The following is a 139684-nucleotide window of genomic DNA, read 5'->3' on the forward strand; positions in this document are numbered from 1 at the left end:
TTATTGTTATTTATTGTTGGACCTGGTTTGTTGTCTGTCCCTTTCAACGGTTGAGCCCCTGCAAAGAAACGGCCCCCAAATAATAATAACCACGACTAGTTAAATATACAACTACCAGGGAAAAATCATGCCACCCGTGAAGGGAATCAAATGAAGGAGGAGAAACTAATACAGAATATTTCTTTTTTCCTCCTTTCTAATTATCGATATTATCCTCCAACATTCAATTATTCTGCTTTACTCACACCTTCAACTCTCCCCGATCTAGCTACGTGTCGTGTTGCTTCAGCTGAAGTAAATAGCCTCGCGCCGTGCGTGTGGTGGAGCGTTGAACCTACCCACCTAATTCACAAAGGGCGAGAGAGAGAGAGGACAAGGGGAAAAGAAGGGGAACGCGCAAGGAATCAAAAAATCAAGGAGCCAAAAAGTGGAGAGGCAGAATTACTTTGTTTTGCCTTGTGTGCTCAGTGGTTCTGATATGGCTGTTCGCCAACTGGCAACCGACATTGGACAGTCCTTGGGCTGGAGCTGCAGCTTGGGCGGATAATTACCGGGGGCCAGAAAAAGGTTTTCACAATCCATTTACAGACTACGGAGTACATCATCCCACTCTTTTCGCTGAGGCTCAACTTCTGGTCATGCTGTGGGAATTGAGAATAAAAGACCCTGGGCAATCAATACCTTGGATAATAATGGTTGCACACTTACCTCAGCGAGAACTTACTTGCAAGATGCCAGCCGGATAGTTACAGTACCTCCAGCTATGCCGCCCACAGGTCGCGATGAGCTATCCGTTACAGTGTGAGAACAACAACAACCAACACGAAAAAAGAGAAAAGAAAAAGAAAAAACCAAAAGGAAAAGGAAAAACCGGAACTTCTAGCCTCACTATAACCTCACCAACCGCCGACCGGGCGCCTGGACCCTTAATCAAAGAGCTAACATACAAAGTTTAATATACGCAGCGTATAAACCCGCCGCCTCCAAGACTCCGACAGGGAACAAGTGGGAGACAACAATGGTGGCTGGGCCGGGATCAAAAATTTATAAATTGGTAAAAAGCCCGCATTCATCGCCATCCCTGACACTCCGTGCAGCAATGGACATATCCAACGAACCAGTCAACGCCAGGAGCCTGCGACCTCCTCGGGGAGCCGGCGCGTGTCTCGTGATGCTTGCTGAGTCCCTGAGTCCTGACGGGGAGCTCGCTGAAGCGCTCGTTGGCGTTCAGCCCTAGCCCTCTCCATGTCTTTTTTTTTTTTTTTTTTTTTTTTTTTTTCGCGTTCTCTTTTGATCCGTTTCCCACTCGCCCCGCTCTTGGACCGCGGTAGAGGCATTATTGTGATTGACCGGTCAACCTCAGCCTCATATGACACCGGTAGGTAGCTGAACGATATGAATGGCGCAAGGAGTGCAACTCTCCGCCAATTGCCTGGGTACTGCACTTACGTACCACGGTGTAGTACCTAGATCGAGGAGATGCCGTTGTCCTTGAATTGTGTATCACGAGTTACATTATGTGTGTTTTCAATGTTACGACTATTATTTGGAATGGGATGGGTAGAATGCGAGGGCTGAAAACGAAGCCGCTTCCCGTGTCCAAGAGCATGATTCATGATAACCTACCCTACCTATCCCACGGATATTAGCTAGCAGTGTGCTTTTCTTCTTCGTTTCTCTAAAACCCACCTTTCTCCATGACCCACACCACACACTCCGCCCTCGAGGTCCAACGTCCACCCCAAGCCGTGTATCTGGGACAAGAGCGGCGACCATACTCTAGGAGAAACAACCCCTAACCATGGACGTTCGGATACAGAACTAATTCCCTTCCATGGCTGTTCCGTTATTACTAGCTGCGTAGGTGCAACTCTACGACAGCCCGAGTCTTCATCCCATTCCTAAACAACCTTCTGCCGGGGGGGGGGGGAACTTTAGGCACTGGAAGACCCGTGGCGGTCACAAAGTAACTACAGTACATACATTACGTACGATCGCACTAATACTTGCATACTCCTCGCTTTACTATGCGTACAACTGGCTATACTCCGTCCAAAGGACCAACTTGCGATAAGTTATGGAAGTTGAATAAATAATAGGGTACCTACCTACTGTATGTATTTGTAAACGATAGCTGTCCCCTTTTGTGCTCCTCGGGTGTAACCTTTTTCTTTTTCTTTTTCTTCTTTTTCCCCCTCAGTTTTTCTGTTTCTAGCCGTTTGTAGATTACGAATTTGGGTTAACTCTGTGCTGTGTAGGTGAAAAATGTAAAATCTGAATGGGATGCTGTGTTTTTTCAATTCTCGGGAGGAGAGGGGGGGGGGGGTTTGTTCTGTCCCTGTCTGAAAATCATTCTTCTCTGATACGAAACAGTACCTCTGTTGACTGATGTTCATGCCATGCTGTGTTTTTGTAACTGATGGAGAAAAAGAGAGGCCGGGGAGGGGATATATTGAGATGTCACATCACCTGCACCTGGAAGCCACTCTCTTCCCAACTTCCCATTATCATCTTGTTGTGACACAAAAACTGCCTTAGATCATGGCAGGGGAGCTTCAGGGTTGAGTTAGAGGTGTGATCACTTGTTGTTCTATATCCGCATGAGGGTCAGGAGTTGTGGAGCTGGTTGGAACTCAGCAGGGCAGGGACCTAGATTTATATAGAGGAAATATAGGGGAAAAGAGAGAAAGAAAAGGAAAGAAAGAAAGAAAGAAAGAGAAAAACCACCAACCGAGAAAAAATGAGGAGTATATATTTATTAACTGAAGAAAGGAAAAAAGGGTGCAGTGGTGAACTGACTGGCATCGCTATTATTATTATTTAATAAGTAGTGCTGTGTGTTAACGCTGTATGTTGGCCCTCGGGATGAATCGGAGGAAATCTACCAGGCAGCAATGGCAAACTCAGGCAGCAAAACCCCAATCCACGGCCCGAGCACAAGGTATCTAGGGAAAGTAACTCCTCGGAGGGCACTTACTCGGACATACAAAAGGCTCCCTTTGACTCATAAAGCTCTCGTTAAATCTTCCTCTTTTTTTTTCTTGTCACCCATTAGGCCTTACATACTCGTTGTCTTGGAAGTCTTGGATTTCTTGGAATGGTTCCGCTTCCCGCTCCGATTCCCGCCATTTGGCGCCCGTGGCCCTGGCCTTGGCGTCAACACCACTCGGCTGTCTTCCATCCCGGCTGACTAATAGGCGAACGGGCGTCGACAAAAGCCGCGCTCCTGGCCAATTACATGCCGCCAGAATCAAATCGCTCGCCCAATGAAGGGCTTTGACGGGCTTGAGGGATTTCTCTAAGGGCTGGGCCTCGCGGTCCCGTGACCTAAGTTTTTTTTTTTCGGATGTTGACGACATTGAAGGCGGGATTGGATTGGGGCTTGGTTGGGCGTGCTTACGAACGGGTTTGATATCGTTTTCTGTTCCAGACATCAGGATATTGTCTCCTTTCCCCGGTGAAGAAACCAACCGATCGGATGAGGCCACTGGTTGCTACGTGTGCTTTTGCGGCCAATCAATCCTTCGGCAATCGGGGGTTGGTTGGCCTTCCGTTTCATTTGCTATGAAGAGCCGATGGCTGAGAACTTTTGCCGTAGAGCAAAATGAGTATGCACTTCAGCTGCGTGGCTAACAATGTTATGACGGAGCTTACATAGAGAGCAATCATACGTTTCGTTGGATGGATTAGCTGGCAGGGATTAAACTTTCCATGACGGGAGCTTGAGAGCTACGTACCTAGGTACGGAGTCAAGATATCCACTCTGTCGTCAATCATTTTCTTTTTCATCTAACCTATGCTTTCGCACTCGGTTCTTTGCTCCACCTGGGTCAAGCGGGAGGAAATGGCATATGTATATAGGGCGGCCAATTCTCTCCTGTTCGGTCCATGTTTAATCTGGAAATGTATCATCCAACTAAGAATATACTTCAATAATATCATTCATTCCTTTCCCTACCACGCGTTAGACAAGAACCTCCTCCTCCCTTTCGTCCATTCTCCGTCTTGCTACCTCGATACCCATTTGCATCTAATCGCCTCAACCCGATATCCCAACCTCAAACACCTTCCTTATCAAAGTCCCACCAGATAAACCTAACACGACCAACATGACCGTCATCAGCGGCCGCACCATAACCCACATCGACGAGGCCTCCCTCGCAAACCTCAAATCCCGCCTCAGCTATGTCAAGGGCTTCCTCCACTTCACAGAGAAAGACGGCGCCTTCATCCAAGCCGCCAAGGAGATCATCGCCCCCGCCGTCCCCGCCGTCCTAGACGCAGTCTACACCCGCCTCCTCTCCTTCGACATCACCGCCAAGTCCTTCGTGCCCCGGCAGCCAGAGCAGGACACCAACGAACCAGCCGCGGCCGGCAGCGTCGCAGAGCTCGCGCTCGACCACCCAAACATCGTCCACCGCAAGGACTTCCTCAAAAACTACCTCGTCCGCCTCGTCAGCAACAAGGACTGGTCCGACGAGAGCTCGTGCTGGGGTTACCTGGATAAAGTCGGCATCATGCACACGGGTCAGGCGGGCTTCAGGCATCGGGAGAAGCGGCCCAAGCTGCGCGTGGAGGTTATGCATATGTCGCTGCTGCTGGCGTTTGTGGAGGAGATGGTGCTGCAGGCTATTCTGGGCGCTGAGGGGGTGGATTTGCAGACGAAGACGGGGATGATTACGGCGTTTAATAAGTTGTTGTGGATTCAGAATGATCTATTCCAGAGACATTACGTTGCTAAAAAGCCGGAGTAGATTGGGGACATTTGGGATTCATGGTGTTTTTTTTCTTTTCTGGTTAATTCCCCCCTTTTTGCTTCCTCTTCATTTGTTCTCCCCTTGGTACGTATTCCAGATAGATGGGTATAAAAGTACGGGATACGGGATAACGAGGATTCTGCTTCCTGCTGGCGTAAGATGGGGGAAAAAACGAAAGGGGAATGAATAAAAGATACAGGACACAGGGGATGCGGGATACAAAAACGTTCCCGGCTCCCAAATAGCGCATATATACATAATATACATATATACACAACTTGGATTAGATGATAGAAACGGCCCCACTCTATAGAGCTTACGAATATGAAGTCGGTTCATTTTTATTGCTTTCCTGTCAATGCTTCCTTGGCTATATTTATGTACATGTACGTAAATATGGGGTAGTGAGGATGGAGGGCTAATGAGTGAGGTAGCTAGCTACATTGACTCAATTCACCTATGTACCGACCGAGAAAAGGAATTCATAAATAGGATACATTCCTTCATCCACATGGATATATCGCGGATTTTTAAGAGGGTAGAGAGAACTTTAAAAAATCACAGGTCGTGTGTTAGATGGTTCCTATTATAGAAAGCGGCGATGGGATTAGCAAGGACCGAACATCTAGTTACGGGGGAAAACACACAAGCATCCATCCCACAAGGGCCTCTTTCACCCTTCAGCCCTATTCAATGGGCTGTGGCCAAAAAAAAAAAAAAAAAAAAAAAAAAAAAAACCCAGCACAAAGGAAGGGTCATTGTCCACACAAAATAACAACACTCCAGACATTGCCAATTAGCTTAGGTGCATGTCTATCAACAGCAAGCAACATGACCCGTGCGTAGGTCTGGATGGCAGCCCGTATGTGCTGGGGTTATTACTACGGAAGCCCTTTGGTAGTTGGTATGTGAACAAAGGACTCGGGCGGATGATGAGTATGTTTGTATCTTCTCTATCTCACCCGCCTGGTGTTCAGAGACAGAGTTATTGCTTTCCATCCAATATTTCGTTGCGGGGGTGGTTGACAGTGCAGTCAGGAGATGGAGAGAAAGAGGTATTCCACAATTTTCTTCACGCCCGCGCCAGGATGCTATACGGAACGGGAGAAATCATCAATTGTCCTTAAAATAAATTGTTTCTCAAATAGAGGAAGGGGGTTTAACTCTCCTTTGTGCCAGCCCGTTGGCGCTGTCCGCAGGATTAAGGCGAAAAGGTCTGGCCGTGTGTGTTGTGTGTGTGTATGTGCATGGAGGAGGAATGAATATATGCGCGTAGCTGACATGTTAAAATGACAGTACAGATAATGGGAAGGAATTATTCGTAGTTTTTCGGCGTGTGAGGGGGGTCCGACATTCTCGGATTTATTTTGACGGCTTGCTTGGGATCCTTGGTTTTTATCAGTGGAGAGCGCATCTTTCAGGAGTCGTCACTAGAATATGGGGGCAGTAGTAGTATTTGGATATTTGGAGTCAGCGTTCAATACCCAGGACACTCAACGGTCCAATGAAAATTGCAAGCCAAAGAAGGAAAAATTCTTGCGGCCACACTCATTGTACAGGACGATTTTCTCACAAATGTACATATGTAGTGGGAAGCAATATGCATTAGACGCATGGCATTTTCATTTCCCATTTGTCTATTATTGAAAAAAGAAAGAGAAAAAAAAAAAAAAAAAATTCCCGCAAGAGCGAATGAAACAGAAGGATCAAAGAAAAATCCCTTAATTTTTGTCAACGTAAGTCCCTGGGCCCAAGAAACAATTTATTGGAGTCAGTCCGAAAACGGCAGAGCAAGATGGACGCCAGCAGCATTCGTTCAGCTTCGATGTTCGAGACTGAAAGCAAATGGAAGAAGGATAGAGAGAAAGCAAGAAACACTACTAAAAGGATCCCATTTCAGTAAGGAAAAACCGAATATGTTTCAAAAGTCTGAAAAGATATCAATGCGATGCGAGCTGGGTAACTAATGGATGGCCGCAGGGCACGAGAGCAAAACCGCGCTGGCTGTCATTGGCACACCTTCATGCGCCAAATGCACCGACCGTACATGGTTGACGATGTTGTCTGAATATTTGACGTTGGGTGCTTCGAAGAAATGCCTGACCTTTCAGTTCCTGGCTGAATCATGGAGTCATAGCCCTTCTTAATGCCTGAGAAAGCTACTCACTCTGCGATATTAGCGGTCGGTTTGCAAGAGGTCTTTGGCATGTTGGTGAATTGGCAAAACAAGAGACAAAGGGCGATCTATCAGCAATTGTCGCAGACAGTATCATTGACCGCTTGAAGAAGAAGGGAAGAAAAGGAAGGGGTTTTTTGTTTTCAATAATCATCATATCTCCCAAGTGGGTAGTTATCTATCTCAAATCCAAATCATCGGCTCGGAGATGAATGAAACATGTTGAAACTTTTGAGCCGTCCTGGCAGCCAATCTCAAGCAAGCATTCCCACAGTGGCGAGATGGATGATAGATAAGCAAAAAGCCCCACATATTGAGCAGGAGAAGTTCATGAAAAAGGGGAGAGTGGATATAAATAAGAGTGGGTGGGGGTAGCTCAACTCCCAGAAAGCTTGAAGAAAAAAGGGGGCCCTGGAGGATGGGGAAAGCAGCCAGCCGGTGGTGGACAAAATCCCCCGAAAAAGAACCAACGTGACAAATACGCCAGGCGGTTAATTCAAATCAATTTTTTTTGTCCTTCAAGCCAACCATGACATGAGAAAGAAAGAATTTGCGCGAAAAGTGGCCCGAATTTATTCTGCTGATTCAATGGAGGGGAGCCAATCACGAAGGGATACCGAGTCAAGATCTTTGACTGCCGGATAAAGTGCAAGCGTTTCTGAAGAGGTAACTTAACTAGCGTTTTCGTTTTGGATGATGGCAACAAACTTTTGCGCCGGCTCGTTTCACTGTGGGCAATCGGCATCCATTATTGTCTGGGGAAAGGGAGGGAGGTCATTGCAGAAAGGACAAGAATTGAAGAATGAAATCGTGTTAGTGACACGGGATGGAAGAATGGATTCATAATCGTTTGCTCTTTCTTCTCATACGGAATACGGAGTACGGAGTACACAATGATGGATGGCCTTGAACTTTGACAATAATAATGCTGTGTATCCAGGATCTAGACTCAGCAGTATCAAATGCATCATTGCAATTGCATGGCAAGGCAAGGTTGAAGAGGAAAAGGGGACCAAGCTTCCAAGTTCGTCTTGCCGTGCCGTCGGATCACAGTTAGTTAGGCTGGCTTCTTCGACACGGGGAAGCTTCTAATATTAAATGGAAACCATTCCATCTACTCCGTACATCATTCAGGTCTCGACCAGCGGTTGAAGATGCAGCCGTGCGTGTGGCAAATATGCAATGTATATGTTTATTTATAGGTGTAATGTCGCATAGATGCAATATTATGCACCACACTATTAGTACGATCTGTCCTTGAGAACGCAAGGAGCAGCGGCAGCAGCAGCAGCAGCGAACGAGACATACTCTATCATACGCTGCGAACAGATGTATGGATTGATAGATGCGCTCCCATGTTCTTTGATGATGGAGAGAAGAATGTAGCCATGTATCAACCAATACCTCTGCGTAATATATTACATAGAAACAGCACAAGGGAGAAGGGGGAAAAAAGGAATATTTTCAGACATTCCATAATCAGGCCAATAATAATTTCCTCTCCGCGGTCCACTGTCAGTCTGTCACGGTCTGCCAGCCATCATTCTAGCCCTATTTTAAGAAGGAAGAGGCGTGATTGGATATTTTCTGCTCGCGGCAAGGAGGTGCGGGAGAGAGTGGTAAATTACTGTGGCGTTCCTGGGGAAGAAATAAAGTCCAAGAGATGGGGAGCTGGGAGCGAGCGGTAGGTAGAGCTTGAGCTCTCTTCTTAAAACAAACGTTACAGGACAAAATATCTATCAATGATAGAATAATATAATTGTTGGAGGATATAATAATAATGGGAATGAGGTCCTGACAATCAATAATGAAAAGCACAGCTGATTTGTGCATGCAGAGATATCAATATATCTCCAATTGATTGATTCATTGCGCTGGATTGGATTGGATAGGGGCACGGCAGGCGGTTTTTTGCTGGTCTTGAGCCGGCTGTATTGTGGTATGGTATTGTATTGTATTGTATGGTATGGGCTGTACGTACGGATTGGGATAGTTTTAGCCCAGATCCAGTCCAGCAACAACAAGCCCCCTGTCACCGTCTCGGCGTCGTTCGTCGTCGTCGTCGTCGTCTCGTTTGCAAACAATGCGCGCGTTCTTTTAGTTCCGAGCAGCGCAGACGTCGGACTGGGGGAACAGAGATTGATGGGCCACAAAGGCTCCACAAAGGGCCATGTTTAGTAGACAGATGATGACTGGCTGGAGCGAGATATTCTGATGTTCGCGGTTCAGCCACTGTTTCTGTCGTCGGGCATGATTGGCCTATTATTACAGAGGACTTCCCACAACGTGAAAACTCTCCACGCCAGGAGACGAGAGACGAGAGACAGGTGGAAGAAAAAAAAGCATCCGGCATCCTCTCATCTCTGATCCACCAATTAGCCTGAATAAGGCCACAAGATCGCGCTTCGAGGTGGTTGTTCGATGAAGCCAATCTTTGCTTACAGCGCTCTTGAGCAAAATAACCCTTGGGGACTGACTACCTACTCTACTGGGGGAAACATGGGCTTCGGTCGCTTCCGTCTGGACGACGTGATGACGCCTCGCCAGGAACCTGAGCAATAATACATACCAGTGGCGTGCCGCGTTGGTACCTGCAGAAGCGTAAGAACAGTAAAATAATCCTTCGGCGCTCAAGGCCCCGCTTGACAGTGGCATCTAGAGCCGTGGCTATATCCAACCAGGAACCGCAGAAGGCGATAAGTCCAGAGAGCCAACTAAATGAGCTGTGGGGCAGAAATGAAGGTCAGAAACAGAGTGGATCAACCAAGCACTGTCACCACGACGGACTGACTGGCTGAGAAGGCAGGGATCACGATACAGGAGGCCGCCCACCGGAGTAGTGTGGGCGCTGGAACTGGAGGGCGACGAGAGCGGGCTCTCCAAATAGACCAAAGCCACGCAACAACAGGCGAGATGCCAACACTGTGATGACCGCCAGACCAAATGAGGCCAGATGGGGGGGGGGGGTCAAAGGCAGAACAGCCGTCCAGTCAAGTGTCAAGCAGCACCGCGAGGTTGCATGGCCCGCTCAAAATTAGGGCTATCCCAACGGCCCACAAGATCGACTGTTTGCTGGCAGCGTGCCCCTTATCCCGCTTGTTTCTCTGTGCTGGCCAGGCTAGACAGGCTAGCAGCGCCTGGACAGTTGGGGCCAGCTCGCAGGCCCAGGCAATGTCTCGCTCAATCTCTCCCCTTTCCGGACTGGAGCGCAGCGATGATCTGCCAGGTTAATCTCCCACGTCCTACAAAAGTTGACGGCCGCCCACGTTGTTGTCCTTTTTTTCTCTTCTTCCTTTCCTTCTTCTTCTTCTTCTTCTTCTCTGTCATACTCAAGTCAATCTTCTTGCACCCTTCCTTGACGTGTCTCGATCTTTCGACTTCGGTCGCCCACGCTCTTTTTAATTTTTCCAACAACAGCTTACATTTACATTCTTTCTCCCTCCAAATAATTTTCACGACCTTTTAACTCGTGCAATTATTAATTAATTCCACATCACCGTCAACATGCGTTTCACAGCTGCTTCCGTCGCCCTCTTCGCTGGCACCGCTCTTGCCATCCCCGGCTACCAGAATGGCTATCCGGTCGATCCTCAGCCCAGCACTGTCTACTCCACCAAGGATGTGACCATCACCAGCTGCCCACCAGGTGGCTACGACTGCCCAGGCACCGTTCACCCTGAGCCAACTGGTGGCTACCCAGTTCCTTCGGATGTTGACCCCGAACCCACTGGATACCCATCTGAGACTCCTGTCTACCCAACCGGTGTAGATCCCACTGGCGGCGAGTCCAGCGTCTATCCCACTGAGCCCGAGCCAACTGGGTACCCATCTGAGACCCCAAGCGCCTCTCCAACTGATGAGCCCCCGACTGGCTATCCCACCGATGGCGAATCGAGCGTTTACCCAACTGGCGAGCCAACTGACGTCTATCCCACTGACGGCGAGTCCAGCGTCTACCCAACCGGTCCTCAGCCAACCACCTCCACCATCACCTACACCACCTGCATCCCAACGGTGACCTCTTCCATCACTGTCATCTACCCAACTGAGCCTGCCCCAACTGAGCCCGTCCCCACCTACCCAAGTGGCTCTGACGGCCTTCCTCACCCAACCGGCGGCTACCCAACGTAAGTGCATTGATCCCAAGTAGTTTATGTTAAAATTCAATTGATTCTAACAGCTTTTCTAGCAACCCAACTCCTCCCCCTTATGATGAGGGTGCTGCCAGCTCCGTTGGCGTCAACTTCGCCGTCGCCGGTATTGCTGCCGTCGCCGCTCTCTTCCTTGCATAGATTTTCTTTCAATGATGATACCCACGATCCGCTCTAGTTTCTTTGGCTAGTTTGCAGGCCTCTCGGCATGGACCCCTAGTGGGCTCTCTAGGAGGTTGTTGTGGCTAACGTGGAGAAGCTAGAGCTCTGTTCTGGGCTTTTTGTTTTTTAATTTTCACACTTGGGGTAATCAAATGGCAGAAAGTTCATCGTTAATATTTTTCTCTCTCTTAGTCGTTTCCCTTAGCTGCAAAAGCGAGTCTTTTCCTTTTAACTTCATGTGCTATATATCTATTCGCCATTTGCTTCATGATGACCGACACGAACGCAACATTTTGGGGCATGGGGTTCGGTTTTCAAACAGCAAGCCGGAGCTTTTGTTTTCTGCCCTCAAATATATATCTAGTATATGAAAGAGTGGGAAACAAGAATTCTTGGGAAGCATATAATAATTCTCTGGCTACTCTTTATTTGATGGTATATTTTCAGCACCTTTTTGAGACTTTCGGTTTCTGCTCCCCTTTTCTGTTTTCGTTCTCTTGATTTGGGACCTGTTCACGAACCAAACTGAATACCATCGCATCGATTTTTTCCTTTTCACGTTTCTTTCCTCAAATCTTGTCCAATCCTCCAGGAGAGAAACTCTGTCGATACAAATTTTTGTAGCCAGCCTATTTTTGTCCTTTAATCTTGTTATATGCCACATCCCGGGAAGGAATCCTTGGGCTAGAGGGGGAAAAGAGAGAAAACCAATAACGTGAGCTTTTCTTGCCGAATTTTGCGTGTTCCCATTTCACCTTTTTCCTTGATGTTTTTTTATTTATTTCTTTTTCTTTCATATTTATACCCGAGATCCCATATTTCCGCGTTGATCCGTCGCCGTCTTTGCTCGTGTCCAATCAAATTTCCTTAATTATATATCGCTCTTGTCTTTGTTCATTATTTCTCAACCATGCGTGTACATGTACATGTACATCCCTCCATTCCTCCGGAAAAGGCCAGTCGTAATATCTAATAAGTTGCTGTTGATCTCTCATCGACATCAATCGTAAATACCCTGTCTCCCGCGATGAAACAAAACATCCCCCCCCCTGGATCAAATTTTCCCCTCAACCTCATCCATGTCAACTTAGCCAATGGGATCGCCAGTGACGGTTTTCTCCACTGGTGTTCCGATGTTACCCAATACTGGCACCTCAATTTGCCATACTATGTAGTGCCAGCTTGCTCTCTACTGTCTGTCGCTTTACCTCGGAAAGAAATGGGCGGAGTATGTAGAAACGAGAGAAGTTACATGGCTTTTTGATCTTGATTTTATTTTATTTATTATTTATCTATTTATTTATTCGACATGGGAAAATACCTCAATTTTACTCTGTTTCTGTTCAATTAGCTATTAATTTTTCTTTTTCTTTTCTTTTTTTTCTTTTTTTTTTTCTTTTTTTTTTTTTTTTTTTTTTTTCTTTCTTCTGACCGACCGTAAGACCCAACCCGTATATTCTCTACTCCGTCCGTATCCTTTCCATTGATATCCATGTCCTTGATTACTATTTACTTGCAGCAAGAACATACTAGAAAGTAAGCACTTAAACATCATCAGCTACAGCGTATGTAACTAGTTTGAGCAAGCAAACCTAACCACCATTACCCTGGAAGAAGTTGATCAAAACCGAATTTCTTCTGCACCAGCACATGTCTCATTTTTGGATGATAGATTTAGTCACAGTGAAGTGGACATGTATGTCATATTCCACCTGCAGCTTTTAACGATTGTCATTGTTAAATGTCAGAACTTTGCTTACATTCAGTCATTCCTCTCTGATATGGTTCCATACAACCACTGGTTGGTAGTGAAGAGGAAGATCCATGTATTGTAGAATCGTCAATAGACTAAGAAGAGTGAGTATATTAGTAGAGTGAGCATCACTATATGCCTAATTCTATCTGAGATCTGAGATCTGAGATCTGAGAGCTACTCCGGATCAAATTTCATGTCGTACATAAGGTCTGCAATGGTCTAGATAGATGGCTCAAGTTCTTCACTGGCTAGTTAGTAGTCTTCATTGTTTAATTTTATTGTATGTATATGTATGTATGTATGTATATGTGGTCAGAAAGAAGGCCCCCATACATATACATACTGAGTTATATGCTGTGGTTTGCATGGTCATTCCAACCTGCCAGAGAATCCCTGAAAGGCCTGTCTTTTAAACAAAGGAGATGAAGAGTGAGCGGAGCAACAAAGATGAAAGAGATCAATCGAACAGGTTAAAAAGAGCAACAAAAATCGGCATCCATTTTCAGCTTATTTGAAGCAGGGAGGCAAAACGCTGCCAGCACGCCCAAACCATGGTAATGATAAGCTCTCCGAAAACATTTAATGCCCAGCTGAGACCACGACGGCCAGCGGGTGATATTACCATCTGCGGATAGGGGAAGAGGGTTGAAAGCCTAAAGATTTCGCGCGGGGATTTCGACTTTGTGAGCTGATTGCCGGTGATTGGGTCCTAGACGGGGCCTAATTTTGGTAGTCGATGTCAGCGGGAGCGGGTTAAATATAGGCTTGTGATAGTCCAGCGGGGATCCTTGTTCCGCTCCCTATCATATGTAGTTATGGCTGACCACTTTGCCGCTGGGCTTCTTTTCAAGACAGAGAAGAAGCTACGCCGGCGCCGGTCTATTCCCTATATCAACTTTGCTTAATTGAGGGAATATTGACGGGTAATAGGAAGAAGTTGACATACGTATGGTTTGGCCCCCTAACTACCAGAAAAAGAAAAGACTAATGGTGATTGGGCTCTTTTGTCCCTGTCCTACCGGAGAAGAAGAAGAAGACGCCTCGAACATACCAGCTCGGACCTGCATATCTATCTGTGAACCGGGACGGATGAAAGCAGACCTGCGCGAGATTTTCTGCGTCAAAACAAGAAATAACACCACTGAAACCAGAATGATAATGCTTAGTTGAAGCCGCCGGATATGATGACCCTATTGCGCTCTGCTTTCGCAACGGTTTCGGGAGATATTTTACGCTGGAATCATAATAAGCAGCCCCATTCTGCGCTTACTATGCGTACTGTGGTGCTTCCCTAGCCTCTTCTCTCACCATCCAGATCCCACATTGTTTGCTGACAACTGTTTGCAGAATCGATCTATTTTTGTTGCTGCGGCTGTTGACTGCCATGCCGCTATTGCCCATCTGATCCTTTAATCATGACACCAACGATTCAGGAGACGTTATTATTTCCTGCGATGTGAGGTTGTCCTTGGCCCTTTATGACTGGAACGTTGGACAATCCGCCAGAAACGGTTGTTTTCCGGAACACAAACCCACATTCCCCTTTTTTTTGCTCCTCCTGTCCCTGTGTCTGGCTGTCAATCTTCTTCAGAACCATCGTATTCATCTCACTAGGGGAATAACGTCGACCGTATCCGTTATTTGGCTGCGAGATCAACTCCCGTTTTCCCCGCTTGCTTTTTGAAGTTGAGGGGATCATGGCGAAGCAGCGAAACACAGCCATGACAGCGGCAAGTGGAATTAGCGGAGCGAGCCTCAATGCTATGATCGCAACGCCTCCCGAGCTAAATAGTTCCTTACTCATGGGGGCTTTTCAAAATAATAAAAATTATGCTAGCATGGATGATCTTTTGTGCTTTCTGTGGATTTTCTATTGGGGCAAAGGCGGGCCAGGCAGGGTCCTTGGGCATCATCGTCCGCGATTCGTCCCCGCCTGTCTTTATAAGTCAATCGCTCCCACCCCTGAGGGATATCATTATCGGCTGCTATTATGATATGATGGATCTTGCACTTCTCTCCAACATATCTTGATATAGACTGACACTTGCGACACACATTCATCTTGCTCTCTCCTTGCTGGCTTCGGATACTTCGCTTTATCTTTCACCTTCGCACCTTTCATATATACACACAATCCGTACATCTATCTACCTAACGTTAAGATGGCTACATCACTCGATCAAAGACTACCGTTCACATACGACCTAGGTAACCAGTATCAAAATATAAGAGGCAGTTCGCAACCTCCAAGCCGACATACCAACATGGCGAACGTACCAAGGATAGAGTTATATTCACCACAGGAATCCGTACCTCGGTGCTATGCAACGGTTTCACCATCCGCAATCAGACAACCGCTCGATGCTCCTGTCTCCATCTTCTCATCCGACTATGAGAAAACGATCAAGAAATCCAAATCAGACACCGGCATGCGGAAAAGCTTCTGGTCGAAGCTGAAGAGAAACAAGAGTGGAAATCATCGCCATTCCGACATGCTCACAGCTTACACCAGATCGGATCCCCGACAGGCTAGGGCGAGCGGAAAACTCATCTGGTCAAGCGAGCATCATATATGGATGTTCCCGGATCCCGACACCAGCGGCGACGAGCAGCACAGTGTCCCATGGCAGTTGTGGCCGACTCGGGAGAATGGACGCAGACCTAGATCTACCATGACGACCCGACTCGCGAACGACAGTGACGAACTCCTCTTTGCGCAAATACCTGGCCATTACACCCTCAGCCCATACGACTCTGTCAACAACGACGACCTTCTTCCAACTTATACGGCCGGCAGAAACTTTGGTGATGTGGCTACCCGAACGGGAACAGAAAGCCAGTGGACACTCGTGGCGACGAGGGTCAGTGGATCTGCTTCGGTGCACTGAATGCTATTAAAGAAAAAAAGAGTGATATCTCAATATATGCTTCGGCTTTTTTCTCCCTTCCTCAAGTGAAAAGTTTCAATCTTATATCTATCGCTGGAGCCCGGTTCAAGGATTCTTTTCCAACTTTTTCTTCTGCCCTTTGATGAGTACCTATCTCCTTTCTCGATGACGAGCTATGACCCTTGCTATATCGGACTCGATGTCTTTCGTTGATTGGGCTTTGGCAAGGTCGTCAGTTGCAGTTGCTGGGCTAGATTGCGCATTTATTACCATCGTTATATTTCCAAATTTCCACGCCTACTTTTTGGACTATGAAGAATGGCCATTGGCATGGATTCCTAAATCGTTATTGCATCTGGAATCTGTTGAGCCTCCCTCTCATTTTAATCCGTTTAGATACCCATACACATTTCTGTTCCTATCCCGTTCAATAATATACATTAGTTTTGGTTGCATAGATACTGGTGGGCATGGCGTTTTGACTTTTTTGATATGGATTTTACAATTCTTTTAGCTCCATTTTCAGTAAATGCTAGATTTATTTTTATTTCATTATCTTATAGAAATCATTATATTTCTTCTCATCATCTTGCTCTCATCACTTTCTTCTCCACTCCCTCCCTTAAATTTACAGTTTACCCATCGATTGACAGGGCAGTGCGTTGCAGCCAAGCGCGTGTTAATCGGATAGGTGTGGGGAGAACTTTTGCCCCTCTTCGTATTGCTGCTAGAGCGAACACGGGCAGAAAAATGTACCCTTCTGGTCCCTAGGGCAGTGAGAACACGAACTTGCAATTGGAACACCAAGCTTTCATTGGCTAACATAAGAGCGATCTGAGCTAGGCGCGGGAAACTTTAGGTACATACGTTACAATCTACAGATCGTACCCTGCCGAAGGCAAAGCTCAAGCCCCAAGGTACATGTATGTATGTAAAATCCTTCCTTGGACCAAAAGCTCAACAACCTCCTTTCCACGGAGCCATCATCCGTAGTTAACGCTGGCGCATGGGTTTGTTGTCGTTCTCATTAATTTTCTTTGGGCTTGGCAGCATGATCATGCTTGAACACGAGCTTCCACAACTGCACAATTTGCGCCAAGCAAGCCAATATGGTTTTTAACAAAATAAATTCTCCGCCCGGAAAACTCCTGTTCGCCCGATCTCGCTTCTTCTCATGTCTCTTTCAGATGGTTTCAAACCACGGAGACCCGCTCGAAGCTCATACTGTACCCACGCGGCGAAGCATCGATCCAGTTCCCGGAGATTTCGTAGATGGACATTTCCTCGTATATAATTTCTCTGGAAGCAGCTAGAAGAGATTGGACAGAGTGATCTTGTTTCGAGAGCTGGGTTGCATGAGATGTTCGCACTGGGATGCGTACAGCGCAGCGAGAAAAATCAGAACTAGTTTCTGTCCTTGCACTTGTACGCGGGAATTCATTGGTTGAAATACACACTGGCAACTGACACACGACCAGCATAACTATCAATGATTCTAGCAATTGGTCAAAATTTCACAGGGGTCGTGACAAGATAGATAATGAGGACGCCTTCGGTTGCAATCCGTGCTGCTTCTGGTCACATACACCGTTTCAGTCCTCAATGCAGAACGCGGGGAAGAGTTCAAGTCGGGCACTGCGGTGCGGCGTGCAAACGAGAATTAGGGAGCAAGCAAACAGCGGTGGATTGAGAATATCCTGGCATTCTAATTCATTTTTACGAGCACATGAGCAGACCAGCGCTTTTCCTTGAAATCCTTTTCCAAAATTGGAAATGTGCAGATGTGACCAGTCCAACTGCTTTGCAGAAGCGAACAATTCCATGACAGTATGCCGAAGTCGTAGACGAGTCTCGGCAAATCGCCATCCCATTTTTCATCTTTATGAATAACTTAAACAGAGGGCGCTGCATTGGAAGAAACGTTGCGTATTTGTTGAACATATAACATATGGAGTGGCTGGAGCTGGAGGGCGTTTCAGGTCTCTTTTGGGCTGTAAGCGTGTGAAGGGGCTTGCTTTATCATGTCACTGGAGAGGAAAGTCGATAAAAAGCGACTGGAGAAGTTGAATCACCGGATTTCGTCGTCTCTGAGCTCTAAGCGTATGTTTCGTCGACTTGATCGCCGCCATGATTGTCATCGGGGGCTTGTTGGAGCAGAGATCGAACTGATCAGCGTACTCCGTACTGCTTCCTCGATGATCCCCGCCAGCTACCCGTGATGATCAGTTCTCCACATCCATTCTGCAAAAAAATCCCTCTTTTCCGAAGCTCCCAGCGCCCATCGCAGGCTTGGTTTGTTTCATCCGGATCTCCTGCAAAGCCATCCATTACCCCTTTCAATACGAAAGAGATTGACGCTGAGCCCTCCAGCGTGAACTGTTGACTTAGTAAAACCAAATATCGTATGGAGTGGACCGTCCCTCGTACATGACACATCACTTTCAGGTCCATGTTGCGACCATCGAAAGTCAGGTTCGGGTCAACGTCCAATGGCTCGTAAGTTCTCCCATACCGGCAATGTGCGAGATGATGGCGCCATCGACAAAACAGCAGCTCACGAGTCACATCTTCTCGTGAAATCACACAGATGCTATCATGAAGCTGTGATTTTGATAAAACACGTCAGCCCAGCCCAGTTCCAGGTGCAGGCCGAGAACCTTAGCCGATGTTGGGATTCTTGGCTTGTTGTGGCAGGGTGGCTGGCTATGCCACTGCGTCCAAATCCTTGTTGGCCATATTTTCCGCAGCACCGGGCAGCGGGATTTAGTAATGACAAAATCGTGAAGTGAAGCATTGAATCATCATGGCTGGGTGAGTTTTTCTCTCTTATTTTGTGGAAGGTGTAAAGCTTGTGTGATTGAAAGGTTGCTAGCTTGTGGAAAGTTATATGGTGGAAGGATTAGTAAGCCAGATCACGTGACCTGACACCCCCACTCACCAGAGTAACTATACACGATGCTATATACAAAATTCACCTTTAAATCAAGTACAGGTACAAAAAATGACTGGAAAATGTGAAGTAATGAAAAACCAGTCATGATATATATCATTTTTTATCCCTTTATTTCTCTATCTTCTTTATATTCTCTTTTCAACATGTATATTTCAACATTTCAAGTGATTTAGTAAGCTCATTCACTGTGTTCTCAGCAGATAAAATATATCAGATAGATATCTCATTCTTACAGATAAGATTCTGAAGAATGTGAAAATAGATCTCTATATACTTTAAGCAGTGTGAAATTGCTTCAGAAGAGAATAGCTCTATAACAGACTTATTATTGATATGAATTGTATAAGTCAGATCATTAACTGTGATGAAAATGAGATGATCATTGACATTCAGATTGTTAAGATGAGATGAGATAAATTCAGTGTCTTCTAGAAGCTCTCAGAGACAGATAAGCTTATATACAGTCTTGAAGAATGCAATATATTCAGTCTCTGTTAATAACTTAAAGATCTCTGTTTATCAGCAGCTCTATCATGCAATGAGATCATCTGTTATATAGATAATATAACTGATGATTGAACAGAATTCTGAATTTCTATCAGCTCAATCAGTATCTGTATATACTACAGATTCAATTTCAGCATCTCTGTGATAGATTATACTCTCATTGATTGAACTCTGTAGATATCAGAGTATACACTTGTATACAGCTCAGTTCTTTGATATAGACTGAGAGCTGAATTGTTCAAGAAATTCTGTGACAAAGCTCATATCAGAATATGTATTGAATGATAGATATTGCAGAGATCTGATACTGAATTAATAGAACTATAGAATAAATTCTGCTGTATATGCAATTGATTTCTTATTATTATTTATGAAATCAATATTCTTCTTTATAGAAGTGAATATAGAATAACAGTCATTTATTAAGAATTTCTTCAGAAGATTTCTTATAAAGAGAGATTGAGATAATATTAATAAAGTTGAATCTCTATCAATCTTTATTTTTAGATAACAGTTGAAATTCTCTATATTCTTGATCTTATAATTAGCAGCAATTTCAGCTTTGACTCAGTTCAGATCTTTAATTTTCAGACTGTAGAGACAGATATTATTCATATAGATAATTATATAGATCTGTCTTTCATTATAAATAAATAGTTTAGTATTATAGAAACTGATATAGAAGTCTGAGTATAATAGCATCTTTTACAGCTTCTCATATTATAAGAGTACTGCTTACTTAAGACTGTAGAGTCTCTGTATTAACTCATATATAAGATCATCACAGTCTTCACAGAATTCTGTGAGTTAATTCATATATATCTGTTCATCAGTAGATAGTTAAGTATTTAAAAAAGCAGTCACTATATTAATCTACAGAATATATCATCTTCAGAATGCTGAGATTATCATAGAAGCTTATGAGATAAATGTAGAGATAATAGATACAAAGATTCTTGAGTAATTGACTCTCTTCTATTGAAGATTTCTACAGACAACTCAGCAGGTCTTATAGCAGATAATATCACTTATATTATTGAACTTTTTATCAAATACTCATTGACTGCAGAGAACACTTATTTATAATATTCTCTCAATCAGTTATCAGATCTCTATCTGTTTCAAACAGTTGATCTCTTTAACACAGATCTTGTAATAATACTTTCATTCTATGAAAGCTTTAACATGTGTGAGGTTTTTCAGAATTGAAAGTGCAGTGATCTCAGAATCAGTGAGTAGATCTTCAAGACTGTTTCTTACTGAAGATTTTCTCACTGTTAATTCTCTCACTATAGTGATATTTCTTATAGATGTCAGAGAATCATCAGATTCAACTGTGAGTTCTGAGAAGTTCAGTGTATTCTGTACTAAAAAAATAGATATTCTTATGAAGATTTCATAGTCAATTCATCAATTATTAGTGAGTATAAGAAATAATAAACACTCAGGTTGAATTTCCTTATCAATAAACAGATTATTAATTAATGAATCAGAAATCACTGCAGTCTCTTGACAGACTACAGTGAGTAGATCTGATATTACTGAAGAAATCACTGCAGTTACTGTAAGAATAAGTGCTCGCGGCGATTATTCAGGTGTTTGCAGCTTGGCGTGATATGTACTGTTAACTACTAGAAGTGTTCACAGTAGAAAGATAAATGTAGAGATCAAGTGTATAATAGCATTCAAGCTGAGTTGTGAATAGTATTCATGAACTCCAGTCTATATAGTTATGTGTAGCCAAGAGCCGCTAGCCCTATTGATTACATGAGAGATAGGAATAGAGATAAAGAATCTGTGAGAAGTGAGATTTCTTATATATTCTCTCCTCTCTAAGACTTCATCTGCAAAGCCTTTCACTGAGTGACTTCATAGTCAGCTCAGCACTGCAGTGATACTCACTAAAAACCCTTCATATCTGTAAAAAATCTCAGTGAGGAAAAATCCCTTGTTATCATGAAGAGAAAAGAGTCTGTCACTCAGTTTCTTATTTCATAAGGTTCTTTATGATCTACAGATTCTTCTCTGACTATCACACAGATTCATCTTGTATCTTTCATATAGAAGAGTTTCAGTTGACTCTCAATCATTTTCACAAGGTTCTTGTATGATCATTACATAGATTCATCTCACAGATGAATCACTCTCTGTGAGATCACTCTCATCAAAGAGAAATATTCATGAGTTAATCTTTTATTCATTCTTACAAATCATTGCTCTTTGACACTGTAGAATTGTGAGGAATTTTCCATTCTTTCACTAACTCTGTAGAATTGTAGAATCAAGATGTTCACAGTCTGCAATCACTCTTTGTAGTCATATAGAAAGATTCAGGCCTGCAATTCACAATCACTCTTGTTTACTAGAGTGATCTGACTGTTTCACAGAATCACTCACAGTGTAAGCAAACCTCTCTAGAGTAGTATAAATACTTCAGATCTGTCTGCAGAATCTCATCTTCTTTTTTCTTTTTCTGTAACAGCTCTCATTCTCATAAACTGTGAGTATTCTCATTCATTCATGAAGTGTTTTCATTCAGATAACAGAGAGAGAGTGTTTCTGACAATGTCTGTGTATTGATTCAAGAACTTCTCAAGAATAAAAATTTTTTCAATTTCAATATCTTTGCAAACAATGTCTGACTACTGTCAAGCTTCTCATGAGTGTCCCTGTAACTCCTTCAGTCACTTTTTACCAGCTGATGAAGCAGAGACACTGTCACTCACAACTGTATCTTCATCTCCCTCAGCCCTGTCACTGCACTCAATCTTTGAGCCAGCAGCTCATCTCATTCCTTTCTCAGGCCAGCCTCTGGCTTCAAGCAGTGCAGTTTCTCTCTTTGCTGTAAGTCTTCTCATAAGTAATTCCTTACAGATTCTAGCTGATAGTTCTTGCAAAGCTTTCAGTGTTATCAGTGTCTTCTGCAGTCTCACAGGTCTATGATTATTCTCTCTCTGCCTGCACAATCTCTGACCAGATATATGCAAATATGCCTAGGTTTTCTATCAATGGTCCTCGCGCCGCGGCGCATTTCTGCAATTCCATTGTCAATAAGAGATAGATTCCCAGGTACCTGCAAAATCCAGATAGTCAAGGCAATGTAAATGTCATGAATTTGTAACAGAAGTTGACCTGGGCAGATGAGCTCTCTCTCTGTGTTCTCATTGTTTCTGAGCTGGATACTCCAGCATAACTGAGAGAGTGAATACAGCTTCATGAGAGATATCTAGTCACATGTGCAGATGACCAGTCTTCAAGACTCTGCTGTAACTGTATATATTCTGGTGTTCAGCTTCTCTGAAGTCTGTGCATTTCTGACAGTCTTCATGTCAAATGCAACAATTGTCTGTATCATGAGCATAATACTCTCTGCTTCTTTGAAGAAGAAAATTGATAGTTATGAGAGAATTGAATGTTACAGATATTAATGATATAAGTGTGAGTTTTCTTTATTTTTTCTTTATTGATCTCTAAATTGTATTCACAGCTCTGTTTGTTTTCTTGTTTTTTAGCTTTAATAAGAATATGTTTTCTTCTTTTCTTGCATACACTGCAGACTGTTCATCTCAGTAGAAACTCATTATCTTATAGACTAGAATTTACAAATGACAGTGTTAATGTCTTTGTCACAATCAGGTTCTTAGCAAAGATCACATCATTCTGGCTTGTCAGAATTCATAGTATGAAAGTCATGTCTCAGCTTCTGCAGATGTCTTATCTGCCTGAATAATTCTCAAGTGAACTCATTCATCTTGTCAGAATATTCTTGTCACTGAACCTTGAATCAGAGCTCATGATCTTGCTTCTCTGAGTCAATAATTTCTTTGATCTGATATTCTCTTTCACTCTCTAGTGCTTTATAAATAGAGTGATGAGTCACAGAGTTCTCTTCTAAGAATTTCTTATATTCACAGAGCAAAGAGATATAAAAAACATTATACATCTACAACTCAGATGACAGTTTCAATCTATAGAACTGTGAGCTAACTTTCTTCATAATCTTGCAAGGTTCTGTCTGTAAGAGATTCAGCTTCTTACTAGATCTTCATATAATGATGTTTTCTAGACTCAGCCAGACTCTATCATCTTTCTTGAAACTCTTTGTAATATGCTTGAAGTCATAGTATCTCTTCTGATACTCTTGAGCCTTTCTCAAGAATTCACAGGCTTTCTCCTGAATCTTCTGAATTCTCTCAGCCTGTTCATGAGCATCATCACACTCTATAGTGTACTCTTGTGAGTTCATCAAGATCATTCATGAATGAGTCTCAGTGAGCATCTCAAAGAGAGTTTTGTCTGTGCTGACATGCTTTGAGTTGTTATACACAAACTCTGTGAGTGATAATCAATGCACTCAGTTATTCTGATTGTAATTGACAAAGCACTGCAGATACTGTTTTAATATACTCATCAGATGTTCTGTCTGATCATCTGTCTATTGATGAAAAGTCATACTTAGATCTTATGAGATCTTCAGTATAGTTATCAGGTCAGATCAGAACTCTTCTGTGAAGATTGATTCTCTATCTGAGATAATGTTTACAGACAATTCATGCAACTGAATCACATCATGAATAAAGATGTGAGTCAAATCCTTTGACTTCAAGTTCTTGCAGATGAGTATAAAGTATGTCATCTTGATGAAGTGATTCACTATCACCAGCACACTGTCAAAGCAGGCATTATATATGTCCTTGCTTTCAGAGAGGCTCATAAGAGCATTCATTCCTAGCTGTTCTCAAGGTTTCTGCAGAATGAGTAGAGGAGTAAGTTCTTCATATAACCTGAATCACACTATCTGTGAATTCTGATAAACAGCATAAGAATTCACTATCTTCTTCACAAGTTCTTGCATCTTCAGTCAGAAGTATTTCCTTATAAGCAGCTTATAAGTTCTAGTGTCTGCAAAATGACTCACTAGAGAAGAGTTATAATATCTTTTAATGAGTTCTACACATAGAAACTTATTCACAGGTACATAAATTCAGCCCTCTCTTTGTAAGAGATTATTTAAGTCTCTTCAATTCTTTATTTCTGCAGGGTTGATTTCTGTCATGAGCAGTTTCTGAATATACTGAGCATATTCATTCTCTAGTTACAGTTCAGACAATCTGAATAGAAGATCTTACAAAGACTTATACTCTGTTTCTTCTTACACCAGGTCTTTCACAGTACTTCTCAAAGTCTGCAAACTCTTCAGGTTATAGATACTCTCTTCAAGGATTCTCACAGAGATTCTCAGAGTGTTAACTCTCAGTGTTATAGAGAGTAGTTGTACAGGCTTCTTTTCTCTCTTCTCTCTCTTCTCTTACAGGGAATTGAGAGACTCTTCAGTCAATCTCTTCATAATACTCAGTCTGAGCATTTCATGAAGCTTTTCTGTCTTCTCTAGTCTCTCTGTGTCTGTCACCCTGATCTTCTTAATATAGTCTGACCTGTGAGAGGATTCATCTGCTGAGTTCTTAGTTCTCTTGATATATTCTATCTTGAATCAGAACTCACTCAGTCTCTGAGCTCAGTGAATCTATCACTGTAAGAGTTTCTTGATTGAAGTAAACTGTTATAAGCTGTCATGATCAGTTCTAACAGTAATCACTGTCACAAGGCTCTTAAAGTAGTGACATCAGTGATAGAAGAATTTCACTATCATAAGAAGCTTCTGATCATGAATATCATAGTTGATCTCTGCAGGTTGCATCTTTCATGAGAAAAAGATCACTGAAACCCAGTTCTCATTTGACTGTAGTTGTGAGACTATTTCTGAAATTGCAAAGAAGAAGATATCTGTCTTTAATCTGATTAAGAGTAAGAGATTAAAGTGAAACAGTATCACTGTATCTGTGAATATCTGTTTTAACCTTGCAAAGACTCTGCAAGCTTCTGAGATAAGAAAGTTCTCACAGTTCTCTCTTCTTAACAATCTTTTCATTCTCTGTTTACAGAATGACTTCTTCTTATTTTCATTCTTCAGCATATCTGTAAGAGTCAAGAAGATTCTCACAAACACAAAGATAAACTGTCTATAGAAATTCACAAAGCTCAGAAAGATCTGAATCTCATGAATACTAGTTAGCTTCAGTCATGATAGAATAGTTTCAATTTACAAAGATTTCATCTGAATATCATTTACAGTGATTACATATTCTAGAAAATTAATTCAGCAGGCACTGAAGTTGTACTTCATAAGCTTAATATACAGTTCTGTCTTATCTAAGGTCTTCAACATGCTTTGCACATGCTCAGTGTGTTCTTCCTTCTTCATGAAGTACATTATCACATCATTCAGATATATTATCATGAAGACATTCAGATATGTGTGAAGTGTTTTGTTGATGAAAGACTGGAATGCTGCAGGGGCATTAGTCAGATCAAAAGACATTACTAAATATTCAAACAATCTCAGTGCAGTTCTAAAGACAGTCTTTCATTCATTCTCAGACTGTATTCACAGCTGTGTATATACATTGATTATATTCAGTTATATGAATATGACAGCTTCTGTGAGATAGTTGATCACATTCTCAATCAGAGATAGAGAGTAGTGACTCTTTATTATCTTAAAGTTCAGATTGTGATAGTCTATACACAATCTGAGATCTTTATTCTTCTTCTTTACAAACATCACAGAGGCTTCTGCAGAGGCCTGTGAAGATCAGATGAAGTCATTCTTCAGATTCTTCTCTACATAGGTCTGCAAGACCTCTGTCTTGTGATGAGAGAGCTTATAGATTAATTCTCAGAAGAGTTTCTGCTCTTCTATTAAATCTATTATTAGATTCTTCTTACAGTGAGAAGAAAGCTCAGCTGTCTTAGCTGAGCTGAACATCTCTGCAAGATCTCAGTATTTCTCTAATATCTGAAGCTCAGTTTTCATAACTGTGAGATTCTCAGACACTCACAAAGTCATTATATAGATGAGCTTGTCTTCTCTAATTAACTCTGCAGTATCAACTGCTTCTACCTCTGTGAGTGAGTCTGTCAACACTGATCAGAAGTATAAACCTGACTTGCAGACAGCTATATGTGAATTGTGTCTTTGAAGTCATACAAGTCTTAAATACATGTCATCTGTGATGTCTGTGATAATCACAGTTTCTGCAAATCTTCTCTAGATTTCAGAGAGATCTTGCAATTCAAAGATAATTCTTGTAAGTTTCTCAGCTCTCAGATCTGAGTTCTCACATTCTGCTTATTGCAAGAGCAGGTTCCCAGTCTTCATCTTTCAGTTCATTCACTCTGTGAGCTTTAGAGACATCACAGTGACCTGGGATTCTGAGTTCATCAATGCTTTTCATACTTGTGAGGCAGCAGCACTGCAGCATAGTCTCTTTTCATGAGTAAGCATTTTCATTGAGAGAGTAACAGATTCAGGTGTCAGCTTCAAGATTCTTAAGAAGGCTGTTACTGACTCTGTTCATGACTCTTCAAATTCCTATTTTAATTTGTCTGAACAGTTTACACAGAGATGTTCTAATTTAGAATAGATGAAGCAGAGTTTCTTTTTCTTGATCTCTCTGTTGTGTACTCTGTTTACAGAAGCTTGTAAAGCTCTCTCTCTCTACTCAGCAGTCAGATATGAATCTCTCTGTATCTTGTCATCTTTTTCTGACAAATCTGTTCTCTGTTGTTCTGGCTCTTACAGAGCTGGTCAATGATCTGCTCTTCACAGGTCTGTGACTCTCACAGTGATTCATAAGTGATGAATGAGAGTCATCAGTTTCTCCAGAGTCAAGAGCTTAGAGCCTTGCTCAATGAGCTTGTTCTGCATGTCTTTATTCAGCTTCTTCATGAATATCATTATTCAGGTCTTGTTTCAGAGCTCTGTTTTCACAGACTTCAATTCATATCATAATTTCATGAAGTACTGTGAGTAGTCTTCATCAGATTCCTCATCTCTTTTTCTAATGTTAATGATTACAGCTCAGGTGTTCTCTGTCTGACTTATGAAGTCTCTCAACTTGTTCTCTAGATAGGTCTTGAGAACAGATCATCAGAATCTCTCATAATCATTCTCTAGATAATTCAGCCAGTTCTTGACTTCAGTGTAATAGAGGTCTGTCATTGCATAGATGACAGCTTCTTCATCTTTCATATCACATAGTCAGACTTGTAAGTCAATTTCAAATGCAAACTCATAAAAGCTTTTATAGATTGTGATTTGATAGATGGCCTTAAGTGATCACAGCTTGAGAAAGTTTCTTTTTAGTTCACAGATGTCTCTGAAGATCATGTCTAGAGACTCAGTTCAAGAGTGTTTGCAGACAGTAAGCATTTCTTGTAGAAAAATAGCTTGATTCTGTGAGAGATGCTCAAGGATGTTCTTCACTGAGATTGATTTATTCATGGGTTTGAAGAGTTCCTCTGTCACAGATGCAGAGAATAATGTTCTGTGAGTGATTGATAAGTTCTCTGAGACTTCTTTCATGAGAGTTATTCATGATTCAGGTGGCTGCTCCTGAATGCCTGCAGTAGAGTTCACAGAGATTGAAGCATACAAGTTTCTAGTTCTTTCAGTCATAACAGGCAATTGCTGACTGACTGAGCTTGAAATGTAAGAATAAGTGCTCACAGTGATTATTCAGGTGTTTGCAGCTTGACATGATATGTACTGTTAACTACTAGAAGTGTTCATAGTAGAAAGATAAATGTAGAGATTAAGTGTATAATAGCATTCAAGCTGAGTTATGAATAGTATTCGCGAACTCCAGTCTATATAGTTGTGTGTAGCCAAGGGCCGCTAGCCCTATTGGTTACATGAGAGATAGGAATAGGGGTAAAGAATCCGCGAGGAGCGGGATTTCTTACAGTTACTTTGCAGACTGTATTAAGTAGAATCTTCAGATTGTGTGTTATAGTCAGTATTAATAAATCAGTAAGATGAAGATTCTTCTGAAAGATGATATCTTTTAATATATATAAACATCTGTTGAAGAGATTCATCAATCTATAATTAATAAAATCATTATAACTTACAAAAATCAACTCTTTGAAACAGAAAGTCATCTTATTGATGAGCTTGAGAACTATCTTTAAGAATGCTTTGCAATCTCATCAGTGAATGCTATATGCAGAGAGTAGAGCTTTAAGTCAGATCTTATACAGTGTAATTAGCTTTGTATTATCAGAGTCTTTATACAATATTATTGAGATTGATATAAGATTAAACAGCTCTGTGACTGTAATAACTGTCTTATCTCACATCTTTTTCAGAGCTGAAGAGTCTATTAATAGTGATTGAGACTTCTCAATAATTAAACTAATCAATTATTCAGATACTTCATCTTACTGTGAAGTATAAAGAGAAGTCAGCTCTCATTTTATATCTTCACTGAGTATATATGTTATAACTGCATTTGAATTCAATTCTTCATAATCTGAGTGAATGATTGCAATGTCACATTCTAGCAGATTCTTAATAAATTGATTAAAGATCTGTAGATATCTCAACATCTTATTCTTACATTTTAATAGAAATATTCATCTCATACAGATGATATCATCTGTTATCATCATTATAAGCTTCTTATCAGTGTAAGATGATATATTATTCTCAGTTTCAAGAGTCTCATCATCACTGAATATATTCACTCAAATTATCAAGATCTTGCAGATGATATAATATGATGTGAAATTCTTGTAGAAAGTGTATTTCTGTTTAGTCTTAATATATATAATACAGAATGATAATTTCTTTAGACTGATAATAACAATATTAAATTACAGGTCTCTGATCATTTTTAATATACTATTTTCACTGATATAATTAAGTTGATAATATCACTCATCTATTAAAAGCTGTTTCAGAAGAACTGCAGATAATTAAGATAAAAATAAGATAATAAAGAAATCAGTATCTGAATTCTTAGAGTTAATTAACTGTTCAATCTTCTCATAGCTGAAAGATCTCAAAGACTCTGCATTTAAATTATAATCTATTGAGATTGTCTTTGATTTCAGAACAGTCACATATGTCACTGCTTTATATATTGAGTCATTTATTATCTTATGAAATGTCAGTGAGCTGTCAGATAGAATGTAAACATTATTATAAGACAGATTAATGTAGAAGATATCACTGTTAATAGATAATAGAAACTCAAAGTAGTTCTCAGTATTAACTTACATATCACAGTAAATATAGCTCTGATGTTTTATAAGCTCAGTAAAGATCAGATTTGTGAATAGTTCTGATATATAGTATACATGATTGAATTCTATCAATCTTTCACTCACTGAGATAAATACAGTGCTGATACTCTGAATCTTTATAATAATCTTGTTAGTCACTTGAACTGTTGAATCATTGATTACTATAAGTTTCAAAAATTGTAATCTATCACTCACTATATGACATTCAGTGCTACTATTCTATATAGTGAGAGAATTCTTATGAGGTTTTATAAAACAGACTGATACATTGATAATCTCTATAAGATTTATCATCTGATAGATCTCTGATTTATCTGTAATAAATAGTTGAGTTTTATTCTCACTATTATTCTTTTTCTTCTTTTCTTTGAATTTCTTTATTCTTTCAGTATTATTTATTCTTCAATTATTCAGAGCACTGTCTGAATTGATCAATTAACAGATATTAAAGTAAGATCTCTCATATTCAGAATATATAGATGAATTTTCTGATCTCTGATAATTTCAGAAGCCTTCTTATATACTATTACAATCACATTCAGTATAGTCTTCACAGACTGAATTTGATATATTATTACTAATAGTCAGTGTGACTGTTATAGCTGTTATAACTGTTATAGCTGTTATAACTGAGTTAACTGCAGAATCTATATTCTGCAGATTCTTTTTATCTTTTGAAGAATTAAGTTATAAACAGATTTTCTTCATGAGAAGATCAATATTCAATATCACAGCTGTGAATTTGAAATTCTGTATTTTTTCTATCTTCTTCTGAATGTAATTTCTTCAATTATTAAGTAGAACTGAGTAGAAGATATTAAATATTTATATATCTGAGAGAGAAGTATTCAACATCTTTAATTTTATAATAATAAACTGAAACTTATTAAAGAATGTGTATAGATTGATAATCTGTGTATTATTAAAAGACATGAATTCTAGAACTGTCTTACAGTGTAACTGTGTTTTAAGAACAGAGTATTTCTATTCAATTGCATTTCATAGAGTATAAGTAATCTGATTTTCATCATACTTGAAGAAATGTGATCTGACATCTACACTTAAGAAGTTTGAGATGAATGTATAGAGTCATCAGTTTCTAGTATCTCAGAATAATACTTATTTATTATCTCTTTGTAAAGAGTTCTGAGTCTGTTATTTCTCAATTATATATCAGCACTGTGTATTAATCAGTTTTGATTTCATAAAGATGCTTTATGTGATGTAATTAAATGTATCAGTTAGACTGTTTAATCTCACAGTATTCTTGATATCTTTCTTAAATTGAGAGATTGTCTTGTCAATATGACTATTCAGTTTATAAAGATTGAATTTCAATCTTTTATTAAGATTAGAATTTCATGTAGCTGTTGATGTAATGACAGAATAATTATTAATATTCTGTGATTAATTTATAGAGAATCTCTGTTGACAGAGTTTTTTCAGTTATAGTTCAAGTTCTAGAACTCTTTACTTTCTCTTATTCATCTCAAGTATTATCTTAAGATGCTTTATCTGTTGATTTGATATTGTCTTGTCTGAATGATAGACATCTGAGTGTTTATTATTCTTATTAAGAGAATTAGTATCAAGCTGTTAAGTAGATTAGAAGACCGGTCTGACTGTGTCAGAAGCTGTATTTAAATCAGCTTTGAATTGAGAGAATGTTTTAAGATATTCATCAATGAAGCTTTCAAAAGCTTCAGAAGAATGTTCACTGACAGAGTATAAGTGTGAAGAATCATCATCAACTTCAACTGATTCAGTGAAAAGAATATGAGATTGTGAACATATATATAAGCAGAATTGTGTTGAATTCATTATCTTGATATTTATTTATTGAATTCTTATCAATATTATTCTCTTTTTCTTGCTTTTTTACAAATGTGATATGTTTTCTGCAAGTCTCTTTTTTAAGTGAGCAGTAGTATTATTAATCATCAAGATCTCAAACACATCAATATTAATAGAATAAGATGATTTTAACTTCTGATAAGTGTATTGAATAAAGCAGTAGTTCAAATAATGAGTATATTGACAAGGAATCCTGAATTGGCAGTGATTTTGCACAAAACAGGTCTCATAACCTGTGAAAGGTGTAAAGCTTGTGTGATTGAAAGGTTGCTAGCTTGTGGAAAGTTATATGGTGGAAGGATTAGTAAGCCAGATCACGTGACCTGACATATTTAGCTTGAAAGCTAGAGAAGAAGTGACGCGGGTTGCAGTTCATGACATAATCCAAGGGCTGAACCTCAAACCACCACCAGCACGATCCTCTACAAAATATTTCGCCCGTTGCTGAGGCTGCGTCCGCTGGATTACTGAGTGGCTCCTTTTAGGTAGGTATTTCATGAAAAAGCAAAACAAAGCGATCGATCGATCATCAGTCTGAAGTCTGCTTCACTTTCAATGCCTCTGTTTTCCCCGTCTTTCATGTGATGCCTGATACATGTTGAAGTTGAGCCACCGCCTGGGGACGACCTAGGGACTGGATGGAGGAGATATTGCTGAAATCTTGCCAGTACGCCTATACGCTCAGTTAACACGTTTCTCCGCGCTTGGATTTTGTCGATTCCGTGGAACGGTCGCGGAGTCCAGTGATGTTCGCTTTTCTGTCCTGGGCCAATTTCGGTCCCTATTTAATCCCTTTGTCAGATGAATGAGGATATCTGCGGTGACTCACTTGGATGGGGCAGACTATGACAGTGGACTGGAGCGTTTGCTATTTTACGCCATACGTTGTCTGGTAGAAGTCTCTGAAAAGCATCACCAGCGGACAGAGTATTGCGCTACTTGGGAGGAAGTTCGAAGGTTCTTGAATTCAGACTTACCTCTCGAGTATACTCCAGGGAGGCCTTCGCTCCAATAGCGAAGATACTGTGGATTGAGTACCGGACCCATCCATACCAAGGCGACCATGAATGGCAATGGATGTGATAGACGCGTTCACTGCATAGGATGTATTTTCGTGCATGTAGTACTCTTATCCAGGCTCAACCAACAAGAAATAGGGGGTAACCATCCATATCTGCTTCGGGAGGGAGACAGATCTTTCCAAGACCCTTCCTGCAGTCACTTTATTTTACATCACGGATCTTACCATCACGTTGATTCCCGACATATTGTCAATTTCAAAAGGTCGTGGTGGTAGGCATGGTGGAATATACGACGTATTTCAGATCCGGGAAACTATTTCACAGATGATATCAACAGAGGAAGCAAGCTATTTCGGATTTAGGACCTGTCATCATCACTCTAGTGAGTAGCTACGTCCTAGAGACAATCCCGTGCGCATGGCTGCGGCGACAATTGCCATAGGAATGTAAAGGATCTGACCGGGCCATTGCTTCTGAGCGGATTCCTATAGCTGTTCCTTCTCTGGAGATGCCAATTTGGCTAACCATGAAATCTCGGAAGCGGCTTCTAGGAGAAAGTGTGTAGGAGGATCCAAATCTTGGAACTATCCCATTGTTCAATTTCCTGAGTGATGCAAGCATCCTATCACTTCCTCCAGCTGTCAATAAGAGAAACGGATGCCAGCCAGAGTCCTTGATAGTATGCCAGCAAAGCAACATGGGTACTGTCTATATGTTCAATGTCTCCCATGCTGAAGACAAGATTCAGTTGCAGAAGGGTTTTGAGGTAGGAGCTTGCTTGGATGTTCTCACACATATTGTTGCCTTACGTAGTAGAGCTTTACTATTCTGCTGAGGGTCACAAATTCATTCATGTAGGTTTGGAAGGCTTGTCAAAATTTGAGAAGAACAAATAATCATCATTGCTATAGCAAGGCTAATACTCATATTTTGATTGGGCAGTCATGGAGAATAAATCTCCATAGCTGGTGGAAGGCTTTCACAGTATAAAAAGTTGACCAACAGTAATAATACAAATAGTTACAATGTCATGTATTTGATATTATTTTTCTATTTTGTTGAGTGACATTGGCAGCCAGTGGTGTTCTAGCATGATGCTGAATATCAATTATGTCCCGCCGATTCCATGAAAGCGATAACACAGAGCCCACACACACACACGGTAGTATAAGGAGTTGCATTGTGTTATTAGGTGAAGAAACGCCAACCCCCTTACCAAACTTCTCTCAATCTTCTTTCTGGCCCTGCTTCTCTCCCCAATACATCCAAGCTTCTGGTTTGGAACGCAATTGGGCCTTACACCCTGTTCTTTCAACCCTCGTTCACAAATCGAACAGCGACACACCGTATTGCTCCGATTTCACTTCCCTTCTCCTCAGCCCGCCGGTTGCGTGGTTCTGACTTCGAAAATGGCAGATCCACCGGGAACTCCACATCCTGACGCCAGTAGCTCTGCTCACGCTGGACTTCTTCTCGATGTTAAGCTGGAGAAGAACGCTGCAGTTAACCTATATAATCCATTTCTGATGGCAGATAATGTTTTTTATGGCAAACTATCTCCAGTAGGTAACCAAACGGTGAAGCAGTTTCGGAAAGTGCTGATTTATTTATTTCTCCAGGGAATTACACAGCAGCAAGCTGACTCTCCAGAAGACAACTCAGTCGAAGGGGAGACAGGCGGAGTGGATATAAAGTCAGAAGGACTTGATCCATATCCACCGCTCATACGACCCCGCTACATGCATCGAGATTCTAGCATTGAAAACCTTGAAAATGGGGTGGCGGAAGGGCTTCAATTTCTGGGTCCATTGAAATCCCTACTTCGGAAATACTCCCGCCAACCATCAGAAAATAGATGGCTGAAGCAGATCGAGGAGCTTGAAAAGAGAGCTGTGTCCGCTCGAGTCATTATCGGTGTTGTCGGAACTACAGGGGCAGGTAAATCGTCGTTAATCAACGCAATTTTGGATGAGGAGCGTTTGGTCCCGACAAATAGTATGCGTGCCTGTATAGCCGTCGTGACTGAGATATCTTTCAACCATTCACCAAACCGTTACAGAGCGGAGATCGAGTTTATTTCCTTGGCAGAGTGGGAAGAGGAATTAAATTTAATTTTCGGCGATATTGAACTCGGGAATCAACAAACCGGAGATAATTCCGATTCTGCAATTGCCTGTGCGAAAGCGACTGCCGTATACCCTGACATCCCGGACATTCTTAAGTCGTCGATCAAAGAGCTTTTGGTCCACGAAAATGTGTCAAATCTTCTAGGGAAAACGGTTGAATTCGCCGAGGATGATCCGATTTTATTCTACACCAAACTTCAAAAGTATGTGGACAGCAAAACCCAAACCCGACGCAAAGGTATGAACGGGAAAAGCAAAGCCAATGACCGACGCGTAGTTCGCTTGTACGTCAAGGCCCCTGTTCTTGCGACCGGAGCTGTTATTGTGGATTTGCCTGGTACGCAGGACGCTAATGCAGCAAGAGCTGCAGTTGCGTCACGATACATCGAACGCTGCTCATCTCTTTGGATCGTGGCTCCCATAACTCGAGCAGTAGATGATAAAACGGCCAAGACCCTTCTCTCAATGAATTTCCAAAGACAGATCCCAAATGGACGGCGCTCTTGGCGCAGTGACATTCATTTGTTCGAAAACGGATGATATTAACTTATCAGAAATTATTGTTAATTTTGACGACATAGTCGATGAGCCGTTTTCGACTCCGGATATTCCTGAAATCTCCATTACACGCCTAGAAGAGCAACTCAGAGCCCTGAAAGAGGAGCGCACGGAACTTGTTATATCAATCGATGAGCTTTGCGAAGAAATGGCTACTCTGGGATGCGATTTCGATTTACTGAAGAGCACTGATGGTTCTCCGAAAAGAAGTAGGGTGACCGACTTTAACCCTCTACCTTAAAACAGGAGTTCGGAAGATATCGAGAAAACCACAATAATGAATATGGCCCAGACTACAGCAACACGGAAATAAATGTCAGACAGACGGAAGATTCGGTAGAAAAGAGGTGGTGTGATGTGTCAAATAAACGAAAGCGCCTATCTCATCGAAAAAAACAAATCGACTCTGAGATAGAACGAATGACCGAGGCATTGAATATTGCTCGGGAAAACGAGCAAAGGAAACAAGATATACTCGGTCTGAGGTGTATTCTGGAAAGAAACGATACTGTGAAGGCCCAAATTCGACAAAAATTTGTCGATGGGGTTCGGCAATTGGACGAGGTAGATGCGGAAGAGGAGAGTTTTGATCCTAGTGTTGACCTCAGGGATTATGATCAGGTTGCTAGAGCTCTTCCAGTCTTTTGTGTGTCCTCCAAAGCGTATCAAAAGTTGAAGGGTAGACTTCGTCGTGACCATGCCGTTAAGGCACTCTGCAACCCCGAAGACACTGAGATACTAGATCTCCAAGCTCATTGTCTGAGCTTGACGATCGCCCAACGCACATCTGGCTGCGAGTCATTCCTCAATGGGCTACAGCAGCTCATGAACTCCTTGGATTTGCTAAGTTCCGCTAGGGGTCCTTCAGATTCCCTATGCGAGGAGCGCCAAAGAAATGACCGTCTTTTCTTGCAAAATGGACTGGATATCCTCCAACAAGTATGTACTGAGCCAAGGTCCACCACAATGGTTTTGTTGCGTTGTTTCTATTTGCTCACTCGTAAATTCAGGGCCTAGAGAATTTAACTGGAGAAGTTTTGGCAGAAATTACTAGTGCCGTCGAGGATAACATTTTTGATAAATTTGGTGCGTCTCCCCGGCTCCCGCCTTTTAGAAATGCTATTCCAGTAGTTCGGCGCTCACATTTCATAGGTTTAGCTTCATCATAGGCTTGCAACGAAGCTGGCAAAGCCCTTGCGCAATGGAACCGCTCACGCAAGGTCTCTCCAGAGGGTCTTGCTTGGAATACTTATAAAGCGATTTGCAGACGCCAAGGGGTTTACAAACACCATGTGAGTCTCGATCAGCTGAGATATTTTCCTTTTCTTTCTTCTATGAAAGGATATTAATAATATAATAATAGGACTGGAATAGCACCTTGTAAGGCCTTATGGCTCCTATATAAGAAGCATGTTATGTCTGACAACTTTAGGATCCGACCTATGATGCCAGTTCTTGCGGTTGGTTGGGAACGGTAAGAAACGTCTGTGCGGCTTACGCTACTAAAATGGAAAAAAATCCACAGTTCCTTCTCACGCCTAATCCCCAAAATTTTAACCCGATATTCCAAAACAACATATGGCTATGTGAAAGCCTTGTATGCGAGCCTCGAACCTCGTATCTCCGCTGGGGCAGTGGGTTCGAAAATAGCAGAGAAGCTGAAGGTTCAACTCCCAACCTATCGGGCTTCATTCAAGGAGCTATCCGCCGCGAGTAGCAAAATTTTATGCGAAAGCCACAAGGCCGCAAACCGTGCTTTCGTTCCGATAATTGCTGCTGAGTTGGGAGAAGCCTATGAAGGCTGTGGATCTGCAATGGGTAAGTAACTATCTTGTGATCACTTTCAATGCTAAGAGTTTTTGTAGGGCGAGGGGTTTACCTACGCATGAAAGATATCATGACTCAACATGTGGAAAAACGCAGACACGAAATGTTTCACAAAAGCACAGAACACGTCAAGTCCGAACTCGAAGGCAGTATCCAGTCCGTTAGGGATTATTTGGCCATGGAAACCGAAAAACTCTTCCAGAAGATTAGCTGGGACTACAAAAATGCATTTGAGAAATCGCAGACTGCTGAGGAGAAGACGCTGAACAAAGAACTCAGGAAGCTTCTCCAAATGTGAATACGATGTTTAACGTGCCAGCAGCATCCAATTCATAAACAGTGATACCTAAAAGGTACCAAGTGATACACCAACTATCATTGGGATCAAGGATGAAATGGGTGGGAATTTCAGATGAGCGTTGTGTTGTTCCTTCTAGGATCGTATACGCGAAATTTTTTGAGGGTATTATCATCCTTGAACTCCATCCAGAGCTGCCATTCTCCAACAGAGAGAGTCGGTGTGCTCTTTTATCATTCGGCTCGTGGGGCGAACATCGATTATCGAATCGTCTCCATTTTGGAAGTTCGGTTCATATTGGGTCTCTGTAGCCCTTTCAATATCTCGCTTGGAAAATTTTCAGCAGTTATTTTGTTTTGTTCCAATAGAAATTGCCTAAACCACGTTTATGCTAAGGGCTACGGTGCTGTTTTCTAGCGATACCTGCACACCTTGATCCAGCCTTGCAACGGCCTTGGAAGCACATCCCATCAGAATATTTTTTAACTTACGGATTGCACCGGTATTCTAGTAATAGAGAGATACTTTTTCTTTCTTGTCCATTTTCTTTTCCCCCCAACACCTGTCATGCTTAATTACATAGTCAACTCTGTTAGCTTCGCGAATGTGCAAACATTTCCTGTCACAACTGCTATTCATGGAATTGCTCGCTATTTCAGTTTGACTTGCCATCCTACCATTCTAGATGATCCTACAATTATCACTTCCTTGTCAAAATAAAGCTGTCTTGTGACTCTAAATCTAGGAGAATACCCGTCATGCAAGTGAGGCATTTTTGGATGATTTTGCTTTCGCTTTCCCCTTTACTTCCTTCTCTTTGTTTCGGTCCCTAACTCATCACTATGACTTGGTATTCCCATGTTCTTTGTCAGTCTTGTAGTGTTCATCAAACAGTTTCTCAAATGTTTTCTTCTGATATGTAGCTGAAAGAAATTCTCAGTGTTTTACTGTTCTATCATGCATTCAGTTCAACAGATATTCATTGAATACGATGTGGCCACCGCAACCAACTTTACATGTTTTTTTCCCCATTAAGTCATACCAACCTACATATCTAGGTCTATACCACAAACTAGGGATGGATTTATATTTTTAGATAGTAACTTGAACTCTCTAGCAGGTATGTGTCTCTCTACACACCCTATCAAACCTAGGCCACCGGACTGCACTAGTTGGAGGTCCATCCAAACATTTAGCTAGGTGGTAGATACAGTACTTATACTGTCTTTTCTACCTCCAAATTGGAGAGAATATCCACTCCAGCAAACGACTTCTACGTGGCTAGTTGATCATAGTTTCATAATTCTCTTTAATTTAAATCTGCCAAATATCCCATCCCTTTTTGATATATTTTCTTGTATCCTCTTGTTCCTGAGCACGATGCTCTCATGATTGGTGGATATCCAAACAAACGAAGCAAGCAACAACCCCTGGTTAGGGCCATGGAACTGAATAACTTTATCCGCAAATACTGAGCTAAGGACATAAATGGTCGATAATATTTTTAGATCATTTTCTAGAGTTGCTTCTAATTGCTCATCTAGACACCTATCAACGAACCGTTAGCCAATACGTAGATTGACCATTCTCTGCCCAACAACTAATGCTTGCATCTTAGTCCAGTGATGACTTGCATACGCACGGACCGCGCCGGGTCAAGACTTTCCCAGGCGCTTAAATTTCTTCAGGTTGGGCTATTTATAGAATTCCCCGCTGTCAAAGGAGCTGGTTTGTCTGCGGGGCGAGCTTGCCGTGGGTTGGCTGTTACGGCACCTACAGTACTATGTAGATAGCCTGCAGCGGCTAGGAGAAAGCTCCATTGCTTGGTCCAAGGACGTAGTTAGGTTGAGAATCTTGTGCCTCTTGCTTTGGCGTTGGGGGAATTAAATGCGCGCCCCATTCTTTATTATTCATGGGTGTTAGTATTTTGCGCGAAGCAGGATAATCGAGCCAACAATATATTAATTGAATGGATGGATATAACATAGTGTGGTTGATGGTACTAGTTATCCCTGTGGGCGCCAATGATTCCCATGATTACTGGACAAGCTTGATTGGACCCGGGGAAAACGGTGGGTATGCATGCTCTGAATTTCTTGTTTTACAAGTCAAAAAAAAGTGGTTTCTCATGGATTAGCTTCGTGTTAGTTCTGCTGCGACGGCCGTTGTCTGAAAATAATAAACTCATGGCCGGGAGAGGATCAAAATGGAGATAGAGATTTATTAAAACTCCCAGCCACAAGTGCTTATTTATCTCTGTGCCCGCCAGCAGCTTTTCCTCTCACATCGATGGGGATCTAATATTTTCTTCTGGCTGGTGTGGTGTGGCAAGTCATCCATTAGTCGTTATTGGGCAGAGACCCTTTCCCTTCTGTGAAATTGATCCCATCCCCTTCTTTGGGCTGGCTTGACAGGCAAACTTCCCGTGTTCGTGGCGCCTGGAAATTTTAAGCATGATAGGTGGAATCCATGTTCCGGGGAGTATATTTTGGTTCCCCGCTAACCTAAGCGCTGGATTCAATGAAACGTGTGTCCTTGCTTGGCCCTTGTATTAGGTCAATTGGTAGTTTTCCATGAAATTCTCGAATACGAAATATCAATCTAAATTAATAAAGGATAATTTCGATAGAGATGATCTGCAGCTATCTATTGTGAAAATGCAGCGGACTGTCCTAGTTTTCGCTGTGAATAACTGCCCTTTGCTGATACCCGTCCGGTTGAAACGTTGTGCGTGCAGGGGTTTTTAGCGCGCGTTAGAATCAGCCGCGGAAAAACCCAATTCCGGCCCCGACTTCCCCTTGAGACGGATAGAAATTCTTACTAATCTTGGAAGGTCTGCATAGTCAGATTGTATGTAGCCTTTGTGACATATAGTCGAGCTCTGCTCCATAACTCGATATATCGCCCTTCAAATGGCGACTGAAATCAATTAGGAGGTAGGGTAAGTTGGTGGCTTTAAAGGTCTGGTTTTAGCCCACTAGAAAAACTATGTTCAGCATCACGGCTGCTATCCATTACGTCCCCTTCTAGTCTTGAAAGCCCACGGGACCTAATTATAGTAAACGTGCGGCACGTTCATCCTGTTAGTTCGAAAACCACGAGCTATTCCACAAGACTGGTGAGACAACCGATTTCGGGAGTGTCTTGGACTCAACGGGGAGGAAGCAGGAAATGCCACTCAATAGCAGGGCGACAGGCATCCAAATTGCGAGGGTGATAGAAGGCCCTAAGGGAGGTCATTTCTCTTTCGATATTGTCAAGGTAGAACATAGCATGCCTTGGTGTATTCCAGAGATATTGTTGCCCGAGGTGCCGTTCGCGATATTGGTTGTTCCAGAAGAAGCGGCGCTCCTTGGATGTTTGAGCCCCTTGTCACATGAAACAACTATGCCGCATCAGGCCTACCTCCGCTGCGACTCTGAATTCCTCCTGTCGCTTCAACCTCCTCCCCGAGTCTCCTCATCTTCTCCGCCAGCATCCTCGGCCAACACTCAGGGCATCGTTAGCAATGTACTGTTGAGCAACCGCCTCTAAAAGCATACGGGCACTACAATTCTTGTCCGATGGCCAGAAATAGCAGAATATACTTGACAGGACTCGGCTCGCCTATCCGCGGCCGCTGTCCCCTGGTCCAGACAAACGTGGAGTTTCGTCCGGCGCCTACAAGAAACTGGACCACTCTCATCCTGGCACACAGAACGGGACTGGTTGACGTCCACAGCAGCCCTAGTGCGAGGAATAGACATACACAATGTACAGTTCGGCGGCATCGGTGTGCTCAACCAATGTGATTGATACCCATTCTGCATTCGTCATTCGAAAGCAGACGTTATGCTTTCTCTAGCAAATGATGAGACACATTTGCCTTCATGAGAGTCCGGCGTCAAACCCTTAAGGGCCCCCCGTGTTTAGCTTCATACCCTGGTCCCTACTGTACTCGCAGACACTAACCTCAATTGTTGGCCAGATGGGTACTCCAACACAACTGCTAAACTCCTTTTGGAGAGTCTACTGGCCACCTTTGGAGAAAAATGGGGAAGTGGAGAATGTTTTGAGTCTTGCAGACTAGCTCCTCCATGATCGTCTTTAGGGAAAATCCTCGCGCGGGAGCAATATGGTTTGAACCAACCCATCCCGAGATCAATATACCTTGCTCGCCCTTCTCCTCTTCATTCATGTTTTTGCTCCGTTGTCCTTCCTGCCGGCCTTCTGATTTTCCACAATGCATGCTCTTTAGTCACTCCTTTTATTCTTTATTTTTGTTATATTATTATACTATGAACCTCACTATTTGAAAATATACTTTTCGTCGATCGTTGCTCATAGCTGGAGTCCGCTGGCAGCCCAAAGTTTTTGGCAAAGACTAAACCTTCCTTTTGCTAAAAAAGGATTTTTTTTTTCTTAACGCGCCTTGCGGAACAAAGACATTCATAAAACCAACGATCTTTAACCCACGCGGTCTTTTTCGTTCTTGAGTCCCACGAAAGGATTGAACATATTTTCTTTGACAAAACACACCACATTTATCCCATTCGGAAGCCAGTCCGTTCTGTAGTAGCAGCCGCAGCTCTTAACGAGATTCGCGGAGCGTGGAGACGCCTATGTTCTGCAGGCTGTCCGAAGAGAATGATCGATATGTCGTCCAATGATATAGACTATAGTCAGGTCGGGCCAAGGTATGTTGAATTGGCTCGGAGTCGGCGTGTGCAGAGCCTTTCCTTACCCCGACAGTAATGCTGATATTTCATTCTTATAGAAACTCGTTACCATCAACCCTCATTTCATCCATGGGGTTTCCACCGCCAACTCCGGGAAGTAGCATACAAGTGAACAATATTGATTTTGGTAAAGTGTTAGAGGATGGGAATATGGCCACTAGGAACATGACAAACACTACATTGAATTCGTGCGGACCCAGAGCCTGGGATATAGACAACCAACCTAATCCTAAGACAATAAATGACAGCGTTTATTCTCTGCCATACACACCCCAGTTCCACAAAACACCAGCTTGTAAACCCTACGAGATTCGGATGCCATCACAGTACGTTATGCCCGCTGAGTTTGGAACGCCACCGGGGTTGTTGGGAATCAACGCTCTGGACGATCGTATGTGTTTGCCTGGCCACCCGAGCCCTTGCCATTTGTCGCTAACTTTTATTTAGGCTTTGATGATCAACATTTAGTAGAGGAGTTGTCTACATTTTCGGGGATTGATCACAATCCGCCTTTGTTCCCGAGCCAGCTTTCCCAGTCCCAGAATGTTACGGCTGGGAGCAGAAGACTTAACCTGCTTCCAGAGCACCAGCCTCTTACGCTTGATACAAACATTGTTACTCGCCCTCTAACAGACTCGTATTTCTCCCAATCCAGCAACACCGGATCTTTCGACTTCACTGATCTTTCTGCATTTTCTGAAGTTCCCTCATTCGCCTCTGCCAGTAGTTCTGACTACACGCCGAGAAGTTCGCTTCTATCTTCTACGCCGCTTTCCCCCATACCATCCCCGAGACATACACTGCCAGAACTAGTTCGCGGAGGGAATCGGGCAAGAGCGTCGCCATCCCCTCGTGCAAGCGTTCGAGCACCTCCACATAGTTTTGATGGTGTCCGCAAACGATGGTCGACAGGCTCCTCCGGACCCCGTCCTAATCGTGTTACGTCTCCATTTTTAACGCATAATCATGCCGGCGGATCAGGTCTTCCATCTCCTTCAATGAGACAAAACCGCAGTGTTCCCTCGATGGATTCCTCACGGCAACAGCCAAGAAGTAGAAACTTGGTGCACTTTCAGGGCAATAACAATCTACTGCCTTCGAATTTTGACGCGAACGCCCGTTTCAGAAATCCTGCCTCGCTCGCCTCTCAGGGAGTGTTTAGAACCTTACAGAGTGACACTGTCCCCCACCAGCATTATTTTGACCACTATTCCGAGTTTCCTGGGCCACCCGATTTGCTAGGACCGCTAAAGGAGGAACGAGTGCTTCCACCCCCTGAGGATATGATGCCAAGCGATCCGAGCATGAAACCGTATGAACAAGATCTTCGATTCGAGAACGATTTGTATACACCAAAGTGGGTTCGAGGGCACGGGAATAAACGTGAGGGCTGGTGCGGGATTTGCAAGCCTGGCCGTTGGCTTGTGCTCAAGAACTCTGCCTTTTGGTATGACAAAAGCTTTACGCATGGAATCAGTGCGCCCACAGGGCAAGCATTTGCACCTCCAAAAGACACGAGGCGCACAGACGGAAATACAAATGTTTGGGAGGGTCTCTGCGGGAACTGTGACGAGTGGATAGCTCTAGTGAGCAGCAAGAAAAAGGGTACCACCTGGTTTAGGCATGCATACAAGGTACGTGCTGGGGGTTTTAACTACCATGTTGGGCTGTCTTAAGGCTCAACCGTTTATTTGGATATCCGTTTCTGTGAAGAAGGTTGAATTTTACTAACGCTGCATTGATTACCAGTGCCATAACCATCCAAAGAATGAAACCCTCAAACGGCACCGAGAGAACACTCCAAGCAACGGTAATCCGCCAACTCCGGATTCCCGCCCCAGATCGTCTCCCCAAACAGTAACGCGGAAAGTAGAGCCAGCAACTTCAACGAAGCCCTCTCCAGCGCCTGAACTTCCTGGAGGAGGACCAAAGAGTCTTTCGCCGTTGCATACAGTAGCAACAAGGATGTGATGAATTTCGTTTCCTTTACCTTTCTTTTTTCTTGATTTTTTCTTCCTTTTTTTTTATTTTTTATTTTTTATTTAAACTTATACTATTTATTACATTGATATCTCATTATAGATTCTAGTTGCTTTTCTTCATCTATTTTACCTTCCTCCCATCTCCCTATCAGACTTCCCAATTACAGGCTGCACAGCTTCCCCGTCAGCTTCCCACGAGGTCGTCGAAGAATCCTGTTATATGCCTGGGTGCACTGTATTTTGGTATCGTTGGACACATAACTTGGGCTCCCTGATGTATCTTCACAGGAATTCCTAGTAGGATGGCTTGTGAGAAGGGGTGATGTGGTTGTAGCTGGGATAAGGGTTGACTCATTTCATCCTCTTCTGCTCCTCATCTATCGTTGTTTTATGGCTAGCAGGCTAGGGATTTTCCTATCTATTCTCCTTATTTGCTCGCTTATATAGGATGATTTTTTTTTTTCTTTGCTGGGTGTTTGCTCGAGGCGTCTGAAAATATATATGAAAAAAGAGTGATATTGATCTGCTTTGTTTGTTCAGCAGGGAGTTAGTTGGTCTGTTATTATTCTCAACGCGGTATCCAGGAAATCAGGAGAGCACATTCATTATAATTATGATAAGAATACCAAATACGGAGTACAGTCTTCTCAACGGTCTGTATCGAAGTCGGGAATTGTGCTCATGATTCATCTCAGGGGGCGCTAAATACTCACATATTTAAATAACGTTAACCCCCCAAAGGCTCAAACCATTGGGCTGTTGATGATTTAAGTGCGCGAGCTTCATTCGCCGGTTGAGGCCGAGTCCAATGGGGATTAAATTCAATTTATTTCTTTTTCCACTTCCCCTCTCTCTCGCTATCTCCCCCGGAATCAGGTGAAGCGGAATCACTTTCTGTCGACTTAAGGATTTAGTTGATCTCAAGAAGGGTGGACAAAAAAAAAAAAAAAAACAAGAGAACTTCGAACTTCCTTTCATTCAACTACTAACATAACATCAAGAACTATTTTATCCAAAGACCTTTGTTCACTTCCTGCGACTCCTGGACCAACGCTGGCTTTCTCGACTGGTTATTCTGCCCTGTTTTCCAATACATATATCAAATCATATCGACTCTTCAACCCGATATCTTCAATACTCGCCCAGTCTGCTGTCCGCCGCCTGCGTTCCGAGCCTGTTCGATTCCAGCATCCCTCTCCTCTCTCCCCCGAGTGAGCCCTGCACCACTCCACTGCCTTTTAGCCATCTAGCTAGCTAAATACTTAGGGTGATTTTTGGGGTTGAAGATTTATTCCCGTGGCTGGGGAAAATTTGTTGCTGTTGATGTTGGATGTGAACAAAGTGCGTTGATTAGCTGCTTAGCTGCGACACGATTGACTTCCATCGGCTTCCAAATAACAATAATAAATAGTTCCTTACTCTCGCGCTGGCGGGGGTTGTTGATGCTGAGAGAAACTCCTTGCAGTCAAGTCAGTCAGTCAGTCAGTCAGTCTTGTCCGTCCAGCCATTGTTGTTGTTATTATTTAGTTTTGGACTTTTACTGCTGCTACTGCTAGATATTGCTGCTACTAAATAAGTTACTGGTGTTGTTCTTGTTGTTGCCCTGTCATCCTTTGCTGCTTGTGTCTTCCAGTTCGGCCTTCATTTTCGCTGGTTATTGTATTGTTGTCTTCTTGTAATAATTATTTGTCTGTATTTTGGTGGTTGTTTCTCTAGGTTTCTTTTACTTTCCTTTTTTTACTTTTCCTTGTCTTTTTCTTTTTTCTTTTCCTTTTTTCTTTTTTCCTTTTTATTTTTATTTTTATTTTTTATTTTATTTATTTATTTTTATTTTTTTTTGCCCTGACCTTGCTCCTGCATCCCTAGCCGACCGTTAGCTGGCTCTCGACCTCACTCGAACCGGACTCATGGTTCTCACAAAACTTTTTTCTTCCTCCTCCAAAAAATCCCCCGACAAGAAAAAGCACCACAAGCATTCCGCCAGCAACACATCAGACTTGTCTGACCTGCAGCTCCACGACTCCCAGCATCCGCCCGCTTTGGTCCGTGCTGCCTCTTCCGAGCGACACCTCGATTCTTCCTTGGGCCGCGCTGCCTCCAAACACCGCCATCCCGACCCCGACCACCATCGCTCGCCGCCGCCGCCGCCGCAGCAGCAGCAACAGCCCTACTCCATTGGCATCACCGGCAACAACAATAATTATAGCAAAAGCAAATCATCCTCCTCTCCCCGTGTTGGCTCGTCACGCAAATCTCCCTCCAAGGCGTCGCCCAAACCCCAGCGGGATCCCGAACGCAAAAGCCGCCGTGTTGCCTCGACGCCCTCCGGTAGCCCTACAAAGCATAAATCCAAGGGTTCGTCCTCCCGCTTCGCCTACGATCGGGATTCCCACCCATTGAATCTGCCCCCGGACGAGCTCCGCCGCCTATCCGCCATGGCAGCTGCAAGAGACGATAGTCGCAGCTCCATGGACATTGAGCAGCCGGACGTTACGCACTCGCCCACTGCTGTGACCAACGCCACCGTCTCCCCCTCCGCCTTCTCTACGCCCACTCAGCAAGACTCCCCCGCTTCATCTACTGGGATGCAGTCAAATGGCGTCCATTCTGATACCGCAGAGCGAAGCCCTACCCCTCCCCCTCACAATGTCCCCTCAAGTACGCCACAACCTACACAGCCCGTTGTTGATGCGGAGGCGTGCAAATTAGCCGGGAATAAATTTTTCAAGGCGGGTGATTTTCAGAAAGCTATCCAAGAGTATACGAAGGGTAAGTGTTTTTGGCTGTCTATTTTGTTTTGCTCTGTCCGCAATATTGTGCGTGAAAATTATATGCGCCATGGTTAAGCGAACGGGAAAAAGAAAAAGAAAGAATGGAGTTATCTAAGGATAACAAGGGAAAGAGCTTATGAAGTTAATCATTGTGGGTGTGGGTGTGGGTGTGTTTGTGTGTGTTAATATATATCTTCTTGAATATAGCTGTCGAAGCCCAACCCACATCATCTACCTATCTATCAAATCGAGCGGCTGCCTACATATCCGCACACCGCTACCATGAAGCCCTGGAAGATGCCAAACTAGCTGATGAGTTGGAGCCTGGTAACCAGAAAATCATGCACAGATTGGCAAGAATATACACTTCCCTTGGTCGCCCCACAGAGGCGTTATCCATCTATTCACGAATCCAACCACCCGTTACCGCAAAGGATAAAGGCCCCGCGGAGGCAATGTTACATCATATCACCCAGGCAGAAGGGTTGCTACGGGAAGATAGAGGAGGTTCAATGACATTGTACTGCCTGGACCAGGCCGTAAAGGGACTTGGGGTTGGCGTGACCCAACCGCGCAAATGGCGGCTGATGCGAGCAGAGGCGTACCTAAAGATGGGAAATGTCAACACATTGGGCGACGCGCAGAATATCGTCATGTCAATGCTACGAGATAACAATCAGGATCCGGACGCCTTATTGATCCGTGGCCGGTTATTTTACGCCCAAGGCGAGAACGAACAGGCAATCAGACACTTTAAACTCGCTCTAAACCTAGACCCTGACTCCACCCAAGCGGTCAGATACCTACGCATGGTGCAGAAACTTCTCCGAATGAAGGATGAAGGAAACGCGGCATTCAAGGCAAGAAAGTACCAAGAAGCTATCGATGTATACACTAAGGCCCTGGAAGTCGACCCCAAGAATAAAGACATCAACTCCAAACTCCTTCAGAACCGCGCCCAGGCCTACCTTAACCTCAGCAACTACGACAAAGCAATTGAAGATTGCACAGACGCTCTCAAACTGGATCCTTCATACGTAAAGGCGCAACGGGTACGGGCGAAGGCGTACGGAGCCTCTGGCAACTGGGAGGAAGCCGCGCGCGAATTCAAGAAGATTGCTGAAGCCAATCCCAACGAGAAGGGCATTCAGGAAGAGGTTCGAAACGCAGATTTTGAGCTTAAGAAGAGCCAACGGAAAGATTACTATAAGATTCTTGGCGTCGATAAGAATGCGTCAGAGCAGGAGATTAAGAAAGCGTATAGAAAGTTGGCGATTCAGCATCATCCAGATAAGAATATCGATGGCGATAAGGGAGATACGCAGTTTAAGGAGATTGGAGAGGCGTATGAAATTTTGAGTGATCCTCAGTATGTATCCCACTTTCTCCCCCCACCTCTTCTTGACCTCCGAAATCTTCCGTTTTTCTTTTTCTTTCTTTTCTCTCTCTTTCTCTCTTTTTTTTTTTTTTTGCACCCCCAACGATGCCTGCCCCCTTCTCTTTTATTATTCGCAAACTTTCCCATTATTTAGCCACATAAACTAACCAACCTCTTTTTCCTCACCTCACAGAAAACGCGCAAGTTATGACAATGGCGATGACCTCCTAGATCCCGCGGACATGTTCGCGCGTGGCGGGGCCTCATTTGCGCACATGGGCGGTATGGGAGGCATGGGAGGCATGCATGGAATGGGTGGAATGGGAGGCATGGGCGGCGGCCAGAATATCCATATCGACCCCAACATCCTATTTAATATGATGAACGGGGGCGGGTTTAGCGGACGGACTGGCGGCCAGAACCCGTTCGAGAGCTCCTACCACCAGCACGGATGGTAAAGTCAAAAATTGTATATGATGAGGGCAGGGAAAATGAGAAAGAAAAATAATGAAGAAAGTTTGGCGGGAAAAGAAAAAAAAAAAAAAAACAACACTCAAAACTGAAAACTCAAAAACCCTCAACTTTCATACCATATAGGGGGAAAGCAAGATACAACGGATAAATGCAACGAACCACCCACATATAGAATTCATGGCATGCATATGGCAACAGATTTCACATTAAGGAAAATTAGGCGCATACAAGAGAGAGCGAGGGTAGGGGGAGAGAAGGTCAACAAAACTTGATTTAAATCATATATACGATGATTCCCACTCTGTTTTTCTTCCTTGCTGCCGCCCCCTCTCTTTACTCTTTATCCTCGTTCTTTTCGATTGATATTCATTATTATTATTATTTATTATTATCATCGCAATTATTTGTCTAGTTACTTTGCTTTTTGCTTTACGCCTTTTTCATGTTTCTTCTTTATCTCATTCCATCATCATTTTTCTTAAACGCAGCCAGTTGGCATGTATGGCTATAAGTTTTGGTCTCTAGCTATGTGTAATGAATTGGATGGATTGAATAGTTGATGCGCAGGGGGTTCTGTTGAGAAACCATTTTTTCAATTCTTCCATCTTCACTTCGTTTTCGCTTTTCTTGTAACACCCTTCTTCTTTTTATTTTCCCACCCCTCCCTCTCTCCTTTATTCCCCTCAATAATTCCCATCCAAGGACTGGTCCCCCCTGTGAAGCTGGTCCCATTTTCCTTCCATTCCTCTTGCTTATTCTCTTTTCATGCTTTGTTCCTTGTGCCATTTGCCCATCTCATCTCCCATTTATTACACCCTCTCTCTGTTTCTTGCTATTCCTAGCCCGTCCGTCGAATAGGACACGATGCGTTCTTGGTTTGCTAGTCAGGGATGTGTGTGTATATATATATATACCTACTATAGTCAAAAAGGGAATCTGGTCCTGTCCTGGAGGAGCGCTGGAGGCGGGCTGCTTTAACCCGGCTGCCTCACCCATTGCGAGGGTGAGGAGGGTGAGAGGCGGAGGTGAGGGCATCCAGTCAACCCAAGTGGAACCGTTTCAGGAGAGTCCGTTTCAGGGGAAGAAAATTGTCGGCTCTCGGCCTTTCAATTCTTCCCTCATCAGCTCATGTGACTAAAGTTTTTCATCGTTCTTGCTTTTTGTGAGAGTATTGTTATTGTCCTTGTGTGATCCAGTAATTGCAACAGGAAACCTGCCTCTACCTCAAGGTGAGGTGTTTTTTGATGCAGAGGCTATGGGAGCTCTGCAAGGCCTGAGAGATGCTATCACCTCTAAACAGGCCAGATATACCAACAATGTCCACATCTGCCTAGACAACCTAGAGGTTGCAAGGTCTCTAGGCAATCAGACCAACACCTCTAGCCAGCAGATTTTTGCTCAGTTCCAGGAGGCAGAGTTAGCCTGGCAGCAGAGAGTGAGACTCCCCCACACCATCCGAGGAAGGGTAGTTAATAGTCAGATGGGTCCCAGGGCACGCAGGAATACCAGGCAACGACAGGGCCGGCCAGGAAGCCAAGGCTGCTGCGACAACAGGCAGGCCAAAGAGAGGGCCAGACAGGACTTCGAGGAGTACTGGGCCCAGAACATGCCAAAACGTTACGCCGATCTTGAGATCCTCTTCGAGGGGTGTGACGGCGCGGATTCGGACACTGGGTTGTTAGGGCTAAGCACTAGGGCAACAACAGGATTCGCCTGACAGGATGATATAAATGTGTTAGGTAGCTGGTTTGTTTACTTCTTTCTTTCCTTTCTCCAGCTTTGTATTCTCGTACTAGGAGCAATATAATATGCAGTTTATCTCTTATTAAACCGTTCCATCACAAAGGTCATCTATAGAGAGGAAGCTCCTACGCTTCACACTTGGGAAACTATACGCCAGCCGGACCGGGCATGGAGACTTCAAGGATTACCACTTACGCTGTAACCACGAGGACGTAGAGTGCCACTGTCAATGCAGCTCCCCCAAGTCCCCTGATCGAAATTTGACCAACCCCTTTTCTGCCGATATCCAAGAAAGTTATGCCAGGTTTTGGAAAGAATTCGATCAAACTGCAGCAGTATCATGCGAGCGGACAATCGAGGAAGCTTTACATGAAGGGAGAAAAATTGGAGATCTGAACTACGGCATGCTAACGGGAAGTTTGCATTTGGTCAGCGGCGCACTTTATCTCTTTAGAGAATCCCAATTCCTAACACCCTGAAGGCTAGTAAATGGAGAGTAGTCGCAAGAGTGTACATCTAAGCAATAAAGACCCTTCCTACTGTTGCGTACTCTTTGATTCTATTATTTTGTTTGGACAGCGTCAAGCGGAGAGGACCAGCGATGAAACATCAACGGTCACTGGACCAGCAGCCCTAAGTAACCTCTTGACCTCCGAGCCTCATTCTCTCATGGATACAGGTGGTTGTAATCGCCATGGGCCATAGTCCACGTTTGGACGGCGTAGTTTTCGATTCTCCCGGCATTTCGCCAAGCAAGGCCTCGACTTTCGTGTAGGTAGGTGGTTGCCTTTGTGCCGAAGCAAACATTACGCCTCAATGACCTCTTCACTGTCAAATGTACGACCACTAGACCGCGGGAAACATGGTCGCTGCCCTTTGAAGAGAAAGGAGGAGAATGTAAGGCGTCCGAATGACTGCATTTTACAGAGAACCGCCAACCAGGAAGCGGCAGCGATCAATGCAAATTGAGAAAGAAATTGAACATCCTTTAAAATGGAGAGTTGGATCAAGCTTTGGTCGTTCAGGTGAACAAATTTGGTTCAACTCCATAGTGAGCAAGATGTTGAACAATGTGCTAAGAAGTAGGCTGAGTTATTTAAAGGTTTCCTTGCCTGTGCAATGATTTTTTTTTTTTTTTTTTTTTTTTTCTTTGGCTTTTTAGATAGGAAGCAAAGGAATTAACTAGCATAATAAGGAAATATCATGAGCTGAAGTACGGAGGACCGATTCAAAAAGTTAGTCACAGCTAAGTTTTCTTGTATCGGTTTCGTATGGGTCTCCCACCAAAATCAGATTTTGTTTTGATGATTCCTAGGTGATCTTCTTGCTTCAAATCCTCTGCAGCGCAGCAGCTTCAAAGCTCCTCTACAACATGCCTTTGCAACGCAATAAAGCTTCTCCAGAGATGAAATCTCTTATTGTTACACTCAAATCTCCCTTTGTAGGGAAATCTACTGCTGAGATTCATGAAGCAACTGGAATTTCAGTCAATCAAATCAACAAGATCTATCATACTGCCATTCAACTGGGATTCATCCTGAGCAGCGCCCTCTAGAAATCAAGACTGAGCATGTTGCTGATGCTCGTCGCAGCAGGTGGCCTACTATACAGATACCGGAGCTTAGCAAGGAGCTGATTTCAAAGATTTAGCATGATCGATATGGCCGGGAAAAGACCACAGCTGATCTTGCTGGGGAATTTGACAAAATTGGGATCAAGATCTCTTCCACTACTATTCAGCGCATGTTGAAAAAAGCAGGTATCAAGATCTCTTGCTTTACTACTGCTCTACTAATGCTCACCAGGGTATCGCAAGACCAAACCTACAAGGAAACCAGGACTGAGCGAGAAGATGAAGAAGAAACGGCTTGAATGGTGCTTGAAACACAAGAACTGGACTCTGGAGGATTGGAAGAATGTTATTTGGTCTGATGAGACCTCTGTTATCCTGCTTCACCGCCGTGGAGGCTACAGGATTTGGCGCAGAGCTGATGAGGCCTTTGTACGCAGCTGCATTTGTGAGCGGTGGAAGGGTGCAATGGAATTCATGTTTTGGGGATGCTTCTCCTACAATCATAAAGGGCCTGCGCACTGCTGGGGGCCTGAGTCTGCAGCTGAAAAGAAGTAGTCTATTGAAGAGATTGAGCAAATGAATAAGAAGCTGGAGACTGGTGTGAGAAGGATTAATCTTCGTCAACAAACCCCTGGGCGCGGCCAACATGGAAGTTCAATGCAAAGACTGGCAAGCTTGCTCACAGCAGCTCAAAGGGCGGAATTGATTGGTATCGCTACCAGGTGATTGATCCCTACTACTATCCTAGCAGAAGTATACTAACTAATGGATATCCTAGACCAAAATCCTTATTCCAAAGCTCCTTCCATTTGCCAAAGCCTGCGCAATCAAACAGCCGAATACTATAGTGCAAGAAGACAAAGCCCTGTCACACAACCACCACGTACAACAGCTTGTATATGATAAAGCTGAGGTGCAGTGGCTGTTCTGGTGTGGGAATTCCCCAGATCTCAACCCAATTGAGCCTTGCTGGCCATGGATGAAGCGGTATACAACCAAGAAGGGGGCTCCGAAGAATCGCAAAGATGCTATCAAGGCTTGGGAGGATTGCTGGAATATGCTCTTGCAGAAGCAGATTCAATCCCGGATTGAACGGGTGCCAGTCCATATTCAAAAGATTATTGAGCTAGGGGGTGGGAATGAGTATAGGGAAGGCTGTACGCAGCAGGATTGGAGACAGAAGAATCCTCAGCAGGCTGAGCAGCAAGATGATGAGTTAGAATGGGTAGAAATTTGTATGGAGCATATCATATCACTATCCCCACTTTCCTTTTTCGGCAGCAGCGATAGTAGGCTCATACAAAATTATACGGTGCTAGTTAACCGTAGTATCCACCTACAATTTTATCAAGACCAGCGTGGATCAAAGATGAGAAAATAAAGCTCTCCAATTTAGCTAGCGACGCATTGGAAATGTTTTCTTGCTTCATAAAATGCCACAGGGAAACAACCTCAACATGCATGGTATAGTGAAAAATAGCCATACAAACTACCAAACTTTCAGAAGGATAATATTGATTCAATTAATCTATTTTCTGTATGAAGGTTAGGTGCGTAAAAACTAGGTGAAGGGCCAATTCGATTAAATGAGCTTTGTCTCTTTTCTTTTTCGACTCTTGTTTACTAGCCCGGGGGGCCAAATATTATTTTTCATCCCGGAGAGAGTTCTAATTTCTATGTATGTATATTATTATTCAAAGCGGGGTATAAATTTTTTATCACCAGAAACCCAATTATTCCACGGCGAACTGAAGGAAGAAAACGGGGGAAATGAGAGAAAAGGAAATTTTCTGGATGCCCAAAATCGAAAATATTGAATGAATATACGAACAAATATAAAATAAAGTCCCAAGTAGAAGGGAGAAAGATACCATCAGCGCGCATGTCCTTTCTTACTAGATTACTTTACCTATTGTATTTATTCCTTCATCCCATTCCCATCCCACCATGAACTCTCCACACCTTTTTCTTTCTCAGACTATTTCTAATCTCCCCGCCAATCCAACCCAATACTCAATACTGCTCCCTAGCTCACTCATACATCCAGCCTATCCCCCCTAGCGAAAAAGTCGACCATACCCCCATTACTCGCAACAGTAACGTTCATCATGCCAGACGCGCCCCACCACGGAGCATCCCACTCGTCCTCGGGGTCCGGATATCTCACACCGTCAGCAACTGTTTGATTGCCATGGCGAACCAGTAAGCCCTCACCGCCAAGGCGAACATGACCCTTGCCAGAGCTGCTCGCATGGACTCGCCCAGCCCAGGATGGCGGGTAAACAACGGCCAAAGAGCCGGAGCCGCGCGCGATATGGTGTGCGGTGATAGATCGAGGGACCTGCTTGCCTTTCTGGGGCAGCTCGGGCTTGTTGGGGGATTTCTTGGCAGGTTCTGGTGGAGGTGGGAAGAAGGGCTCCGAGATCGAGAGATGCGTGCTTCCTGTCTCAGTGGAGGTGATGATGGAGACGTTGGCGCGATGTGCCGGAACAAAGCCACCACGGCCATCGCCCGGAGGGTGGTAGGGATCATGGGGGTCGTAGGGGGGCTCTTCGCCCTCGTAGGGTAGGAAGACGAGGGGGATGAGGTTGGCGCTGATAGAGCCGGAGACGGTGGAGATCTTGAGCAGATTTGAGAAAGCGACTTGGCCCGAGATGCTACCGGAGGAAGTGTGGATTTCTACTTCGTAGGCTCGTGGGGTGATGAAGGCGTGCAGGTTGTTTTTGTTCTTGTCGTTGCTGCTCCGTGCGCTGGGTTGCTCCGAGTGGTAGAGGGTTTGCAGTTGAGTGAAGCTGGACGCATCGTTCAGGGCGGGTTGCACACCGGGCAGTCTGAACGCAATAGAAATACTTCCCGACTCGGTCTTGATGGACACACGTGCTGGCTTGTCTGGTTGCTCCGGATGTGCAGGCTGAGGGTCGATGACTACAGCAATACTGCCGGTGACGGTAGTCAGATTCAGGCTGTCATAGAGCGGAAATTTGCCAACAATGGAGTTGGTAGTTGTATTGACAGAAATGTCCCGTTTTTCAGAAGGCCCATGGTCGTGCCAGTCATTTACAGAGACTTGGTTGTTCTGCTTAGAGGGCGCATATTGCTAGAGATACTCGTTAGTATCAACTAGGCACGGAGGCATCAAAGGTAATAAATAATCAAACGAAACATGACATTTCACATGAAAATGGACAGGATGCGCAACTTTGAAGCGAGGATGAAATAATTACTTCCTGCATACCTTCTTAAGTCCGTGGAAAGTGCCCTTGAAAAGGAAGCCAATGAGTCCAACAAAGAGGACAACCTTGAACAGTGCGAGTGAGACTCTAGCCCAGATAGGCCGAGAGTTGTCTCCTGAGCAGGCTCGCAATCTCTTCATAAAGCAGAAACGGTTTTTGTTGACGGGGCATGCTTCTGCATCTTCCAAGGCTGCAGTATTATATTCAGCAGCTAGGATATCCTTCTCGTTCGCGGAAGGATCATCCCGATACCTTGGCTGGTCGGAGTATGAGGACATAATATTCAAAATTTCCCAATCCGATCCTTATTGGGCTGGAGAATAAGCGTTGCGGCGTTGAATAGATCGATAGAAAACACTTCTTGTTTCTATCAGCAGGTCGGGTGAGAGGGGCAAGAGACAAGCTTCGAATACAAGACAGGGTGAGGGAACGCCGTATATAAAGGGCCTTGCTTGGAACACCTAGCCGAGCCAAGTCTGCAACCAACCCGTCAGACGAGGCAAATAATTCAGTCAATCAAGGGTAGGGGCGCTTTTTCCTTCTTTAAAAAGAAAAGAAAAGAAGAACCCGGGAAGGACAATGCTACGCCAGTGCTGCTACAGTTGTTCAGCGGGCCTCGTACAGTGCCATTGGCACACAAAACCACAGCGCAAGCAGCTCAAGGAGAGAGAGAATAAATAAAAACAAGAATCAAGTTTGGGGATTCCCAAACTTCAGACCACTTAGGTCCCGCAAATCATGTCGTACATCAGTTTTTGTGAAGATTGATCCTGGAGCGTGGGGCAAATCAGAACGAAGGTCTCAAAAATCAGTTCCGCAGACCAAATCAAAACATCACAGCGTCCGAAGCATCCAGCGCGGGGACTCCCCGTCCGCGGTCGATTCCCTTCCTGAGAACAAAACTGGTAGGGTTGAGCTTTTAGAGACCTCAGATAGAGGTGATGATGGAGGTGAGTGCGTGGATTATCCACAGTTGAGCAGGCAGCCACATTATTTTAACCTCACATCAGCTCAAGCTTACCAATTTTTTTTTTTTTTTTTTTTTTTTTTTTTTTTTTTTTTTTTGACGGAAATGGCTTGCTGAGCGGGGGGCTGGAATCTGCATCTTGAAAAGAGGGGTTCCGGATTAGAGAATGCAGACAGCTCATAATAAGCAACTGTGTATCGATCCATGTGCCATTGATTGGACGCGAGTTCCAGTCCTATTTGTTCACGGATCTGGTTGTTTGAAGATGCGCTGGTTTGTGTTCATTTTGGAAGAGTTTGTGGCTGAAATGTTGCAGAAAATCTGGGCTGGCGTCCTAGCGCCGCCTGCCGAATGATTCGGTTATCATACCTCGAAATAAATTCATGGTTACGCGGCAAGACCGAATCCTCCGCATCAGCTTCCTGGGGGTGGAATAATTAGAAATCGTTTGTTGCTATAGCCCAGCGGGGGACTAATTGATGGTCAAGGAAAAGAAGTCAATGAGCTAGGTGCGACTAAAAAACTATAAATATCAAAAAAAATATTTCCCAAAGGTATTAACTAGAATATTTCCAAAATTATGTGCACTGTACACACCAGCGTATGATGTCCAGACCAAATTGGTCTATGGCAACATGCGTTCACACATAACTCGAGGTCATAGATGTACGGGGCGGCAAAAACGAGTTCCATGCCAAAACAAAAAAAAAAAAAAAAAAAAAAAAAAAAAAAAAAAAAAAAAAAAAAAAAAAAAAAAAAACAAAAAACAAAAAAACAGAAAAACAAAAACAGAACTGGGGACGCTTAAAGACAGATAAAGGAAGGTAAGACCGACGACTAGGTGGTGAGGAGAATGGTAATCATCAAACGCCAGGTAACTTTAAAAACATGGAAAGGGCTATTGCAGCAGGGGAGTCATCTAAAGAGAATGCGCGCCAGAGGACAAAAGGATGACTGAGCGAATGAATGATATATGCACTCTAAACTCCATCGCTAAAATGACCTGAGAAGATGCATATTATGGATGTGCCTGGCGAAGGGCTGAAACAAGGAAGAAAGAAAATCATCGAAAACAACAGGAAATAGACACAAGAATTGAACAAGCCGCAGGGTGACAAACACAAGAATTCAGGGATGTGGCGACTGGAGGTTATCTAATTGATGGTCAGCACCTCTTGTTCCAATGGCCAAAATCATTCATGGCATTCTTTAAAACTTCCACACGGGGAATAGAGGCTTACCTGATCGCTGACCTGAAGGGCAGTTGGAAAACTACCATCACCATCAATTTGCGATATACCCCAGACTCTCAAGAACAGCATTGGTCTCGTTAGCAGGCAAGCCACACACACCCAATGCCCTAACTTGACTCCCTTTCTTCAAACGCTGCAGCCCGATTGCTACTTTCCAAGCCTCAGTCTCCTGCAAGACGAAGACATATTTCTTGCCTTCCTGGTCTCTGAGGCTTGCACGAACGACGTGGAAGCCACGCAATTCCGCGCTCTGCAGGAGGTCTCCATCATCAATGATTCTGCTTTTGCTATTGCCATTGAGGGGTCCCATTCCGGAAGACGTAGCCCCCAGCCGGCACTGGTTCTTGCAAGACCTGTGCAGGTTTGCCAGATACGCGTCAGATTCCTCACTGCTGGGAACCTTGTGCGCGTAGGACGTGCTGAACCGGAAGGGATTTGCCTTCACGGGGCTTGGGCGGGTGGGAGGAGGGTTCGTACCGAGCTGGGGGCACCATACCTCTACAAGCTTCATTGTCCATGCCTTGATGTCCCATTCGCGTTGGGCTACGCCTCTAATATCATCGTCTACGAACATTCCTTCAGTCGTGATGCGCAGGATTAAACCATCGGTCACGTGTCCCTTCCCGGACACCAGTTGTCCAACGGGTGTCCTCATAAAAGTGTTGTTGAATACATACACACCAGAAATAATGATCTTATCGGGGTCTTTGGTGGAATATGGTCCTCGTCGAGAGGGGGGTGGAGTTGTTCGTGCTGTCGATTGCGACGGTGCATATGATGACTCTGAGAATACCGAGGGTGCGGATGGTTGTTTCTTGGGTCGATCGTAGGGACGAAATGAGTATGCGTCGTCGTCAAGTTCAGTTCTAGCAGATGGGAATGGCGGCGGTTTTTTCTGCGGAGAAGGCGTTCTTGGGGGAGTTTTTGGGGATGGTGCCTGCTTTACCGATTCTGCTCGTTTCTCTGCTGCTAGCTTCTCCGCTGCCAGTTTCTCCGCTGCCAATTTCTCCGCTGCCAACTTTTCCGCCATCAACTTCGCTGCCGCAAGTTTTTCCGCAAGTTTCTCAGCTGCGAGCTTCTCAGCTGCAAGTTTTTCCGCGGCTGCCTTGTCTGCAGCTCTCTTGGCAGCAGCCGCCTCTCGAGCAGCGGCGAACCGAGCAGCAGCTTCTTGCCTTGCTTTTTCTTTGGCAGCTTTCTCTGCAGCCTCCTTTTCCTCAGCTTCCTTAGCAAGCCGTTCCTTTTCTCTCTTCTCCTTCCTCTCACGGAATTCCCTTTCTCGTGCCTCCTTCTCTCGTTGTCTTTGTTTCTCCTTCTCCTCCTCCTCTCTCTTCTTCCGGAACTCCTCCATCTTCCGTCTTATGTCTTCTTTTCGCTTTGTTTCTTCCCTCGCTTTCTCCCAGTCTGTGTCTTTCGGTTTGGGAGTGTCATTCTGAGGCTGCTTGGGCGGTGTGGCTGGTGGTGGGTCTGGAGGGGATTGGGGCGGTGGGGGAGGTTGAGGTGGTGGAGGGGATTCGCTAGATCCCGGAGTTCCTTCTCCTTGTGTATACCGATGGCCTCCAGGATACTGGCTCCCGGGGAACGGGCCACCGTTGTATTGTCCACCAGGGTTAGGGCCATTCCCATAGCCTCCCCCTGGGTACTGACTATTGAAGTTTTGATAGTGGGGTCCTCCCCCGGAGTTATGATTAGGGCCTGATGAGGGAGGCGGTTCGTGCTGTGGACCTCGCGGACCTCCTCCTCCCCCTGGGGGAGGAGGAGAGGGAGGAGACCTAGGGCTACCTCGTGGGGGCGGTGGGGGTGTTCCGCTGAGATGTATCTGTGACCTTCCCCATGCCCAACTAGCAACTCCAACCACTATAACAATCAAAAAGACGCTTGTGTCACCACTTTGAGCAACGGTTGAAACCCAAGTTTTCATAAGTGGCACCACCCACACGTATACTGCAACTCCAACCAAAGTGGCCGCAACTCCTGCCAGAAAGCTGTTCCTGTGGCATTGCAGGGAGGGTAGGTATATGAAGCCAGAGCCTGATGAATGGGGAGGAACAATGAAAATATCATATGGCCCTTCCGGAAGGTCTGTCGATTTGCGGTATCCGCCGTTTGCATTGGGAGGTGGCCTACCTCCTGGTGGAGTCCCATGAGGTGGGGGAGGTGGCGGGGGTCCGTCCATTCTTGCGGCGAAAAAAGTAAAGTCAGATCGCGAAGTGCATGCAAATGTCGTGAATATTGAGCGTATATGCGTAATTGAAACTTAGAGGACAGCTCAAATTTTCTGTCCTGTAGATTCTATGACAATACTTCCTATACCCTTTGAACAATCCGTACCAGTCGAGATCTAGGAGCAATGGGGGATGTCTTCATGATCAGCCATATATTGGGGTGGCACTTGGGCCCCAATCCCAACGTTGCACCTGTTGAGGTTGTTGAGGTAGGTGGTTCTGCCTGGAAGATCTTAAAAATATCCCAACTAGTCGAATTGGTGGTGTAAGTGGTGGAAAGCGGCGTAGCTCAAGTAAGATAAGCTGCTGAATTCGAATTAATGTATGTTTTTGTGGGGGATTATAAACCAGGACGGCTAGCTCTTATGCCTGAGTATTTACAAGAAAAGAGCAGGCAGTCTGCAAACAATATGAGCATAAAATCGTATTTTCAAAAGAAAAGTTCTCAAGTTGCCACCAGAACCCAACATGAACCAAACACCAACAGCAAACACGACGAAACCCAGGGAGAAAAGAGAGACGAAAAGGAAGGATGTGAAGTTTACCAACCTTGTATTATCGTAAGATTTCCGAACGGACCAAGTTCTCGAAACAATGCGGGCTCGTCCAGGGCCAGGAACCAGGCAGAAGGCAGTAGTGAGGTGTGACAAAGAGGAAGAGCAATCGACAACTGAGTAACCTGGGGATAAAAGAAGGTTCTGAAAAGGATTGACGGAGTTATTATTCTGGATTAATGGTTTATTAATATTGTTATGGCCTTTTTTTCAAATTCTGATTGCTTCGTGGTCGTTCGATTAAGCGTGCGGATGAAGCCGTCGTCTCTCCGCAGACCCCCTGCAAGGTCGCCGGGGAAACTCAGCGGGATTTTTCTGCTGCTGGGGGAGCCTCAACATTCGAGCGCGCCTCAGCAGAAAGAGAAAAGAAAAAGCAAATATTTTAGTTTCTAACCACCACATTTGTCTGTCTTCGCTAGCTTTTTTCTCACGAAAAAACTCCAATTGGGCTCTGCCACTAATCTGTACACTGAGTCCTGAATTTATCTCCTTGCTGATACTTCACCAAATCACACAATGCAAAAATTCCCACAGAAGCCCACCTGGCGAACCGTTCAGGCAGACAACTGCGGGTTTTGTTTGTTTACATATTTCTTTCAAAAGGTGCCTCCATCCTCCCCGCATGTTGACACATTGGCCAAATCATCGCGCGAGGTTGTCGAGTCATGGTGCATTGGCTTTCCTTTCCATTTGTCGGTGAGCCTCAGACTGAACTCGACAGCGGAGTTTACTCCCAACCGATTGGCCAACTATTCTTTAAATGGAGCTTGTCATTGGACTGCATTTCTTTTCCGCCCAACGGAGGGATGTGCAACGCAAAATGTAACGACGGATAGTCACAGCTTTCCTACTTTTTCCTCTCCCCCATACCAATGGATACGATATGTGCGAGACACAGGAATTACATTCATTTCCCATTCACCTTTTACGATCCCCTATTTCTATGCAAAGGGCTTCCTCAAAACATTACTTGTCAATTTCTTCGAGGATTTGCTCACTGCTGATGGCGTGGAGGTTGTATTTTTTCATTTGTTTACTTTTTTCTTGTTCTGACCAAGCGTGACTTGGCACATCCTCGTAACCTAGCTACTAGCAGCTGATTGGCTGTGTGCTCAATTTGCTGAATGTTGCCGCCCCACGCTACATGAAAGGCGGTGTGTTTGACGTGTTTGGCAGCGCTTGGTGGTCTTGGCATTCACCTTTTGGCATCATCACAGAAGTCACAGAGGGCTGCCATTTGTTTGTTCCCAGCATTGCTTCTTGCTCATTATTCGGTGTGGTCAACCTCCTCGATTAGGTCTAATTTGCGAGTTATGGGAGCTGAGTGATGCGCTTGTATTTAGCTTTAGCTCTGGTGAGTTTGCCATTCGAACTCGATTATCATTGAATCATAGGAGAGGGTTCATGTCATATTAGATGAACCATACCATATATACATAGCTATATATATTTCAATTCCACGTAAATGCAGTAAATGATACACCCAAAACCGCTCTACCAACATGCTGATTGAAGCTCCCTGATAGTTCTCCAAACGATCAACGGGATTTTCTTCCGAGTATTCTATAATAGTTATAAAAGCTGGTCGGCGGTTTTGATTGTTTCGCCAAGGTCAACGGGTAAGCGGGCTTCCAGCAGCTAGAACTCGTTCAGCTAGTTTCACCCTGGATAGCATTATTGAAAGCTCCCGAGCTCTATGCATGATGATCAGCTGGGATGATCTGATGTAGTAGAATCCTGTTCCCCGTCCATTCCTTCAATTTTCTTATTAGTTGTGGAACTCCGTTGGCGCTGAAAGAAAGAGCTGGGCCACGTGATTTTGCTCACCTGGCTCGAAATGGTGAAGAACGACCAATCCCCTGTCCCCAGATACGACGTCAATCCACACGGCCACACCCCAAAGGCTCATGAAACAACCAACCAAAGGCCAAGCGGATATGGTTGGAGCCAGGGGGCCATTTTATTTCTTTCAATATCGCCCTTCAACCATCATGTTGTTTAACGGCCTTTCCCTACATCCCGTAGGAATAATGACCAGCAAGTGACATAACACGCAATGATGCCGACAGCCGAAAACCGCAGTGCGGAACCAGACCGATCAATCCATACCAGCACCGTCCGCAAGCTCGATTTCATCCTCCTTCCGTTTCTCTCTGTCCTATTCCTTGTAAATTCCCTCGACCGCTCTAATATTGGGAATGCCGAAACAGCCCATTTCACTCGTGACGTCGGGCTACAACCTGAAGATTTGAATGCGGCGGTAGCATGGTTTTTTGTCTTCTTTGTTGCTCTGCAGCCCGTCGGGGCTGCGGCGGGAAGAAAGTTCGGAATGAGCAGATGGGTGCCGAGTGTTATGACGCTCTGGGGAGTTTGCACGCTGCTGCATATGTGGGTCCGACATAGATGGCAGCTTATTTTGTTGAGGGTTGTACTCGGGGCTTTGGAAGGTGAGAGTTTCTTCCTTGTTTTTAGATACATAGCGCTTGATTACCTTAATAAGACGGGTTTACAATTCCTTGTTATACAATATGGTTAACATTCCTGCTCCTTGCAGCTGGCTTCTACCCTACTGCGGTATCCTACCTTTCGCTGTTTTACACCCGTTTCGAGTTTGGACGTCGACTTGGGCTCTTTTATGGGTCGTACGGAGTAGCAGGAGCTCTTGGAGGAGTAATTGCGTATTCTGTTTTCTCTCGTTTCCCTCCAAGTGAAGAACCCATCGACGGCAGTGATACTGCCTCAGATTCACACCCAGGAACTTTAAGGCCATGGCAAATTCTCTTCTTGGCTGAAGGATGCCTAACTATTGTAATTGCGATCATCGGGTTTTTCTGGCTGCCCCGAAGCGTGGGAACTGCTTGGTTTTTGAATGAAGAAGAGCGAGCGTACGCAGAACAGCGCATCCTTGTTGATCGGGCGGACGCTGATTGTCAGAGTCAAGAAGCCTTGAATTCCACGACATTGTCAGATGAGCTTCTAGAAGAAGAAACCCTAACTGGGCCTGATGATGAACAGCGACTTCGGCTCTTACCAGACCATAACAGCACTAAGAAGCAGCCTTGGGTGAGCTCCAACGTTTCATCAGACTCGGGACTATCCAAGTCGGAACTCCTATCCACGGTTCTATTTCTACCTCTAATGCTCCCGATTCTCCTTCTCAATATTGCTTCTGCTATCCCTAACACTGGCTTCTCCGTTTTTCTTCCGTTGGTTCTATCCTCCCTTCAGCTTTCATCCCCCACCCTCAGCAACCTTCTCACCGCTCCTCCATTCCTTCTCGCGTCAATATTCCTCTATATCTTCAGCCATTGGAGCGATAAGTCACGGAAACGCATCATCCCAATATTAGCAAGCCTCATGGTGATAGCTCTCGGCCTACTTCTTACGGTTTTTCTTTCATCGTCCTCTTCCTCTACACCCCTTTCCCCAGCCAGGGCTACAGCTATATATTTCTCTCTATGTGTACTTCTGAGCGGAAGCTACATCCCCAGCCCACTAACCGTAACATGGCTGGCAAGCAACATTCCGAACCCGGGAAAACGAACCATGGTCCTAGGGATAAACGGGTACGGGAATCTAGCGGGAGTCTTCGCGTCTCTTATCTTCTCCCCACGCTTCCAGCAGGATGCCTATCGCATTCCATTACTCATTACATTGGGCTTCGTGTTGCTTAGTTTCGTGGGGTTTGTAGCGCTCTGGGTGGTGGTACGTGTGATAAATGATACCAGATCTAGGTTTTCCGCAGCGACACTAAGAGCTACGGCTGTAGATTTAGAAACTGATCATTCATCCTCTGTCCACCTCTCGGGTGTTGGTGGGTTTGGAAAAGTTCCTCCCTTGGCTGTTGTAGGAGGGACATGGTGGGATTCGCGCGTGAGGTACTGGATTGGAGTGAAGCTGTTGGGGATGGGTGGAGAGGATGCCCGTGTGCGACGGGGAGATGAGATGCTCACTTTTCAATATGGCCTCTAATACTTATTTTATATTGTTTTCTTTTCTGTCCTTATGCTATTTTATGTTTAGATAGGATACCACCCAACTTTGGCACGACGTTATGACCCCCTTTACAAGCTGCGCAATATACACTTAAACACAGTAAGAAGTCACCTGAAAATTTCGCAACTTTTAAAATAGACTCATGGGAAGTTGAACATCAAAGAACAAATAAATCGCACATGTCATAGAAGCAGCATCCGTAGTATTATCGAAGCGTGACTCACGCCGACATTTCTGCCTATGATATTGGTATGCTCGGCCTACTACTTTTTCCTAGACGAAGGTAGATCGCAAATCCACCACCCTCGGCTTACTTCTCTCTCCATCATGGTATTTCTAATGCACTAGGCTGCGGAATATCGTAGGCAGTAGAATTTGATGGCCGTGTCAGCGTCAGTGTGTGTCGTGTCAGGCAACAACAACCTGACTCCAATACCCATACCATCCATACTTGGCTAGATATTTTTTGACTTCGGCGTTGTGACACTGAGAAGCGGAAGGCGGTGATCCCGGAGACCGGCGAAATATTCCACCGCTCGGTCGTGCGTTTGTCTGATTGGCCAGGCTGCTTGAGCGTTTGATGACCGCCAACGATCACAAGTTGGTTGGGATCATTGAGCTGCATCATTCTCCCAAGTCACCCACTGTTGTCTCAGGGAGTTCCGGGGCCTATCTCTCTTTGCCTCTTGTGCTTCCCTTGATTGTTTCCTTTTCAATGCAGCTTCTCTAATTTTCTGCGCAGCGTTTGCCCCTCGCTGCCCTTTCATGGGGCGTTTTCACTGATACCATAGTAGCACTCTACTCCACCGCCTCGTTCCAGTTAAACCCCCCCTTTCTTGAAGCCTGCGATATCGAGTCCCTCCCCACCAACTCCCATTTTGTTTGTGGCCCTGGATAGACCAATCGACTATTTACTATGGCAATGGCTGTACCGCCGGCTGGGACCTTCGCCCCGGGAACGAAGGTCCAAGTCGGAAGCCACCGTGTTGTCATCGAGAAGTACCTCTCTGAGGGAGGGTTCGCGCACGTCTACGTTGTCCGCCTCCCGCAACCGATCGATGGCGCTGAAACTGCCGTACTGAAGAGAGTTGCAGTGCCGGACAAAGCCGCGTTGGCAAATATGCGGACCGAAGTCGAAACCATGAAGAAGCTGAAGGGGCATAAGCATATTGTCAAATACTTTGACTCTCACGCGTCCCAGCTAAAGGGCGGTGGGTATGAGGTTTTCCTTCTCATGGAGTTCTGTGCTGGAGGTGGCTTGATCGATTTTATGAATACTCGGTTGCAAAATCGCCTGACGGAGCCTGAGATCTTGAAGATTTTCAACGACGTCGCCGAGGGTACCGCTTGTATGCACTACCTTAAACCGCCTTTGCTCCATAGGGATCTCAAAGTCGAAAATGTCTTGATAGCGCTGCATGGGAATTCGTTCAGCTACAAATTATGCGACTTCGGGTCGACGGCGCCGCCGCGTCCGGCTGCTACTACTGCTGCTGAAGGAAGGCTGATAGAGGACGATGTCCAGCGCCATACCACCTTACAATATCGCAGCCCGGAGATGATTGACGTTTATCGCAAACAACCAATCGATGAGAAGAGTGATATATGGGCGCTGGGCGTCCTTCTGTACAAACTCTGTTATTATACTACTCCCTTCGAGGAGGTTGGGCAGATGGCGATCCTTAATGCCAAATTTAAATTCCCTGCATATCCCCCTTTCTCCAACAGATTAAAATTGCTTATAGGTATGATATATCGAAGACTGATGGAAAACCTTTTTGGTTTTTCCTCTAGTACTGTTATTCTAACGACCGGCTTTTAAAAAATAGCGTCTATGCTCCGAGAGGACCCACAAAAGCGACCGAATATATATCAAGTACTACAGGAGGCATGTCGCATGCGAGGCAAAGAAGTGCCTATCAAAGACGTAAGTGCTATATTCTACTTTGGCTCTCCCGTTAATGAACTACAGTGTTCTGATTTGATCTAGATTTACTCTGGGCGTTCACATTCCGAGGCAAGGTGTTACCAAGAACTGCCACCATCTCCTAACCAAACACCAAAAATAGGGGCGACTTTTTCCCCGCCCATACAGGAGACGCAGATTATTCCTGACATTGCTCCTATGAGGCGAGGGAGACCGACTAAATCTACCTCGCATCAAAATTCAGCTAAGCCCAGCCCGTCACCTTTAAGGGCCACTTCAAATGACCCGTTCGCTATCCTCGATGGGGGCAAAGTCCCCAACGGTGATGAGCTCTCTTCCAGGTTCCCAACCTTGGACGAATTTTCGCTCTTCCATGAGCAAGGGTCCAAATTTGAATTTGAGCCGACAGTGACAGAGACCAAGACACCTACGGAAGATCTTTCTAAGCGAATAACCAATGCTCTCGCCGATGAGGCGTTTGCCAAAGCGAACCCGACGGCTGTACCACAAATGACCCCGGCAATAGGACCACAGTCCCAATCTCTCGGCGATAAACCGTTAGAGGAGAAGATTTCGATACCATCTCCTGACTTACGCGCCGAATTGACACGACAGCAAGCCACTCCACTACATCAACCTATTCCTCAAAAGCCGGTCATGGTGTCTACTGGGACAATGACAACTCCTTCCCCACGCTTGCGTCCATCGGATAGTCCACCTTTCTCTCAACGACCTGTACATAAATATCCAAATTCCTCATTTGAAAGGCGACCTTCCGTCCAACAATTGGAGAGTGACAATGAAAAAGCCTCCGGCAGTCGTGATGGCTATACATCACGAGGTGGATTTTTCAAACGTGAATCCAAACAGAAGCTTTCGTATGAAGATTTGCCAACATCCCCCGTTTCTTCCAGACCGTCGCTAGAGGGATCCCGACCTTCTACCCTTGATATCAGTGATCCCACCACCCGTTCCAAATCCGCAAACTCGAAGGCCCGACCTACCAGCGCTTTCGTTGGATCCAGGCCGGACTACCTTCGTGATGTTGATACCCCAAGAGTAGCTTTCGATTCCAGCTTCTCCCGGGTTGGATACGAGGGAGGTGACGCCTTGCATCACTCACAGTCTGAGACGGACCGTGACTATGAGCGAGCAAACATATCGTCAGACATTGACTTCTTACGTGCCAAAGAAGTAGAGGAATCAAACCGAAAACGGGAGAAACGTGTCAGCAGCGGGCCAAAGCATGTTAAACGTTCCAGTTTATCGTCTATATCTCTATCTGGAACTAAGAATCTACTTGCTGGACGGTTTGGCGATGCCTTCCGTCGTTTTGAGAGTAATACAGCACAGGAAAGGACAAGCCGTACTCCGTCTCCTGACAATATGAATGCACGTCTCACCCCAATAACAGGCTCAGAAGTTACCGAAATGAGCGATGATATCCATGAAACCAATAACGATGATATTTCACCAGAAATGCGTCGTGAGCTGGAGCGACGACGTTTATCACAGGAAGAGAAGCGGGTCGCAAATGCTGCGGCTGAGTATCGCCAACGGTTAGCTGAACGGGGGGAGGATGGGGGACTCAGTGGGGGAAGGATTGAAGGAATAAGATCAGCATCAATTCAGAGCAAGGTCCAGTCACTCCTCAAAGAAAACGATAGACACCCAACGATTAAAACTGCAACTGGATATGGACGATACACTGATACAGAAACTGCTTTGCAGGCGAAGCAGTTTGAACAACCCTCTCTCTCACCACGGCCCGTACCATTCAACATCCCCCGAAAACCCGTCGCATTACAACAACAACATACCCCCGAGCAACCTCCTCGACTGCTACCAAAGGACCCACGATCGGTTCAACCGCTTCCTGCGTCTGTGCGACCCCAGCAGCCAACCCCATCTGAGCTGTTTACATCACGTGCTACTATCACCGCCGCGGATCAGAAACCCCCCGCACCTCCAAAACCACAGAAGCTGCGTACCGGCAACCGGCCTGAAAACCCCCCGTCGTCAACCACAGTTGCTAGGGACCGCAAGTCTTCCATAGAGATGATCAAGCCAACAGGCCCAAATGACAACTGGGAGGCGAATTTCAGTAAAAGATACCCAAGTTTGTCTGGTCTAGAGCTAGTGGAGACGGAAATAGATGTACCACCTCCTCGCGTCTCTACTATGAGGACGAAGGAGGTGTAAAGCAAGGAACGATGATACCTTTTTTTTTTTTTTTTTTTTTTTTTTTTTTTTTTTTTTTAATGGAATTAATTATTTTTCTCTTTCATTCTTCTCAGATAACTCTATATTTTCCTTCCTTCCATTTCTATATTTTTCATCCTGCCCCAATGCTATTATTGCGATACCAGTGAAGAGCCTCTGATCAACAAGGCCCAGTGCTTTTCTGCCCCCGTGTACCTACTGTTTATTTTATTGTTACAATTCTTGATCATTTTGGTTTTACAATAATAGAAGCAGGAGCCATAAATATCTCTATTTTTTATCTTCTTGGCCTCCACATTTAATTCCGAATTTTATTCGGCATTCTCGATTCTCATCCCAACAGCATTCTGACCCCTCTATACTTTTGCGTATCTTTTCACCCCTCTCCTCGCCGTCTTATTCTACATTTATTTACTCGTAAATATTTCTTCCTCAAAGTTTACCCTAGGATATAGATGTCTTCTCAGGCTTGTTTCCTCTTGATTGTATAAAACTATTAATTATTCTACATATGCCCGCGGGCAAAGATCAATTTGGGCCGAAGGATAGATTTGATTTCGTGTCAAAGGGCTCTGATACCTTTATTTATTTATTTATTTATTTATTTTTCAGCCGGCGAGTAACGCAAACTATTTAAACTTATTTGCGCAAACAACTCCCATCTCCGTGGATGTTGTACATGGCCAGAGAGTTCCAGATGTCAGTCACTGTGGATCGTTTAAGGTTTAGCGCAGATCATATATGTACTAGTTTTCATTCTTCCCGGCTCTGCATGTGGGGTCATTTCTTCAGGATTGCCGCGCGAATTCCACGCTCACTCACATCTCAAACCCGATTGCAATCCACTTTAATTTCCTACCCGGACAACAAACAGCTCCATGAAGTTGGGAGGACACATTACCGCAAGAAGTGGAGCTGAGACAATTTACGAACTAGGCGTGAACGCTGCCTAACTGGGCGCCCCTCGCGAATGGCGCCAGTGACCTTGAGTGGGATCGATAGTATGTTGCTCTTGATAGATATGATATCTTTGTATCCAGCATTTCATGTCTTTTTGGAAGAAATTAGGTGCTGTATGCTTTTCACTTGAAGATGTTGCTAATTGCTCTTTTGCATTTTATTTTGAGTAGATGATCTTAAGGATGTAATTCAGCACCTTTTCGAAATCCAATCCGCCGTCCATGGATATCTGGGCCCTGAAACACAGCAGGAGCTTGTGCGGAAAATGTGAGCGATTACTCCCTTTGTAAATCATAGCCCCCTTTTCGTTGAAAATGTGGCTACCTGTTGGAAACGAGAAGTTGCGTCATTTTATGATACAGTTTACATCACTTTCTCACTGTTAGAAAGCCTGGGATAAAATTAACTCAAGCCACAATCACAGAAAGTCCTTAACGCTCTCCCTCTCAACCCTCTCCGAGCATTCCCGCCCTGACCCGACTGCCTCCCCTTCCGAACCATCCCTACGCATAAATGATCCCGACCCGCCCCTCCAATCCGTCCAACTTCCTCCAGAAATCATAGATTACGTCGACGCAGCACGTAACCCGGATATTTACACGCGAGAATTCGTTGAGCTTGTGCAACGCGGCAATCAGGATTTGAAGGGAAAGGCGGAAGCCTTTGCTAGTTTTCGGGATATTCTGGCACGGGAGATGGCGAGCGCCATGCCAGAGTGTAAAGGGGAGGTTGAGAGGGTACTGAGAGCTACTGGTGGAAGCACAACGGGCGGAGCAGGTTCACTGGATGGAAATACGCAGCGTAATGCCGATGTGAGCATGAGTGGCGGTATGTCCGGGAATGGGGATAATAATAAGAATGGGGGTGGGAGCTGAGCGTCGTCCTTGTTGGTGCCAAAGGATTATGTTTCAAGGCAAGTTTTTACCGGACTGTGGCCGGATTGTTTTGATGCGGCCCACGGGCGTTGTGAGTGGGTGGTCCCGAGAGACTTTCCATTATTGACTAGTTTTGGACTGCTCTATGGGTATCTGGATTGGATACTTTCGTCGTGTGCTCCGTACGTAGGACTGCGTCCGCAGTATGATGTTTTTCACCTTCTCTGTCTAGTTCCCTGCTGAGCGTAACTTGTCGCAAGAAGCCTGCTTTCCACGCCACAGGTGCATATTGATTGGGTTTTTGAACTCCCCACGACCGAGCGCCCTAGGCCCACGACACACTTCCAGAACGACTGTATCCAGCTTTCTCTGAGAAGGAAAAAATAAAAACAAAGGGTAAAAAGCAAATAAAGATACAAAAGAAGAAAATGAAAAAAGAAAAGAATATGGATGCTTGCAACTTGTATTCGGACGTGACCGCTTCTATTATTCTTCAGCAAGATGCTTCTCTTTTCCCCATCCCCCAGCCGAAGTTCTTCGGGCCTTCAAGTTTAGAAATGACCCTACATGAGGAATCCACGCGTTCTGGAGATAGCTTGATTACGCAGCGTAGATTTTATGAAAGGTCAGGGTGAATTCAGCTTTCTATATTATTTGGCCGACTGCCTGTCCCGCTGATGTCTCCGGACTATCATACAAGCTTGGAGCGACGAACTCTTAGAGATCTCGATTGGACGGCCCTGCCCAATGAAACGTGCCTTGCAGCCTTGGTTCAACGGATCGATGTCTGTGTGTGATAATCTCTCTGGGAGTGAGTTGCACATTTCCAAAAAATAATTCTAAGAATAAATGTTGATTTCAAATGGAATTTTGGTTCTTTTTGGCCATCTTCTAGCTTTTTAAAAGTGTTCCTTCCGGTCAGCGATGGCTCCCCGTCTGGGGCTGCTACGTCGTCCTCTTGTCAAACTCACGGATACAATACAGTTTTCTGCTTTAATGCCCATTGTTGCCCACTGAAGCAAATGATGAAATGTCGAAACTGGAACTCCCAGTTGAGCAAGAGGGTTTCCGTTCAAACTGGCGCCCAAAAATAGTTGGATTGTGCTAGTGGTGAAATGGCTATCCTAAATTGCTTTTTTTTGGATGGTCTTCTCAGACTGGAAATGTGCGCTGCACGGACGTTGATGTACTCCGTACTATGAAAGCCACATAGCAGGGTTCTGAGGAACCATCGAGCCCGTTCACAGAGGAGATTTCTGCTTGCTAGTACGGAGTACCCCATATAGAGTAAAAGTGACCGGCTTCCATGTCAAGGCCCCGGCAACGAGTCACTGAACCAACGCCAGATCTGCTGATATTTGACGATATCATTGGCTTGTGAGGTGGCAGTTCATTATCCCCGACAGTTTTCGCCCCTTTCTTTGGGGTTCACCGCCGTTGGTAAGCTAGTAAGGGGCACACATTTAAGGATTAACGTTTGTTTTTTCGAGTCTACAGCGTACACCACACACGTGCAATTTTGTGTCAACATTATGAGGGGCAGGTTTGGCTGTGATGCCATTCGCCACGGTGTTCTCAGGCACTGTTCGACCGATATCAGGACGCGTTTGGCAGGATGAGAGGCGCGGATAGCGAGTAGGTTGCTGAGGAAGCCCGTCAGCTATATATACCAGCGTATAAACCTACCGTTTTCCGAACCTCTCAAATTTTTTGAATGCTGACGTCCAACCAAAGCCTACGGCAACATCACGTCGAACCAACGCCAACTTAGGCTCACTTCAAACCCCCACATCACATCGCGACTAGAAGAAATAGCCTCAGAATTAACCACTCGCAAAAAGGTGGGTTTTGTTTCCTTTGGGTTTACTATGGTAAACCGGAGAGCGAAGTCATCGAAAAGTATGCCCTACAAAGTACCGTGCCTACGGTATCCATAGCCGCATCCGTATATAAGCAGTAGGAGGATGGAGATACCTTTCAACGCTATCGAGGAGCCTAGGTACTATAGTCGATCACTCCTGGCTGAGTGAGAGCTAGCATATTAAAGAGAAACCCTCCGGGCTCTATCCAGTCTGATTGCCCACCTCAGTCCCCAGGGACCACACACCAGTCAATTCCCACCCACTCTCTAACGGATTTCTTGGGAATGGAATCGGGCCGTGTTTCACTTGGGCCACGGAGAAAGCAATCATAGTCTAAGCCCGCCCACTCTACATAGTAGCCCCGACCGTGGAGATCGTCGTCCCTGTCTTCCTTCAAATCCTAGGAGCGCTCCTGTTCGCATTTCTCTCCGCTCTCAGTCTTTACAATCTTCAACATCATCGCCTTCACAAACGACCTCGCCATAATCTTCACCCTCGTTTTCCAACGGCTTCCATGCTTGATTTCTTTCTGCGCGTACCCCGTGGCCCTATCTCTCCCCTCTAAAAATGATTTGGGAAACGTGAATCTACAATCCCTGAACCTATGCCCCCTGTCCCAGAGCTCGCCCCGTACCTCAACGCGTTCTCCCAAATCATCAACGATTCTAAGTCGACAGGACAGGAAACCGGTTTAAAATGGCGAATAACACCGTTGAGAACGTCATGGACCTACCCCCATTACCTTTGGGCACCCGGATTGCCATTGCAAGCGTCCTCGCTGTCAGCTTGTATAATGCGTTAGAACTGTTCGTTCTGATTTTTGTCGCCTTCCGCACATTCAAAGGTCTATATTTTTGGAGCTTGCTACTTTCAACATCAGCAGGCATTGTGCCTTACTCCATCGGGTTCCTGCTTGGATATTTCGCACCACCGATCGATTCGGAATGGCCTCTGGTCACTCTGGTTTCCGTTGGCTGGTGGGTGACGACAACAGGCCAATCCCTTATTCTCTATTCAAGGCTCTATCTAGTCCTACGTAATACCAAAGTCCTCCGCCTTGTTCTGTTTATGATCGTTGCCAACGCTGTCATCTTCCATCTGCCCGGTGCAATCGTCTCAATTCGCTTGATGGTACGCGAATCGTTTCTCGAAGCCTACATCGCCATAGAGAAAGTACAGATGACAGTATTTTGCGTCCAAGAGTTAATCATATCAACGCTCTACATTTGGGAAACCGTAAAAATGTTGAGGCTTTCTCTAGATAGGGGAAATAGGAGGATCATGTGGCAACTTATCAGCATCAATGTAATCGTAACCGTGATGGACGTCGGACTACTCGCCGCGGTATATGCAAATCTATACCTCTACGAACCATCGATCAGGGTAATGATATACAGTATCAAGCTAAAATTGGAGTTCGCCGTTCTGGGACAGTTGGTACACTTGGCTAGTTCCCGTTCATGCTGCTTGGACTTCACCATAGGTTCAAACGGATTTCCAGATTTTGTTGACCCTACTCGCATTACTACTGACATTACCCATGCCCGGAGACTCAACCCCGTAGCTTCTAAGCCATTACGGTCGGAATCGGATGACGCTATAGACACACCAAGCATTCTTCTGCCTCCGCCTGGTGGATCTCTAAGCGGTGACGACGGACACTATATGACGCGCAGTACTTGCAGCCGGTCAACACAGACCAACCCAATTAGCCCAAGCACCACCTTGCTCCTAGGAAATTCCTCCCGATCAGGGTCTCGCGAACAAAATGGAGAAGCAAGCAATCCAGAAACAGAATGCCCAGGTTGAGCATCCGAACCACCGTATACCGGCGTTTTTTATGTCTTTAAGGACAGTATTATTGCGTAACGTCGCAACCTCTCTGTCTCTGGATTGAAACGTGGACAACAACTCATGAGTTGTGCTTACTTGCCCTCGAGGACCGGGCATCCGTAACGGTACCTAACCAATTCGTGTCAGGGAGAGTGGTGGGATATCAGTCTACCGCGGTTTGTACACCAACGAAAGAAACCTGTGGAAGCTGCTGAGAGCAGGCGAACTGGTTTTTGAGAGATAGAGGCGAACATTCCACCCCGGGTCCATCTAGCACCAGATGCTAATCGCGGACGATACCATCGTTCGCCAAGCCGTTCTATATTACGGATATATTGTGGGGAGGATCGAAATGTAGTGATCAAATACTTAAAAACCACGAGGCAATGGGTGTTTGGGCAATGCAACTTTAAAAACGAGACAAGTGCTTTGGGGGTTGAGGGGCGGCAGATACATACCGTGCGACTATGAACATATTTGTGTACGATCCCGAATATAATATAATCGATGTATACTAAAACAATGAACGTCTTATGATTTTGTTTCCTCTGTAACTGCAAAATTTATATTTTCCTTCTCCTTGTACTTTCCCATCTTCTTATGTATGGTATTCTCCAGATGCCATTTCAGAGCAGCAGAAGCTCCTACCCCCTTTTCCCGTTTGTCAGGAAAAAGAGGTTATATACTACTGAACGCCACCAACATCGTATTACTACAATATTTCTCATCATCATCAGCTTACTACAACACTTGTCTAATACTCGCTTATGCTAGCTCTCTTGGCTCGCACATATATTTTACTATAAATAGCTCTATCTTTTGTATGAAATAGATATATTAGATAGGGTACAGATAATATAACAAGCAGATCTTGATACACATAAGATTCATATGTCTCCAACATATTCATCCGTGACACTCATTCCGACACCGTTTTCCCGCGATCAGCAGCGATTGTATTGAATTTGCCTACTCCTATAGAACAAAGAGAAATATGAATGACAGAGGGAGCTCCTAAACCCACGGATTTTCCTTATTACCTTCATACTTAGGTTCCAGCCGTCTGGGCCAGGGGTCTCCAAATTTTATAGAGTAAATAAATCAATCGTATCTGTTTGGCATGAGAACGAGGATGGGCTTGGCGAGGAACATCCATCCCCAAACTTACTGCCGCCTTCACCCGCCTTGATACGCTCAGCATCCCAAACACCTCTCGTCCTCGAGAGAACTATTGCCTGTCGCGAATGGATCTGTCTCCTGCTCAGTAGGTTTACTTTTCCAAGCGGAGCCGGCTTCCCCAGGTCATATCGCCCATAATGGCCACCCCCAGGGCTCAGAAGTTCAACCCCATTGCCTTCACACCCGGGCCGGTAACCCTGATCACAACAATCGTGTATCTCGCCCTTCTAATTCCGATCCTCGTCATAAGTCTGGTTGTTCCTCCCGCTCCGGAAACAAGCCCGGAAGGTGTGAATCTTACGGAAGCCTGGAGGGATCTTCAGCACTTAACCGGAGGTTTTCACCCATATAATAGCCGGAGAAATGATGACGTCCACCAGTGGCTCCTACGCCGAATCGATTCGATCCTTCGCCCTACAGTAGAGGCTGGAGAGCGCCCTTCCGCTAATAACGACATACCAGACGTTTTCGTGTTTGATGACAATCAGTCTAATCTGACTTATTCTAACGGTGGAGTTGGCAAGGCTGCAATTGTGGGAGTCTATTTTGAAGGCACCAACATCATTGTTTATATACGAGGGACTGAAGATGACCCGGAGAACTGGTGGGAGCGCTCAAATGGGAAACCGAAAGGGAAAGGAGGGGTTCTGGTAAACGCTCATTATGATAGTGTTTCAACAGGGTATGGAGCCACGGATAATGGCATGGGAGTCGTGAGCTTGCTACAACTCCTCAAATACTTCACGACCCCTGGCAACAAACCCCGGAAAGGTCTCGTCTTGCTCTTCAATAATGGCGAGGAAGATTATTTGAACGGCGCACACGTATTTAGCCAACATCCACTGTCAAACTTTACGCATACGTTCTTGAATCTTGAAGGTGCGGGGGCGGGGGGTCGAGCTGCCCTTTTCCGAACCACGGACACCGAAGTTACACGATTTTATCAGAACGCTAAACACCCATTTGGCTCTGTGCTCGCTGCTGACGGGTTTAAGATGGGCCTACTGCGCAGTCAAACTGACTATGTCGTGTTTAACGGTATCTTAGGGCTTCGAGGGCTTGATTTGGCTTTCATAGCTCCCAGAAGCCGATATCACACAGACCAAGATGATGCTCGGCACACCAGTGTGGATTCCCTGTGGCACATGCTCTCTGCTGCTATAGGAACCACTGAAGGTCTCGTTTCATATACGGGAACGGATTTCGATGGCAAATCACAGGGCCTAGACAAAGTGAACAGCGGCACTGGCACTCTAGGTGTTTGGTTTGATATGTTTGGATCCGCCTTTGCGGTTTTCCGCCTTCATACTCTGTTTGCACTCTCCGTAACGTTACTGATCGTTGCCCCTCTGGTAATCTTCATCACGGCTATTGTCTTATCTAAAACAGACCGAATGTACCTGTTTTCGATGTCCAAGTCGTTGGGAGGAACTGACGAACGGGTCTCCTTACGAGGTCTCCGCGGCCTATTCCGCACCCCTATAATATTGGCTGTGGCTACGGTCATTCCTATAGGTTTGGCGTATCTACTCGAGAAAGTCAATCCATATATCGTACATTCCAGCCAATTCTCAGTGTGGAGCATGATGATCTCTGTGTGGATATTCCTAGCTTGGTTTCTAGCCTGTGCCGCCGACTTTTTCAGGCCCTCAGCTCTCCACAGAGCATATAGCTACACGTGGATATTCATCGCAACGTGGGTCATGCTAGTGATTAACACAGTTTATGCAAACCAAAAAGGAATTGCGGCGGGATATTTTGTGTTCTTTTACTTTAGTGGCTCATTTCTCGCGACTTGGGTTTCATATCTGGAACTCTTCGCTCTTCCGCGGAAGGGGGATTTTGCGCGTCAGGCCATTATGCATTCAGGGCGACCTCCAAGCAGCCTCAGAAGCAGGTTACTAACGCCTTCCGCAGACGAGCTACCATCTGATACTGGCCCCCATGCTGAATACCCCGGAGATGCAGACGAGACCGACCCCACAGAATCTACATCCCTACTTCGTGGCCAACGTACAACGTTTGCAAATTATCGGACTGGTGGCACTGACGGTGTCGTTGAAGGTACCGATGAAGGCCCCAGTTTTAAACATGAACAATCATGGAGCTGGACATTACCTAGGTGGACATGGGTATTACAACTCTTGCTTCTAGCTCCTATTGTTCTCATTCTTGTCGGCCAGCTTGCCCTTTTCCTGACCACCTCAATGAGCCAGGTTGGTTCAGACGGAGTGTCGACCTTCATTGTCTACTTGGCATGTGCCGTCTTTACAACTCTTCTATTCGCACCTTTATTCCCTTTCATCCATCGATTCACATACCATATTCCGACATTCCTGTTTCTCGTATTTGTTGGTACTCTAATTTATAATTTGGTGGCCTTTCCCTTCTCTCCTGCCAATCGTTTGAAGATGTTTTTCATACAGGAAGTCAATCTGGACGACGGTTCGAATACAGTATCTCTTAGCGGCATACAACCTTATCTTACGGATGCAATAAACTCTATACCGAGCGCAGCGGGCCAAAATATTACCTGCGACCAAAGCGCGTTTGGTAAACTCGAAAAATGTTCCTGGGCTGGGCTTCCTCCCCGCGTTCTGGGACAAGATCATGATAGGGATACTGGAATCGTGTCCAGTGACTGGATGTCCTACAACATTACCAAAACAGTGGGTGAAAACAAAGCACGCATCGAAATTTCCGGCCGGAACACACGAGCCTGCAAACTCAAATTCGACAAGCCAGTCGCGGATTTCCAGGTTTCAGGCTCCGCAGTGGACCACCGTATGCCGCACACTTCCGGCCAAGGAGTTGCGGAAATCAGACTGTGGAGTCGAACGTGGGATAGGACTTGGGTTGTGGATATATGCTGGCATGATAGCCATGACAAACCAGAAGACGATGATGGTGATGATGAAAAGCAAGACGCTCCCCGAAACGGGTTGAGTGGAAAGGTCATCTGTCTGTGGAGCGACAGTAACCAGTCCGATGTGATACCGGCACTGGATGAACTGCGGCTCTATACTCCTAACTGGGTTGCTATTTCGAAATCAGCGGATGGCCTTGTCGAGGCTAGTCATGGCATCACAATTCAATGATGCCGTCAATTTTTGCTGAGAAGTTTTCTTTTCTCTTTCTGTTTGCTATTTTTGGTCTAGTAGCCTAATATGCACATGTACATGTACATACATAATGAACATTCCCACCTTTTCTATCAACCATTTCGGACTTCTGTTAAAATTTTAGTTTGGCATTCTTGATGCCGACATTTTCGCCTGTACCGTCGATCGTGGAAGGCGTCCCGCTTAATTTTACTTCTCTTTCCCCATATTTTTCAGCCTTTGGTATATTTTGCCCGTCTAATATTTGATATATGTGTACTGTTAGTTTCAGTTTTTGATCATAACACTGGACAGAAAGTCCCTGGGTCTTATATACAAACCTTGCCCATCTTCCCAGATCAGTCTAGGCTTCCTTTCTTCTCATATCTCATTTTGACTAATGAATTAAGGACTCCGAGGGGTGCTAATAAACAACCTCCACTATAAACCTTTCACCTTGACTTGATATAGACAGTTTGCGACTTAAGGTTATTGGATGGGATATAGGAGGGAGGTCCAACTGTCCAATGGTCCCGCCTATTACCGAATTAATCCGTGCCAAGCCAATGCCAAGTAATAGTATAACTAACCATGTGAAGTGTTTATTTCAACCTCTCCCGTGCTTGACGGCGACTCCGCCGGGGAGATTCTACACAGAAGGGCTAACTTAATGGCGATGAGTGTCCACGGTACATGTAATGTACATGTACAAGCCAAGTTCTGCGATGCCGTAGGTTAACAATTCGATTATTAATGCTTTCAAAAAAGATCAAGATCAAAACGATCGAACCTAGTGAGCCAAATTATCGCCCAAGGCAAACCTATTGAATTTCCTTGAAGCTATCCTATCCGGGAAAAGAGTAGGATGTCTTTCCCTTGTGGCGAGCTAAAGACCTGATATGATACCCGTGGCCTTTGGTCTTGTTTCTCGTTTTATGTCAGTCTTGAGAAAGCTGGGCAGGTAATGGATGTTAAATATCCAAGAGCACCCACCAGTTTTGTACAGTTTAGGCATGATGGAAGCTGTCCCATCTCCACTGTCCAGTTATATGGATTGGTAAATAAAGATTTCTCTTTCAAAGTCAACATTTCTTCCTCTTTTTCCTTTTAGGAAGATTCTTGTCAGTCAATTTGATACAAGAGGTGGGACCTATGAACTTTGTACTGCACAAGCTGTATGGCGACTGGAGCTTATCAGCTTGATGGCACATATCTGAACTAGGAGGGTATCTGATTTTCACAGGATTTCATGAGACCAAGTATGCTTTCATATCTGATGGCAATTTTACAAAGGATTCAGAGGAAGAGACCTAATATTTTCCTTGATCCATTATATAAAACACAGTTCATCCGCCAAGAGAAAGAATGAGGCTCAACACAGCCCCTGACATTTGTGCTTTCTCCTCTGCACTCATTCTCATCTGAGCTTTCTTTACCATCATTATATGAGGGCTACCCTTTTACTTGTTTCCGTGCTTCGTACCTTTCGAATTTTACAGCCCTGTGGAGGCCCCTTGAATCAACGTCAGAATGGGGCCACTTCACCCAAGACCTCGTTATATGACCGGCCACCTCCCCTCTCCACGCATGCTTAATTGCGAAATTTCGAAATACCATAGCCCACAAATGGATCTTAAAGAAGCCGTTTACTCCCTAGCTGCCGCAGTCCTATACGCCCGGCACTCGCAGTACGTCGAAGCTCTCGAGGAGCACACTGACTTCCTTCGGCGGAGTTCCTCTCTTATGTCCCGCGCACCAGTCTGGTTCAACATCGGATCCCTCTGGGCTTCAGTGGGCGATCTCCGTCGAGCATTAGACGCATACGAGCTCAGCATCAATGAGGATCGCGAATTCACAATATCTTGGTTTAACAAGGGGATCTGTCATTTCCTACTGAGGGAATACTGCGAATCGAAGAACACTTTCCGGAAATGTTCCTCCACTTTCAGAATGTTCTCTCAGGTCAAATCCTTCGATGAGTATAGTCTGGATTTCGTCCTTGTGAAAAATGATGTCGTGTGGAATGCCAACGTTGCCAAACGCCGCTGTCAGATGCAAATGACAGTGTGTGGGGTGGACGCGCTCGAACTGAAGTTACGGCGTGGTCACCTTAGCCTGTTTCTCGGACCGCATAAGGATTGTTTCAAATCAAATGAGATGTTTTTAAACAAGTGCCGATCCAGATGGAAGGAGACCTTGTCATTAGTCCCTCGTCCTTCGATTATTCGAAAGAATTCCTACTACAAGCAACGGAAGCATGCTTATATTGGTTTCCCAGAGATGCAAGAGGGTGGCACCAAAGTCGTTCTCAAAGTCCCGGTCTCTAGAGGGCAATCAGCAGCAAGCCACAACCCCCAGGATCCACAACCCACAGCTAACGTTCCTGAGCTATCACGTTTTCCGCTTGTAATTCCACGCAAACAAGTTCCAACCGCCTCCTCACCATCCTCTCGCCGAGGACCAAGCTCCTGTGACCGGGCAGCAATAGTAAACGCATTCCCCCTACCACCCCAAACTCTGAGGAGAAGAGGGCGCACTCCCAGTCCTAGCCTTGTGACTGAACAAGCTGAAGTACGTAGAAATAGTGAAGCCCAAATCCCATCGCCGTTCGTACAACGAGAGCAGACACCTACACGAAACGGGACGACATTTCCATCACGAGGAGTTCCAATCCCTAGATCAGTGACTGATACCTCGTTTAGGGCCCGACTGTCAGGGGCCAATCGGACTCCTCTTCCCGCGTTTACATTCCCCCCACCACCGCAGCCAGTGCCAAGCTTGATGCAACAAGAGCTTCCACGGATCTTAAACCTAGCAGTGGACCATGACAGCAATGATAATACTTATGATGTTAACAATAACACAACAGCGGTCCATAGGCACATACCCAGCGGGTACTCCCACCAACTCTATTACCCTAGCGGCCTTCTAGCAAGATCATTCTCGACAAATATGACTGACAGAGATGACGACTGCAACGTCACGGAACAGCACAACAGCGGAAATGGGCCCATGCACCGTGTTGTTGATTCTGATAGGACGCCTGAAGAGGACAACAGGAACGACTCCCATACATCTATTACCACCGCTTCAGTTGAAGCATCTGTGTCGCGAGATTCCTTCTATTCGGCCCCTGAGGCACTGAATAATATGATGAGCGAAGTAATGCTATCGCCTTCATCATCGACCTCATGCTCCACCTCCACTACTAACGTGTCCCGGGAAAATTCCTATAACCCGCGCCTCCGTCGACGGATATTTGAAACTATGCTCGTATTTCTACCGATTACCCAATCAGGCGCCATAGCACGCAGCCGGCGTCGCTATGCTGGTGCTGGTAGGGCTCCTGTGAACGAACGCCTGCTAGAAAATGACTATGGGGGCGAATATTGAGGATGAGGGTGAGCGAGCGAACAGAGTTGGGAGCATGAAAAGAAAACCCAAACCAGATTGTCATGGCACTCCAAGGACTAATTTTAGTTAGTTACGGGGGCTGAATGTATGCATATATTACCAATATCTTTTATGCATTCTGTATTCCTTTCTTATTCCTCTTTTTTTCAATTTTTCTCACCCACTTGAGAATGGAAAAGAAGAAACTATCGACAATTGTTACGCAGCGCTTATCTACATGGCAGCAAGAGGCATTGAGAGGGACACAGCCCAGAGCAATCCATTTTCTCTTTCCGGTTATCTTGAAAACGCAGGATGCATTCAACTACAAGGTGCAGTACATTACAAACGGAACGGAAACATAGAAGTATGGAGCGGCAGGTAACTCGGAAATCAACCCGTCCCCGGTTGTATTTTACTTTCTCTCCCTCTTTTTCACCCGTTCTCGTTCGTTTGATTTCTGGTCTATCAATAGTCAAGTCTGCTCTCTTGAAGTGAAAGGGGTGTAAAAAGGAGGCTGAACGGCGATGGGAAGCAAAGAAACAACAGTCTCTTGTAGTAGTTTGAATTAGCACAATATCAGTTAGTTACATGTTTTCGAGACCACAATTCAGATTTAAGAAGATACCTATGTAATACTCTAATACTCAACTATTTATTTATTCATTTATTCATTTTATACGGACTTTGCCAACCAATATTTTCATCTCGATAAGTTTTCATATTTTCTATTTTCTCTTTTTTCCCCGTCCCTCTTTTTTTCTTCTTTCTAATATGTATATTAAAAAAGGAAATACACGCAAATGAAGGACCAGAATTTGGCAGAGGAATATCAAGGCCAAGGAGGAAAAGGAAAGAAAGACCTTCGAAGAAAAAACTGAAAAATTTATGCAATATCTCCGCTTCCTTTTGATGTCATTCTTTCTTCTTCCCCCCTCCCCCTTTCCCCTTCATTCTCTGAAAGTAGGTATTTTACATACAAATCATAATTTTAATTATGTGAAAAAAAGGCTTTATTCATCATTGAAGTTTTCCCTGTTACTAAAGGGGAAAGAAAGAGGGAGAATAATTAAAAAAACAAAGGAAGATCTGGAGTGCCGGAAGAGGAAAACTAGTATTTAATGAGAGGAAAATAAAAAAGCAGGAGGAAGGGGGGAATCATCTCGTCTAGTAAAACTAAAAAGTAAAAAGGGGGGAAACGAAATGAAAATCGAAACAGAGTAAAGGGAGAAGGAGGAAAGGGGAAACGCCGGAATAAACTGCACAAATAAAATAGAAGGCTGTACGGTCGTTTTATGCTACATATTAGAACCAGGGGTCGTTGGTTCCTTCTCGTTATAATCTCCATCCGATCCTCACAGCAGTGGGTATATATGGCGAGAAAACAGTTGCCTGGGATCAACGAAAACTACCGAATCAAGAAATCGGAGAAAACGAAACACCCAGTGAAAGAAAATTGAGGAAATAGAAAAGTTCAAACCAAAGGTCGCGCTTCGTTGGCGGCTTGTTCTTTCCCTCACCCCCTCGAGTTCGAGATTGACGGATGGGCAATGAAGTTGTACCATCAAGCCGATGTAACGGCCCTGGAGAAATGCCACGGTAGGATATACAGTAGACCATACCCTGATAATTGCTACTCTTTTTCCCTCCGCGCCAGGCGGCGTGTTGTTCCTTATGGGCAATATTATGCACCACAGTACGAAATAGGCCCCTTAGATTGTAATTCGTCGTTTGGCGAGTTGATTCTCTATATCTCGATATATTTGTTCTGTGTGCAGTATGCTTGCAGCCATTTTTGAACAGCGCTCGCCATCTTTATCAGATGACCAGGGTTAAACTGCTGCGGTGGGATGACAAAGGCTTGCATGTTCGTACATCGTACCAGTAGCAATATTTGCGAAATCGAGCCGGCGTCTATTTTAAAGGGGTAATCCTAATATATGCTGATCGTCGAATGGTGCGATGACGATGGACAAAAATAAGGCTGGGCTCGTTGATTCTCATCCGAGTGGTGCAGGTGGGGTTCCTCCACCAGCTATCTCACTGTCCTCCTCATCATTGATAACGGCGGCATTCATAAGGCCGGTCACTTGACCCTCCGCTTCATCTAATTCATCAGCATCATCATACATCGTCCCCTCTCCAGTCTCTTGGCGATAAGGGACAGCCGCACGATTGAGGAAATCACGCAAAGCACTAACTCCATCGCCGCTGAACACGCAAAAAACGTCACGTTGCTGTTGGGTGAATTCAGGGGGAGCTTCACGGCAAAATACTGTCAATTCTTCTCGAAGGAATGCTTGGACGCCAGTAAGACTGAGATGGGTGAGCCGTGGGCAACTGTTGAGTAACAAATGAATTCCCTAAATAGACGGGTTGATCAGTATGCGCCTTAGCCACCAAAAAAAAAAAAAAAAAAAAAAAAAAAAAAAAAAGAGAGAGAGGGGAGGGGGAGGTCTGAACAGAGCTTCGAATAACTATCAACATACTTCCATTGTCAGGTGAACGCAGTAGCTAAGATGTACTCGTTCCAGACAGCTGGTCCCCGAAGGATGCTGGGACACTTTAGACTTTGCTATAGCAATTATACTGCGATCTGTAATGGCCTGACACTTGACAAGACCTATCCGCCTCAGCTTCGGAAGAGTAGCCAGCAGCTGGACACTGTTGTCTGTCAGTCTGTTGCAGCATGCCAGATCAATATATCGGATACGGTTGCATGATTTGATCAGCTGAATTACCGCAGCGTCAGTAATGTTAGAGCAGTGGCCTAGATGGACATAATGGATATTTTTCCCTAGTTTGCATATAGAATACACTGAACGATCAGTAATGAATCTACATTTTGCTAAAACTAGGTTTCTCAATCTCGGTGAGGAGTTAATGATCTTTTGAATAGCCGAGTCTCCAAAGTTTTCGCAGGCAGTCAAATCCAAGATCCGAAGGCTGTCGAATATCAGGTCATCGGGAAGGTCAAGAAAGGCGTTGTTGTCAATCTCGACACAATGGGCTAGTCGTAGTTCTCGAAGGTTCCGGAGGGTAGATAGAAGGGCAGTGACAGACGAACTTCTGATCTGCCTGCACCCATGAAGGTCGATTTCCAATATGGAGGGGCAGTTCATAGCAAATGACTGGATCGCTCGATCGGTGACTTGGACAACTCCATTTAATTTCAACTAGATACCGTTAGCAAATTATGGGGAAGTTTATCTTGGAGGGAGAGAAAATGTACCCTTTTAATCTGACGACAATTCTCTGCAACGGAGATAAGCGACTCGTCTGTCACCTTGATACAACCGGAAATGTTCAATCCCTGAAGTCTCGGACAGTTCCTGGCGACCATAAACAAGGTATGGTCCGTCAGAGACTTGAGATCGGACACATCTAAAGCCTGGAGATGTTTGTTCCCATCCACAAGATCAGAAACCCCATTATCGGTAAGCATCGAGCAGTTGGTCAAAGTCAGGCGTTCAATCCGTTTGCAACGCGAGAAGGGAACAACGGATCCGTCGGATATCTTTTTATTCAGTGCGGAAAGGTTTAGTCGTTTCACAAGATCGTAGTATTGAAAATAAGTGTGCGGTTCTGTAAACGCCTTTACCACCCTTTCCAGGTTTTCCCAAGTATTACACGAGGGCCGATGCCAAAGAATTCCCACGCAGTTGATTGCCCAGCTCCGAGAGACTTGCATGCAGCTCAGCATATCCGAGGGAGAGCTAAGTTTTGCGAATATAGAGATGAGGAGCTCGGGAGGGAGGCGGGAGATGGGTGGGAGAACGGTGTCGGGGCTAGTGTTGACATTGAGGTCCCGAAAAGTGCTCATCCCTACTGAGGACTCCGAGTCGCTTGCTAGATGCATGAAGAAATCCGTATCATCGTCCACCGCGCGCTCCGGAGAAGTGGAATTCGATGATTCTGAGGGATTATCATCCCCAGAAAGCCGTAGCGGGGCCCTTGAACGTAGCATTCTCGACGGATTTAAATATGCTGCCCGTGAAGGGAAGCTGTTTTTGTTGAAGGCACCGAATGTTGTTCTTCCGCCAAGCTGTGAATTATTCCACTTCAACTCTTCAGAGTATAGCTGAGCCCGATTCACTCCGTGATAGGTTTCGTATGTAAAAGAGCGTGGAAGATTAGCGGTAGGCCGGTGGGGTGAGTAGGTTTAGGCCGCACAAACAGTTGAACGCAGCTCAAGATATAAGCTTGGAAGCTATTACGAGAGAGTTTGGCGGGATGCAGAACAGCGGGCAGGCACTCCTCGGGTTTGCGTTGCAAACGAACTGCATACGCAAGAGCGGGTTGAGGGTTGTACGAGAAACAGCTCCGAGCAGAGTTGCTGGCGAAGTACAGAACGGCGGAGGCGGAGCGACGGCCGGTTTGTGGGGCGTGGTTCTTGTTTTCGATGAGGGCGCGACGCAACGGAAGGCGGGGGGAGAAAACGAGAGGCCGGTTGCAGAGGTCGAAAACAGAGGTGACCATCAAAGATGAGAGAGCGGCAAAGGGAATATCTTTCCTGCTGATGAAAAGATCTGGCGGCTGCTGTGACCCAGCTCAATGAATGAGAAAGCAGAGCGAAGGAGGGGCCAAGTATTAATAAATAAGGCTGGGTGCGGAATATGAAACCCGTCAACCAACCAATGGCGCAGAAGCCAAGGCGGGGGATAGCTAAATAGGCCACCCAGGAGGTTATGTGCCTTTGCTAGCTACTTGTAATGATATCCTAACCGGAAGAATAATGAATAAGCTATATCGTCCAGTAGTGACAAAGCTCAGAGAGGGCTGACAGGTGTGCGAGAAGTTCTGAAGATAGAGCGAAACCTTGGTTGGAATGATGTCGCTAAATAAGCCAGCCTTGGGGAATTCCACGTTGCGGCCTCACACGATCAACAGGAGCAAGTGACTGATTCGGCGTGGTACTCTAGAAGTCATCTAGGTAAATGGCTAGGACCGGGATAATAGTGTTTTGTATATGTATTGTGATATTGAGAACTAGCCCTATATTACCTTTAAATTATAGTCTACATATTTACATGACTATCAACAAAGGGACTTTTTCCAAGCTTTACAGAATAGAGAGCGCTTTACGTTTCAAGATGCATGGTTCAACGTGAAGACAGTAGGTAAATGGATCCATTGAAAAGTTATAACTCCCTTGTTTAAAAACCTTGCTAATATAATTGGTCCTCGAAAAGCAAGCCGAGTATTCACATAATCTTACACCAAAGCAGGATAACACTAGCAAAATGGTATCATCGCGACATCTCATTCAAGGGTCCGATCCTCGCCCTTTGCCCACCGCCTCAGTACATTTTTCTTCAGCTTCCCGGTGCTAGTTTTGGGCAGTTCGCGCACGACTTCAACTTCTCTGGGGACCATGAACCGGCTGATACCGCTCACATGTTTTGCCCACTCAATCACGTCTTTGCCTTCAAGCTGCTTGCCGGCATGGACCGTGATGAAAGCTTTTGGGCGCTCGCCCCAATGGGAATCAGGCACAGCGACCACTCCGGCTTCAAGAATGTCTGGATGTGTTGCAAGCATGGACTCTAATGCAACAGAGGATATGTTTTCGCCGCCTAGAAAAAAAGCGCCAAGAGTCCTTAGTATTTCACAGAATATCGCAAGGGGAGTACCGTAGGAATCCAAGGGTACTTACCGCTAATGATAATGTCCTTAGCACGGTCTAGGATCTGGATCGCTCCGTCTGGGTGCCATACAGCCAGATCCCCTGAGTGGAGCACGCCTCCGCTAAACAACTTCTTCGTTTCCTCTTCATTTTTATAGTAGCCCCTGGCGCAAATGTTGCCGACGAATACAATCTCGCCCATTTCCTCCCCATTTTTCTCGACGTCGATAACAGTTCCTTCTGGTACTTCAGTCTTTATTACACGTACCGGAAGACTGGTTAGGAATCCATGGCCCTGCCGAGCCATCTTCTTATATTTCTCCTCTGTTGGGATGTTATCCCACTGAGGCAAGTAATAGCCCTTTGTGATTGGGCCGTAGGTCTCAGTAAGCCCGTAAACATGGACCGGGTGCAGGTTGAGATTTGTCATTTGTTCAAAAAGATGTGGTGTTGGGGGGCTTGCTGCAACCGTAACCCGGACGGGATTGGGAAGTACCTCCGCCTCCTTCGAGCTGCAGAGGATGGTATTGACCGTCGGAGCTGCGCAGTAGTGCGTGATATCTTCTTCCTTGAGTAGTTTCCAAATCAGAGGGTAGTTGATCTTCCGAAGGCAGTAATGTGTGCCTCTGACGGCCGTCACGGCCCATGGGAATGTCCATCCTGCGGAAAGGATCTTGGTTAATATGAAAAAAACAAATAAATAAATAAATAATACATCACTATGAAATCAATAAACTCTTCAACGGGGATATGAACTAACCCATAGCATGGAACATTGGTAGTGTCCAAAGATACCGACACCGACCCTGGCTGGAGTTTAGTCCAGACTCTATTATATTTGCGAGAGTTGCCAGATAGCAGCTGCGGTGGATGTACTCGACGCCCTTGGGTCGTGAAGTGGTGCCGCTCGTGTACGCAAGCGCAATGAGCGCATCCTCATCCGGCGTCTGAGCTTCCAATCCCTGCCATCCATGGTTTCCGGACGTAGTATCAAAGCTAAGGCCTTCCAATACGGCTTGATCGAACGGCCCGCTAAGCTCGCCTTCTATAGCGTCTGTGTCCGTGTCGATAATCAGAGGTACATGACCATTCGTCTTCTTGAACTCGTCGAGGAGCGGGACAAATTCTTTGTCAACGATGATGACGTCGGCTTCGGAATGGTTGAAGATATACGCAATGTCTTCTGGTTTTAATCTATAATTGACAGCTAACGCTTCAGTTTTAGCATCGACCGCACCAGAAAAGGGTAGTAAAGTTATCATACCAACATTGACTCCCCCCGCTGCACCTATCGCAAAAATCGACTCCAAAAAGGCTGGAGTGTTAGGACATAATATGCCAACTCTCTTGAAGCCATGTTTTCTTAGGTAATAAGCAAATCCCCTAGCCCGGTCCGCTGTCTCGATATATGATCTCCTTAGGACCTTGTTGTTTGCGGTGACGTGATAGATAGCTTGCGCCTGTCGGTAATAGAAGAATGCTTCCAATTAGCAAAAAATAATGAGAAAACAGAGCCATTCACATAGAGCATACATTCGGTTCAATAGCAGCTGCGCGCGGGAGGAAGAATGTGGGAGAAAGCGTGTGCCGGTTGAAGGGGTGGGAGGTCTCCCTTTTGGGATCTGTGGCCCATGGCGATGTGGGGAGGAAGTGGTGGGTGAGATTGCGCAAACGACTAGCTGCCCCGGACATGTTTAAAGATAGCTACGAGAGAGCTGAACAATACACAACCACAAAAACAATAAAATCTCCTGATGATGAGGAAAAAGGACTCCAGGGGCAGAGAGAAGAATTGAGGTGCTCTCTTCGGCTATCTTCGTGACCCGTCTCACCCCCCGAGTTTGCCCCGAAACGCAACATGTTGCCCCCACAAAATCTACCCGCCGTTGTGCTAGCCCTGATGGCTTATTTAGGTTCCCGTACTTCGGTACCCATAGATCGCTCGTTCAGGCACAAGCACAAATCACAATGTGGATAATGTAATTATGACCGCTGAAGAACGCTTAATGGAAGAGACCCATACACATGAATCATGATATGCCTTGGGAATTTATTGAACAAGAAACCATTTGGATTAAGCGCCATGGAAGATTTTAGAGAGACAGGCTTATGAAGTAATATGAACAAAGGCATCGTCCCAATAGCACCCGGTTTAAAAAAAATATTCAATATTTTTGCCTTTTTTATCCCCTGTTCCCTTTTCAATCACTTTGCCCTTGATTCATTAAAGGTGTATTTCGTGATATTATAGGTACAGGCCGATTGGTTTGCGTTTGCCGTTCACATTGCAACCAGCTCTACCATCAAAGAACCTAAAGCCAAACATCATTCCCCTCACCCAGAAATCTAATAACCATACTCCGCCAACTGGGCCTTTGTCTTTTGATCCACATTGGCAGTCTTCTGGGCTTGAACAAGTTGTCTCCGCGCAGCCTTCTTGCGCTCGTAATATGCGGATCCCTTGACCTTTCTCCTCTCCTCGAGTCTAAAAAGAAAATGATGGTTAGCAGACCGATCATAGTCCAAATTCGGGAAGATATATTTTGATCTGCATGGTTGGTATTGCTGGGGGCTAACCTTGCAACAACATCCTGGTACTTCCAGCCAACCTCATGGCTCAACCGTCCAACGGTGCAGTATTTGCGGCCGGGCTTCAGTCTGAGGATTCGGAGAGCTTGGGGAACGACAACTCGCTTCTTCTTGTCATATGGTGGTGGGACGCCCTCGAAGACCTTCAGTCTCTCCATGGCAGCGGCGCCACGAGCGCTCTTGTGAGGAATCATACCCCGGACAGCCTTATAGAAGATGCGGGAAGGAGCGCGGAAATGGAAAGGACCTGCACTTCCGTATTAGTGGATTTTCGCCGTCCGACACGTAGGCAATTGTGTGCTAATGGTTTTCTCACCTCCTCGAGTTGGGTTGAAACGAGTGATCTTGCGGAGGTAGGCATGGTACTTCACTATAGGCGGAAATCGAGTCAGTCGTCAAATCCATCCTAAATTATCCCAAACAGCCCAAATTATCCCACATCCCCAAGCCCAAAAATGCCAAATTTTCGCCAAAATCGAAAAATAAAAGGGTTATATCGTACGCTTAGCGCGGAAGAATTCGCCAGAGATGTTGAGGGCTTCACATCGCACAACGACAATCTTTTGGCCGTTGAGCAACTGCTTGGCCACAATGCTGGCCAGGCGACCAAGGAGATGTCCCTTGCCGTCGATGACGACCTATATCCATCACAAGAATCCAGTCAGTTTTTCTCAGCCCTTATCATCGAAAACGCGAAGTCCCAAGTCCGCAATAAAGATTTAACGCACCACTGGCTCGAAAGTGGACATCGTGCTCTGTCACCGGTTCACGAGGCAAATATCCAGCAAGGCGATGAGCTATGCTCGGGGATACACCTTGGGTAGTGTATTGTCGGGTTGGGTGTCGTGTCGTTGGTCGTTGTGGTCTCCTTCAAACCACGCACTCGGAGAGGATCGATGGGCAGAAATGGCTAAGCGAGGCTAGTTTGTGTGGACGAGCATCCCAGCCCTAATTTTGCCAATAGATGTGGTACATCACGTGACATATAAACCCAAAGGCAAACTTTGTTTCTCTCTCGCAACATCCATCCGTAGTACGTTTACATTATGTCTTCATCGACGTCGATGTCGGTCATCGGAGCGCCTCTCAGTCAATTTATCTCGTATTTCAGGGTCTGATATTACAGAACACGATTATCCCTTTTTTTGACAACCTTTTCTAACCGTTTTATGGCGCCTGCAACCGCACTCTAGCATAAACTGTTTTCTGTTCCTCCCAAACATCTCTGCTTCGGTCTTTAAACTCTCGGAACACAGAGCACATTTGTTTTCGATTTCTCAAACTATCGTGCTTTTCCTCAATGTTTCAAGGGTTGCCATCGCACCAGTTCATCCAGATTAAAGGTTCCTTCCTACCTCATTTAACGGACATCTCCTACCTCTGTCATTCAGATGTCCGACGTGTTCTATAAGTTAACAAATTGGAAGGATATAGCCATATCGTTGGATGTCAGAGGGCGTGGCTGTTTAATCTCGTTTATTTGGGAAGAGCCAACGTGGAGGCCCACCTATTTTCTAATTTCCATCTTTCCAACTCCTGAGTTGTTGAGATACTCAATTATCTTTAACTGACGAAATATGGTTCGTACCCGGATTGTCTGTGTTTCAGATACACATGGCTATGGCCCCTCAGATGGTGCTTTCAAACTGCCGAAAGGTGACGTCTTGATCCATGCCGGAGATCTCTCGAATCAGGGGACTATGAGTGAGCTGTGCAAAACTGTAGAATGGATTGAGAGCGCGGATTTTGAAGTTAAAATAGTAATTGCGGGTTAGATACTTTTTTTTCCCTCGTTGCAACCGACCCCCCTTCCAAGGACACACTGATACGTTCTCCAACATATCTAAGGTAACCACGACATCACCCTCGATAGTGATTTCTACAACCGGCACTGGCGATCGTTTCACAACCAGAGGCGGGAGTCGACAGACGATTGTCAATCTCTCTTCACCAAGTCTTCAATCATTTACTTAAACCATGAATCTGCCGTTATTCGGCTCTCCAGACCGGAAGGGCCTCGATCAGTATTGAAAATATTCGGGTCTCCGTACACCCCTCACTGTGGGAAATGGGCCTTTGGTTATTCCTCTGAAGAAGCTGCGGACATCTGGGCTCAGATACCTCAAGATACTGATATAGTCTTGACTCACACGCCGCCTCGGTCCCACTGCGATGAGAATAGACACGGATCGCTCGGTTGCGAACATCTACGTCGAGCATTATGGAGAGTCCGACCACGATTAGCTATTTGTGGTCACGTCCATGAAGGTCGAGGATACGACAGAGTTCTATGGGATGTTTCACCCCATGGTGAAAGGTTCAAAGAGCTCAGTTCAGTTCGTGGAGAACTACCTCCGCTCGGCAGCAAAAAACAATGTCTGATCGACCTCACGGGGAAAAAGCAGCCTTGTCTTCGAAACTACGGGCCTTTGGGATCCTCACTGACGGTAGAGGATGAATCGCACGTGGCCAGAGGCGACAGGGTCATATCTGGAAGAAACGAGACCTGTATCGTGAACGCCGCTATCATGGCAACGAACTGGCCGCACCAGGGTGGTAAAAAGTTCAATAGCCCCCTAGTTGTGGACCTAGACTTGCCAGTAGAGAGGTAGAAGAATTTGGGCAAAATGCCCGACGACGGGTCGTCATCGGAAGGAATGAATATAGCGTAATGAAACCAGGAAACACTCACAATACTGCCTTTACAATTTCAGAGACATGGAATATTAATTAGATATAAGCAAAGCAAACTCTTTTCGTAAACAATTTACTACCTATTTAACTTTTTCTACTTACCCTACGAGGAGAACGACCGCATTTGATCCTTGGAAGTTTACAAAAAAAAGGATGGACGGAGAAGCGTCAGCAGAGCAAGGCCCAATTATACCCACAAATATACAGTTAAGGAGAGAATGGTTACCAAATTCTGACACTATGGCGGAGTGGTTAACGCGGTGCCCTGCTATGTGGCGTTCAGTCGCCACTAGTTGTTCAGGCATTTCCTTCGGGAGCGCAGGTTCGAATCCTGCTGGTGTCGTTCTTTTTTGAACCCTTTTCTTTTTACTTTTCACTTTTTTGCCACCACATACCTATTCTTTTTTCACCGGCGATGGCTGCTACAGCAGGGAGCAGACCTGTACATCTTACCTTTCTACGAGTTTCTATTTAACCCCTATACTACGTCCGTTCATTCTTGCATCTTCAAAGTATAATCAAATAATGACCTCATGACAAAAGGTTCCTTCTCAGGAGGCGTTGCGTTCTGTATCATTAGTACTTAGATGTTAGCCCCTGAAACACCACCCAACCCATCATCATCATCATTTACATACTATACTACAAAGCGATTGTCCAGAGCTCGAATACTTACAATGATTCTTCTTTTCACCTAAACTTGAGCGAACAGAAATCTCGTAGTATATGTCTAGGTTCATTATCCCTAAGAAATGACCAGAAATAACCTACCTTACACTTTTCTAAACAATTTTTATCTGTCCCATTCCAGTCCCAATCTCGCCCCAACCGACTGCCCTACCTCTCCTCCCTCTCTGAGGGATCACTTGTTACTAGGGGGCATAAAACAGGTACACAGCCTGCTGAACTTGCATAACACCCCCCTCTCGGCACCAACGGCCCTAAACGCCTTGCCAGCTACATCATCCATATTCATCCTCACCATCATGACAACTCCTTGACACGTTCAGGGGTCACACCTTCGACATGAAGTGTCCCCGGAGACCTCGGTAGGATCTCCCCGTGGATGTTTGCTGGGACGCGCGTGGGAGTCTTTCTGGATGGTGGTAGCGAGGTAAAAGGAGGGGAAAATAGGAATATGGAGATGTTTTGCGTGCCGTGAACTTAGATAGAGAGCCGGAAGTGTCAAATCGTGTTCCACCGCTTATGGTATCAGTGCTAGAGTCTAGACAGAGTTCAGGGCTCTGTCGCGCTGAAAAGGGGGAGCCTCAGGAGCTTCTAGGGGTGGGATTAATCATTTCGCCAGAGTCATCATCACGCTTAAGTATGTCTGTCCCCTTCTAAATGGAGGTATATGAATAACAACTGAAGGCTCGTGCAATTTTCGATCATCTGCTTTTGTCCCATCCGCTAGTTGGCAGTACACCAGTTGTGTATATCGGCTACCGGGGATTCATTACATCTGACATGTTTTTCTTTGCAGGTCGAACAGCCAGTGAAAACTCTAATAAGATGCCATCTTCGCTGTCTTGCGTCTGGAGAACTCGTCTAGATGTGTACGCTATGTACAGAAAACTTTCTATATGCTGTTCAATCCCATTTCAAAATTGTCCCACGGAACACTAGTTACTTGTCCTTCCGCCGCTTCCCATCGCTGAGATCGCCATCACTGGGTCTTTTACCGATCGCTCTCCCAACTACCAACTGATTGTTGGGCGCGTCCTCGGCTTTTGGTTCGGGGGATGGAGTCAGGTCAACACTCCACAGACAGATGCTATTAGTCACATGAATTCAGCAGTATGTAGTTTTCAAGCATTCATCATTCTATCTGTTATATAAATTGCATCCGTACATTCTGAAGAATGGTTCAGAGAAGATGAGAGAGAAAGTGACACTTGTGAATATGAAACTAAGATTGAAAGAGATCAGTCACACTTTGTAAGAATAAGTGATCGCAGGCGATTATTCCGTGGTTCGCAGCTTGGCGTGATATGTACTGATAGCTACTAGAAGTATTCGCGGTAGGAAGATAAAATGTAGAGGTCAAATGTATAATAGTATTCAAGCTGAGTTGTGATTCTTGTGAATAGTCATCACAAACTCCAGTCTATATAGTTGTGTGAAGTCAAGGGCTGCTAACCCTATTGGTTAACGTGATCAACCACTCAACGCCCGCTTACACCCAATGCCTGCCATTTCGCCATCATGATGATGAAATATTTTCAATGGTATCTCAACAATGCAATTAGATTTTAAGGTGATATATTATATAATGAAAATATATATAGAAAATTACATATAAAAATATACAGCTAATTCTGTAGATATTTATTGAGCTTAATGTAATATGACGGAACCGAAGCAGCAGCTAGTCAGCAGTGTTATATAGAGATAGTTGTTTGAGAAGCTGTATAAGTGAGCTTGACTATCTTGCTTGAATAGTGAGCTTATAGGCTACAGAGTTATTGCAAGAATATTACAGATATGATACTTAGTATACTAAGAAGATTGTATGAGACATGCAGTAACTCTCATATATATTTCAGTAGAAGAAAAAATAAATCACTGACTTCTTTTATAAAGAGTCAGTATCTAGCTATTCTATATAGATAATAAGTGAATACTCTTCTCTTATTTTATAAGTGAGAATAGCTGAAGTAATATCTTAACAGTATTTCACTATTAAGAAAAAGTAATCTACTAATCTTATATAAAAGTGAGATTCTTATATTTATTAATCAGATCTTTCTATGATATATCTGAATAATATTATAGAGTAATTAAAAACTAGTTTAAATAAGATGAAATTATCTGTATAAAAGTAATGAGTTATATAAAACTATAACAGAGTCTTAATATAACTGAGAGTATAATAATACTCTTCTCTTTAAGAGTATAGTCTCTATACTCTTAAGATTACTGAATTAAAAGTTATCTTTATTATATAGTAACAGTTATCAATCAATTAACAGTGTATATACTGTGTATAATATAAAGAAATAGATGAGTTTTTCTACTAACTATGTAAATCTTTCTTTACTCATCTTTATTTAAATTAAATATATAATAAGTGAGTTTCTTATATATCAATTTAAAATATGAAAAATATAGTTAATAAGTAACTTACAGATCTCTTATTATATTTCATTCTATATATAAAATTCTCTGTAAAAGTAATGTATTTTAGAGATAAAGTTAACAGTAGTAATAGAATTTTTTAAAAAGATTCTTCTCTTCTTATAAAATATTTTTCTTCTCTTCTCTCTTAATTATAACAGTGAGTGTATGAGAGTATTATTCTTAAAGAATAATAAAGAACTTATTCTGATATTTTTTAGTGAATAAATATCTTTATAATACAGCTGCAGTCTCTGTAACTGTTAAGAAAACTTGATTAAAGATAAAAACAGTGATGTTAACAGACTGCAGAAGCACTGCTCTTATTATCACACTTTCTTCTTCTTCTTCTTCTACTTCTCTTACAGCTGTAGTAATAGTTACTGTATCTTGCAGTGAGATGTCATTTCTTCTACTGATTAATTTATCTATATTCAGTTCTTTCTCTATCTCTCTTATTACTGTTGTAATACTGCTTCTCTCTTCAGTTAACACAGTAATATATAATCTTATATAATTATTCAGAGAGAAATCTGAAGAGAGCTTGATTCTGAAAACAGTAACTTTAAGAAGTTTAATTCATAGTTTCTCTTTCACAGCATGTCTGAGCTCTGCTTAGAGTACTACTAAGTTAAATCTACAGAGTTCTGCAGTTTCTTTATCTTCTCTCTGTGAGAAGACTCTGATACAGTCTCTGATCAGTATCATCACTTATCTACACTATACTAAGCAGTTGAAGAAGAGAGAGATTTTATATATCTATCTCTTCTCTTACTTCTATTATTTTTATTATATCTGTAACAATAACTTCTGTTTCTCTGTAAGTATTATCTCACAGAAAGATATTATATTAGCTCTGATAAGAAGTTCAGATACTCAAGTAGTACAGAGTAAGAGTTTCAGAGCTTCAAGTATTAATAAATTCTATCAAGACTAAGAAGATCTCTCTTACTTATCTATAAAAGAAGATGAAAGTATGAATCTCTGAGATAAAAAAACATCTTAGAATAACTAATCTTAAGAAGAGATTAATCAGTACTGTTATTAAAAGTATTACAGAGATTAATCACTAATTGAAGAGAATTTCACAATAAGAATAAGATATACTATTCAATATAATAGATATATACTGAATAAATCAAGAACACTGACTCTTGAATCTGAAGATATTAGTTAATCATAATGAGATTACTTATAATACTACCCTCGATCATACGAGCATTTTGACCCCATCGCCGACCGCATACCCCGTGTGGTGGTGGAGTTATCCAGCCAAACGTGAACCAGACGTCGTTCGGAACTCCTGCGTGGGATTATCCCCCATTCTCCCCTACCACACCACAACCCCGGGCCAAATTGCCATACAAATTGTAAGGTGAAGAGACCTAGCCGTATGCACCAATCTTCTCGATTTTGGAAGATCCCCGATCTGTAGTTGTGGAGATATCTGAGATGTGACCTCCGCGAAAACCCTGTCCATCTTTGATGTTCCAAAACACCAACACCAAGTCCCACCCTCATACCGCCCTTCCCAATCTGGCCCATCCCCGGCAGAAAAATACAAAAAGATACCTCAGTGATAATATCAAGCACATAATCAACAGACAATGAGTCAACAGCACATCAACAACTATAAAATCAGTATACCCCAAGATCTGACTGAGCCTTTGATCCCTGCACAGTGAGATATATTAAATCTAGTTTTAATATCTCAATATTCAATAGATTCTGTAAGAGATTGAGAACAGTAACACTAGATTTCTATTGAATTTGAGAATTAACTCTATATTAATATAATCATTGACAAAGTCTTCTATTTTGAGATATAAATAACCAGTTTCTCTACATCCTGCTGGCAATATTTACATTATTATATAGAAACAGACTTATATTCTCTATAATATCAAGACTCTGAAGAGAGAAAGTCTTGATAGAGAGTATACAGTAGTGTATATCTTAGCAGTTTCTATCTCATTCTTCTGCAGCAGTTAATGCAAAAAAAAAAAAGATCTTAGAAATAGTTTTTTACTTCTCTTGAAAAAGTAAGGTGTTTTTCTCTGAGTTTTATACAATATTCTTACAAAGAATTAAAAACAGAGTTGTTTTCTGTTATAATTTCATATTCTTTTAAGTAAGAATTACTTTTTCAGTGACTGAAGAGCTTTCATTAATACTTAATTCTTTTTTATACTCTTTATTAACTGATTTGAGTTGCACACTTGTTGTGTGAGAAGAATTGAATGATTTAGAATAAAATTGAATAGTTTTAATCAATTTCTCTGCAAAAAATTGATTTATTTTTTGTCAGTTTTTCTCTTAAAAACTGTCATATTATCTGATTTACTATCAATTGATATCATACTTTTTCTCACTGTATCTCAAGAAAGAGATTGTAAAGATTTTATTGATTTATCTTAAAAATCAATTTTAGTTTATTAGATTCTCTTTAAAAATCTAACCTAGTTACTGAACTAAAGTGAAAAAAATCAGGTGTTTTATACACAAAAGTCTGCTATTCTTCTTTTGAAATAGTCTGATCAACTTTTCAATTGAAAACAGACTTAGAAATCTCTTAATTAAAACAGTCTGACTAACTTCTCAATTCAAAAGAGTTTAATAAATATCTCAATTGAATTAGTCTGATCAACTTTTCATTGAGTAAGAACAATGAGTTCAAAAGTACACTCAGTTAATGTGAAAAAAGATGCTTTCTCAAATACTATTCCTGAGATTGAAATTCTGAAGAGAAGAAAGAAAGAAGAAATAGAGAAATAATAAGTTCTTAAAATACAGAAACTTGAAAAAGCAAGTAAAATTCTTGAAAAGTAGTATCTGAGTGAGATGAATGAAGAAGTTCTGTTAATTCTTTATACTCAGACTAGACAACTACAGAAAGTGATCAAGTTCAAACTTGAAATTTCAAACACAGTTCAAAAAACTTTGAAAATTTCTAATACAATTACTGACTCTTCAATTTGCTCTTCTTTCTTTTCTACTTCTTCTTCTTCTTCTTCTTTAAATCAGAAGAAAACATATGCTTAAGCAGCTGAATCTGCTGCCTCTAAACCTGCTATCTCTAAATCTGCTATCTCAAAATCTGCTCAAAATTCTGAGAAAACTGAGAAGAATACTGCTCATACTTCTAGTGATAGAAGAGTGAAGAAAAAAATGTAAAAAGAGAAAAATCTTCAAATCTCCAGAAATAGAAGACTTATTCTCAAAGTCTTAAATCAGAATATATTGCAGAGAAATAAGCTAAACTCAAACCTTATTTTCAGAATTAGAAATGAAATCAATCAGCAGTTCTTTTCTCAGTTAATGACTGATATTGAAGTTCAAAAACCAGTTATAGCTTCAATTAAGTCATTCTTCTTTGAAAACTTCATTATTCTGACTACAATGTCTGAATTCAGTGCTGAATTCCTTATTCAGAATGAGAATCTCTGAAAATCAGCAGTAGAATCTTTGTTAAACACAATAATTCTATCTGAGAGAGATGAAAAGTGAGATAAATTCATTCTTCATGATATTTCAGTTGAAATTTTTGACTGTGAAGAAGAAATGCTACTTCTCAAAAATGAATTAGAAGAATACAACTCTATTCAACTGAGAAAGAAGTCTGTATGACTAAATTCAATTGAGTTCAGACAAAGCAGAAGAAATGCCTCTGTTCTAGTATATATAAAGATAATAGAACAGTCAAAGATCTCTGAAGTAAGAGTAGCAGATTTGAAAATGAGAGTTCATGAATACAAAGACTTAAGAATGAATCTCAAAGCTCAAACACAGTGTTCAAACTGTCAAAGATATGAACACTTTATAATCTTCTATTTCAGAGACTCAAAATGTGCATTCTGTGCCAGAGATCATAAAACTAGTGAGCATAAATATGAAACATGCTTAAAAAGAGGTGAAATATGTCAACACACTCTGCTTAAATGCTCTAATTGTAAAGAAAAACATGCATCTAACTCAAAAGAATGTATGTTTACTTCAAGAACTCAAAAGAACTGGAGAAAAGATGAAGCTCAGAGTAAACCTAGAACTGAAGAGAATAGTCAAGCCAGTAAACTCACAACTATAAGCTTAAAAAGAAGAAACTCTCAACTGTCTAAGTCTTCAAACTTCAATTCTTCAGCTAAATGTAAACAGAATTTGAATTCTTAAACTTCTGTTAAGATTAGAGAATTGAGAAATGACTCTGATGATAAACTAGATATAATACAAGCAGTTGAGATTTCTACTTTTCAGAACAGTTATAATCTACTATCTGATGATAGTGATTAGATTCTACTCTACTCTCTTTTAGTATGAATATACAACAAAAACAATAAAAAAAGTTTAAAAACTCTTCAAAAATCACATTTATTTAAAATAATGTGAATAGAAACTCAAATTATATTTATTCTTGTCTTCAAATTGCATTTGAATAAAAAGTTGATTTTATACTGCTTCAGAAGCCGAATTTTGATGCTGAGTAAAAATATGTCATTTCTCATTCAAGCTACTACTGCTTTTTATCTCAAAAGTCTGAGATAAAGTCAAGAGTAGTGATCTATGAAAGAAAGAGATCAAGATATTAATTTAATCTAAGATTTAATATCATGTCTGATTCTGATATTCTGATGAGTGACATTATAGATAAAGAAAATGAGTTTGATACTATACAGCTCATAAATATCTATAATGAAAAGTCATTGAAGAAATATAATAATATCTGAACAATTGATAGAGGATTTCTGAACATAACTTCATCAAGAAACTCTATAATTGTAGAAGACTTCAATACACATCATCTCTGATGAAATTCAGAATGCAAGAGAGCAGTGAGAGCTGATAATCTGATTGAATGAATCTTTGAGCATTCAATAGATTTGATTAATAAGTCTGATCAACAAACATTCTTTAGAAAAGATATGAAACAGAAGTCTATTATAGATCTAATCTTCATGTTACAAAATCTAATGAAAAGAAGACTTGTAAACTGATTTATTAATTCAAATGAGACATCAGGATCAGGTTATGAGATTATTCAATTTGATATTAAACTGAGTGAAAAACAAATGAGTGAAAATCCTCTTCTCTCTAATCAGTATAACTTTGAAAAAGCTGATTGAAAAGCAGTTAAAGAAAGCATAAAACTGTTAAAATCTGAAAGACAGAATGAGCTATATTGAAATTCTGATCAAGATATCTCAAATGAAATGCTTGAGAATAGAGTGAAGCTTATTACATCTATTATTCTAACAAGTGTTAGAGATAATATTTCAAAGAGAAAATCTTCTGAGTATTTAAAATCTTGATGAAATAAGAATATCTCATCTAAAAGAAAAGAATTAGCTACTGCTAGAAGAGATTGAAAGAATGATGTAATATCTGATGAAGAGTTCAAAGCTGTCAGAAATGAATATTTTTCAGATATTAAATGAGCTAAAACAGACTGCTGAAATAAATTTCTTGAAGAAGCACAAGAAAAGGAAGTTTTTAAAGCTTTTAACTATACTAAAATAAGAAGTGTAGCAAAACTTCCAGTCTTAGAATATGAGTTTCAGAATGAATCATATACAGCAAACTCTTTTGAGGAAAAATGTCAAGCTTTCATGAGAATTCTCTTTCAGAACTCACCAGATTCAGATTCAGATTCAGAGAAAGAGAATATATCACTTCTCAACTACATTGATGAAAATGACTGGAAATGACCTGATCTTACATAAGATGAATTAGAGTCAGCTATCTTCTCAAGTTCTGTTAAAACTGCTGCAGGTCCTGATTCAATTAATCACTTAATTATTCAGAATACATATTCCTACTTAAAGAATGAATATTTTGAGCTCTTTTTCAATCTCTTGAAAAATGAATATCATTCTGAATGCTGAAGAGAAGCCACTGAAGTGATTCTTACAAAACCTAATAGAAAAACTTCAATTTCTAAGTTATATAGAGTAATATCTCTATTGAACTGTCTAGAAAAGGTTTTAGAAAAGATAATAGCTACTCAACTATCTTTTATAAGCTCTATAGATGATTCTCTTTTATTCAGTGAACAAATGAGAGATAGAAAACAGTGTTCTGCAATTGACACTGTTCTCTCAGTTATTCATGATATTCAAATAGCAAAGCATGAGAGTCTAGTCTCAACTGCAGTTTTCATTGATATAAAAGAAGCATTTAATCATGTTTCAAAGTCAAAGTTAATTCAGACATTGAAGATATTAAAACTGCCACTTTCTCTAATAAAATAAGTTAACTGTTTTATGTTCAAAAGAAGTATACAACTCTTCTTTGATGAAATGAAACAAGACAAGACTGAGATAAAAATAGAAGTATCACAGAGATCTTCAATCTCACTCATTTTATTTGCAATATACACTGCATATCTATTTAAAAATAGAAATATGAGAATAGTGTGATCTCTGAGTTATGTGAATGATATTGGTCTAGTCTACAGCTCAAAAACTATCAAAGAGAATTTGAAAGTAATTGAAGAAGCTGCAAAGAAAATCTTTATTAGAGCAGATATCAATTAAATTCAATTTGATATAAATAAAACTGAGTTAATTCACTTCTTTTCAAGATTCAATAAGAAAGAACTATCTCTAACTCTTTTAAATAGAGAGATTAAACCCAGTGTAAATGTCAAATGATTAGGAGTATGATTAAACTTCAAGTTGAATTTTAAATATCATATTCAACAAAGAACTGTCAAGGCAGAAAGACTATTGAATAACATAATCAGACTATTAAATACAGAGAGAGGTCTATCCTTCCAGGCTATGAGACAGTTATATATAGCCTGTATTACATCAGTAGCTGATTATGAAGTTCAAGTTTGATGAAATAATTAAGAGAATTTCACTGAACTCTTTCAAAGTCTGTAAAACAGAGTCTTGAGAAGAATTCTGAGAGCATTCAAATCATCTTCTATTAAAGCAATGAAAATTGAAGCTTCAATTCCTTCTCCTGCTATTAGATTTGAAAAGGCCTGTATAAACTATGCTCTGAGAGTTGTAAAGATGAGCTCAAATCATATAATCAGAGAAAGAGTCTCTTCTTCATTTTCATTAATTAACTCTGGTAATGAACTGGATTGAAATAGATTTCTTGATTAAAATGAAAATAACTCTTCAAAGAAAATGCCTTCTCAACTGTACAGACTATGCTCTCTGATTAAAAATCAATTTTCTTCTTTAAATGTTGAAAAAGTTGATCATGAGAAGTTATCTCTCTGGAGAGAAAAGCTTGAATCTCTTATAGACTTATAAATAAGTGAACTATTAAAAGAGAAAGAATATGAACAGCATTCAAAGAGAATTTCTATAATCAATATAAAAGACTCTATTCTGATTTATTCAGATGACTCAAAAAATGAGAACTTGAATAGATTAGATGCAGGAATTGCTTATACTGAAGATAATATCAATTTTATCTCAGATTTCTGAAATCTAGGCTCTGAATGTGAAGTCTTTGATGCTGAACTATTTGTAATAGTGAAAGCTTTCAAACTCATTGAAATAAAATCTCATAAAAGAGGAAATTGTTTGAAAGAGACATGAATATTCTCTGATAGACAAGCTGCTTTAAAAAGACTTAGAAATAGTCAGATTTATAATGATCAAATGAATCTTGAACTGATCTTAAACTCTATTTTGAAAATTCAAAAGAGAAGAATATCAAAGCTGATAATTCATCTGCACTGAGTTCCTGCTCATATGAATATTCATGGCAATGAATTGGCTGATTCAGCTGCAAAAAAGAGTGCAGAATTAAGCAGATCTATTCAAAAAATTGTGTCCTGGTCTTTTATAAAGAGAAAAATAAAAGAATCTTGTTTAGACAAGTGAAATGAAAGCTGGCAGAAACAAAAGAAGAGTATACATTATTCAAGATTTGAAACAAAACCCAAGTGGAAATCTTGTTCAATTAAATGTAAAAAGAAAATATTCTCATCTATAATACAGCTGAAACTAGGACATGGCTATTTCAAATCTTATATACAAAGATTTGATGATAGATTTGACTCAATAAAATGCTTATTCTGCAATACAAATGAGAATTCTGAGCATATTGTAATGCACTGTGCATTATACAATAGTCTCAGAGCCAGATTGAAAGAGAAGTATGATCTAAATCAATTAAATATGAGATTCTTATTCTCAACTGAGATAGGAATTAAATACTTAATAGACTTTCTATCAGAAACTCAAGCAGCTACAAGAAAATGGCTAAATTCAGAATTATCTGAATATGAAGAGGAGGAAATCAATCAGATATAGTCTGTTAAAACAGCTATACACTCTCTTTTAATAATTTGTTTTATTATAGTCTCTCTTTACTTTATCTTTTTCTTTATCTTTTTCTTTCAATTTCTTTCTATCTATCTATTTAATGTGTCTATCTTTGAGACTGTGTTCTTTTTCTCTTTTCCTTTGTCATGATATTATTAAATGGTTTCAAAGTATCAAAAGATGTTAAAACACTGCAATTTGTAAACAGTTTTTGTATTCTGGGCTGGAATTTTCTGATTTTGCATATCTGAAATTGATGAATGTATAATAGTTAACTTTACAGACATAGGAAAAACCCTGAGAACTAAAAGTTCTCAGGTAGATGTCATAGTCTCTGACTGCATACATCTATAATTGAAGAATAATAATAATAATAATAATAATAATAATAATAATAATGAAGAGAATTTCACTTCAGTTAAAATAGATAACTGAGATACTTTATAAGTTAATAAGTTGATACTTTCAGTATCTCTTATACTCTTCTGCAGCATACTTCTCTATAATACTGTAGTACTAACTTCTCAGCAGATAAAGATATCAGTACTGAAGACTTTAACAGTGAAGAATGAGTTTAATAAGAATGTAATTATTAATGAGTAGACTCTAATCTCTCTTTTTACTTTTTCAGTGAGCTGTGACTCTATTAGAATAGCACTAGTCTGTGAGTTAATAATATTAATCTTTGTTAATTTCAAATATCTCTTTCTTTTCTTATTAACTGCTTCAGGAATTTTATACTTATATAGTCTTATTAAACTTCTAAAAAACTCTTTGAGAGAAAATAGAAGAAGAGTGCTATAAAGCTTATAAGATATCAGCTTATCACTACAAGATTATCTTTAAAAACTCTTTGAGAAAAAATAAGAAGTCTTAAATAGTATTTCTTATTCAATATTTCTGATATATAACAGAATAATCTCTACTAATCATCTCATAGCTTACAATCTCTTTCTCAGCATTTTTCAAATACTCAAGTAGTTCTTATAAATTCTCTGATAATGAATAATCTTCTCATTTCACAAGATATTGAAGCTTATCATAATATATTCACTTATTTAATATTTTCTTTATAAGATATTCAGTATCACTCTCAATCTTAATATTATTCAGTCAAGACAGCTTTATCTCAGATAGACTGGCCGCCGGAATCATGAATTTCATGTTTGATCTCATTTGGTCTGATCTCATACATTTCTTGACGTGAATCCCGCTGGGACTGCCTATTAAAAAAGACATGTAAAGTGACTATATATCAGATCTTAAAATGGAACCATGACTTGAAAAAAATGAGAAAGTGATCTCATTTGATCTCATTTAGTTCCATTCTTGACATAAAGTTACTATTTTTAGACATTTTAAGGTTTTTTTCAGACTATTTTTAATTTTTTAAAAAGTAACACTTTTTGATAACACTTAAATGAGATTTAAAGTCATTTAAAGTCATAAAAATAATTTAAATTGAGAAGTAGAAATCATGATCTTATTTGAAAAATGTGATAAGAGTAGACAGTAAGTCTCACTGAGACAGTATGAAACTACTATCTAATGTTAAAACCGTGTAATGAAATCAGTCAAATTCATAATGAAACTATCAAAAAATCTGATCCTGGTCTCAGACACGGTCACACAGTCAGTCTAATCTCAGAGCATTGCTTATAGAGCTTTAAATAGAAAATATAAAACATAGAATGAATTGATTTCAATTCTATGAGTAATTTTAACTTATATATCTGCTTACTTATTACTCTTATTACTGAAAAAGATTCTAGTCATCACTTACTAAGCTTCTTATACAGTCTTATTATCTTGATATTCTTTGCTGAAAGTAGCACTTAATTCTCTATCAAGAACTTCATTGAAAGATGTTTTTAATTATAATATTTCATCTATTACTTCTAAGTATAGTGAATGCTTTTCATCATCTTCTTCTGAATTTTATTTAAAAGTTTCAATCTTACTTTTACTTTTAATACTAAGAGATACTCTATTCTCTGTATCTGTTTAATATTCTGACTATCTATTCTTCTTTTTGAAATGTTGTCTATGACATCACTGAGTAATAAAGAATTATATTTATAATAAGTATAGAAAGAAAATACTTTTAAGATTGCATTCTTTGCATTATTATATATAAATTCAGTGATTAGAAGATGTTTAAGTTAATTATTCTGATAATATAAATAGAACATTCAAAGATGCTATTCTAGTGTCTGATTCTAGTATTCAGTCTGATTATCTGTCTGTGAATGAAATACAGTACTGAGAAGATGTCTTATTATAAGATGATAGTAAAAAGCTGATCAGTATTTACTAATGAAGAGAGATTCTTGATCTATTATCAATGATTTCAGAGTATTATAATTATATATAATAATATCTAAAAACAGATCAGTTAATTCAGAGACTTTAATCTTTTTATAAATAGAAATATATCTGATTATCTTCATGAAGTGATTAATAATGATTAAAATTGAGTTATATTCTTTAACTCTTGTTAACTTCAGTAGATTAACTATGAAATTCATTGATAGATTCTATTATAAGCTCTTTGAAATAGACAGTGATATTAACTCACTGTATTACTTATACTATAGAATCTTTATTCTTTAACAGATATTACAAGTCTTAATATACTCTTTAACATCTGCTCAGAGCTTGTCTTAAATATATTTATATTTTAGAAGCTTCTCAGTCTTCTCTAATCTGAAATGTCTCACATGAGAATTATTATAATGAATTCTCAATAACTTCTGATACACTGCTCTATTACAAGAGACAAAGATTGAATTATTTAGCAGTAGAAGTTCACATTCTTCTAGTTATCAGTGACTTGATTTCTTAGCAGCACTGTCTCACTCAGAGTCTGTCTCTTTCAAGATTAAATCAGATTCATTCTTCTTCAACTTCTGAATTCAAGCTGTAGTAGAGACATTCTTCTTTTATAACTTATTAATGAATTTCAAAAGTAGTTGAATTGAAAGATTGTAAACTGTTTCATTCTTTATCAATTCAATAATTGTAAGATGTGATATGAGAAGCTTATAATCTTCAGTATCAGTTCTCTGCAGAGACCTGAATTTTCTTTCATCTTCTATACTGAGTCACACAGCTGTCTTATCAGTGCTGTTTCTAAGCTTCAGAGAATTTTAACTCTCTGCAGTTAGCTTCTTCTGCAGTAATAACAGAGATTCTTTTATAGAATTCTTCTTCATATCAGTGATATTATAATCAGATTATTTAAACAGTGTGTTGATAGAGTTAAGCTGATCTGAACAGTATCAGATATAAAAATCATACTCTGAAAGCAGCTCTGCTCATCTGACTTGATATTTCATCAAGCTCTTTGTTATCAAGAAGTAACACAGATTTATATAATCAGTAAGAACTTATACTGAGTACTTACTATTCTGAAGATAATATTATCAGATCTTAAAGAATTCAATAATTACTAATATCTTCTGATTATAAGTATTATATCTTCTCTATATAAGTGATAACTTCTTGAAGAAGAAGATCACTGATCTTTATTTATAATATCTTATAGACTTCATAAAAAAGCCTTCTTTCACAGATAATTCATTGTCTATTTTCTCAGAAGTAATTATTCTCTAATTCTTTCAATGTTAAAAGGTCTTCAGTGTCAACTGTGAAAAGATTTCATAGATCTCATTCTCAGATATATCAGTCTTACACTGATTGAGTAAGTTGAAGTTAAAGTGATTCAGTATTGTAACATCTGTAAAAGCTTGTTTTAATTCTGTAAACACCTGTGCAGTGTCTTGAATGAGAGTAAACAGTTTTATATTTCTATCTTTCACACTTCTCTTTAACAGATCTGTAAGGAAAGCAGTAATCTGTGAATATATGTAGATAAATCATCTATAGAAATTCACAAATTCTAGAAATATCTGCATTTCACAGTATGTCTGTGACATCAGTCAGTTCTCAATGACAGAGACCTGACTTCTATTCATTGAAATGCTGTTCATCTTAATAATATAATCTAAGAAATCAATCTTCTGCATATAGAATAAGCATTTTTCAGTGTTTATATAGAGTTAATACTGTCTCAAGTAACTCAACACTTCTTAAACATGAGTATCATATTCTTTCTCTGATTTTAAGAAGATTAGAATGTTGTTCAGATATACTATATAGAAGATATCAATAAGGCCTCACAGTATCTCATTTATATAGATCTGAAAGATGACTGAAGTGTTACAAAGATTAAAAGATAAAACAAGATATTTAAAATTACTGTACTTAGTATAAAAAGTCATTTTTCAAACATTATCTTCATTAACTCTGATTCTGTGATAGATATTCTGTATATCAATCTTTGAGAACATCTTTACTTTAGATAATTAATTAATCATCTTATTAATTAATGATAATAAATAGTGATTCTTAATCATCATCTTATTGAGACCTCTGTAGTCTATATATAGACATAGTCTATCATTCTTCTTAAGTACAAAGATTATAGACATCTCTGCTAAACTCTTTGATAAATGTATTCAGTTCTTTGATTATACTTCTTCAAGATATTTATGCAGAACATTCAATTTCTTTATAGACAAGTTATAAAGAGATCTGTACAGTACTATTATATCATCTTCAAGACAAATCTTATATCATATCTTAATATCAGAAAACTTCACTACTTCTCTTTCTGAAAAGACATTCTTATAATCTGTAAAGAGATATTATATATATCTATCTTTAACAACAGATACTGCTGCTAATCTTGCAGTAAGAATGATAACTTTTTCATCTGTTCTTAAGTCTCAGTCATCTACTATATAGTATATCAACTCTATCTTTTTCTCAAGATTCTTTCAATGAAACTCTTCAGATTTCTCTATTACTGTCTCTTCATCAGTGAGATAGTACTGTCACATCTGAGTGACTCAGTTAATAAGAGAATTATTTTCTCTCAATTATTGTCACGCTCCCGGCCGCGCCAAGGCCCCGTTGCAGTTCCACACGGCTCATCACTTTCATGCGGATGATTTCATTCTGTCTGAACCGGTTTCCAACCACTCTATGACATCATTCAGATATATCATAGAAAGATTCAATTGATGAATATGAGAACCTCACTTCTATATGAGGTCAGCAGATTACTTTTCCTTGGCAGTGAGACACTGCTGAGGTATTACTCTGGCTATTCTCACTCATGAAATGAGAGAAAGTATTCACTCATTGTCTATATAGAATAGCTAGATACTGACTTCTTATAAAAGAAGTCAGTAATTCATTTTTCTTCTACTGAAATATATACAAGAGTTACTGCATGTCTCATACAATCTTCTTAGTATACTAAGTATCATATCTGTGATATTCTTACAATAACTCTGTAGCCTATGAGCTCACTATTTAAGTAAGATAGTCAAGCTCACTTACACAGCTTTCTAAACAACTATCTCTATATATTGTCACTGACTAGCTACTGCTTCAGTTCTGTCATATTACAATTCAAATTGCTTAACCTGATTACAGGTTTGAATCAGTCAAGCTCTAACAGACTGATATGATCTCATATACCTGCACTGAGACTGATCTGACCTCACTCTCTGAAGAAAACACTACATTATTCTCTAGAGTGTGTACATCTCTACTTCAGCAGAAATCTGAGATTTCTGAAACTGCTACACATTTTGACATGAGCTCTTCAACTGCTCTGCCATCACCGCGGCCTCTACACATCTATATCTATTATGAGAATAGAGAGATTAAGGTCGGAGATTCTCTGAGATACAAGGGAAACACCTTGTCTGAATTTCACAGCTTTACTCATACCCTTGAATGGAAATTCCACCTTAACTTAAGCCAGTATAATACTCATGAGATATGAGTAATATATGCTGTCAACCTTCTTAAAGGCATCTCTGTGACTACTTGAGTTATTAAGAAAAGAGAGCTTGAGTGTATCAATACTGTTATAACTTAGAAAGAATTCAAGAACTTTCTACTGAATTAAATTGAAGATCACTGTAACTGCAGCTTCACAGCAGTACAGCAGTTTAACTCATTATATTAATAAGATAATAAGAATTCTTCTGATTTCAATACAAGATTTGAAGAATATTGAGAGAAATTAGCTGATAATTTGAATCAATTAAAAACATAGCTTTATCTTACAAAGCTGACTCACAAGATATGAATAATAATATTATAATATCAGAGTTCATCAATTAATTACACTGAGCTTGTCAACCTGACTTTCTAAATCTATTTAAATAATCAATTCTCTGAGAAAAAGATTAATAAGATCTCTTCTAAGTAATTAATAACAGGATCTAAACAGTGCTGTGATGACTTCAGTGTGAAAAAAGTAAAGAAGAATTTCAAGTATTCTGATTCTTCACTCACTGTGAAGAAATATTAAAAAAGATTTGACAAAGATCTCTATTTCAACTGCAGAGCTGGTGATCACTATGTCAGTGATTGTAAGAAGTTAAAGAAGAAAAGAAACTGAGAAGATATCTTCTCAAAGTTAACTTCTCTTCTGACAAATGTATCTGTGAAAGATAAAGAAGAGAAAGAAAAGAATTGACAATTCTCACATCTCTGAGTTCATGTTATAATCACAATACATACTCTGAATAAGAAGATATCAGTGAGATGTCTACTTAACTCTGAAGTAGATACTAACTTCATATTCTATTTCTTTTCTTTGATAAAGAATTGAAAGAAGATAGATTTATCAGACTATGTAAAATTTACTGATGAAATAAAATATCACTGTTTTAACATAATTTAAGTGAAGTGTGTGATCACAGACTTAGAAGAAATCTTTAAGAAGAGCAGTCTGCTTCTTCATACAGTTAATATCATAGATGAGAATGTCATTCTAGATCTTCTATGATTGAGAGAAAACAATTCTCTCATTGACTGAGTTACTTAGATATGATAGTACTGTCTTACTGATGAAGAGATAGTAATAGAGAAATCTGAAGAGTTTCATCAGAAGAATCTTGAGAAAAAGATTGAGTTAATATACTGTATAGCAGGTGATTGAGACTTGAGAACAGATGAAGAAGCTATCACTCTCACTGTAAGATTAGCAGCAATATCTGTTATTAAAGATAAATGTACATGATATCTCTTTACAGATTTTAAGAATGTCTTTTTGAAAAGAGAAGTAGCAAAGTTTTCTGATATCAAGATGTGATATAAGATTTGTCTTGAAGATGATGTAACAGTGCTGTATGAGTCTCTTTATAACTTGTCTGTAAAGAAATTGAATGTTCTGTGCAAATATCTTGAAGAAGTATAATCAAAGAACTGAATATATTTATCAAAGAGTTCAGCAGAGATGTCTATACTCTTTATACTTAAGAAGAATGATAGACTACATCTATGCATAGACTATAGAGATCTCAATAAGATAATAGTTAAGAATTACTATTCATTATCATTGATTAATAAGATAATTGATTGATTATCTGAAGCAAAGATGTTCTCAAAGATTAATATACAGAATATCTATCATAGAATCAGAGTTAATAAAGATGATATTTGAAAAATGACTTTTTATACTAAGTATGACAATTTTGAATATCTTGTTTTATCTTTTAATCTTTGTAATGCTCTGATCATCTTTCAGATCTATATAAATGAGATGCTGCAGAGCCTTGTCAATATCTTCTGCATAGTATACCTGAACAACATTTTAATCTTCTTGAAATCAGAGAAAGAACATGATACTCATGTTTAAAAAGTGTTAAGTCACTTGAGACAGTATCAACTCTATGCAAACACTGAAAAATGCTCATTCTACATACAGGAGATTGATTTCTTAGATTATATTATTGAGATAAATGACATTTCAATGAATAGAAGCTGAGTCTTCATCATTAAGAACTGACTGATGCTGTGAATGTATCATGAGATGTAGATATTTCTAGAATTTGTAAATTTTTACAGATGATTCATCTATATATATTCATGAATTACTGTCCCTCTTACAGATCTGTTAAAGAGAAGTGTGAAAGACAGAAAAATGAAACTGTTTATTCTCACTCAAGACATCATACAGGTGTTTGTAGAATTGAAACAAGCTTTTACAGATATCATGATACTGAATCACTTTAATCTCAACTTATTCAGTCAGTGTGAGACTGATACATCTGAAAATGAGATCTGTGAAATCTTTTCACAGTTAATATCAGAGATCTTTCAATGTTGAAAGAATTAGAGAATAATTATCTCTGAGAAAACAGACAATGAATTGTCTGTAAGAGAAGACTTTTTCATAAAGTCTATAAGACACTGTGAATAAAGATCAGTGACCTTCTTCTTCAAGAAGTTATTACTCATGCAGAGAAGATATGATACTTATAATCAGAAGATGTTAGTAATTGTTAAATTCTTTAAAATCTGATAACATTATCTTCAGAGTAGCAAGTACTCAGTGTAAGTTCTCACTGATTATATAAATCTGTGTTACTTCTTGATAATAAAGAGCTTGTCAGAATGTCAAGCCAGGTGAATAAAGCTGCTTTCAGAGTATGATTTCTATATCTGATACTGTTCAGATCAGCTTAATCTCACTGACACACTGTTTAGACAGCTCAATTATAATATTATTAATACAGAGAAGAATTTTATAAAAGAATCTCTGTCATCACTGCAGAAGAAGCTGGCTGCAGAGAATTAAAATTCTCTAAAGCTCAGGAACAGTACTGAAGAGACAGCTATATGATTTAGTATAGAAGATGAAAGAAAACTCAGATCTCTGCAGAGAACTGACACTGAAGATTATAAGCTTCTTATATTATATCTTACAATTATTGAATTGATAAAGAATGAAATAGTCTACAATCTTTCAATCTAACTACTTTTAAAATTCATTGATAAGTTACAGAAGAGGGATATCTCTACTACAGCTTAAATTCAGAAGTTGAAGAAGAAAGAATTCAGTTTAAACTTGAAAGAGACAGGCTCTGAGTGAGATAATACTGCTAAGAAATCAAGTCACTGATAACTAGAAGAATGTGAACTTCTACTGCTGAATAATTCAGTCTTCATTTCTTATAGTAGAGTGATATATCAGAAGTTATTGAGAATTCATTATAATAATTCTCATACAGAACACTTTGAGTTAGAGAAGACTGAGAAACTTCTAAAATATAAATACATTTAAGACAAGCTTCAGACAGATATCAAAGAGTATATTAAGACTTATAATATCTATTAAAGAATAAAGATCTCACAGTATAAGTAATACAGTGAGTTAATATCACTGTCTGTTTCAAAGAGCTCATAGCAGAATCTATTGATAAATTTCATAGTTAATCTACTGAAGTTAACAAGAGTTAAAAAATATGACTCAATTTTGATCATTGTTAACTGCTTCATGAAGATAACTAGATATATTTCTATTCATAAAAAGATTAAAGTCTCTGAATTAACTGATCTGTTTTTAGATATCATCATTTATAATCATAGTGCTTTAAAATTATTGATAACAGATTAAGAATTTCTCTTTATTAGTAAATACTGATCAGCTTTTTACTATCATCTTATAATAAGATGTCTTCTCAGTACTGCATTTCATTCACAGACTGATAGTCAGACTGAATATCAGAATCAGATACTAGAATAGTATCTTTAAGTATTCTATTCATATTATCAGAATAATTAGCTCAAACATCTTCTAACTACTGAATTTGTATATAATAATGTAAAGAATGCAATCTTAAAGATATCTTCTTTCTATACTTATTATGAATATAATTCTTTATTACTCAGTGATGTCATGAATAATGTTTTAAAGAAGAGAATAGACAGTCAGAATGTTAGACAGATACAGAGAACAGAGTATCTCTCAGTATCAGAAGTAAAAGTGAGATTGAAACTTTTGAATAAAATTCATGAGAAGATGATAAAAAGTATCTGCTATACTCAGAAGCAGTAGACAGAATACTATAATTGAAAACATCTTTTAATAAAGTTCTTGATAGAGAATCAAGTGCTACTTTTAACAAAGAATATTAAGATAATAAGACTGTATAAGAAGCTCAGTGAGTGATGACTAGAATCTTTCTCAGTAACAAGAGTAATAAGTAAGCAGATATATAAGTTGAAATTACTTATAGAATTAAAATCAATTCATTCTATTTTTCACATTTTCTATTTAAAGCTCTATAAGTAACATCTCAGAGTGAAGCTGTCTTGACTGAATAGTATTGAGATTGAGAGTGATACTGAATATCTTATGAAGAAAATATTAAACAAGTGAATATATTATAACAAGCTTTAATATCTTGTTAAATGAGAAGATTATTCATTGTCAGAGAATTTATGAGAACTATTTAAGCATTTGAAAAATACTGAGAAAGAGATTGCAATCTATAAGATAACTAGTAGAGATTACTTCATTATATACTAGAGATGTTAAGTAAGAAATACTGCTTAAGACTTCTTATTTTTCTCAAAGAATTTTTTAGAGATAATTTTGTAATAATGAGTCAGTGTTTTATAGACTCTGTAGCACTCTTCTTCTATTTTCTCTTAAAGAGTTTTTAAAAGTTTAATAAGACTACACAAGTGTAACATTTCTGAAATAGTTAAAAGAAAAGAGATATTTGAAACTAATAAAAAGATTAATATTATTAACTCACAGACTGCTGCTATTCTAATGAGACTACAGCTCACTAAAAAAGTAAAAAGAGAAATCAGAGTCTACTTATCAATAATCACATTCTTATTAAACTCATCTTTCACTATTAAAGTCTCTGATACTGATATCTTTATCTGCTGAGAAGTTAGCACTGTGATACTACAGAGAAGTATGCTGTAGAAGAGTATAAGAGATACTGAAAATATCAATCTATTAACTTATAAAATATCTCAGTTATCTGCTTTAACTGAAGTGAGATTCTCTTTAATCAGTGATTAATCTCTGTAGTACTTTCAACAGTAATATCAGCTGATCTCTTCTTAAGATCAGTCATTCTGAGGTGTTTTTTTATCTTGAAGACTCATACTTTCATCTTCTTTTACAGATGAGTAAGAGAGATCTTCTCAGCCTTGATGAAATCTATCAATACTTAAAGCTCTGAGATTCTTGCTCTGTACTGCTTGAGTATTTAGACTTCTTATCAGAGCTGACACAATATCTTCCTGTGAAGTAATACTTACAGAAAGACAGAAGTCATTATTACAGATATAACAGAAATAATAAGAGTGAGAGAAGAAGCAGATATATAAAATCTCTTCTTTCTTCAGCTGCTTAATACAGTGCAGACAAGTAACAGTGCTGATTAGAGACTGTATCAGAGTCTTTTCACAGAGAGAAGATAAAGAAACTATGAGACTCTGTGAACTCAACTCAGCAGTATTCTGAGCAGGGCTCAGATATACTGTGAAAGAGAAACTATGAATTGAGCTTTTCAGAGTCACTGTCTCTGAAATCAAGCTCTCTCTGAGTGTCTCTCTGAATGACCACATGGGGTCATATGTCACTATATTAACTGAGAAGAGAGGTGGTATCACAATGATGATGAGAGAAGTAGGAAATGAACCAGACACAGATGAACTGATCAGCAGAGAGAATGACATCTCACTGCAAGGCATGGTGACTACTGCCGCGGCTGCAAGAGAAGCAGGAGAAGAAGATGTGACAATGAAAGTGATGCTCCCGCGGCTCATTAATACTGCTGTCTTCATCTTCAACCTGGCTTTCTTGACAGTCATGGAGGCCGCCGCCGCATCATGAAGATGTTTACTCACTAGAAAATATCAGAATAAGCTCTTTATTATTCTTCAAGAATGATACTCTCATACACTTACTGTTACAATTGAGAGAAGAGAAAGAAAAATGTTTCACAGAGAAAGAAGATCTTTTCAAAAAATTCTATCACTACTGTTAACTTTGTCTCTAAAATACATCACTTTTATAGAGAATTTCATATATAAGATGAAATATAATAAGAGATCTGCAAGTCACTTATTAACTACATTTTTCACATTTTAAATTAATATATAAGAAACTCACTTATCACATGTTTGATTTGAATGAAGATGAGTAAAGAAAGATCTACACAGTCAGCAGAAAAACTCATTTATTTCTTTATATTATACACAGTACATATACTGTTAATCAGTTGATAACTATTACTATACAATAAAGATAATTTCTAATCTGATAATCTTAAGAGTATAGAGACTATACTCTTAAAGAGAAGAGTATTATTATACTCTCAGCTGTGTCAAGACTCTGTTACAGTTTCATATAACTTATTACTTTTATATGAATGATTTCATTCTGTTTAAACTGATTTCTAATCACTCTATAATATTATTCAGATATATTATAGAAAGATCTGATTAATGAATATAAGAATCTCACTTCTATATAAGGTCAGTAGATTACTTTTCCTTGATAGTGAGATGCTGCTGAGATATCACTCTGACTATTCTCACTTATGAAATGAGAGAAGGTATTCACTCATTATCTATATAAAATAGCTAGATGCTGACTCTTTATAAAAGAAGTCAGTGATTTGTTTTTCTTCTACTGAAATATATATAAGAGTTACTATGTATCTTATACAATCTTCTTAGTATACTAAGTATTATATCTGTGATATTCTTGCAATAACTCTGTAGTCTACAAGCTCACTATTCAAGTAAGATAGTCAAGCTCACTTATACAGCTTTTCAAACAACTATCTCTACGTGTTGCTGCTGACTAGTCACCGCTTCAGTTTCATTATATTACAATTATAGAAGATCTAGAATGATATTCTTATCTATAATATTTACTGTATGAAGAAGCAGACTGCTTTTCTTGAAGATTTCTTCTGAGTCTGTAATTACACACTTCACTTGAATTATGTTAAAACAGTAATATTTTATTTCATTAGTAAATTTTATATAATCTGACAGATCTATCTTCTTTCAACTCTTTATTAAAGAAAAGAAATAGAATATAAAGTTAACATTTATTCTGAAGTTAAGTAGACATCTCACTGATATCTTCTCATTCAGAGTATACATTGTAATCATAATATAAATTCAGAGATATGAGAATTATTAATTCTTCATTTCTTTCTCTTCTTTATCTTTCACAGATACATTTGTCAGAAGAGAAGTTAACTTTGAGAAGATATCTTCTCAGTTTCTTCTCTTCTTCAGCTTCTTACAATCACTGACATAGTAATTATCAGCTCTGCAGTTAAAACAGAGATCTTTATCAAATCTTTTTTAATATTTCTTCACAGTGAGTGAAGAATCAGAATACTTAAAATTCTTCTTTACTTTCTCTACACTGAAGCTGTCACAGTGCTGTTTAGATTCTGTTATTAATTACTTAGAAGAGATCTTATTAATCTTTTTCTCAGAGAATTAATTATTCAAATAGATCTGAGAAGTCAGATTGACAAGCTCAGTATGATTGATTAATAAACTCTGATATTATAATATTATTATTCACATCTTATAAGTCAGCTTTGTAAGATAAAGCTGTGTTTTTAATTAATTTAAATTATCAGTCAATTTCTCTCAATATTCTTCAAATCTTATATTGAAATTGAAAGAATTCTTATCATCTTATTAATATAATAAGTTGAACTGCTGTATCACTGTGAAGCTGCAGTTGCAGTGATCTTTGATTTGATTCAGTAGAAAGTTCTTGAATTCTTCTCAAGTTATTACAGTATCAGTACACTTAAGCTCTCTCTTTTTAATAGCTCAAGTAGTTGCAGAGATGTCTTCAACAAGATTAACAGTGTATATTACTCATATCTCATGAGTATTATACTGACTCAGGTTAAGGCAGAATTTCTGTTTAAGAATACAGATAAAGCTGTGAAATTCAGATAATGTATTTCTCTTATATCTTAAAGAATCTCTGACCTTAATCTCTCTATCTTCATGATAGACATAGATGTGTAGAGGCTGTGACAGTGATAGAGCAGTTGAAGAGCTCATGTTAAAATATACAGTAGATTCAGAAATCTCAGATTTCTGTCAGAGTAGAGATGTATATACTCTAGAGAATAATATAGTATTTCTCTCAGAGAATGAAATCAAGTCAGTTTTAGTGCAGATGTATGAGGTCATATCAGTCTGTTAAAGCTTAACTGATTCAAACTTGTAATCAGATTAAGTAATTTAAATTGTAATATAACAGAACTGAAGCAGCAGCTAGTTCAGCAGTATTATATAGAGACAGTTGTTTAAGAAGCTGTATAAGTGAGCTTGACTATCTTGCTTGAATAGCAAGCTTGTAGACTACAGAGTTATTGTGAGAATATCACAGATATGATACTTAGTATACTAAGAAAATTGTATAAAATATACAGTAACTCTTATATATATTTCAGTAGAAGAAAAAACAAATTACTGACTTCTTTTATAAAGAGTCAGCATCTAGCTATTCTATATAGACAATGAGTGAGAATAGCTGAAGTGATACCTCAGCGGTGTCTCACTGCTAAGGAAAAGTAATCTGCTGACCTTATATAGAAGTGAGACTCTCTTTCACAATATTAATATATTTCAAGAAATATGACAGAGATTAATCAAGATTGTTTATTTACTTTTATACATTGATAATATTTAATCTGAGTTAGTACTAAAATTATAACTAAGCTAAGAAACAAGATTATTTTCTCTTATATTAATTCTTCTTACACACATCAGTGATTACTTATTGAAAATAAATTAGTATCTTTCTCAAATTATAATCATATCTTCTGAATTCACTTCTTTCACTTCTTTTACTTCTATTGAAGATTCACAAACTCTTCAAGAAATTACTGTGAATTACAAAGTCTATATTATTTACAATTCAACACAGAATGCTCTCTTTCAATTATAATGAATAATTACTTCATTCTTCACATCTGATTCCAGATTATAAAATTTATGAAAAACTCAACATAAACACTGAGATGAACTATGAAATAATTATTAACAGATTGCATTGCAGATTACTGAAGAGTCATCTCTCTGCTACAATTACTACAACTTTATTTAGAAACATTCATCATGAACTGATCATGACTCTGAAGAAATTTTCTAATATCTGAAGTCATCAGAATGCAGATAATAAAAGAAAAATAATCAGAAAATTACTACTGAGCTGATAAGTTACTCTATCAGATAATGATTTTTAATAACACTAACTTTCTAATTGAAGAAAATCATGTGAAAATAATTATATATCAGTACTCTGATTTTACAACTCTCATCTGATAACTTCTGTGAATAATTACTTTACATGTGTATATCTCTGAATCTTTCTCTTTAATCAATTGAAAACTCTGAATTCTGAACACTTCTTCAAATACTTAATTCAAATCTTCATATTTCACATCAATTCTGTCTTCAGTTCAATCTCAAGACACACTACAAAGTCAATATACAATATCTAGAATCAGAGTTGAAGAATCATCAAAGAGTATCTCTCACAGTAAATGTATAAACTAGTATAAATAATCTTACATTTATAAGAGTTACATGTTATTATATTAATGAGAACTGAACTTATTAAGAGATATTAATTGAATTTGAATCATTGATCAGTAGTCATACTGAGAATTATATAGCAGAGATATTAATAACTATGATTAAAAATGACTATTGAGATATTAGTCTCAGTCTTCTTATAATTATAACTGACAATACTGTGAATAACTATACTATGATAAAGAGCTTGAAGTAAAAATTGACTTTGTATTTCTGAAAGAATAAATAAGATCATATTCTCTACATTACTCATATGATTCAACTTGTGATACAAACACTGATAAAGAATCTTAATATTGAGATGAAGAATAATAAGATGACTGATTCTTGAAATGAGAATAAGATGAAAGTAATTACTCAAGTAACTTTTACATTCACTTTGTAAAAGATAAGGTTTTTTGATAACACTTTTTAATATTGCTTTTTAGTAATGCTTTTTGATAACACTACTGTTAATTTTGAATAGATTGACTAATAATTTAAATATCACAGATTTAAAACATTGTTAATACAATTATATCTTCTTTAAACAACAATAATAATTTCATAATATTTAATAAATAAACAAATCAGTCACATCACTGAATATGATACAGAATATTAGAACACAGTGAAGTTTAACAGATGAAATGACTGTTCCGAGTCTTTAATTGTATCAGACAATTGATCATTGAGTGTAACTAGACTGGCTGCTGAGATTATAAATTTCACATTTGATCTCATTTGATCTGATCTCATACATTTCTTGACGTGAGTCTCATCAGAACCAAGCCTTAAAAAAATCTGAAAATGAACCATTTCTGAGAGAAATGATGTGAAAAATGACCAGATTTAATTCAAGAACAGTGAAATGAAAGTAATTTCCCAGAATAAACTGTGAAAGATGATCATTCTTTCAAAATCAGAATAAGACTGAGACTGAAAGTTAAAATCAGTCTCATTCAGTTCATTCAGTGATTCCTTATATAATCAGAATTTAATAACAATTATTGATAATACTCATAAAATAACTAAATACATTCTTGTGTAAGTTTATTCTTCACTTTCTTATGAAAACTACACTTCTCTGATATACTGTGATCAGAGGTATTAGACTATCTGATAATTTCATATTTTACAATTATGAGTTTCTTAATTATTTCTTCTTATAATTGTTCTCAGTGATAGTGATAAATATCTTAACTTGAGTTGAACTTTCACTTCATTTTCATCTCTGTCAATGAAATTATCAGAATATCATGTATTATCAGTGCAACAGTTGAATATGTACTCTTAACAATTTTTCATAACTCTAGAATTGATTTGATGTATAAATTCATCAGATCATCTTGAAGATAGTGATCAAATTCAGTTTTATAAGCATGTAGTTTTGCCTGATTTTCAGTTGTAATCAATGTATGCAAGTTCTGTTTCAAAGTTAGTATTATAGTTCTATGTGATATGAAGTATTATCAAAGATTATTACTTACTAGAGAATTATATTTCACTGTCTTTACATCTTAAACATCTGCTTATTCAAATCTCTGATAGTTGATATTATAGTAGTCTCAGATTAATTTGATATATGAGTCTCATTTCTTCTCTGTTCAATCTTGAGAAGTGTAGATATTAACTTGACAGAAGAAATCTAGTAGAGCTGCTATAGTATAGTACTCTGTAAAAGATTGTTCTGTTTTACTGTAGTAATATATCAGTTTATCTCTTACAGTAACAATAGCCTGTGCTATAATATTATCTCAGACTGAATTTCTTTTTGAGTGATTCAACTGCTTCTTAAGATGAGTAAATAAACTGTTATACACTCATCAGACTGACTGCAGTATTGATGTATGAGTGATTAAGACTGTCTTTATTATCTTATAAAACTGAAACAGTAAATCAATCACATATTTCAACTGAGTTCACTTTATATCAGAAAGTTTCAATATCTGAATCTTTTTCTGATCAGAGTATTGCACTCAATAATCAATTATCTGACATAATTAAAGAGTCTGAATAGTTATCTTATATATTGAACTTCACTGTATTCTAATATTCTGTTTCATATTCAGTGGTATAATTGATTTGTTTGTTTATTAAATATTATGAAATCATTGTTATTATTTAGAAGAGATACAAATTGCATTAACAATGTTTCAAATCTATGATATTTAAATTATTAGTCAATCTATTCAAAATTAACAGTAGTGTTATTAAAAAGCATTATTAAAAAGCAATATTAAAAAGTGTTGTTAAAAAACATTATCTTTTATAAAGTAAATGTAAAAGTTACTTGAGTAATCACTTTCATCTTATTCTCATCTCAAGAATCAGTCATCTTATTATTCTTCATCTCAATGTTAAGATTCTTTATCAGTGTTTGTATCACAAGTTAAATCACATGAGCAATGCAGAGAATATGACCTTGTTTATTATTTCAGAAATGCAAAGTCAATTTTTGTTTCAAGCTCTTCATTATAGTGTAGTTATTCACAGCATTATCAGTTGTAATTGTAAGAAGACTGAGACTAATATCTCAATAGTCATTTTTAATCACAGTTATTAATATCTCTGTTATATAATCTTCAGTATGACTACTGATCAATGATTTAAATTCAATTAATATCTCTTAATAAGTTCAGTTCTTATCAATGTAATAACATATAACTCTTATAAATGTAAGATTATTTATACTAGTTCATATATTCACTGTGAGAGACACTCTTCAATGATTCTTCAACTCTGATTCTAGATATTATATATTGACTTTATAGTATATCTCAAGATTGAACTGAAGACAGAATTGATGTGAAATATGAAGATTTGAATTAAGTATTTGAAGAAGTGTTCAGAATTCAGAGTTTTCAATTGATTGAAGAGAAAGATTCAGAGATATATATATATAAAGTAATTATTCACAGAAGTTATCAGACAAGAGTTATGAAATCAGAGTATTAGTACAGAGTCATTTTCACATGATTTTCTTCAAATTAGAAAGTTAGTATTATTAAAAATTATTATTTAATAGAGTAACTTATCAGCTCAGTAGTAATTTTCTGATTATTTTTCTTTTATTATCTGCATTCTGATGACTTCAGATGTCAGAAAATTTCTTCAGAGCTATAATCAGTTCATGATGAATATTTCTGAATAAAGTTATAGTGATTGTAGCAGAGAGATAACTCTTCAGTAATCTGCAATACAATCTGTTAATAATTATTTCATAGTTCATCTCAGTGTTTGTATTGAGTTTTTCATAAATTTCATGATCTGAAATCAGATATGAAGAATGAAGTAATTATTTATTATAATGAAAAGAGAGTATTCTGTGTTGAATTGTAAATAATATAGACTTTGTGATTCACAGTGATGTGGTTCGGAAGAATGTACGACTGTTGAATAATAACGCGGCCGCTTCCGAACTACTAGCGTACAAGTGTAAAGGGGGCCATAGCGGCCACTAATTAATTTAGTGTATGATATTACAATATATAAGAAGCCGGCGTACACCTGTAATCATATGCTGGCTTAAGCAACCTTTGAATCACATCTGATAGTATGTCTAAAAACTGGTGAGAAGTGCAGACTTCTCCAGAGCATGATAATTCTGTCTACAAAGTGATTCATAGTTATCATGTCAGTGTGGTTCTAGAATGCCTCAAAAGATAGCATACAAAGAGTGATGAGTGAAAGAGCATTCAATTGATACTGCTTCACTTGTTAAGGGAAAACTCCACACCCAGGCAAATGTCACATATGTGAACAGATGAGGTGTGAGAAAAGGAATGAAAGCAGTGAACCAGATTCAAAGAAGTTCACTCCCTACTCAAAAGAAGGATAAAAGGAAGAAGTGGCCATCACCAGAGTTGTACAATGATAACAGAAATCATATAACAATATAGTGATATAATGATACAGTGATATAACAATAGACATCATACAATCAATGAGAAATCACTGAAATGAATACCTTTTCTAGCTGATATGAATAACATCCTTCTCTGCTATCTGAACTGAAAGATATGCAGAACCTCTCAGAGAGTTTACTTGAAGCAGTAAGAAAAACAGCTGAAACTGCTGAACCAGAATTGAAGCTCTGTATGTGTATGAGAATTCTAAATGAGATCAAGGCCTTGCATACACAGTGGCAGACTGAGGTGAAAGTCAAACAACAATTGATATTTGCTGTGAATTAAGCATTCACTATGAAGAGCTTCACTGACACAATCATCATCATCAATAAGAATAGAGAAAATCAGATCTTAGACCTGCAGCAGAAGATCAAATATTTATATAGATAGATAACTATATCAAATCTGAAGATCTTATTACAATTATTCACAATCTCTTCAGAAGCATACACATTATCAAAGACTGCTGTGCAGGATGAGAATCTGAGTATAAAATATATTAAGTCAGAAGATCTGCTGAAGTTATTAAGCTTTAATAGTAACTGAAAAAATGATGCTGTAATCAGCTGACTAAGTCAGATATAATCATATTATCAGATTGAATATGAACTCACAGACAGACAGTTAACAGAATTTCAACAAGTTTTAAGATCTGCTGCATTTCTACACAGAAAAGCAAAGTCAATATAAATAACTGATAAAAAGATGAATCTCACAGACTCAGAGCAATATTCATTCTCATAAATAGGCTAGCCGCCGGAATCATGAATTTCACGTTTGGTCTCATTTGGTCTGGTCTCATACATTTCTTGGCGTGAATCCTGCTGGGACTGGCTATCAAAAAAACATGCAAAGTGACTATATATCAGATCTTAAAATGGAACCATGACTTGAAAAAAATGAGAAAGTGATCTCATTTGATCTCATTTAGTCCCATTCTTGGCATAAAGTTACTATTTTTAGACATTTTAAGGTTTTTTTTAGACTATTTTTAATTTTTTAAAAAGTAACGCTTTTTGATAACACTCAAATGAGATTTAAAGTCATTTAAAGCAATAAAAATAATTTAAATTGAGAAGTGGAAATCATGATCTCATTTGGAAAATGTAACAAGAGTAGACAGTAAGTCTCACTGAGACAGTATGAAACTACTATCTAATGTTAAAACCATGTAATGGAATCAGTCGAATTGGTAATGAAACTATCAAAAAATCTGGTCCTGGTCCCAGACACGGTCACACGGTCAGTCTACTCATAAACATAGAATGAGTTTTTCAAATGAATCTTACACAACTTTGAGAAAGTGAATATATAAGATAAGTGTTATAAATACTTCACTGAGTGTAGATAAGTGAGTAATCTTACATCATACTTTATATACTTCAGTTTACACTATCTTACATTGAATGAAGAGCTTTCAACATCTTTCTATTTATAGATCTTCATTCATAGTCTTACACCTGAGTTGAGAGTGAAATGAAAATACTTAATCTCACAGTCAGACACAGTGAAGAAAGCATACAATATTCTCATTATACAGAAATAAGTAAGTCAATTGTGACAGAAAATACTGCAATTGAGTATATCTCAGTGAAGAATGAATAATCAGACTTCTATAATACAAGTCACACATCTGAATGTGATAAATCTAGATCTGAATACTATCACTAAAGTGCTGAATTCTCTGAAAAAGAGATTCTCTGAGTGAAAATCTTGATATTATAAGCATCAAGCTTGCTTCAACTATAGATATCAAAATCATGATGCAAAAGATTGCACTCAGTATGCACAGTTAAGAGAAGTAAGAGAGTTAAAAAACTAGCAGAATCAGTAAGCTCAGAGATACTCACTGATATTCTATGAAAAGTCTTCAAAGTGAAAGAGATGCTCATGTTAGATGACTCTCTGAATTCTGTGAATGTAAAGAGAAAGCAGGCTTCTGACTGAGATGTGAGTGAGGAAGTGAATACTCATCTCAATGTCTTGAGGTCTGAAATGTTAATGTATAAGAGGCACTTGAGTAAGAATTAAGAAATGACTGTAAAAGTATTAGCAGACACAGAAGCTTCTACATAATATATTGATAATTATATAATCTGAAGACTGAAAGAAGTTCACTGAGTGAAGAATCTCTGATATATAAGATTATCTGATAACTGATATTTAATATCACTCACAAGAGTAAGAGTTCCCTTGCACTTCAGAGAATAATCTTGCTATATTTGAGCACAAGAGCTGCAGAATGTGAAATACAATCTTATTCTCAGACTTGATTGATTTCAAAGGTTCAATTCACAGATTCAATGATGTACATGTTATATGCAGTTGACTGATAAGAAGAAAATGATTCATACAATTCTATCAACTGATATAAGAAGAACATTTCACATCTCTGATATAGAAGAATTAAATCTGCTTATATATTAATAAGTAAAGAGAATGATTTGTAAGACCTCATCTGAAAGCATTCTGTATGTCATATGAGACTCAGAAGCAGAGGAAACCAAGATAAAGAATATACAGAAGAATAAGTATATAAAGAAGCTTCTGAAGAAGTATGAAAAGATCTTTCAAACAGATCTTTCATCAGAATTGCCGCCAGAACAAGAATTCATATATGAGATTGACACAGAGAATGCAAAACCAGTCAATCAGAATGTGTACTCTCTGTCACAAACACATCTTGAAGAACAGAAGTATCAGATCACAAACCTTCTAGAATGTGATCTCATACAATTCTCATTAAGCACATGAGGCTTTCCAGTTCTATTTGTGAAAAAGGCGGGTGAGAAGTGATGAATGTGTATCAATTATCAAGCACTCAATAAGTTTATAATCAAGAATGAATATTCACTGTCACAGATTCAACAACAGTTGAATACAGTTGAAAACACCTGATATCTATCAAAGATTGATCTTCTCTCAGAATACTGACAGATCTGTGTAGATGAACTGTCAGTTCTGTGAATCACATTTAATACACAATGAGAGAAGTTCAAATTTCTGACAATGTCATTCAGTCTGATAAATGCACCTGTCATCTTTCAAACAATGATGAATACAATTCTTTATAAACAGAATGAAATCTCATACCTCATATATCTTGATAACATTCCAGTCTTTTCAAACTCATATGACAAACATCTGAAGCATCTCAATGAAGTGCTTACAACTCTGACAGAGTATAAGCTCTATATTAAATCAATCAAGTGTGTGTTTGAAATGAAAGAGTTGAAGTTTGTAGAACATGTAGTAGGTGATGACTGTATACACCTCATTCTGAAGAAATTAAATGTTATAGCAAATTAACTGCAGCTGAGAAACATACATCATGTACAATAGTTTTTTAAGTTGATCTCATATTATCATAGATTTATCAAGAATTTCACATAAATATCTACATCACTCTCAGATCTCTTAAGAGAAACAGATGCAAATCTGCAAAAGAAGAAGTTTCATTCAATCATCTGAAATACTGCATGTAAAGAGGCTTTTCTCACACTGAGAGAATATATAATAATATTCTCAGTGCTTATTCAATCAGATCATGATAAATCTTTCTACATTGAAACAGATGCATCTGAATGAGCTATCAGAGATGCTCTTCTACAGATGAGTAAGAATGACAAGCTGCACTCAGTGATGTATAATGATAGAAAACTATCAGATACTGAGCTCAATTACTCAGTGTATGAAAAGAAATTGTTAGTGATTAAGCACATACTGATATTATGAAATAGATATATTAACAACAGATATACAATAACAGTGATTATAAATCACAAAAGTCTTATCTATCTATAATTGATGATAAAACCTTTCAAATGCTTAGTATGTTGAATCTCAGAGTTTCAAGTGTACAATCTTTATATCAAATATTGAAAGAAATTGAATGCTATGATATCTGACACAATCAGTCACAGACTCAATTTCATGAATGAGAGTTCTACAAACCAGGCACAAGGGATGTTCATGTTAAACACACTGAGAGAATGCAAGGAATCAGAATGAGTGAACATCATGATCTCTCACTTAAAGAATAACAAGATATTGAATGATAAGCATCTTGTGAAAGTAGTAGAAGAGATACTTCTGAACTTCAAGCTAGAGAAATTGAAAAACAACATTATACTTTATCACAATCTAGAATATGTGAAAGCTCTCTATCTAGAATCTTTATTTAGATATGACTTAATGACTCATATGCACAAGGAATTCAGTCACTTAGAAAGCTCTGAACTCATGAGTGTACTCAAATCAAGAGTATACTGACTAAGCATGACTGAGAATATTCAGGTGTACACTCACAAGTGCCTGAATTATCAGATTGTGAAAGAATCTAAGAAAGAATTAGAACATGAGAAAGTGTAACATCAGATGAAGTGTATAATACAACTGTTCAAATGATGAGAGATGAATCTCATAGATATATTATTATAAACATCAAATGAAAATCAATGAATAATCACTGCTATTGATTACACTACTAGCTGGCCAGTCACAAAAGCAGTTTCAGAGATAATAGAGAAGGTGATAGTGAAGTTTCTATATAATGAGATATATATCAACTATGAAATGCTGCATGAGATTTTAACTGATAATAGTGTGAATCTCATGAGAGAAGCAGTGAGGCATATCATGCATCAGTTATAGATAAGATATTGTAGAACAACATCATATCATCTGCAGATGAACAGAAAGATGAAATGCTTGAATGAAATCTTGAGCAACATGCTGATGAAATATCTAGTAAGCAAGCCTATAAGACTATGAGATGAATATCTCGGACAGGCGCTGTTGGTCACACAGATTCAACAGCATGCAGTCTTCAAGCATTCATCATTCTACCTGTTGTATGAATTGCATCCGCGCATCCCGGAGAATGCTTTGAAAAAGGTGAGAAAGAGAGCAGTTGCGGACACAGTAGAAACAGCAGTTGCAGACACAGCAGAAACAGCAGTTACAGACACAGCAGTAGCAGTTGCAGATGTAACAGTCACAGACACAGAATCAAGATTGAAAGAGATCAGTCATGCATGTACAAAAGCTAACAAGTTACTTCTAAACTGAGCAATTTAATTGAAAAGAATACAAGACTCACTTATTAAGAAATCAAGTCTCAAGATAAGAATGTAAGTTCTCATATACAATGAGAACTCTGAGAAGTTTCAATCTAGATGATTTGAATTATATAAAATACTCAAATCACATTCTCTGAGAATATATGCATTGAAAGAATCAGAGAGACAGATCTTATACAACTTAATAAATGATTCATAACTTATAAAAGTAAAGATATAAGATCTGAGTGAATTATAATTATCTACAGCACTATTATCAGCATTGAAAAAGAAGAAGCTTACAATTGAAAAGTCTCATAAGATAAGAGAAATCATAGACACTTATGAATCAGATAATCTCACTTATTCTGATCTTTTCATAATTATAAGAAAAGAATGAGAAGTAATGAAGAAATCAGACAAATATCACACTTCAATAAGTGATAAGACTGTAGCTAATCATATAATAACATATCACAGACAGTGAATACAACACAGTAAAGAGTGATCTCAAAGCAGCAGACTTACACATGAATCAGATTACAGAAGAAAAAGAAATTCAGAGTTGAATTTAACTGTTTACATCAGTTTAATCACAGAGATCACAGAGAATGAACTATCTGAAACATTCACAGACATGTGAGACTAAGTTATCTCAATCTCTGAGAATACTTAGAGATCAGATGAGATTAGTTTTGATAAGCTGTTCACTGTAGTAGTCTGAGTGAGTGAAGAGAGACAGTATAATATATGAGACAGAATTACAAAAGATGAAAGCTGTCAAATCTAGTCACTGAACACTGTACTATATAGAGATTGTGTAAGAGTAGTGACTAGCAGATAAAGAAAAAGTATAAGAAAAGAAATAATGAATTGATCATCAATTATAAGAGTCAGCTGTAAAAGACAAATATTATTATATATACTTCATTCATTTTTATATGTTACATATTTAATCTATTTCTAACATCACATCATCTGAAAAATGTCAAAAACAAAGGAAATCTCAAAACTTAAGATCTGTAAGAGATTTAAGAGCTGTAAGCTGCTCTTATAACAATGCTGTATATATCTCTGATTTCTCTATCACTCTGTGTACAACATTAATGTCATTTATCACAAGATTGACTGAAATGCCAATATAAAAATGTATATATGTATGTGTAGAAAAATTGAAGGAGAGTGTGAGACCTGCAGAATCAGAAGTTAAGAGAGAGAGAGTGAAGATAGAAGAAATGAAAGAGAGAGATACAGAACTGAATGAATAATAAGAGTCACTCAGAGTTAAATGCTTATAACTCAGTGTGCACACAACCTTCTCTGCAGAGAAGAGAGAGAAAGTGACAGAAAAAGCTTGAGAGTGAAAGAGAGTAATCTCAGCAGTATTATTATCTTCAATTAAAATGGCCTCTGACACTGAAGTAACTAAGAACTATTGTTAGTATATGAAACTGTAAAAGCAGAGATAACAATTACTGAATAAATACCTGCTGATCTTAGAATTGTATGTGTAATTACAACACATACAAGACTTCTCAGAAAGAGAGAGAGAAATACAGAAGAATGCAGAAAGCAGAACACAGTATGTAAATAACTCATTCTTACAATAATATCTTAGATAAGATGTACAAGTCTCATGTCTGTGAGTGTAAAAGAGTACAACATTCACATTCTCATTTCTGAAAACATGAATATCTTTCATCTGTATCATAAAGTTGAATGACAGATATCAGAGAATAGACTGATATAAATCTATTATTTTGAAGAAATTCATTAGAGTGAATATCTCTATAATATTGAACTTTACAGTTATAAAAAGTTTCTTAATATCTGTGAACATCATGACTTCATGCATAGTAAAACTCATAACAATTTTCTCTAAGAACAGAAAAATCAGTGTTAGAAAGAGAAGAGAAAAAAGAAAAAGACTTATAATCTTAACACTATTAAGAGAGAAAGTGATTCTCTGAAATAAATGAATAATTATCTTATCATAAATATTTAAAATGAATATAATAATCAGTGTCTGTAACTGAGCTTCAGATAGTTGTGTTATACACTGTCTTTATATAAGAAATTGTTCTAGAGATTGATAAGAAGGGTGAGAGTGTATGCACTGAGAAATGCGATTCACTGAGCCTATGTAACATCTTCTTGAAATGAGAAGAGCTAGTAACAAAAACAGCAGTGAGAGCAGAAGTAGCAGGAGTAGAAGTTGTGAGAATAGAGGTAGCAGAAGTGAAAGAATCAGACACAGAGACAGGTGTAGAAGATTGAGAGAAGAGAGTAATAGAGAAAGAAACAGAGAGAGTAGAGAGAGACATAGAAGACTCAGTCATATATAACATAAACAATTTCTTCATTATCACATTCTTCAAGTTCTCAATCAATGATTTAATATTGAGTTCACTATTATCAGCAGATGCAGATCTGTCAACATGTGAAGATTCTATATAAATAAAAATAACATATCAGCATCTGTGTTCATGTAAAATTATGCCAGAAAACATAATCAGAAATCCGCTGAAGGAAATAATCAGAGGTGTATAAGAAGATGAAGAAGATGTGTTATTCATGATAATATGTTCTAGTGATTGTTAGAAGATAAACAAGTTCTGATCACATTTCACAATGTGTTACACTTACTGCTAATGAACTGCCTGATATGAGCACTACAATGACACTTGTTATGGGAATGAGAAGTCATTGCCAGAAATGCATATGATGTGATAGATGAACAGATAGAAAGAGTTGAACAGAAGAAGAAGTAGAAATCTTGAATAGTAATAGCATTTGATGATGATGAAGAAGATGATTGAAGAATGAGAAAAGTTAGTGAATGAGTGATGTAATATAGTGAAAGTTTCTTTGTAAGAGTGTATGCAGAATGCTAGCTGAATCAGAGATAGATTACATAATTGTGAAATGCTAGTAGTGAGTTAATCTGCATGAAGCTAGAGTGTATGACATAATCATATAAGTATGACTGAATCTGATGAGAGAGGATGTGGTTCAGAAGAACATATAACTGTTGAATAATAACACAGCCGCTTCTGAACTACTAGTATACAAGTGTAAAGAGGGCTATAGCAGCCACTAATTAATTTAGTGTACAATATTACAATATATAAGAAGCCGGCGTACACCTGTAATCGTACGCTGGCTTAAGCAACCTTTGAATCACAGTGATTTCTTAAAGAGTTTGTGAATCTTCAATAGAAGTAAAAGAAGTAAAAGAAGTGAATTCAGAAGATATAATAATAATTTGAGAAAGATAATAATTTATTTTTAATAACTGATCACTGATGTGTGTAAGAAGTAGACTGACTGTGTAACCGTGTCTGAGACTAGAATCAGAATTTTTGATGATCTCATTGTCAATTTAACAGATCTCATTACATGGTTCTAACATTAGATAGTAGTTTCATACTGTCTCAGTGAGACTTACTGTCTACTCTTATCACATTTTTCAAATGAGATCATGATTTTCACTTCTCAATTTAAATTATTTTTATTGCTTTAAATAACTTTAAATCTTATTTGAGCATTATCAAAAAGCATTACTTTTTAAAAAATTAAAAATAGTCTAAAAAAAACCTTAAAATGTCTAAAAATAGTAACTTTATGCTAAGAATGAAACTAAATGAGATTAAATGAGATTACTTTCTCATTTTTTTCAAGTCATGATTTCATTTTGAGATCTGATATATAGTCACTTTGCATGTTTATTTAATAATTAGTCTCAGTGGGATTCACATCAAGAAATGTATGAGACTAGATCAAATGAGATTAAACGTGAAATTCATGATCCCGGCGGCCAGTCTAGTAAGAAGAATTAATATAAGAGAAAATAATCTTGTTTCTTAACTTAGTTATAATTTTAGTACTAACTCAGATTGAATATCATTGATATATAAAAGTAAACAAATAATCTTGATTAATCTGTATCATATTTTTGCCCCGGTGGCCGAATGGTTAATGCGGCCACCTGGTAGCACCTTGGCGTGGGAAACCAAGGCGCGTGGGTTCGAAACCCGCAGGGGATACATTAAATCCGGAACTCAAGCACCTCAGGTTCCTAATAAATACAGAGGTGTACAAATCGCTCCAATGAATCGCTCTATGTTCCTGGGCTGGGAAGTTATTATCGCATGTATCTAATTGTCACTCCTTTGTATTTTCCTATGTTCTTGTTATCTTGGCGTGGTCTCAACACCTGTATTTCCTCCTGTATAACCAACACTTGACCTGTATTTAACATCACGCAAGGACTCATCATAAGCTCCGCTTTTGCTACTGTATAAGACTCTTCACTGTCTTTTTCTTCAATCTCTCACAGATGATGTCATCTGCATTATTTCTATACTTAGTTCAGTCTAAATCTATCAGAAGTGTTACTTAAAATTGTTATTATTCTACTTTCTTATAAAGTCTCTTCAAGGTATTATAATGTGTCTTACAATCTGTCTTCTCTTGCTTGAATATCTTCTTCTTCTCTCTCTTTAATCTGTGATAGTACTCACATGCCTTGATAATCTGCAGGACCGCAGAATATTTGAAGAGAAATGACATGATTGATTTCAGTGAGTGTTGAAGAAGAGTGAAGGCAGAAGAGACAGTTAGAAATGATATAATAATAATAATATTAATGATGATAATGATGATAATAATGATGATGATAATAGTGATGATGATAGTAATAATGATAATGATAATAATGATAATAATGATGATAATAAAAGAGAGAGTGCATTGAAATATATTATTAACTTATCAAATATAAAGAGACTTAAAGAAAATATTAACAGCTTTCAGTGATATACAGAAACAGCTACAGTGTTGTATAGTAATATTATCTTCATTCAATACATATACTGTTGATATTCTTTGTATGCAGTTATTATATAATCTGTATCAGAGATACATGTAGAAAACAGATCTTTGTTACTAGAATAAATAATTGCAGCAATTCTCTATTTTTATATTATAAAAATAAGTTATTCTTATTTCTTTCTTCTCTCTTTTCTCTTCTTTAATCAATCACTAATTTCAAGCTGATATGAAAACTATTAAAACACTCTCAGAAATTCTCAAATTAAAGAGTATAGACTAATCAAATTTCAAATACAGAAGAAATTAAATTATCTTCTATAAATTCAATTATTCATTTCTTTCTTAAATAAAACAGCAGTTGTGTCCCTCTTCTCTCTCAATCAAACAAAACATAGCCTGTGAAAAGTGAGTATCATGCCAGGCTATAATGATCAACACAGCCTCAGTATGCAGAGCTGTATATACACAGCACATGCTGAACTGAGAGACTGTGTGAGTTACAAACTGACAGCAGTATCTCAGAAAGAGCTGTACAGTGTGAGAAAGCTGTAACTCTTAGTCATATATGCAGAGAGTGAATCACTGCAGTAAGTGCATGTGTATTAAAGTAACACTTTTTAATAATACTCAGTCTCTAATATAATGAAAATAGAGTCTCTCTGTGAGATCTGTTTCTATCAGAAGTTAGAGAATCTTATATTTCTTAAGATTATCTTTGCATGTCTTATTCATGAAATTGATGAAGAAAATCATTGATTTCAGTATTCTGCTCTTGATATCATTCAAGTGGCAGCAGAGTTCACTCTGGCCACACTTTTTAAGTGTATATTTTCTAATTATTCACATTTATATAGATATATACTGATTATTTATTAGATAATATTAAGATAATAACTTATTATAACTGTGTTACTCTTACTGTGAGAGATATATAATTGATAATAAATATTATAAAGACTCTGAAAAGTGAGTATTTTAAGAATACTGCAGCTCTGTGATCTTGATTTTTTTTTATTTTTATTTTTTATTTTTTTCTTTTTCTTTTATTTTTTTTTTTCTTTCTCTTTCTTTCTCTTTTTTTCTTTCTCTTCTTTTTTTCTTTCTCTTTTTTTTTTTTTGTTGTGATTTTTTCTTGTTATTTTATTTTTTATTTTTTTTATTATTTTTTATATTTTATATTTTTTTTTTTAATTAAAATGATATTAATTATAATCTGTATTCAGAAAAGTAATGATATTTAATAACACTCTCTGTTGAATTTTCAATAAATGAGCATTATATTATAATATTATGTAAGTAAGAAATGATTTCATAATCTTATTAAATATCATTTTCAATAATGAGATCAGAATGAAAATGTAACTAAGAATTCAAATATATTCTTTATCTAAGACTAGATTTTTATTTGAAAAGTGAATCTGAAATCTTTAATATTTGAAATAATATGATTTGAGATCAATGTGATAAACACAAACTATGATCAGAAGTAATGCTTTTAGATAACATGATAACTGTAAAGTTTGATTCTGATCTCAGACACAGTTACATAATCAGTCTAAGTGCAACACTCTGATTGAGAAAAGATTCAGATATTAAAACTTTCTAATATGAAGTGAACTCAGTTGAAATATGTGATTAATTTACTATTTCAGTTTTATAAGATAATAAAGACAGTCTCAATTACTCATATATCAATACTGCAGTCAGTCTGATAAGTGTATAACAGTTTATTTACTTATCTTGAGAAGCAGTTGAATCACTTAAAAAGAAATTCAGTCTGAGATAATGCTATAGTGCTGACTATTATTACTGTAAGAAATAAACTGATATATTACTACAGTAAAACTGAACAATCTTTTACAGAGTACTATACTGTAGTAGCTCTACTAGATCTCTCTTATTAAGTTAATATCTACACTTCTCAAGATTGAACAGAGAAGGAATAAGACTCATATGTTAAATTAGCTCAAGACTACTATAATATCAACTATCAGAGATTTGAACAAGCAGATGTTCAAGATATAAAGACAGTGAAATACAATTTCTTAGTAAGTAATGATCTTTGATAACACTTCATATTACATAGAACTATAATACTAACTTTGAAACAGAACTTGTATACATTAATTGCAACTGAAAATCAGGCAAAACTACATACTTGTAAAACTGAATTTGATCACTATTTTCAAGATAATCTGATAAATTTACATATTAAATCAATTCTAGAGTTATGAAAAATTGTTAAGAGTACATATTCAACTGTTATACTGATAATACATGATATTCTGATAATTTCATTAACAGAGATAAAAATGAAGCAAAAGTTCAACTCAAGTCAAGATATTTATCACTATTATCAGAGACAATTACAAGAAGAAATAATCAAGAAACTCATGATTATAAAACATGAAATTATCAGATAGTTTAATACCTGTGATCACAGTATATCAGAGAAGTATAGTTTTCATAAGAAAGTGAAGAATAAACTTACACAAGAATATATTTAGTTATTTCATGAGTGTTATCAATAATCATTATCAAATTCTGATTATATAAGCAATCATTGAATGAACTGAATAAGACTGATTTTGATCTTCAGTTTCAGTCTCATTCTGATTTTGAAAGAATGATTATCTTTCACAGTTTATTCTGAGAAATTACTCTCATTTCACTGTTCTTGAATTAAATCTGGTCATTTTTCACATCATTTCTCTCAGAAATGATTCATTTTCAGATTTTTTTAAGGCTTGATTCTGATGAGACTCACGTCAAGAAATGTATGAGATCAGATCAAATGAGATCAAATGTGAAATTCATAATCCCGTCAGTCAGTCTATGCAAGCTGCTCTTATAACAATATTATACATGTCTTCAATTTCTCTATCACTCTGTGTATGACATTAATGTCATTTATTGCAAGATTGATTGAAATGTTAATATAGAAATGTATACACATATGCATAGAAAAATTGAAGAAGAGCATGAGACTTACAGAATCAGAAGTCAGAACAGATGAAGTGAAGATGAAAGAAATAGAAGAAGAAGAAGATGCAGAACTGAATAAATAATAACAGAAGTCACTCAGAGCTGAATACTTATAATCTGATATATACACAATCTTTCTCACTGAGAAGAAAGAGAAAGTGACAGAAGAAACTTAAGAGTGAAAGAGAGTAGTCTTGACAGTGTTATTATCTTCAATTAAAATGATCTCTGATACTGAAGTAACTAAGAACTATTGTTAGTATATAAAACTGTAAAAGTAGAAATAATAATTACTGAATGAACATCTGCTGATCTTAGAATTGTATATACAATTACAACATATACAAGACTTCTTAGAAAGAGAGAGAGAGACATGAGAGAATACAGAAAGCAGAATACAGTGTATAAATAACTCATTCTTATAATGATATCTCAGACAAGGTGTACAAGCCTCATACTCACAGATGTAAAAGAGTATGACATTTGTATTCTTATTCTTGAAAACACAGATATTCTTCACCTGCATCATAAAGTCAGATGATAAATATCAGAGAATAGACTAATATAGATTAATTATTCTGAAGATATTTATCAGAGTGAATGTATCTATAATATTGAATTTAACAGTTATAAAAAGTTTCTTAATATCTGTAAATGTTATAACTTCATATATAATAAAACTCATAATAATTTTCTCTAAGAACAGAAAAATCAGTGTTAGAAAGAAAAAATAAAAAAGAAAAAGACTTATAATCTTAATACTGTTGAGAGAGAAAGTGATTCTCTGATATAAATGAATAATTGTCTCATTATAAATATGTAAAATAAATATAATAATTAATATTCATAATCAAGCTTCAGATAATTATATTATACACAGTCTTTATATAATAAATTATTCTAGAAGTTGATAAGAAAGGTGAAAGTGTATATACTAATAAACATGATTTATTAAGTGTATATAATATCTTCTTGAAATGAGAAGAGTTGATAATAAAAGCAGAGATAACAGAAGCAGAGAGAGTAGAAGTAGTAAAAGTGAAGATTGCAGAAACAGAGATAGCAGAAGAGAAAGAATCAGATACAGAGACAGATATAAAAGATTAAAAGAGAGTACAGAGAAAGAAATAGAGAAGACAGAGAGAGATATAAGAGACTTAGTTATATATAACATAGATAATTTCTTCATTATCACATTCTTCAAGTTCTCAATTAATAATTTAATATTGAGTTTACTATTATTAATAAATGCAGATCTGTCAACATGTAAAGATTCTATATAAATAAAAATAAACACATCAGCATCTGTATTTATATAAAATCATGTCAGAAAATATGATCAGAAGTCACTAAGAAGAAAAACAGTTAAAAGTGTATAAGAAGATAAAGAAGATATGTCATTTATAATAATATATTCTAATAATTATTAGAAGATAAACAAGTTCAGTCATATTTCATAACATATTATACTTACTGCTAATAAACTGTCTGATATAAGTACTATGATAATACTTATTATAAGAATAAGAGATCATTGTCAGAAATATGTATAATGTAATAGATAAACAGATAGAAAGAGTTAAATAGAAGAAGAGATAGAAATCTGAAATAAGATAATAGTGTTTAATAATAATGATAATGAAGAAGATGATTGAAGAATGAAAAAAGTTAGTAAATGAGTGATATAATATAGTGAAAGTTTCTTTATAAGAGTGTACACAGAATGCTAGTCAAATCAGAAATAGACTACACTAATACAAATGCTAGTAGCGCGCTAATCCGCATGAAGCTAGAGTGTACATTATAATCATGTGAGCATGACTGAATCTGATAGAGAAGAATGTGATTCGGAAGAATGTATAATTATCAGATAATAACGCGGCCGCTTCTGAACACACTTCTTAACACACTTACAAATGTAAAGAGGTCATAGCGGCCATCAATTAATTTAGCGTACAATATATAAGAAGCCGGCGTACATCTGTAATCATACACTGACTTAAGCAATCTTTAAATCACATCTTATATATCTGTAGTGTCAGAACTCTTAGATCTTTCACTAATATTCTCTTTGTAAGATTTTATTCTCTTTATAAGATCTTGTTTCAGAGCTAGAATGACTGATGAGCAAGCTTCTATCTGAGAACTCAGTATTCACTTAACTATTTGACTATTTCTCTATTTCATATATATTATTATAGATTTAGATATCTCAGTAAGTAGACTGATCATGTGACCGTGTCTGAGACCAGAACTAGATTTTTTAATAGTTTCATTATCAATTCAACTGATCTCATTACATAGTTTTAACATTAGATAGTAGTCTTATACTGTCTCAGTGAAACTTACTGTCTACTCTTATTACATTTTTCAAATAAGATCATGATTTTCACTTCTCAATTTAAATTATTTTTATTACTTTAAATGACTTTAAATCTCATTTAAGTATTATCAAAAAGTGTTACTTTTTAAAAAATTAAAAATAGTCTAAAAAAAAACCTTAAAATATCTAAAAATAGTAACTTTATGTCAAGAATGAGACTAAATGAGATCAAATGAGATCACTTTCTCATTTTTTTCAAGTCATGATTTCATTTTAAGATCTGATACATAGTCACTTTACATGTTTTTTTAATAACTAGTCTCAGCAGAATTCATGCTAAGAAATGTATAGAATCAGATTAAATGAGATTAAATGTGAAATTCATAATTCTGATAATCAGTTTATCGGTAAGTAATTGTTTCTAATAAGAAGATAATGAATGTTTTTCAAATGTAAGAGATCTACACTAAATAGATCAGTATAATATTTATAGATCTGTAAGAATAAGTGCTCACAGGCGATTATTCAGATGTTTGCAGCTTGGCGTGATATGTACTATTAACTACTAGAAGTATTCACAGTAGAAAGATAAAATATAGAGATCAAATATATAATAGCATTTAAGCTGAGTTATAAATAGTATTCATGAACTTCAGTCTATATAGTTGTATGTAGTCAAGAGCTGCTAACTCTATTAATTATATAAGAGATAGAAATAGAGGTAAAGAATCTGTGAGAAGTGAGATTTCTTACATATCTCTCTCTCTCTAAGACTTCATCTGTGAAGCCTTTCACTGAGTGACTTCATAGAATCAGCTCAGCACTGCAGTGATACTCACTAAAAATTCTTCATATCTATAAAAAACCTTAGTGAGAAAAAATCTCTTATTACTGTGAAGAGAAAAGAGTCTGTCACTCAGTTTCTTATTTCATGAGATTCTTTATAATTTACAGATTCTTCTCTGACTATCACACAGATTCATCTCATATCTTTCATACAGAAGAATTTCAGTTAACTCTTAATCATTTTCATAAGATTCTTATATGATTATCACACAGATTCATCTCACAGATGAATCACTCTTTGTGAGATTATTCTTATTAAAGAGAAGTATTTGCAAGTTAATCTTTCACTTATTCTCATGAATCATTGTTCTTTAACACTGTAGAATTGTGAGGAATTTTTCATTCTTTCATCAACTCTGTAGAATTGTAGAATCAAGATATTCACAGTCTGTAATCACTCTTTATAATTATATAGAAAGATTCAGATCTACAATTCATAATCACTCTTATTTACTAGAGTAATCTGACTATTCTGTGAAATCACTCACAGTGTAAGCAAATCTCTCTAGAGTAGTATAAATATCACAGATCTGTCTGTGAAATCTC

The 139684-nt window shown here is 39.8% G+C and overlaps 26 protein-coding genes, 1 non-coding gene and 1 pseudogene across 29 annotated transcripts; 18 read left to right on the forward strand and 10 right to left on the reverse strand.

Annotated features, from left to right (window-relative positions):
* Window positions 1–1274: 1274 nt before the first annotated feature.
* On the reverse strand, window positions 1275–3747 carry BDBG_05033 (uncharacterized protein). Its single transcript, XM_031721954.1, has one exon. It carries the CDS (start codon window positions 3432–3434, stop codon window positions 3045–3047), a length of 390 nt encoding a protein of 129 aa, XP_031578479.1. The 5' UTR covers window positions 3435–3747; the 3' UTR covers window positions 1275–3044.
* BDBG_05034 (uncharacterized protein) lies at window positions 1296–6279 on the forward strand. The gene is made up of 2 exons (XM_031721955.1): window positions 1296–2113; window positions 2259–6279. The coding sequence occupies exon 2, from the start codon at window positions 4110–4112 to the stop codon at window positions 4752–4754; it is 645 nt and encodes a 214-aa protein (XP_031578480.1). The 5' UTR covers window positions 1296–2113; window positions 2259–4109; the 3' UTR covers window positions 4755–6279.
* A 2684-nt stretch (window positions 6280–8963) lies between these two features.
* On the forward strand, window positions 8964–13054 carry BDBG_05035 (uncharacterized protein). Its single transcript, XM_002625125.2, has 2 exons — window positions 8964–11060; window positions 11123–13054. Exons 1-2 carry the CDS (start codon window positions 10438–10440, stop codon window positions 11223–11225), a joined length of 726 nt encoding a protein of 241 aa, XP_002625171.1. The 5' UTR covers window positions 8964–10437; the 3' UTR covers window positions 11226–13054.
* A 1377-nt stretch (window positions 13055–14431) lies between these two features.
* Window positions 14432–14806, reverse strand: BDBG_05036 (uncharacterized protein; the record flags this gene model as incomplete). The annotated part of the gene is made up of 1 exon (XM_031721956.1): window positions 14432–14806. The coding sequence occupies one exon, from the start codon at window positions 14804–14806 to the stop codon at window positions 14432–14434; it is 375 nt and encodes a 124-aa protein (XP_031578481.1).
* Window positions 14807–18379: 3573 nt separating this feature from the next.
* BDBG_05038 (uncharacterized protein) lies at window positions 18380–18679 on the forward strand (the record flags this gene model as incomplete). Its single annotated transcript, XM_031721957.1, has 1 exon — window positions 18380–18679. The coding sequence occupies one exon, from the start codon at window positions 18380–18382 to the stop codon at window positions 18677–18679; it is 300 nt and encodes a 99-aa protein (XP_031578482.1).
* A 15105-nt stretch (window positions 18680–33784) lies between these two features.
* Window positions 33785–37184, forward strand: BDBG_05040 (uncharacterized protein; the record flags this gene model as incomplete). Its single annotated transcript, XM_031721958.1, has 10 exons — window positions 33785–33937; window positions 33995–35012; window positions 35083–35273; window positions 35306–35998; window positions 36070–36186; window positions 36229–36351; window positions 36423–36439; window positions 36492–36533; window positions 36585–36877; window positions 36925–37184. 10 exons carry the CDS (start codon window positions 33785–33787, stop codon window positions 37182–37184), a joined length of 2907 nt encoding a protein of 968 aa, XP_031578483.1.
* A 2844-nt stretch (window positions 37185–40028) lies between these two features.
* On the forward strand, window positions 40029–44604 carry BDBG_05042 (uncharacterized protein). Its single transcript, XM_002625132.2, has 4 exons — window positions 40029–41860; window positions 41941–42293; window positions 42350–43536; window positions 43652–44604. Exons 1-4 carry the CDS (start codon window positions 41811–41813, stop codon window positions 43871–43873), a joined length of 1812 nt encoding a protein of 603 aa, XP_002625178.2. The 5' UTR covers window positions 40029–41810; the 3' UTR covers window positions 43874–44604.
* A 1187-nt stretch (window positions 44605–45791) lies between these two features.
* Window positions 45792–48491, forward strand: BDBG_05043 (DnaJ like subfamily C member 7; the record flags this gene model as incomplete). Its single annotated transcript, XM_002625133.2, has 3 exons — window positions 45792–46653; window positions 46863–48024; window positions 48227–48491. 3 exons carry the CDS (start codon window positions 45792–45794, stop codon window positions 48489–48491), a joined length of 2289 nt encoding a protein of 762 aa, XP_002625179.1.
* A 68-nt stretch (window positions 48492–48559) lies between these two features.
* Window positions 48560–50410, forward strand: BDBG_05044. Of its 2 annotated transcripts, XM_031721960.1 has the most exons (3): window positions 48560–49942; window positions 49988–50253; window positions 50354–50410. In XM_031721960.1, exons 1-2 carry the CDS (start codon window positions 49763–49765, stop codon window positions 50222–50224), a joined length of 417 nt encoding a protein of 138 aa, XP_031578485.1. In that variant the 5' UTR covers window positions 48560–49762; the 3' UTR covers window positions 50225–50253; window positions 50354–50410. The 2 variants fall into 2 exon arrangements, with proteins under 2 accessions (XP_031578485.1, XP_031578484.1); XM_031721959.1 differs by having other exon boundaries at window positions 48560–50253.
* Window positions 50411–52399: 1989 nt separating this feature from the next.
* Window positions 52400–53204, forward strand: BDBG_17115 (uncharacterized protein; the record flags this gene model as incomplete). Its single annotated transcript, XM_031724902.1, has 2 exons — window positions 52400–52532; window positions 52642–53204. The coding sequence occupies 2 exons, from the start codon at window positions 52400–52402 to the stop codon at window positions 53202–53204; spliced, it is 696 nt and encodes a 231-aa protein (XP_031578486.1).
* Window positions 53205–53377: 173 nt separating this feature from the next.
* BDBG_05045 (uncharacterized protein) lies at window positions 53378–56072 on the reverse strand. Its single transcript, XM_002625135.2, has 2 exons — window positions 55059–56072; window positions 53378–54920 (listed from the first exon to the last, which is right to left on the reverse strand). The coding sequence occupies exons 1-2, from the start codon at window positions 55332–55334 to the stop codon at window positions 53859–53861; spliced, it is 1338 nt and encodes a 445-aa protein (XP_002625181.1). The 5' UTR covers window positions 55335–56072; the 3' UTR covers window positions 53378–53858.
* A 412-nt stretch (window positions 56073–56484) lies between these two features.
* Window positions 56485–60547, reverse strand: BDBG_05046 (uncharacterized protein). Its single transcript, XM_031721961.1, has 3 exons — window positions 60048–60547; window positions 57265–59897; window positions 56485–57177 (listed from the first exon to the last, which is right to left on the reverse strand). Exon 2 carries the CDS (start codon window positions 59447–59449, stop codon window positions 57308–57310), a length of 2142 nt encoding a protein of 713 aa, XP_031578487.1. The 5' UTR covers window positions 59450–59897; window positions 60048–60547; the 3' UTR covers window positions 56485–57177; window positions 57265–57307.
* A 1053-nt stretch (window positions 60548–61600) lies between these two features.
* Window positions 61601–64303, forward strand: BDBG_05047 (MFS transporter). The gene is made up of 2 exons (XM_002625137.2): window positions 61601–62499; window positions 62607–64303. The coding sequence occupies exons 1-2, from the start codon at window positions 62109–62111 to the stop codon at window positions 64022–64024; spliced, it is 1809 nt and encodes a 602-aa protein (XP_002625183.2). The 5' UTR covers window positions 61601–62108; the 3' UTR covers window positions 64025–64303.
* Window positions 64304–64339: 36 nt separating this feature from the next.
* Window positions 64340–68905, forward strand: BDBG_05048 (NAK/BIKE protein kinase). Its single transcript, XM_031721962.1, has 3 exons — window positions 64340–65793; window positions 65878–65975; window positions 66039–68905. Exons 1-3 carry the CDS (start codon window positions 64965–64967, stop codon window positions 68175–68177), a joined length of 3066 nt encoding a protein of 1021 aa, XP_031578488.1. The 5' UTR covers window positions 64340–64964; the 3' UTR covers window positions 68178–68905.
* Window positions 68906–68986: 81 nt separating this feature from the next.
* On the forward strand, window positions 68987–70525 carry BDBG_05049 (AP2-associated kinase). The gene is made up of 3 exons (XM_002625139.2): window positions 68987–69199; window positions 69329–69425; window positions 69583–70525. Exons 1-3 carry the CDS (start codon window positions 69169–69171, stop codon window positions 70031–70033), a joined length of 579 nt encoding a protein of 192 aa, XP_002625185.1. The 5' UTR covers window positions 68987–69168; the 3' UTR covers window positions 70034–70525.
* A 4-nt stretch (window positions 70526–70529) lies between these two features.
* BDBG_05050 (uncharacterized protein) lies at window positions 70530–74282 on the forward strand. Its single transcript, XM_031721963.1, has 2 exons — window positions 70530–70844; window positions 70929–74282. The coding sequence occupies exon 2, from the start codon at window positions 72592–72594 to the stop codon at window positions 73702–73704; it is 1113 nt and encodes a 370-aa protein (XP_031578489.1). The 5' UTR covers window positions 70530–70844; window positions 70929–72591; the 3' UTR covers window positions 73705–74282.
* Window positions 74283–74784: 502 nt separating this feature from the next.
* On the forward strand, window positions 74785–78575 carry BDBG_05051 (F-box and leucine-rich repeat protein GRR1). Its single transcript, XM_002625141.2, has one exon. The coding sequence runs from the start codon at window positions 75045–75047 to the stop codon at window positions 78003–78005; it is 2961 nt and encodes a 986-aa protein (XP_002625187.1). The 5' UTR covers window positions 74785–75044; the 3' UTR covers window positions 78006–78575.
* A 56-nt stretch (window positions 78576–78631) lies between these two features.
* Window positions 78632–82051, forward strand: BDBG_05052 (uncharacterized protein). Its single transcript, XM_002625142.2, has one exon. It carries the CDS (start codon window positions 79539–79541, stop codon window positions 81399–81401), a length of 1863 nt encoding a protein of 620 aa, XP_002625188.2. The 5' UTR covers window positions 78632–79538; the 3' UTR covers window positions 81402–82051.
* On the reverse strand, window positions 82048–86380 carry BDBG_05053 (SCF E3 ubiquitin ligase complex F-box protein grrA). The gene is made up of 3 exons (XM_002625143.2): window positions 84634–86380; window positions 83891–84577; window positions 82048–83764 (listed from the first exon to the last, which is right to left on the reverse strand). The coding sequence occupies exons 1-3, from the start codon at window positions 85366–85368 to the stop codon at window positions 83402–83404; spliced, it is 1785 nt and encodes a 594-aa protein (XP_002625189.1). The 5' UTR covers window positions 85369–86380; the 3' UTR covers window positions 82048–83401.
* Window positions 85635–85902, forward strand: BDBG_17116 (uncharacterized protein; the record flags this gene model as incomplete). The annotated part of the gene is made up of 1 exon (XM_031724903.1): window positions 85635–85902. One exon carries the CDS (start codon window positions 85635–85637, stop codon window positions 85887–85889), a length of 255 nt encoding a protein of 84 aa, XP_031578490.1. The 3' UTR covers window positions 85890–85902.
* Window positions 86381–86663: 283 nt separating the features above from the next.
* On the reverse strand, window positions 86664–88719 carry BDBG_05055 (AMP-binding domain-containing protein; the record flags this gene model as incomplete). Its single annotated transcript, XM_031721964.1, has 5 exons — window positions 86664–86977; window positions 87058–87687; window positions 87788–88234; window positions 88292–88487; window positions 88561–88719. The coding sequence occupies 5 exons, from the start codon at window positions 88717–88719 to the stop codon at window positions 86664–86666; spliced, it is 1746 nt and encodes a 581-aa protein (XP_031578491.1).
* Window positions 88720–88845: 126 nt separating this feature from the next.
* On the reverse strand, window positions 88846–90593 carry BDBG_05056 (60S ribosomal protein L16). The gene is made up of 5 exons (XM_002625146.2): window positions 90345–90593; window positions 90119–90254; window positions 89933–89986; window positions 89605–89863; window positions 88846–89512 (listed from the first exon to the last, which is right to left on the reverse strand). The coding sequence occupies exons 1-5, from the start codon at window positions 90363–90365 to the stop codon at window positions 89374–89376; spliced, it is 609 nt and encodes a 202-aa protein (XP_002625192.1). The 5' UTR covers window positions 90366–90593; the 3' UTR covers window positions 88846–89373.
* A 40-nt stretch (window positions 90594–90633) lies between these two features.
* Window positions 90634–92498, forward strand: BDBG_05057 (Ser/Thr protein phosphatase). Its single transcript, XM_002625147.2, has 2 exons — window positions 90634–91386; window positions 91465–92498. Exons 1-2 carry the CDS (start codon window positions 91194–91196, stop codon window positions 92226–92228), a joined length of 957 nt encoding a protein of 318 aa, XP_002625193.1. The 5' UTR covers window positions 90634–91193; the 3' UTR covers window positions 92229–92498.
* Window positions 92499–92544: 46 nt separating this feature from the next.
* On the forward strand, window positions 92545–92653 carry BDBG_17117. Its single transcript has one exon. It is a non-coding gene; the product is annotated as a tRNA-Ser (tRNA).
* Window positions 92654–96627: 3974 nt separating this feature from the next.
* BDBG_05058 (uncharacterized protein) lies at window positions 96628–96972 on the reverse strand (the record flags this gene model as incomplete). Its single annotated transcript, XM_002625148.1, has 1 exon — window positions 96628–96972. One exon carries the CDS (start codon window positions 96970–96972, stop codon window positions 96628–96630), a length of 345 nt encoding a protein of 114 aa, XP_002625194.1.
* A 33313-nt stretch (window positions 96973–130285) lies between these two features.
* Window positions 130286–130600, reverse strand: BDBG_17118 (uncharacterized protein; the record flags this gene model as incomplete). Its single annotated transcript, XM_031724904.1, has 1 exon — window positions 130286–130600. A coding segment is annotated over one exon (314 nt), but the record flags the coding sequence as incomplete, so codon positions are not given.
* A 1508-nt stretch (window positions 130601–132108) lies between these two features.
* On the forward strand, window positions 132109–132197 carry BDBG_17119 (annotated as a pseudogene). The gene has a single exon. The product of its transcript is annotated as a tRNA-OTHER (tRNA).
* A 5246-nt stretch (window positions 132198–137443) lies between these two features.
* On the reverse strand, window positions 137444–137695 carry BDBG_17120 (uncharacterized protein; the record flags this gene model as incomplete). Its single annotated transcript, XM_031724905.1, has 1 exon — window positions 137444–137695. A coding segment is annotated over one exon (251 nt), but the record flags the coding sequence as incomplete, so codon positions are not given.
* Window positions 137696–139684: the final 1989 nt, after the last annotated feature.

This window comes from Blastomyces gilchristii (assembly GCF_000003855.2).
Source record: "Blastomyces gilchristii SLH14081 genomic scaffold supercont1.8, whole genome shotgun sequence".
NCBI lineage: Eukaryota > Fungi > Ascomycota > Eurotiomycetes > Onygenales > Ajellomycetaceae > Blastomyces > Blastomyces gilchristii.

Bases quoted from the DNA above. Each gene is read 5' to 3' on its own strand.
- BDBG_05049 (XM_002625139.2), top strand. From the start codon at position 69,169: ATGGCGCCAGTGACCTTGAGTGGGATCGATA. The intron at 69,200-69,328 runs GTATGTTGCTCT...TATTTTGAGTAG, and splicing joins GACCTTGAGTGGGATCGATA to ATGATCTTAAGGATGTAATT. The intron at 69,426-69,582 runs GTGAGCGATTAC...CCACAATCACAG, and splicing joins CAGGAGCTTGTGCGGAAAAT to AAAGTCCTTAACGCTCTCCC.
- BDBG_05045 (XM_002625135.2), bottom strand. From the start codon at position 55,334: ATGTCCTCATACTCCGACCAGCCAAGGTATCGGGATGATCCTTCCGCG. The intron at 54,921-55,058 runs GTATGCAGGAAG...GAGTATCTCTAG, and splicing joins CTTTCCACGGACTTAAGAAG to CAATATGCGCCCTCTAAGCA.
- BDBG_05048 (XM_031721962.1), top strand. From the start codon at position 64,965: ATGGCAATGGCTGTACCGCCGGCTGGGACCTTCGCCCCGGGAACGAAG. The intron at 65,794-65,877 runs GTATGATATATC...TTTAAAAAATAG, and splicing joins CAGATTAAAATTGCTTATAG to CGTCTATGCTCCGAGAGGAC. The intron at 65,976-66,038 runs GTAAGTGCTATA...GATTTGATCTAG, and splicing joins AAGAAGTGCCTATCAAAGAC to ATTTACTCTGGGCGTTCACA.
- BDBG_05057 (XM_002625147.2), top strand. From the start codon at position 91,194: ATGGTTCGTACCCGGATTGTCTGTGTTTCAGATACACATGGCTATGGC. The intron at 91,387-91,464 runs GTTAGATACTTT...AACATATCTAAG, and splicing joins AGTTAAAATAGTAATTGCGG to GTAACCACGACATCACCCTC.
- BDBG_05042 (XM_002625132.2), top strand. From the start codon at position 41,811: ATGATCGATATGTCGTCCAATGATATAGACTATAGTCAGGTCGGGCCA. The intron at 41,861-41,940 runs GTATGTTGAATT...TCATTCTTATAG, and splicing joins TATAGTCAGGTCGGGCCAAG to AAACTCGTTACCATCAACCC. The intron at 42,294-42,349 runs GTATGTGTTTGC...ACTTTTATTTAG, and splicing joins AATCAACGCTCTGGACGATC to GCTTTGATGATCAACATTTA.
- BDBG_05047 (XM_002625137.2), top strand. From the start codon at position 62,109: ATGATGCCGACAGCCGAAAACCGCAGTGCGGAACCAGACCGATCAATC. The intron at 62,500-62,606 runs GTGAGAGTTTCT...TGCTCCTTGCAG, and splicing joins TGTACTCGGGGCTTTGGAAG to CTGGCTTCTACCCTACTGCG.
- BDBG_05034 (XM_031721955.1), top strand. From the start codon at position 4,110: ATGACCGTCATCAGCGGCCGCACCATAACCCACATCGACGAGGCCTCC.
- BDBG_05053 (XM_002625143.2), bottom strand. From the start codon at position 85,368: ATGCTACGTTCAAGGGCCCCGCTACGGCTTTCTGGGGATGATAATCCC. The intron at 84,578-84,633 runs GTACATTTTCTC...AACGGTATCTAG, and splicing joins ATTGTCGTCAGATTAAAAGG to TTGAAATTAAATGGAGTTGT. The intron at 83,765-83,890 runs GTATGTTGATAG...CCGTCTATTTAG, and splicing joins GCGTTCACCTGACAATGGAA to GGAATTCATTTGTTACTCAA.
- BDBG_05050 (XM_031721963.1), top strand. From the start codon at position 72,592: ATGGCGAATAACACCGTTGAGAACGTCATGGACCTACCCCCATTACCT.
- BDBG_05033 (XM_031721954.1), bottom strand. From the start codon at position 3,434: ATGTCTGGAACAGAAAACGATATCAAACCCGTTCGTAAGCACGCCCAA.
- BDBG_05051 (XM_002625141.2), top strand. From the start codon at position 75,045: ATGGCCACCCCCAGGGCTCAGAAGTTCAACCCCATTGCCTTCACACCC.
- BDBG_05052 (XM_002625142.2), top strand. From the start codon at position 79,539: ATGGGGCCACTTCACCCAAGACCTCGTTATATGACCGGCCACCTCCCC.
- BDBG_05046 (XM_031721961.1), bottom strand. From the start codon at position 59,449: ATGGACGGACCCCCGCCACCTCCCCCACCTCATGGGACTCCACCAGGA.
- BDBG_05056 (XM_002625146.2), bottom strand. From the start codon at position 90,365: ATGTCCACTTTCGAGCCAGTG. The intron at 89,987-90,118 runs GTACGATATAAC...TTCCGCCTATAG, and splicing joins CGAATTCTTCCGCGCTAAGC to TGAAGTACCATGCCTACCTC. The intron at 89,864-89,932 runs GTGAGAAAACCA...ACGGAAGTGCAG, and splicing joins TTTCAACCCAACTCGAGGAG to GTCCTTTCCATTTCCGCGCT.
- BDBG_05035 (XM_002625125.2), top strand. From the start codon at position 10,438: ATGCGTTTCACAGCTGCTTCCGTCGCCCTCTTCGCTGGCACCGCTCTT. The intron at 11,061-11,122 runs GTAAGTGCATTG...CAGCTTTTCTAG, and splicing joins CCAACCGGCGGCTACCCAAC to CAACCCAACTCCTCCCCCTT.
- BDBG_05044 (XM_031721959.1), top strand. From the start codon at position 49,763: ATGGGAGCTCTGCAAGGCCTGAGAGATGCTATCACCTCTAAACAGGCC.